Raw genomic sequence first — 144,179 nt, 5'->3', positions numbered from 1 at the left:
CATCAGTTTATTTTATCATGCATTTGCAGAGGTCAAAGTGAGGACAGGGATCCAACACAGTGTTTTTACACTATTCTCTGTTGTTACCATTAATGTACAGTACTTGAGTGTTGCTGACATGAAACATGAGCTCAGATATCAACAATACTCTCATCAAAACTTGAATCCAGAAGGTTGTACGGTGTGTAGTGAATTTATTGATTTGAATTCTACAATTATTGTGGCTTTACACAAGTTGTACTCAGATGTGAGTTAAACCAAGGGCAACAAAAAAAAAATCTATTGTTTGAGACGGCACAAAGAGGATTGACTCGGTCAGGGTTTGTGATTAATCACCATGGCAACGCTATTAATGGTCACATTACTGCCTCGGTCCGCCGGGAGGCATCATCACGAGACGCTCCAATAGGATGGAGAGGGTTTGGGGGACTGAGCTCGGAGAAAATTAAGTCTCCAGACAGTGTTCTGCAATGCATTATGGGAGTCTTGGTCACCACGCACTGCGAGACAAAGCATTCATCAAACAGACGCCAGACACCGAGAGAGGTCTCTCTGTTGCCACATTCTCCCACCTTCCCCTCCAGTGATTGATTGGTATTCATTAGCCATCGATTTGAGCTTTTTCCCCGTTATGTCTGGTCTCAAGTCAAATCACGGCCTCAGAGGAGATTATTATTGTGAGCCGGGGAAAACGAATCATAGGAGTCAAGTGTAACAGCTTTGGCAAAGAGGACGTGACGTTAGCTCAAAAAGCTAAATCAAGCTCTCATTAATCATATAAGGAATTTGCATTCTCAGTGTTTCAGAACAACTGGCTACAACATGGAACAGATGTCTTTAACATTTTAAAGTATCCATGGTGTGGTTGGTGATCTATGAAGCGTTTCACATAATGCACAGCGATCCCCAAAAAAAATCTATCTCTTCATTCACTCATTACAAAATGAGCAGATGTAAAAACACATGCATGCCAACGCACTGCTAAGAAGCTAACATTGGATTAAATGGGACGGGATATTAGAAGGCACAATCTAAATCTCATAATCCATCTCTGGCATACTTATTTTAGAAAATTGAACTTTGCTCACAGGCTCGGTCATTACTTCATTTAGTTGTTTTTTTTAATCAGTTCTTCTTCAGGTTTCATTTTTGTGAATTTGTATTTATATATTGCAAGCTTAACACATTGATCAGACATTGTTTCATTTGCTACTGCTGATTTTACATTTTGATTCTTATTCTAACTTGTCAATACAATGGCTTTAATTATGGCCCTATGCTTAAAAATATGGGGGGGGTATAGAAAAACAATTGAAGCATACTACTGAATATTGTCAATCAACCAATGGTGTGAATCACAGGGGGTTTAAAAGTGGGCTTACCCAATGGAGACTGAAAAATAAGTGGGGTATACTCTGTTAACCAGCGTATATACCCGGCACTACACCACTTGGCTGTACTCTGTGCTATGTACAGGGTCATGTTTTGATGCATTTGGGTCACTGTTGAAATTCTGTTTTAATGGCCTGGGAGTTGCAAACATACTGATATGAGTTACTTTGGAGCATCTGTAACTCATGAGGAAGATTAGGTTCGATTCCCAGCTCCTCCATGTGTCCTTGGGCAAACAAGTGAATCCCAAATTTGGTGTTTGTTTGAAGTCCTAATAGTGTTTAAGTGACTAGAAAGGAAGTATATAAGCACAGTCCATTTACCTTGACTTCAAATATAGAAAAAGGTTGACACCCAGTGGTTTTCTTGTCATGTTTTAAAAGCAAAAAAAGCTAACATGTTCTCCTCCCCACCTGGCTCCTTAAACCATGAAATGATGATGCTCCTGTTGTTGAAATGAGAAGTGGCAGATGGCGAGATAGGCTTAGTCATATTTTGGTTTTGACTGAAGTGTTTGCTGAACACTTCACTTATTATTTCCTTCAAAAAAACATCAAACGTCTGCCTGTCTTGTACTTTTACATGATGTTTTCTTTCTGACTGAACACATTTTGGAGACTTGAATCTTGATAGTATTTCTTGCATCAATGCTCCCTTGTTTGGTTTTTGATCCTTCATGAATGAGATTTATTCAACTTCAGTTTTATTCCACATTTATCCTCGAAGGTCATATAAGCCCCCCCCCCCATGCATCAATGTTTCCTTTGCTCAAACTTTCTCAAACTTCATCATAACAACATACAGATTAATAAAAAAGAGTCGCTTACACAGCAGCTTGCATTACACTCATTTATGCTCATTTAAACTGCAGTTGGGCTTGGATGTCTCAAATCTCTAATCACACGTAATGAAATTATCCATCAAATACAGAGGACCTTAATCTCATTTGAGGTGGAACATCCCCCAAAAGGAGAGAAAAAAGAAATTTATGTGTGACTGCAGCCAGTTTTTGTAGGCACAGGAGTTTCCTCTGATATTCTGTGTAATCGTGATGCTTGGGCACTCGGGGGGAATTTTTTAATATTAGTTCCACATCTGTTCCTGTTTTTGGATCCAGTGATCCAACATCCAAGATGTTAAAAAACCCTTTGCATACTTTATCATGGTAACTAAAATGTTAGCACAGCAAGTGTTATGTCAGTGTTGAAAAGAAAACATTATCCTGGTCTTAAACTTTATATTTCTCCTCAGCAGACGCAGTAATTCTTTTCAGGGCTGCCCTATTTATTGTGAATGAATTAAAAAAAATATATATATATAGCCGCACTTTTCAGAAGAAAAAGTAGGGCACATTTTGGATATGTTCCTTCTTTTGTGATAAATTATAGAAAACGAGAAAAGCTCTGTTTCATAGCACTGACTTTAAATCCCTCACTTGTGTAGGCAAGGTAGTCCCCAACATTAGTCCTTGGATGACAAATGTTGGGAACTACTTCTGACTACTTAAAGCGCTTTTACACCCCAGGTCACATCCACCCATCCACACAGTGATGGCAGAGGCTGCTATGAAAAGTGACCATCAGAAGTAACTTATCCATTCATAAATATTCATATGCCACCGATGCAGCAGAAGCACCTTAGGGTTAAGTGTCTTGCCCAAGTACACATTGGACATGTAGATACAGGAGCTGGGGATCAAACCCACGACCTTCCAGTTGAGAGACGACTAACTCTACCAACTAAGCCACAGCCGCCTAAGTATGGTACTAAATTGAGTATGTGGTGCTATTGTAATTATATTACACTGCAGTCAGGCGAACACAGAGCTAGCTTATTCAGCGTAGTTCAGACTGTAAATACATGATTGATGAAGTCATCTGACACAAAGAGGACATTCATATGGTTTTAAAGGAATAATCACAGTCATATTAGGCATTATGCTATTTTTACTTTTGAGTATGTAGTAGGTAGGAATTAGTTTGTGGTTTTGGACACAACCGTTGTCCTCCCTTCCTTCTGTGCCAGTTAAGTCTTTGTCCCTTGTGTCAAGTTTACCAGTATTATGTCCCTGTGTAAGACCTTTTTGGTGTTGATCTTTGCTGTTTTTTGGATTTCAATTTCGCCCTCTCACTTTTTGGCTATATCTTTATGAATATATATATTTTTCAAGTAAAAGACAGTTCACTTCCACTTGAGACTATGTGTGTCGTCATGCATGTGAGTCCTGTCTCCATTGTTTTTGGATCCTTTCTCTTTTTACTTTTCTGTCATTTTATTCTTAGATGGAGACGTTGCCGTTTTCCCTTTTTTCTGCAGTTAGCACGTTCTTAGTCCTGCACCAGTATGCATTTTGCCTGGATGTGAGTTTTTTTCATCCATAGCAATTTATTCATGGAACTGAACCTAACATAGTATTCACAACAAATGTGAAGTGTCCTCCTGACATATTATTTACTGACAGTAGTGACATTTTAATATGATTGTAAAGATTCATCTGATGGATCTAACAGATACAGGTTTATTATTATGACAGAGAAAAACGGTCAGCATTTCCTCGAGCTGCTTTATTTACTGCAGAGCAGTGACCAGGATTCATTCATTTTTGATTTCGAACATGTTTTGAAAATAAAATAAAATATACATTACAAACAAAGCAAACAGCAATCAAAGCATACTTTCTGTAGTGGCTCGATTATTTTTCCTTAACCAGTCCATGTTCGAAAAGGGTGTAGGATGAAGTTAAATAACTTATCCAGTCCTACCACTTTTATCTTTTTGTCTTAATAAATTAATCCAAGACTAAGCTTTCAAAAATAAAGTTGAATAATACAGATAATGAAGTAACAAAAGCAACAGATGTAATGTACAGACCTTACAACTGATAGTGATTCACGTGTTCCCCCACACTTCCACACAGTAACTAATATATGGGAGTATTAGGGAGCAGTACAACATGTAAAGTGACTGTTGATTTAACAGCCCTTTCACTTTAAATAAAATTGCAATACATTTCGATATTTTTGCCTTAATGTATTGTATGTGTGATTTCCAGGATAATTTATTGTCTACAAGAAATTTTATTTCAGTCACTCTTTCAATTTCCACATCATTAATCATAAGTTTCTTGGTCAAGCCAGTTGATCGGTTCCCAAAGATTATAAATTTGGTTTTACTTAAGTTCAATGTTAGTTTATTTGAGTTTATTTGTTTAATTCATTTCCCACTGTATCCAAAAGTTTTTCCAGATTGTCCCCACGACATAGTAAATTTGTGTCATCTGCAAATAAAATAGTTTTTAAAATACAGGAGACTTCATATATGTTATTGATTATTGATTGATACAGAAGAAATAATAATGGCCCCAACACTGAACCTTGGGGAACTCCACACTTTAACTTCTTCTGTTGTGATTGAACATGATTGATTTGAACATATTGATATCTGTTGTCTAAGTAACTGATGAGCCAAGTGAGTGCAACTCCTCTGATTCCATATTTCTGTAGTTTTACTTGTAATAAGTTATGGTCAACTGTGTCAAATGCTTTTTGAAGATCCAGGAAAACTCCTACGGCATAATCTTTGTTTTCGACGGCTGTTGTGAGCTCTTCTACAAATTCTATGAGTGCCATTGAGGTGGTCCTGTTGTTTCTAAATCCATACTGTTGATTATACAGTATATTGTGTTTAGTAATAAAATCATGTAGTCTTACATAGTATAGTTTCTCCAGTATTTTAGAGAATTGTGGCAGTAAAGAGACCGGTCTGTAGTTTGAGAAAATGTGTTTACCCCTGATTTATATATTGGCATAACCTTAGCAATTTTCATGTTATTTGGAAAGACACAGTTTTTCAGGGATTGATTGCAGATATATGTGAAAGGTTTTATCACAGAGTTAATTATACTTTTCACCAATGTCATATCAATATTGTTGCAGTCTGTTGAGTTCTTACTTTTGAAATCTTTAACAACATCAATCATTTCTTTTCCATCAATGCCTTTCAAAAACATGGTATCTATTATATTTATAGTTTCACTCTCTACTTCATTTATGTTGCTAGTGCTTGAAATTTATCTTGCCAGACCTTGTCCTCCAGTAAGTTGCAGTAGTAATTCCTTTTACTGATTCATCTTATATTTGTGTTCTGTTTCATTTGTTCTCCTCTTTAGAAATTCTTTATTCAACACATTTTTTTTCTTACATGCATTAAATATTCCCTTTGTAAGCCAAGGTTTTTAGGCACTTTTTTGGTTCACTACTTTCTTTACCAGAGGACAGTGTTTATCATAGAGAGTAGTTGTTATTGAGAGGAACTTGTCATATGCTTCTTTGGCATCTTCCACATAGACTTTGCTCCAGTCCTGGCTCGTGAGATCCTTTTTAAATAAGTCCATTGCCTGGTCTATGTGTAACTCTGTGTGGTCGCAAACACTGGCAGGTGGTCACTTATGTCACTTATAATTATTCCAATGTTTACATTCTCATCTATTACATTTGTAAAAATGTTATCGATTAGTGTGGCACTGTGTATTGTTATTCGAGTTGGTCTTGTGATTGTGTGGTATAAGCTTATACTGTACATTGAATTTATGAAATCAGAAGTGCTTTTATGCTGCTGTGGGTTTAACAAGTCTATTTTAAAGTCTCCACAAACAAAAAGCTTTTTCTTATTATTCACTTTTTCATACATACCCACCAACTGATCTCTAAATACATCGACACATGACCCAGGAGTTCTGTGTAAACAGCTTATTATTATGTTTTGGGATTTTTCTGTTTGTATTTCCACTGTGACCTATCAATGTAGAGAGCCTCCACCCTTTTTTGTGTCCTATTTTTGCAATACTTTTCATATCCTTCTAACTCCATCATATCAGTTTGCTCCTGATTGAGCCAGGTCTCAGAGGTGGCTATTGCAGTGAACTGCTTGTTTAATTTTTTTAAACATTGTTTGATTTTTGAAAAGTTTGAGATCAGGCTCCTGCTGTTAAAGTGTATAATTGATATTATCCCTGCTGTTTGTAAGTTTTTGTTGCACTGATCTTCAGTATAGTATGCGCAGTGCTTCTGTGTGTTGATGTGAAAATTGTTGTCAGGGTCAACTTTAATTTCAATATCATGATCTTTATGATCAGTGAATTCAAAGGTTTTTAGTCCAAGCGTTTCAAATTCTGGCATCAGATCTTGTTGATCAAAACCTCCAGTTGGAGGGAAATTACAGCTGTTTAGTTCAGTCATTTCATTTGTAAATCAGGTTTTTTCTGTTTTTTGTTACCTTTACTGATCTCCCATGGGATGATTCCTCTGGTACCTCTCCAATTATGTAATGGTCTTGATGACCAACACTTTGGCCTCTTCTGGTGATCCATTCAGTTTTATGAAGATCTTGCAGTTGTATGACCATGTTGATTGAATCCTGCCTTGTTTCCTCAAAATGCGGGCATTCCTGGCGATGTCGGCGTTTTTCTTCGTCAGGTTATCACTTAGATACACATTTGTTCCTCTCAGCTTTTTCCCCTGTTGAAGAAATGCTATCTTCTGTTTCCTGCTCACAAAGTGAAGTATGATGGCTGGTTTCATGCTTTTGTTTTTTGGGGGGCAGAGATGACATGCCTCAATATCTCGGGTTTCCACATTTATCCCCTTGCTGTCAAGAAATTTGATCATCTGCTGTTCGAGGGAATCAAGCTCCGGCTCTGTGGGCTCTCCATCAGCTTGTACTGCCCTGGCATATGACCTGGGCTTGATATCCAAGCCGCTGACAATTACATCATTTATCCTTGAATATTGCTCCAGGTCTGACACATGGGCCTCCAACATGGCTATTTTTTTGTCCTTTTCTGCATTTTGTTTTTTCAGTTCTTTTATTTCGCTCATTAAGTCCATGATGACTTTTTGTTGTTTTGATATGTTAGAAATCTCCTCTGACATGAAATTAAGGGATTTCTTTATTTCCTCCACTTCCTCCTCTGTTGTGTTTATCTTCTTGTGTCCCATCTTATTTGACTACAGTTGAAAGATCAAAGAAAGCTTGTAAGACAAACCCTCCTGTAGGCTTCTGGGCCTACATACGTCTGGTGGTGGAAGCAGGCTGCTAGGCCTGAGCCTGGTTTCCTTTCAGTTTGTTCACAAATTTACACTTTCTATCACAAATGTCACTTCTTCTTGATGTCGGAGAATACTTGACAGCAAGTAATACAATTTGGATTGAAAAAAAGCTCAGGATTAGGCAGTTTTCTGACAGATTCTGCTGCTCACTTCTTCTGCTGCTGCATGTTGCTGCTTCCTCCTCCTGGTTCACCCTCAATCCACATCCATGGGGATTCATGAGGGTTTTCAAAAAATGATTTATTTTTCTCTGATTCTCTGACTTTATAGCCAGATTTAATTTCCCGTAACATGACAACAACTTCAAGAAAGCCTAACTGGTAGTGTTTGACTCACCCCGCTGGCTTCATAGCTATTTGCTAGACATGTGGCCTCTGTCTGTCATTTAATTATCATTTTTATTGCCACAGAACCCCCTCCAACTCCATTTCAGTGACGCCGGCTCACCTGGAATGGAATCAGTCAAACACACTCGGCCATGAATTAAACATTACGGCTGCACACAGAGAGTTAGCTGGGAGGCATCATCTGCTACAACCTGCCTTTTGAGTGCACTGCTGCCCGAATTTAAGAGGGAGATATCACATGTTCACATTTTACAAAACTTCCCTCGTAATTGTTTTTTAAACACTCTGAGCCGACAGCAAAGAACTTTTAACACTTCTGACAGCAAATAATTCACAAAAATTCCTTTGTTATGAATTTATATTAAACTATGATGCCTTGTTAAAACTACCATGATTACGTTTAAATCTTTGAGTTTGGACCACAAGATGCCATGACGGAGACAAAGACAGTTTGTCAAAGAAACTACTTCATGAAAAAAGGCTGGAGGCAGGTGGAGGCGACTGAGGGCTGGCTGGCATTTTAAGAGAAGATGGCGAGCTTGACCACAAGATAGTCTGAGGCTGAGCGCGAGGAAACACTGACGCACTCGGGGGATGGTGAGGCACAGCGAGGTACACAGGTAGGCTGCACACAGGGGGAAACACTGGATCCCAAAATCCACAATCCAAAACACTGAAACAAAAAAAATTAACTGCAGTCAAAAATGCACACAAAGATAGCACTGGTAAGAGTATACCCACTTCTCATGCCGCCACTACACTACTGGTTAAAGGTGAGTAATCAAAAAAATTGGTCCTGTGATCTCATCACTCCCTTTTCAGATGTTCATCAAAAAATGCTCAACATGCCCATGTTTGGCGACCGACCCAACATTTAACCTGAGACAGTAAGCATAGAAAACATATTGGACAGTAAGAGCCTGTCAGGAGTTAGTAAAGACCAATAGAGAGGAAGAAGGGAACAAATACTTTCATTCATCTTTATACTCCATGGACTGGTCGAGAAGTCCAGCTCTGTCCTGGGATGCCTCCTCCCTTCACTGGAGGTGGTGATGACAGGAGCATGATGGGTAAGCTATTATCCATGATGAAGAACATGTCCCCCCCAGCCTTGCAGAACGCCGTGCAGCCCCCTCAGTGTCCGACTGCTTCACCAGCGGTGTGTGAAGGAAAGATACTGCAGTCCTTTGCTTCCTGCTGCTGTCAGACTTTACAGTGACCACTGGTGCAGGCAGTAGCATCTTGTTCTTTTTTTTTCACTGTTCTCCTGTCACCTTTCCTGCTGTAAAACTGATAAGTCCCCCCTCTGTGGGATTAATAAAGAGTTATCTTATCTCATCAGGGACAAAAACAGGACTTGAGTTAATGCTAAAGTTTATCTAAACCTCATTAATGTGCAACTGCCAAAGCGTTAGGCATAATGAGTTTTTTGAAAGGAGATAACACTATATTAATGTAGAGTTAACATCTTGTTCAAGGGGCCGCAATAAAGACAAGCACTGCTTTTAATGCAAAGTTATTTCTTTCACAGTTTTTTGTATATTCAAGAACCTCTGACCTTGCTCATGTATTCTCATAAAGGACGGACCTTTTCTACACTTTTCAGGGCATTTTGTAAGTGCTTAATTTGTTCTCTGGATCTATACAGAGACACTAGAAACATTAATTCTATGATCAGCTAAAAAAGACCAAGTTCTTTTTTTTTTTTAGCCAGGAAAATGTCTCCAAAATAAATATTTTGAAAACCAATGTGTGTCTGAGAAGAACCAGGCTGGAGGACAAAGAGGCTTCTTCTCATTCATCCCCTCAGTTTGGCTCTACATTTCTCCTTCAGTTTACTACTCTCAGACTTCAGACACGTATCAGTCCTGGCCTCCCGCCCAAAGGGTGCTAAATCATCAGCATCGAGCCACTTGTTATTATAAATTGTTGCACTGAATTGCATTCTGCAATAAAAGCATTCCATGTTGTTAGCCCTGGCTAATCTGTTTCCCCTTTAATTCAATACTCGCATAGATGGCAAACGATGAAATATGGCCAAGACAGGACAGGCAAAGTACATTACACAGGCCCCGGATGGCGATTTGTTGCCTAATGAAGCCATTAACCTCACACTACCAAATTTAATACAGGCAAAATAATGGCTTCATTAGTGGAAAGAATTGCAGCCCTGCAAGGAGGAATATCAATGGGCGCGTGTTGGTGGTGCATAATTTCTCGCCACCCAAGAGAGCAAAGCTTCCAGTAACAACACACAAATCTTTATTTCTGCTTATAAAAAATAAACGTGTAGCTGAAAACAATGTTAGGAGCAGCTGTTTTAAATAACGACCCCTGTTTTATTGTGGGGATCAATCATGCAATTCAGAATGAGTTATCCCTTTTTGTTGAGTGAAAAATCATATCATTACTGTAAGGGTTATTGGAAGTTTATCTGCAGAGAAGAAAAGGGTCCATGCATACGATGCTCATTATGGAAACAGCTGTATAACTGTTTAGCTTTGTGGTTTAAAAGCAATGACTGATAGCATCAACTGTTATCCATCGTCTCCTCTCTTTCCATTAATATGCCCGGCTGATCAGTCAACTCATTATAATTAAGAGGTGTTAATTAGCTAGAGACAGAGCCGGCCTTTGAATCTCAATGACAGCATGGCACAGAAAAACACGTCAACACCCGAGTCCCCGCTCACCTCAGCAAAAGGTGGCGATGTGGCAGGACGCCGACTCCTTCCCCTCCCTCCTACCTCCGCTTAGGTCAAGAGTTTCTCAAGCAAATTACAGGCAGTGACTTTTGTTTGTATCTCCCAGCTCGTTCCTCCGGTTCTGCAATGTTCCCGCCTCAGTTTAATACATCATTCATTAAATTATGGAAAGCCATTAGTGTCAAGATCGGGAACTTGCAAATTCTTTTTGGCGTCTCGCTTAGCATATAAAGCAGAGCGTGCCGGCTTTTATACCCAACTAAATATCGATGACAGCCCTTGTTACTGTTGATGGATGAGCTTCATAATTAGATGGTGCCACTAGTTTCGACTATTAATGAGGGTGGTGAATCTAGACCCTCTCACTGCACTGCCGATTTTGGAGGCGTCGCATATTTACCAGATAGAGGGGTGACCTGCAGACAATAGTCTCACTGCAGGAGGTATGAATAAACATGACGGTGGTCTCTGATGCTGAAAACAGAAACACTTGAGTCATTAGTAAATTGTTGCTGCTGCTTCTTCATAAACTTGGTCATAGTAACCATTAATAGACCTGAATACTTTTCCAATAAAGACACAGAACAATACTTAAAGGGGACATATTATGAAAAATCCACTTCTACAGTGTTTTTTGAGCATATATTTGGGTAACCTGAGTGTCTACCGACCCACAAAATGTGAAATAGATCCATCCAGTCCTTTGTTTGTGGACTGCATAAGTCTTACAACACAGAGAAAAATGTTCTGTTTCAAATTTACTCTCCTTGTGACATCACAGAGGGATTCTGGTAAAATAAAATTCCACCCCCAGCTGAGAGCAAAACGTTTGCTCATGTCCGCCATTTTTATTTTCACTAGCGAAGGAGTGATGTTTATCAGGAAAACTCGGGGGAGGCTCATTGCATTTAAAGAGACACACACACACCAAAACGGAGCGCTCTGAGAGAGCTGGTTTATACAGGCTCACAAACCTCCTCCGGTGTTTGATTCATGTAATGTTTTGACCAAAGTACAGCACAGATGTTTCATTCAGACCACAGGGGACTGTTAGTAAAGGTGAAAAAGGGGTATAATATGTCCCCTTATAATTCTATGACACAATATGTTACTGACCAAAGCACAGAAAGTTTAGTTACTTTTAAAACACTGTAAGAATCAATAAAATTGAAAAGCACTCGTTACTGGTTACTTGGCATAAAAAAGCCAACAACTACATATGATTGTGTTATGATTTCTGAATCTGATGCAAAGCACTCAAGACATGGATATACTGCATGCTGGTTGGGGAAGGCGAGTGGAGAGAGGCTGGTTGGTGTGGCTGAAGCGCAAGAGCTTGGAGGTGGGAGGCACACTTGAAAAGTGGAAACAATCTGGCAGCATTGCAGACTTCAGCCAGTGTGGAAGCTGAGCTGAGTTGTTTTCCCATTCAAATACATCCGCTTTCATACCAAACAACATCTGACGTTAACTGTTTCATAGACATCAACTTTTCTTCATTTCAATCTATTCTGAATCTTTCTGAGGCTTTTGGAATGATGAGTTGTCGATGCATAAGGCCACAATTCATTGTTCCCTCAGTGCATGTTCAGTTTTACAATTTTTACTTTGCTCAGCATCTTGTCTCTTTATTTGTTGTCATTACTCAACCTTCATTTTATCTTGCAAGCCATTCTTTACAGCCTGAGCAATGCAGCTCGGAACCGAGCAATCAGTCTCTCTATCAGTAGCCCATCTATAAAACTCCTTTATCATTGAGTTCTACAAATGATTTAACGTGCCTTAACAAGAAACTGGCAGGGGAAAAACTTGCATGCAGATGTCCAGAAAGTTAACTCTCTGTTGCAGACTTTGACAGACAAGAACCATAATGGCACCACAGGCTTTCAGCATCCATTTCTGATTCATGTTAACATGGATGGACACAATGCTGGAGACCCTGTGTGTACCAGAGAAGGTTATTGATGTCTGTTCAGTGAAAGGCTGTTTTTGAAGCATCAGCTAGACAGCATGTGAGATTGAGGCAAACTGAGTGGTGAGCAATTATTTTAAATCACGAGTGGTACAAAATATAGAGCATAAAGGTCAAGCATCCACCCCAATTTCCATCCATGTTATGAAAGACTTCCAGAGCTGCTATTGATTATTTCTGTTTTGTTTCACAGCGGGGAGGAGCTTTTTTTTTACTCCCCTTTCCTATAATGGTGCATGTAGCCTCTTGCTTACAAACTGAAAATATGTAAACAACTTCAACCTTAAGAACGGTCAATGACCCTGTTGCAAACACAAGTCTGATTGAATGAAACTCAAGTTGCAAACTCTGGCGCTGAAAAATGAAGCCAAAGCAGAAGTGGAAAAAAGTGCAGTTCCTTGGGAGTACGCTTGAGGCTGGCTGCAAAAGCCTTGAGGTCCCATTGATACCCATGTTTAAATGCACATTTTAACAGAAAAGTTTTTTGGTCTGAAAAGTTAATCTCTTTCTTGGTACAAACTGTACTGAAATGTGTACGTGTGCGCATGTGCGTGTGCGTGTGTGTGAATTATTTAGAACTAATTTGTTTGGAATATAAGACTGGTGAGGCCAGGCAGGTCTGGAGCTAGCTGAGTCATGTCTTAGACACAGGGATCTCGTGGGCACAGTGGCAACTGGGCGAGCAGCCTCAATATGATAAAGCCTGTGGCAAGGACAGATGCTAGCTGGTCCTGGAGGAGGTGCGGGCAGGTGTGGAGGAAGAGCAAACCAGCAGAATGGTGGGTATGTGGCAGCAAGGAGCATGGAAAAGGTGGGAGGGAGCACTGGAGAGGAAGTTAACCTGGAATGACATCTGGCAGGCTGAACCACAGCGTATCAAGTTCATGGTCCAAGCCTTGTATGACGTGTTGCCTAGCCCAGAGAATCTCTATACCCGGGGCGAGAGTGAGCGTCCTGCATGTCCTCTTTGCCCTGGCAAGGGTTCCCTGGCGCACATCCTGAGCAGCTGCCCAAGAGCTCTTGGAGATGGTCGCTTCTGCTGGAGGCATGACCAGGTGCTCAAAGCAGTAGCAGAAGCCATTTCAAGAGCAGTTGCCAACAAGTATGCCCAAACAAAGACATACATCACCTTTGTCGGAGCTGAAGAGCAACCGCAGCCAACGACAAGACCATCAGCCGGCCTGCTCACATCAGCATCGGACTGGGAACTACGATTTGACTTGGGCAGGCAGCTCAAGTTCCCAGACCATGTTACCCCAACTTCATTGAGGACAGACATGGTGCTTACATAGTACAGAATAGAGCTTACGGTCCCCTGGTAAGACCGCATGGAGGAGGGGAATGCACAAGCTGCTCAAATACCAGGGGCTGGTAGAGCAGTGCCTGACGAGGGGCTGGAAAACTAGCTGAGAGCCCGTCAAAGTGGGATGCAGAGGCTTTGAAGGCCGCACGCTGTGCAAAGTCTTTACATTGCTTGGTATAACAGGAGCTGCCAAAAGGAGAGCTATCAAGACCACCACTGAGGCCGCAGAGAGGGCCTCCAGGTGGCTTTGGATCAAGAGATCTGAACCATGGGCCAATGCTGCTGGGCACAAGCCAGGGCCTGATCAACCCTTGCTGGGTCGCCTGATAGAGGGTGTCAGATATTCTGAGACCTGAAACACAACCAATGAACTCAGGATACATCACTGATGATGTGTCCCAGTGCATCCTTGGATGTTTCTTCAAACCAGGCTAAGAGTTATTCATTTGTATATTAGGGCTTGGTGGATCAGACTGGTGAGGTGGACCTGTTGTAGCTGTTTGGCAGTCCAATTCCTTACCTGTTAATAGATTGATCAAAAGTTAGATCGAGATAGTTTTCCAATATAACGACCGCTTCATTACGCCATTTCAGAAACCAGTGGGTGACATAATAAAATAGTAATAGTAATAAGTATAGTTAATTATTCCAAGTCCTTCTTTAAAGACTTGAGACAACTGAAGATCAACCTTAAAATCAGAGTGTTTGCATCACATTCAAAGTTTAAAATTACCTTTTTAATGTTTGCTGCATTAATAATCTTCCTCACAGCTTCCATTCGAGCACACTAAAGTTGGAACAGCTTTAACTCTAGCGGCAACAATTTAATTCATATTCATTTTATTTTTTGGATTTGCCACCAGTCTGTGGTAGCAGTCCAAATTTGAGGTCACAGCGGAGAGCTGGAGGGATGAAATATTAAGCCAACTTCTTCTTTCTTAATGCTGTGTTGTATTACTTATTCATTCTGGCCCACAATGTTTCCACAACTAAATATCTGCTCATAAGACAGTTACCTCCCAAAGGGCTGAAACTTACTGTGGGTTAGAAAAGCTTACTTCTTCTGCTATTCACCAGAGACTTGAGAAGCTGTTCTGTGCCAAATGGTGTACATACATGCATGATGAATATATACAGTATTATCTCTGTCAGGAATGGGAAAATATCAAGCTAATATGTCTTGTTGGCGGGGAAAACGGGCTGACACCAGACTTTTGTTGGCAGATGCAAAACGAGAGCAACTCTGAAGTTACACTGTTCAAGAATAATGTTCTTTCACCACTCTATACCATAAACGGTCCAAAAGCAGATCAGTGAATATCATATTTAAAATGTTTCTGGACTTGTGTTACTTGGCCCTATTCTATAGTGTCTGGGAGGAAAACAGCAACATTTTTAGGTTTCTGTAATTCATTTCAGACAGACAGTTTTGTTACTCCCTTCATTCTTACATTGATATATGTACTTTAACATCTTTAATTCAAAACAGACTAGTAGCTTGAAGCCTCTGTGAGGAGCTTTCAGTCTGTGTCAGTTTTGGTCCCGTCGTGGACCAGCTGAATTGTCTGTTCTCTGTGCTGATCATGTCCAGTAAATATGTAAGTATTTTCTTCTGACCAAAATGTCATCCTTATTTCTTTAAACAGTCAAATGTTGTCAACAGCGCTAAGCTCCAGTCATTGTGTCTTGTGTAAATTCACAGTGATTACGTAAAAGCGCAATATTGGTCAAATATCACACAGGACAAACCTAAATGATGTTAAAAGACATATCAAGACAAACAGACAAACGTTGCAAATCTCACTGCAGATGAGATGTCTTTGAACAAACATTTATGATTTTTTTAAATTGTAATTATGTTTTTTATTTAAAATTCCAGATCGTGCTGCCTCAGAATATCCGCAATAGCCAATGAGAGCGAGCAGACTGGCAAGCATCACCAATTAGATATTGTGCACTTTTACAGCTCACAAAACAAGGCAGCGAACAGAAAACAAAACCTAGGACCGAGCCAAGTGTACTTTTGAAAAAGAAGAACAGCTTGAAGAATTATGGCAACAATGCGAGGGCCTTTGTAATATATCATGCAAGTGCTCTTCCATATTTTCTTCCATTTTCTTCTGAAGTCATGTTTGATCACATTAAGCAGATGTGTGGTCTAGCGGTCTGGCTGAATCGTCTAGTGAGTGGGTCCTGAAGATTATAATGTGAAAAATTGGTTTAAACTGTCCTTATGTTTGTGTTCTCCAATTTTTTTTTTTTTTAATCAGTTAAGATTTGAAAATCATCTGGTGTGTAGCGCCGAAGTTAGGATTTAAGTTTTATAGACTCCCAAATATTACAGGACATTTAATCATTTATGCACAGAAACAACCAGTAGAAATGAGGGCATTTTTGGAGCCGGTATTTTTTCACTTTTACTTTAGTGAAGAAATTCAATCAGTCCTCCTCCTTCCCGCAGAGTCTTCTTAAGTATCTGTTCTTTTATACTTGACTGGAGAATTTATGGACTTTTGCCATGTCTGGCTCACAGCTCGCTACAAAGTGAATATTGAAAGGACCTGACAGTATGCCAATACTAGTGTTGGTGACGACAGTTCATTACCACCCTGATTCTCTAAAGTGCCATATCCTCATTCACGGCCTTGACATTACATGGATAGAATAAGGTTGTGTTTCATTGATAGGGAAAAGAAAAGAGAGGCTCGGCTGACGTTTATTAGGAATTCTTTCTTGGCAAGCTTGAGTTGCATTTTTATAACTCGAATAAAAGCCATGCTTCATGCTGTTTGAGCTCCATCCTACTGATAAAGAAAGAGCTATGTGAAATGTTTCCTCAAAGGTCACAGAGAACTGTTTCCTTTTAATCAATAGCTCATTAATTTAGAAACAGCTCCGCTTTCATGGCAGGTCCACTGACTCGCTGTCTCGTTGTCACATCTGTGCTGAAAGTGTCACAATTTGCAAAAAGTCCCGAGGTGCTAGACGACTGGTAAAAGTTTTCTGTGCTCTGATGCCGCGGCATTATTGGCGGGTGGCGGGTAATGAGAGGGAGAAAGAAAGAGTCGCAGATTCACATACTTATTATAATTAGTGAGATAAAAGAGAGAAAATACGCAAAGGTTCTCCATAAATAGACACACATAAATAAGTTGTTCATTACAATACATGGCTGGACTTTGATTCATGCTGTCAACTTTTTTCCTTTTGCCAACAACGGAGAAGAATAATGATAAAGGTCACATTCGACAGTCAGTATTGTTTGCGGAAGGGAAGCACAGAGGTCACGAAGGAACCATGGTGACTAAAATACAGACCGTCAATATCTTTGCTAATATTGAACTTTGAAATGGCAAATTGTATTGATGTGGTAGAAATAGCCCAGTTATATTGTCTCGGTGTGCGTCTGTCAGTACTTCAGCATTCACAGCATGTGCTCAATTCCAAATGTCGGCTGGATTTTTTTAATTGTGTAAAATGGACTGTACTTATAAACTTCTATGTATAGTGGCCAATTCTCAAGGACAACATGAAGAGCTGGGGCTTTAACTTCCAACCTGCTGAGCCACAGCCACCCAAATCTCCCAAATATTAACGCTTCAGTTCTAAGAAACCTCCTTTAAATGTTTAAAGGACAACATTGTGGATCAATTGTAATAAGTGTTAAGCTTATGTAATTCCTTAGTGCCACAAAAAATTGTTAAAAAAGAACTTGGGGCAGATTTGTAATGAAGCCGTTTTTACATAAGCAGTGTTGACATTTTCCTGAAAATTTCAGGCAGGCATTGGCGTAAAATGAACGACATAGCTAAAGAGTCCAACACTATGATGACGCTTTCTGCCTTTATGTCAATACGTGTAGAGCTGCATATTCACCTTATCAACAAAAGAGCAGAGAAGAACAAAGTGCCGAACAAATATGGCTTAATTTCTTTTGAACTGCAGTATGTATGTGTACTGTATACAACATGTTTAATGACATTTACACAGGCTTTCATGGTACATGCAGATCTAAGCATCAGTTTTTGTTCACCGAGCACATGACAGGATGCAATATGATGTTGATGCTTGTACTTTGTTTAGCTGAGATTTACAAAAATAAGAATCCATACACGTGATTTAAACAGATGCAAATACAAAAATACACTGAAATATTTGAAATATGCACCAAAGAAATCCTGTAACCAGTGCATGACTAAGATATTGTTTCTAAAATGTTGGTTTAGCCTTCTAAGCTCTTTGTGTTGAATCGTGAACAGCTGAGATTCTTTGAACAAGCTGATCGATGTATTATTTGGTTTTCACTGTTCAAATAAGTAGTTTATATAGAATTAATATTATCCGCCTTCTTTTTTTTTTTTTACAAGGGATTCTGCCACATTCTGGATATGGCCCGTTACTGTGTAATTGCATGAGAGCCACTTGACCTTTCCAAGGGAAAACTTTCACGTTATCTGCCTTCACTGTGTGTCATGAACTGTTATTAATGAACTCCAACAGCGAGCTCTTTGCTTCTATCTAAATGTCATCGGACATCATGAAACATTGGGGAAACTCCACACCATGCTGGAGGACTTTCAAAGCAACTTTTGTTTTTTCTTTCCTAACTGTGCTGAAGTAGATCTTTCTTTGGAGGATTCACTGGCACAGGCTGCCTGAGGCATAAGCTAACTAAGCTGGTACACGGGGCCAGCATGCAAATTACAGTTTGAACATTCTTTGGCTAACTATATGACTTATACTGGCCAATTTCCAGGACAGGGATTAGGCCTAGCACCAACATAAAGTGGACTTTAAAACCAGATAAAACATAATTAGGCTTACTTTGAGGTGTTTTAGAATACTTTTGAGTTTAGCCAGGTCTCGGAACGACAGTAGCGATTTCACGAAGGACGATTAGAATCAATCCAGGGCTAAATAACGGCCTAAATTACATTTAAATCAAAGGTTGCAAGGTTCACATTAATACTGTCCGTCAGAGCAGACAAATTGATTGCTTGGTCTACAAAGACCAGTGAACATCACTGTCCAGACAAGTGCCTAATGACAGGAGCAACCAGCTCAATAGTTTTAATCAAATCTCTTCCCAAGACGTTCTGAGAAAAGGAAGCCGAGTTCTTTTCTCAGCTGGAGCCCAGACTTAACACACAGTGATCAAAACACATTACAGCTGCAACCCCAAAACCCTATCTCCTCGAAGGCAGGTTTACTTCATAGTAAGTCATTTTATTTACTGGAGTATGAGTAACGTTTTACAAGATATCAAGTAGCATTTTTAAATATAGAGCCATTAAAACATATTTTTTTAAATAAATAAATCAATGGAAAACAGCTGTTTAGTTTTCTTGATTAACTTAAGTTGTTAACATTCTCACCAAAAGAGTTTATATCAATAGTAAATGGCTTTTTTGGCCATTACTGTAAAACAGCCTGTAGATCAAACCAATAGTGTTTCGCTCTTTGTTTTAATGTGTATCTTGTCCATCCAAACTCAACAGACCCCTACTCATGGAAGAATTCTCTGTAGCTCAAAACCTCCAGAGAGAACCTTGAAGTGAGCTGTTTAACTTTTTGGTTCACCAGAAAAACTCAATTAAAACGATATGTGAGCGATTGAGGGGCTTCTCTCATTTATATATAATGGAAAAATGTTGATCAAAGATAATTATTTTAATAGTCTGAATATCTGCATGGCTATTCAGACTTGGGTGGAGGTACGCCCATCAGCTTTTTGTGTGAATGTATTTCAAAAAAGTGTCAATAACTTTCCATCCACTTCAGCACATTCTTTTCTTATGCCCCATGCCATTCTTCTGCATATCCTCTCACAAGTGGCAGGAAGCATGGTTTGCAAGACGCTGACCTTTGACATTTAAAGTCCTTTGCATTCCTGTGACCTCACAGATCTCTGAGTGGCAGGTCTCATGAGTGAGCCGTTTTGCTCTGGTAGAAGCTGAGATGCATCCCCCCCCTTGCGTTTTCTTTCTGGTTCCTTGACAGATGAGGAATGAAACATGGCCTTCCTATTGAATAACAGCATCCATGCTTGTGGCTAAGTACGATTGTGATCTTTCGAATTAAACTGATGGATCATGACAGGATGTGGCAAAACAGATTTGAGATGTCAGGGCTGAGGCACGGCACAGCCATCAGACCCACATTTACCATAACAAATGTGACGTGAAACCCGTAAAATTATGATAATGATTGGGGGGGTGTAATAAAATCTGTATATATCAAATCACCTTTTTGTAATACTGTGCTTATCTGCAGGCTATCGGTAACTGAGGAAAAGGAGGGACTTTTTTTTTTATCAGCTCAGCATGTGCAGATGATTTTTCTCTCAAAGAAAAAAAAGATAAAAATGAAGAACTCTCATAAAAGCAAAAATCAAAATGTCAGAAATTGTTTTTGTCATGGCGTGTTAGCTGCAATCCGTCTTCTTCTACTTGGAGGATAAGAGAGGAAGTTAAGGTTTCTTTCATGCAGAACCTGTGTGCGTCAGCAACAGAACAGTACACGTTTGATCACATGTAAGGACATGAGAGGAAAAAATGTCTGTATACATCGAGCGCAATGATTGTTTGTGCTTGTGTCTCTTGTCCATGGGCATGTTGAAGATCAAGAGGACGGACATTAAAGGAAGGAGAAAGAGCGAAACAAAAAAAAGAAGAACTGAGTGAAAGACTGCAAATTTCTTGGGGATAAAGAATGACACCCAGAACGAATGCTTCATCTGAGTGACAGCTCTCATAAATTTTTCTGTGTGATCTCCCGAGAAACTTGCTCTAGGAAGGTGTCAAAAATGTAAGTGAAAAAAATAGAAAGAGTGAGGGGAGCTGGAGTGTAACTCTCCGCAGGCTAACTCCACTGGACCACTTTCAATAAGAAACTGACCAGTGGTTCACTTTTTGTTACTTGGTGAAGTTTAATTTATTCTTTGATTTGTAAATCTGTCCTGAGAATGAGATGAAGAAACACACATTGTCCCATTCCCTCCAAAATTAAACATTTACAAACATACTGTTCCAATGCTGTTTCACCATTTGACCATCATTTCTTGGCTAAGGAGACAAATGATAGGGGACCTTTTCATTTTACGTACTCTAGTAATCCCCAAAGGAATATTTGGGTTTGCATTCTGGTATTAAGAGACATGCTTCTCACACATAGGCCCGAAATGAACACGTTCACAAACACCACCTGTGGAAATGTAAGAGTGGGGCTCCTAAACAGGCATATCAGATCTGGTGGGGGCTACGTGCCTTGCTCAGGGGCCCCAGTACTCGGACGGTGACCTGACACCTCTCGAGCCACCAGACCAACTTCCTTACTTTTGTATGCACTGGGACTTGAACAGTCGACCCTCCTGTTCCCAACCCCAAAGTCCCTACAGACTGAGCTACTTTTGCCCCTAAACCATTATGTTCTTTATGACTTCTTTTTCCAAGTCAAAAATATGCACTGGCCCTTGAAAGTCTTTCTATCCAATTAAAAACCCTAATTACACAGCAGCCAACCAGCACAATTCATATCTAATCCCAGTAATCCCTAGTCCATTGGCATTGACTTCAATGCAGACAACAACATGTTATACTTTAGCATGCCCAAGTAATAAATTATCCAGCGTTCCAGGAAGTAAATTAATTTCACCTTTTGCCAAAATAGGCCAGATCATCTTGAACAGAACACTTCAAACATTTTTCCCAGCTGAATTTGTCGCCGATCATCATTCTTCTCCCTTTTTAAATATATATATTTTTTCTGCCTTTAGTTCCTTAATATTGACGCTTTGTGCACCTTTCCACCTCTCCATCACTGCTCTTCTTCTCAGAATCATCAGCCCATCAACTCTTTGCCCATATGGTTTCCGCATGTCTTCAGCTACCACCACCACCAACAGTCGAAATGGTGGAATGCACCTTTAAGACATACTGTGTTGCTATGTTACTAGATGTGCTCCTTGTTTCCTTGGAGTTAGTTTTAAACGGCGCTTGTGCTATGGACGAATGGCTGTGACCAAGCTCCTATACGTCCCTTCTTTTCTTCTTTTCTTTTTTTTTAAGATTTATTTTTGGGCTTTTTGTGCCTTTATTAGAGAGATAGGACAGTGGATAGAGTTGGAAATCAGGTAGAGAGAGTAGGGAATGACATGCGGGTAAGGAGCCACATGTTGGATTTGAACCTGGGCCGCCCGCTTGGGTGACTATAGCCTCCATACATGGGGCGCGTGCACTAACAACTGCTCCACCATGGAGTCCTTTTTGCCTCTCAACTCAGCAGTGACGAGACGGTTTGTGTGGGAACTATTTTGCTCATGTTTGATAAACAGTAGTCGAACAATCAGACTTTGTAAGGCTGACGTGTTTACCAAGGACCCAAACCCGTTACAACTTGTATCTTGACTCCAGTGGGGGATTTGTTCTGTTGCCTCTCAGAATAGACATCATCCAATCATAGAAATCACCCCATAGAGTGTGTAGGTACACCATAGAGACCTTGTGTCAAGACAAATTGCCATGCCATCGTTTGTAATACTTTTTTACAGTACTTACTTGTCTCTCCTGATTGAACCACAAAATTATTGTCATTCCTAAATTGTAGTAGATTCTGACCTGATTTTTCTTTTCATAGATTTAATGTGTGGAAACCCTGGCTGACTAGTTTACCCACTTATGGTATTTTATCTTATTGCTACACACACAACTCCTGCATGTGTGAACCCCGATTTTTTCCGGAAACACTTTTAATCAGCGTGAAAGCTGATGTGTGAACGCAGCAGGTAATAGTCAGGAAAATTCATGAGCGTATTATCACAGTGAGCAACTTCAGCAATCGTCGTGCAGCAGTGAAGCAGTTTATTCATTCTTCTTTTCTAGCTTGCAAGTATTCTGTTTACCGCTCATTCGTTGATATTGTGAATATACGTGCAATAGCATTGATATAAAAGCAGAAAACTCTCATTGTTGCGTTGGACTCTGTTGCTTCATCCCCCATTTCCGTAAAGTCCTTTTTACATCATGACCTGCCTTTTGAACCACTGGCGAAGGAAACATTGGATTGGGGAATAAGATGGTGTGCTGAATGAGGAAAAATGTTCCTTTGTCTAAAGATGAAGAAAAAAAATATGTCAAGGATAGAACTCATTCTCTCCTTACAGAAAATAATAGGGAGTACATCATTGATGCCCTCTATCTTTTGTTTTGTCATATACAGAAAATGAAATATACTTTATTTTGATTTGCCCTGGTATGTAGACATGAGATTTTGAGCACCTTTGAAATCATGTTTCTCAGCAGGGAGCCTTTGAAACGTGTTTGATTCCTATCCTGTAAGATCTCAGAGAGGGAGAAATAGTAACGCAGATGCTATTGACAGGAGGAGCTGTGGCAGAATTTAGGAAAGTGTCAGGGCTGTCAGGAATCAAAGACGCTCCTCTGCCATGGAAAAGAACAGGACTTGGCTTGAAAGAACAATGTTCTGTACGATTGATCGTGTACAGAAAACAGAGCCTACTCCATGTGAAGGAGCAGTGAATAACAGTTCAGATGCTGTAGCTGCAGCGGCTGTTCATGTAGTTTATGGTGATCAAAAAAAGATTGGATATCAAGAGTTTATCTTCCCTTCTTTTTTTGTCTTTCGATGACTTTCGTCACTGGTGAGGCTTTAAAGCTGATGAAAATATCTTCATCATGTTCAACATGTTACCTGTGAAATATTTGATCTTCTTTGCGTTATACAAATCCATGTTTGGTCGGGATTTAACAGTCAAATGACAACTTTATTCTCATAGAAAATCCTCATTTGGTCATTTCAAAAAATGAATTGTATTTTTGGGAAATGTTTTTCCTTTCTGGATAGGAGAGCTGAAGAGAGACAGGAAACACTGGGAGGAGAGAGAGTTGGGAATGACATGCAGAAAGGGGCAAAATTCGGATTCAAACCCACGGCCGCTGCAACGAGGACTACAGCCTCAGTACATAGGGCGCACATCATAACCTCTAGAATAGAGGCGCCCCCATATTTGGTAACGTAATGGAAAGGTTTCTCAAGGTAGAGGTAATTTATATATATTTGATTTGGAGCAATTAATGATGCTGTGAGAGTAATGAACAACCACCCACACACACACACCCACGCATGCACACACACACACACACACACACACACACACACACACACACACACACACACACACACACACACTGACTCACATCTGCACATCATGAAAACACTTTATAAAACAACAACACAAAGATAATATAATTAGCAGGCTTCATGAGTGTTGAAATAACTGCGGGCAGAAAATCAAATAGGCATGCATGAGGAGGCACACAAGGTATAATTACAGTGTATATTCCAGAGATGACCATATGGCTTATGGTTAATAAACAAACAGCTTAGCACCCTACAACAGCTCGTATGATTGTCTTTTGTTCTGCATGTTTTCCACAGGAACTGAGTTTGTAACATCATCTGTTGATCAAAACAAGGTCTCCCCAAACACGTTTCTTCTTGCTCTTTGATCATTCATCAGCCTTCAGCGTTATTGACACACACAGTTAACAGCTGAGGCGTCAATTAAATACAACAGTTGGTGTAAGCAAATAGGCCCAATTTTATATATTAGATACAATATATACATAACCAGCTCCGGAGCAGATTAGGTGTTCGGCACTTGTTACCATGGCAATCTACCCCGATCAGAAGTGAACCAGCTGTTGTACTCAAATCCCAGCGTTAACCCTGAAGTTACCTTGATGACTGAAAAACAGGCTTCGTAGTAGCTACAGGCCCCGGGTGAAATTGCGACGAAGATGAACATTAGATCAAAACGTGAGCCGGTGGGAACATGAGAATAAAAAATCAACAGAACAAATTAAGTCATTCGATAAGATAAGGTGCAAACTAATTTTTCTTTTTCTGTTTTTAAGATGAATTTTGAACATATGAGCGGACCCAGCTCATTGTAAATTAACAGATATGTGTGAAGAACACCTCTGTATATCATGTTTATGAGACACATTCATACCAGAAACTATATCCTTATCGTTCTGGACATGTTACAGTTTTGATGCCCATAACAATTGTGTAAGTTAGTAATAAGTCCAAAGGCACATTGCAAGCCATAATGGAGTTTCTGGTTACTTTCCTTTTGCTCAAATTGATCCAGGTTTGTGTGAGGTGGAGGTGGTGGATGTCGCTTGGCAATTGGAGTCGTCCGTGTGTGCATTAAAGCTTTGGCAAGTACAACAAACCTGAGGGGAAACAAGCAAGTGCACTCGCCTTCCCCCTATACCTCCAACCAATTAAAGGGAATGAAAAATCCATGAGCGCTCATTAGATGGGTTTACAGGTGGCTAATGAGCTGATATTTAAAACTTGTCACTTGCCATGTCTCTCTCTTTCTCGCTCATTCTCGCTCTCTCTCTCTTTCTCTCTATTTCTTTCTGTCTTTGGCTGCCCTCCAGGACAGAGCACCAGAGAGTCTGCTGGGGTGCCAATATTGCTCTGTATCAGCAAATGTCAGCAAGGAACACACACACACACACACACACACACACACACACACACACACACACACACACACACACACACACACACACACACACACAAAGATCCAGCATATCCCCAATGCCTATTTCCTTCGAGTGGAAGGACACACTCAAGATGGACGACCTTCATTTGAGCGCTGTAATATAAGTTTATAATAGGTTATATTACTCGAATGAACTATTTCAATTGTGTCTGTAATTATGCACATGAAAGCTGTGCAGGCTGCTGTGAAAAGTTATACTTGTTGTCCTCATTAAAAATCACCTCACCTTTTTAACCATGGTGTGATAAAAAGGGTAATTTCACGGCAAGCCGACGCCTCGTCTTTCATGCAAGTCGTCCGTGGGCAAAAGCTGCGTCAGGTGAGATTGCCCGCGGACCATAACCGCTCTAGTTGCAGTGCAGGAAATATTACCTCAGTGATCTGCAGCAAGAGGCATTTCAGCAGGAAACGGCTCCCCATGCTGGGTTGTATATATGGCAGGGGCTGAGTAGAGCTCATAATTCAATGCGGCCGTTTGGCACTTTTCATCCTCCTTCTGCTGTGTCTGGGTTCTGGCTAAATGACAGTGAAAGCCACAATGGCACTTCCACCATTGCTTTACGACTAGCAGAGACCCCGGGGCACTATGACCGGAGTGCTAAGTGAGAACACGTCTGCCAATCACTTGACATTAATCTCTCTGTGATCAGGAGAGACAGCCGACAAGGCAGGGGAAAACCTGTGGTGGGGAGGAGGCCAAGTGGACCCAGCTGGTGCAAGGCTGACAGAAATTAGCTGAGCGTCCACTGAGAGTGCCTCACACTCACCTGCGCGCACACACACACACACACACACAAACACAGAGCTAGCCACCTACACACAGACACTGAAGGTCAGCGGTCGATAGCCGTTTCTTTAACCTACCACATTATGGCAAGACAGTTTGAAAGCATATCGAGAGGGATTGCTTGGAGCCCTGCATACGAAATTATGGATGTTTAAAATTCTGAATGAAGGTCCAGAGTAAATAAATATAAGGCTAAGCAGAAAGATCAAAGGTGAAATCTGCGCAAGGATCGTGAACCCTTCAGGCGCTCTGTTTATGCTTCTGTACTGTTGGCATAATGTGATGTTCTTGTACAGTTATGTTAATGGCTGCGTGCTACATCGAGGCAGATTTTAACTTCCCCACGATGTGTCCAAATGCACATTGAACTTACTATAAAGCGCACTGTATTTATGATCTGCATTTTAATTATGTTCATTTACACCTTGAAAAATGCATTCAGCGCATTGAATAAAAGTTACATTTATGGAAGGTTTTAGAAATGGATGTCACAGTGATGCAGACTAGAGCTGTCAAATGATGACAAATCACACGAGTCTGAAATCTAAATTTCCTTTGTTCTCTTTCCACAAGCTAAAAGGGACCCATCCTGCTCAATATTTCAACTGGACTGGGTTGCACCAGCTTTGCCTAAATTAGGCATAGGATAGTTCCAACGAAGGCATGAGTTATAACTTAAACCTTGGTTTAGCTCCTGGTAGGTCGTACCAGTACCAGTCGTCTGTGAGATACTGTTTTCATGGTGTATTGTTGTGAAAGAAGGGATAACTTGGATGATGATGAAGACGAGCTGAGGTCGAGCTTTTAAGAGTCAGTGTGTTCTCCGTGATAGATTACGTCTTTTAGAAATGTATGACATATGATGAGTTTGATTTGTAATCCTGGTGTCATTTTCCATGAGCGAAGATAATTCCACCCGTCCAACAACAGAGTACTGTAAAATTCACTCATGTTTTAGTTGAAGATTTCACCCCTTCGTCTTGCTGTTTGAGCATAAACAGCAGTTAACAGAAGTTGTTTTGCAGCACTGTTGTGTACAGTTGTGCTTTAAAAAAAAAATGCTTTTCACTGATTGGCCGCAGGATGTGACAACGCCATATCTGTGACAATATTTTGGTTAGTTATTATGTTATAAACTCTACCAGTGAAGATGAACATACTGTACATCTCTCTGTGATGGAACCAAACAATGACTCAGCTTAATTTAGAATTAGTTTCATCTCAGGGCTAAGTGTGGACTTACAACATAACTTCAAACAGATCTTAGCTGGCGCAACAAACCTCAAACAAGTCAAACAAGTGTGGATGCACCATTCCATTAAAAAGTTACCAGTGTGCCCAGTCTACTCAAAGCCTCAATATTTAAGCCTAACTTTACAATTGAACGAAATATCATAAACACCTAGTGCAAATGTAAAGGCATGTAATAAAAAGCTAAATGTCTTAATTCAGCACACTCAGATGTTATTTTGCAATGTGCAGAAAGGTTTGGTATGAACAGTCCAGCTTATTATAGCAAACTAATAGTTGTGAAACGTTGTCTTATTCAATTTTTTTTTTTTTTTTAAGTCAAACGCAAACTATTTATAACACATGGCTGTGCTTCCTTTGACATAAATCAGAGCATGTACTAAACAACATACTTTCATTGGTATAGAGACGGGAAATGTTGGGAGGAGAGAGCGGGGGATGACATGCAGAAAAGGGCCGAGGACGGATTTAAACCCACGGCGGCTGCAATGAGGATTTCAGCCTCCTTACACAGGGCACACAACATAACTGCTTGGCTATCTGGCCCTCGAAACAACAAAAATAAACTATTAGTTAGAAAGAAGAATCTTAAGTTCAGGTCCATTTATTTATTCTTGTGGGTTTTGACCACATCTCTTAGATTAATAGTTAAAAACAACCAGTTTGAGGAAACTTCATCGACTGGGGATGTCAATTGTTATTTGATCTAACAGATATATAATGAGTGAAACTGGCCAAATCTCCTGTTTGTGAAATAAACCTGCGCACTGAAAAAAAAATGATTGAGCTGATTTTAATAATAAACACATTAAGATCATGTGTTCCTAATGCTCCTCTTAAATGGAGCACATAGTGCTTCTTCTTCTTTTTTTGCTTTCTGTTCCTATAATGAAGTTGAAGGACCTTAAGTTTAGTTTCATTAAACTTTTAAATACTTTGAACATGCCTTTATTTCTCCTTTTTCCGTGGCCTGCAGAGGAATGGGAAACTTGAGTGAGCTGATTTCAACTGTAAGCGTTAATCTCTTCATATCTTTTTAATCTTTTTAACGGACTGCAGTAGGCCTACCTATTCTTCTGTTTGCTTTTTTTTGTTCTCAATATATTTATAGTTTAAAAGCCTATGTCGTTTCATTACAGTTACAGTTTTATTTCTGTTTTTCTGTTTGAAGAATATGTTTCAACAACAAGCTTTAACCTTTTCCTTGTCTAGTGGGGCTATTTTTGTTTTGGTTACTCATCATGTGGTAGCCTATGTGTTCCTTTATTTTAGTTTCAACAGACCCACACTTTTATTCTGTCCTTTTTAATGTCCTTGTTAGTGTTTTCCACGACAAGGTTTGTGAAAAAAATAAACCCTTGTCTAGTGTAGTAAAAAAAAAAAAGTAAAATAAAAAAAAAAGTAACAACACCTACCCACCTTCTGTAACCTAATGGTGATGCCCTTATTATAGCATGACTAAAAAAGGCAAAGATCAGTGTCAGGATATGGGACATGACTTCATCTTCCTATACTGACATGATGAGCACAGCGGATGTAAATTTAGAGGGTGTGTTAATTTGCTTTGTTCTCTGGGGAGCGAGTCATATGACATTTCTCTCTCACACACACACAATCCGGCGGAAAGAAAACGTCAGCGCTGTCTTCTGAGCTGTGCGCAGTTGACGCAGACTGCTGCTCCGCCTCTGTCCGGTTTCTGCGGAATGTACGTAAGAGTGGTTGGTGAATTGATCTCCTGCGTAAAACCATACGGCAGGTTTTTTTTTTTTTTTTCACTTTTTGGTACCGAGCGGAGAGGAGATGCACACGGCACTCGAGTGAGGTAACTATATAAAAACCCATTTGTTATCATTCACTCCCACAACATGGACCCGGGCAGTGTTTGCCACGTCGCGTAGATGTTTATAAACCACCGATGTGAACAATTGCGACGGGTTTTCAGACGGACACGCAGTCGCTGCTCTCTTAAAAAGGCTGTGAGAGCTAATTTCCTGTGACTCCTCTTTGCTAGCTAATGTTAGCTGGTTGGAATCGTTGCCTCCGTTTTTTTTTTTTGTTTGCTAGTGTTAGCTTTTAGCTGGGGCGAAACAAACAGGCTGGTTTGCTGTGAAGCTGTGTTTAAGGGTAGCTCTCCGGTGGATGGGTAGGGGGGGTCGCTCTGGTTAACGCTGTTTGGTGTTTGTTAGTGGGCACGTTTCAATAGTAGCGAGCTCGCGCAGTGTTGCTTTATGCGCACCACGTGCAGGTTTTAATCCCCCTCGAGCAGACTGATGATGGGAGAGGAGGCATCTCTGTGCAGTCTGTACCACCGCATGGCTTCACCAAGCCTCAAAGAAATGTGACTTAAGCGGCTACTTGTGAATGAAATGTTCACCCCGCCTTGTGTGGCAGAGCTGTGATTTGTAGGAAAGGTTTTATTTCCTTTTTGCTTGAGGTTATTAATTGAGAGGAAGTGTTTGCTGCATAGTGTGAAGAAACAGTAGCTGCGGATGTAAGAGCTAGGGTTGTCCGCACAACACCTTTTTTTACACTCATCTTATGGGTCAATGAGTACTGTATGTTTGTTCATCCAAACACAAATGTTGCAACACCAAACAAGAAAAAAAAAAACAATCTTTGAAGATTCATGTTATTTGATTCCCCCACTGAACCTGTTCACGCCACCTGCACCTGCACAGCAATGTAATGTCGTTACTGCAGTACAAAGTAAACAGATTATATGTTTATAGGGGGAATATGTCAAACCCAAATCAACAACTTGACCCTCTAGAATATCATATATTAGGATTGATTTGTGAATCAGAGAATGATCTGATGTAATAATATGTAATCTAATACGTTAACTCAGCATCTACAGTATACACGTTGGCCCTGTTGTACAGACTTGTGTTATCTCTATTGTCCTCCCCACCCTTGCTCTGTTTTTAACATGAACAATTTGAACTCTTTCCTATGTACTTCCACAGCTGCTCAACAATTGCCCTTGCGATAAAAGTTACTTCTTGTCCCGGAAGTAACATCACAGCAAGTCAGATTTAGTCGCCCGTAAATAACGGGCAAGTTTTGCTACCTGTTGTATATTTGCAAAATTCAGCCTCAAAACCAAAGAAAAAGGCTGTTCTAAGTGTACAGTAATTTATGCAGCTGTTATTAAGTCTGGGTTAAGTAAGGTAACAGATCACTCCCTTAGCTAACAAGCTTACGTCTATTAACGCCCATTAAAATGTGCCCACAAGCTTTTCATGTGTGCAATCCTTTCCACATGATGAGCTTTACAAATTTAATGTTGTCATGTGATAAAGCTATAAATGTGATGTGAAACACTTTTTTTCTGCCCTCACATGCTGTCAGATTGGCTTCTCTGTGATTAAAGGGAACACGGTGCAGGAAACAATGTCAATGAAAAGACCTACTGTAATTGTCTGCACCAACAGAAATACCAAACAGCCTGGTATTACACAATTGCTAACGTTTGCTGAAAAGTACCAACCATAAAATGACCTGTAGGGTACAGCAGGTAAGTGTTAAGCAACACAAGAAAATCATATTTACATCGCTACATACCAGTACTTATTTATGATTACAGCTGGAAAGTGTAGCTTAAGGAAAATACGTATTGACTTCTTTCGTGTCATTGTGCATTTTAAAGCGCTTGCAGTGCAACAGAAACAAATCTGTCCTTTGTAATGTGGTAAACATGAGCCCCCCTGCCCATGTTTCTTTTGAAATGTGGTATGTTCAGATTTACATCCCCCCAAAGTATTGTAATAGGATTATGCTGCAGGGCACTGATGGAGAATTGATGCTCATCAAACCCTAGTTGGTCTGTTCTGCGTATCACAATTTTGCATTCATATCATGTATGCAAGCTGCCTTCAATGCTTGTGAAAGGTTTTCTTCCTTATATTGGATCAGAAACTATAAAGAAGCACAAAAAAATCCAGGGATGGGTTGGAATATTTGTTTAAAAAAAAAGGGCTTTTAATGCTGTCCAAACGTCCTCAAATTATCTTATATTCCAGGAACAATGAGGACAAACCTTCAAATAATCATCATACATAACCAAGCTGATGCTGAAATGAACATTAACATAACACATGTTTTTTTTATTATTCCACTATATTTGGAATTACACAAGATAAAGTACCTGAAGTCATTTGCAGCTTCAATGAAATCTAGGGGAAAAGGGCGATGGAGAAGGTGTAGAAATCTCCCACGAGCCAGAGAGTGTTGAGACCTCAATAAATATTTAATCAACTACATCTAATGCTGAGCTAAACAGATTCTTTGCATACATTTGACTCTTGGTTCTCTACCAGTGTCCTTGGGGGGGTGCTTACAGGTAGAAGGACTTCTAGAAATCAGTCCCAGATTAGAGACTACTTTCTTTTACCTTATAAACCTAACACAATAACACAGAAGTTTGTTAAACAGCTGTTTTAAAGCAACCCTACTGCGATACCTTACAGTACAAACCCTCAGGGAAGGTAGCTGTAGCTGCCAGCTGCATGTTCCCTAATAAGGATTTGGTCTATTTGTGCCGACTATGTCCACAACCTTCTGCACATGTAACACCTTTCCCACACACCTGCAGTTTCTGATGTAGATTTTGGATGTTGACGGAGCCTCCCATTGGGGAGACCAGCTTATAATGGTTTTTCTAACCCAGCCAGGGTATTACACTATTTTGATTAAATATAGAGGACTGCGGTGAGACATTATCTGTCTTATTTCTTTTTTTAATTATGCCAAAATACTGAATTGTGCAGAAGTCTTGCCATTTGTACACTTGTAACATTAGACATTTTCTAACTTGTGGAATTATTTACTACATTTAATTTCTCAGCATATATTATCTTACATGGAACTTATCATTTGATAAAAAAAATTAAAAAACCAATTAATGGTTGTACGGAGCCGAGACAGATTGTCATGGCTGCACAACAATTGTATTTTACACCTGTCTGTGACTTACTGCTACACAAACACATTCACCCCCCCCTCCCCCCCCACTCACTCACATGAGCTCACCATGGGTAGGTGGTCAGGTGCTCGGTCCTGGACTCAGCTCCCTGAATGCTCAAACATGCAGGAACACACGTGCCTCCCCTCCTCCCTTTATAAATGTGTTAAGTCACTGGACTCATTAGCCTCAAAAACCTTCAACCTGTTACTCATGTCAGTGCTGGCGTGAACATTTTGCATTGGTGTGGTCTGAAGTCCGGCCCTTTAAGGGATATTTGTCACTAAAGGTACGCATCACTCTTTTTTTTTGCTAAGGTGTTGTTTCTTTGACGTGCACAGTGTAGTCCTCTGCTCATTGCTCTGCGTGTGTAGTCTAGCCTTGCGGTCTTTTGCTCTTTTACACTTTGATGAACATCCTTCTAGGCCACAGAGCTTCACTCACACACCTGCGTCCGCGCACTCTGCCTGTATTGCACTGCTGCTCCTTGTTTCAGGACTAAATACAGCAACTTCTATTTGGGACATTGCCAACATGACTCACTCTACCTACAAAACCTGTGTGTGTAGTATTGGATGTTGTGTTTGACACAGTAAGAAGTTTAGCGACTTGTGAGCTGTTTGTATCGGTTTCATTTGAACCTGATTTGGTACAGTGTTTGCTGAAGAACATGGTGTGTCAGCACTATTTACTCAAAGGACCTGTTTTAATGATAGTGTCTAGTTAAGAAGACCACACTGACGTTGTAGCTTGTTCAGAGAAGCTGAACATTTGTTTTGCACTGGGAAAAGTTGACTTTTTCGAGACATTAATTTGTTGTCTCAGTTAATACTTAGTGGTGGGAAACTACTCAGACCAAAACATGTGTCTGCACCTACAACCTGCACTATTATCATGTTGGCTGGGAAAAGATTAAAGCTTCTACACTACCGTGAGTACACCAGGTATATGAGTCAGGAAACATGCAGGGGACCTACCACAGAGCTTCTGACAAATTTCGTTTGATCAGAGGAGTGCTTGTTTGACCGTTTCAAATGACTACCTTAAACATTGTTCTTTCCTTTAAGTGTTGAAGTTGAAGATGGTTGGCCATGTAATGACTAAGTGCTATGTCTGTAAAGAAGAGTTTGCGTGTACTTGTCAGTGATTCTTGTGGACACTTGAGGTAAGCAGTAATGATCTAACGTTCTGTCTGACAGTACTGGTCATGTCTGGCTATGCAGCTTCACCACTGGTGAATGGATGCTTCAGAAACCCTGAAAACAGCTTACAGTCTGTCATTTCTTTAGCTGTCTTCAGTGAATGTCAGCAGAGATATAGCACTTAAAACTGTTTGTAATTTTCCTAATAGTTGCCCTCCGGGCCACTGGTTTTTTAAAGATCACTGGCCCGACCACTGTAACCGCTGGCCCAGGAACGTTACTTTTGATTCAAAGAATAACTGTCACCAATTTAGGCTACTCTTGAACGATTCTGATGCAAAAGTAAATTACAACTTTTATTTAATTAATTGAGCTCTAGTTATAAAAATATTGTGTATTTTTCTTATATTTATGTGCTCATGTTTATTCACCATGCTGGTAACTGTAAGTCTACTTAATCTGATATTAATATGAGGCTGTGATAGAGCTGGAATCTCTCCTTTCTTCTCTGTGAGAAACTCTTCATCCTTAGATCTTTACTTTAGGAGCTCTCTTAAGGGCTAAGATGCTTAGTGAATAACTTTTATCTTTACCAGGATCTAGTCTTTAACTTTAAGGGGAAATTTAGCTGCAGCGTGTTCCAGCTCCAGCTGTCTGTCACTGTGCCTGAAACTTTTCTCCCTTCTGTTTTCGTCATGCCCTGCTGTCACTCTTGACTCTTCCGGTGATTTTTTCCCTTTGAATGCTGATTTAAGCTCGGCTTTTGTCGGGATCTGATGGTTTTAAAACCGTTTCACTAAACATGTTTTTTTATCAGAGAAAACCCGCGCTAAAATCTATGTGCGAATGTACAATTCCAGTGTAGCGAGCGCGCTCGCGGGAGTGACAGTGAAGCTGTCGGCTCCCTTTCAACTGTGACACACACACGAGCGTGCATGAGGGCTTATGATACGTTGATGCTGCAGCAGTTTAAAAAAAAAATATTACTGACAAAACAACGGTATGACAGGAAAGCGCTGTGAAATTGAGAACGTGTTACTGTCTATTTTTTTTTTCAGGCAGTATTTTAACTGGCCCGAGCGGGCCAGCTGAACGTGCAGTCAGCTGGCCCAGACTCTGTCAATCATTCATCCGGGCCAGCGGGCCAGTTATAATGTCGAGCCCTGGATGAGGATATTTAAAAATATATACTAGGCTCCTTGTGAAACAGGCAACTTTAAGGGCTCATATAACTTCCTGTAACCCAGAATTCAAAGAAGTAGGGACCCAGCACCAAATCACAAAGCTGCCGAAACAGGGGTCAGCTCAGGCCAGTGATCAGGCTGACAATCAGGAGTTGCCTTTGTAAGAGTTGCCGGATACAGACTTGAGAGTTACAGGCGTGCTTGCCTTCAAGCTACTGTGCTATATCTGGCTGAGGACATGGGAATTTAGCGTTTAGCTAACTTATATTGTGATACATTAAGTGATCATTTTGCAAAGTTTTCTTGACTTTTTAAATTTAAATAATTTTATCCTCTTTTGATTTGGTCAAGCTATTCACTTTTGGAGTGAAGAGCTAGTTCACTGTCCAGTTCAAAACTGGTCATACAACGTAATATTGCTGTAAAAATGTTCTTACATGTCCATCGTAGACTTTAAGAATTTAAAAGTTGACAGTAGAGGCGTTGTAGATTTTGAGGGACAAAATCCCATTAGCAACAAAAACACAGTTATTATGAATCAGAAAGGGACTTTTATGCTTCTTTTCCTTTTTCCTGCAGACAGTAGCTTGATGATGGCATGAGAAAGATATGTGTGGTCGTGTGAGAATCATATGAAGCAGCTTAAGGGCCTATCCCCCCTCCCCCCTGAGAAAAATAACAGGGGCCCTGTCTTCAGCAACAAGCTGGATGGGGCAAGAGAAGATACTTTGGTGACACAGGAATTCATAGGGAAAATAGTTCTTATACGGGACATAAATTAGATTAAACTTTGTAACTTGCCAAATTGTTTGATACTAACAAGTTCATGCTTATGAGGCTGTTGTCTTCCAGAAGTAAAGTCTTTTCAGATCAGCGTATAGTTAACGTTATCAAAGCTTCTTTTGTGTGTGAGAGAATGGTTTTCCGTTTCTTTAATCATGCTTTAAGTGCACACTGTCCTACTCTGACAGAATCTCAGTGCGAGTGCATTATTTTAACTGCATCATTTGAGCTAAAGCATTTCAGACTGTAAAGTTTGCATGCTGATTGAGGAAATGACCCCTTCAAGTGTACAAAGGAGAGCGATAGAAAGTGTGGGCAGTGTGATTCTGGACCGGTTTAAGCTTCGCTCATTGACTCAAGTCTGTCTGCCGCTCTCTTGCTCTGTGCTACAGGGATGACTGTCGGTAGGGAATCTCCTCGAAGAAATATTCAGGCTGGTAGCAGATAACTTTTAACTGTGCCCGCCCGGTCCTTAGCATCCTACATCGAGGGAACTGCATATTCTGCCAGCTTGCAGAACCCTCCTCGCACAATGAGGGAGAAGAACACTCACGTCCTATCTTCATAATGTGTTCATTATTCAAGCAGCAATTGCCTTGAACTCAAACTTTTGTAGGATAGTGTTGTTGTTTTTTTTTTACACTGAATTTAATAATGCTGGCATGTTGCTGTAGCAGTGTGGGATTTTTATGGAATTTCCCACATTACCAGCAAGCCATCTACATAGTCATTGATTACCTCATCTGACGACTCATAATGACCTCTTCTCTTCAGAAAGGTGAAATAACTTAAGTTTAAAATACCTCTGCTTTATCAGAATCACAGAACTGATTACATCAGATCCTGTTCTACCAGTTCTGTCACGGTGTTGTGCTTTTTTTTTTCGTTTTTTGACGGGACTGGTCAGTCAGCATTGAGCGGTCCTGGATAACCCACAGATGGAGATAAAATGGACTAAGAAAAGGATGGAATCAACTTTTCAACTTATTTCCAATTTTAGAAAAAGATAAGATAACAAGACACCCGTTATTAGAAAAGGTAAAAGCAAACAATATCAAAATATCCATAAAACTGTATTTAAAATGTCTCAAACTATTCACTCAGTGTAATAGCAATCTGAAGGAACCGTGTAACCTCAGTCCATTACAGCCTACATTTTGGCTTTGCACAGTGCTAACGCAGAGTCTTCACTTTCAGAGGTCTGTCATTGGCCGAGGTCATTCTCAGTCAAGGCTAGCCAATGATTGAGCATCAGGCATTATGTAATCTCACCATGATTGATTGGATTATTCACATTAACGTAATTCACAACTCTTTTAAATTGATCGTTTATAAGAGCACTTAGAGGCAGTTTCCTCTGCTTTCAAGGGAAAGCCTTCAAACAACAATTCTGTTCAAACCAGTTTTAAAAAGTGTAGTATCGAATGAAGACTGCACTCATACATATTATAATTGTCATGACCTCAGTGAAGTAACTTTTAATGAAAAAAATCTGGATGAAAAAAGGTCTGTCTCAGTTCTCGCCTTTTACAGCCCTTCCTCCAGAGCACTGCTTCAGAGAACCTTTTTTCATGTCAGTTGAATATTTTGCCTGCTTGACGTGAAAGAAGATTAAAGATTAGTCCAAATTAAACTTCTCTCTTCTCTGATATTTTTCAGAGTGCCTGTTTAAGAAGAGTTTGAAACCTCCCCCCCCAAACCATAGCGTCAGGACTGGGGGCCAAACAGGAAGAAAGGTATTACGGTGAGTTAACAAGTTAATGTGTTTCACTGGACAATGATGGGATTATTCACTAGTCCTGTAATGATGATTACACTGACAACATCTCAGAAGGAATTCATTCAAGGAATTTCTTTGTGTTTGCATAAAATATGGTGTTGCAACCCACAGGTTGTCATACATTACTGTACTTAACCTAGTGAGTGAAGATTCTTTCTGATGAAAACCTGTCACTGCTGTAGCTCCTTTTGATTTCACCTGAACATATCAAATTTAAAAGTTTTTTTTCAATTTTTTTTTATTTCCCAATGAACAGTGTTTTTTTTTTAAGATTTATTTTTGGGCTTAGTTTGTGCCTTTATTGAAGAGATAGGACAGTGGATAGAGTCGGAAATCAGAGATCAGTGGGGAATGACATGGGGGGGAAAGGAGCCACATGTGGGATTTGAACCTGGGCCGCCCGCTTGGAGGACTGTGGCCTCCATACATGGGGCACGCGCACTAACCACTGTGCCACTAGCGCCCCCAATTAACGGTGCTTTTGCTGGTTAAAAGAAAGCAGGAGGATATTGTTCGTAAGAGAACATTTCACATGTACGTACAGAACAGGATAAGTACAGAGATAATTTACTGAAGAACAGAAATGAACAGTGACAGAGCATGAATGACAACACTGGTAAACTTTGGTCATTCAGTCACCTGTATTAAAAAAACAAATGTGTAATTTAACAGGAATCATAACTTATCCATATTTTGTTCTATGCCCGCCTCTGAACAGTTCAGACATGTATCTATTTTATCTATGAAAGCTGTTAGAAAATGTGGCCGTCTACAGTCCTTGAAGGCAACTTGAGGAATGTTGTGGAAGAAGCAGGAAACAAACCCCAACAGGGTGACTTAGAAGCCAGGTGCAAAGTGTATACAATATGTAATTATTTAATCTCTTCCCTTTGTCTTACTATCATGAAGACATAACAATAACGCCACCAGTGAATATTAATAAGCCCAGCTTTCTCATAAAACTTCACATCAACTAGGATCCTCATCCGTTAGCTGTAGGCTAAACGACTTGTACCAACAGTGCTAAAGCAAAGTTTACAAAGGGGAAAATGTCACTCATTAATCACACCATCAATACAAACATTAACTATTGCTTTGAGTTCCGCAAACAGCTGGTAGATTTTTTTCTTCAAGAATTTCATCTTTTTTTTTTTTTTTTACAAATAGACAAATCTTCACAGCATGGGATCTCTAACTCGTCTACAGGGGCCGCCAATGCATCACAAAGTGAGAGACTGTCACAAGTGTTCCAACCAATAAATAAATAAAAAAATTTTACTTAATGAATTGGTAATGATTACTTTCCACTTTTTTGTTTTTTCAACACACATATGAACTGTTTTACAGAATAGAGTTGATCATGTTCCCCTGAAAGGCCAAGCACAACAAAGACCATAATCAGGAAAACACAGCAGGCTCTGTTGCTGCTCAGAGGGTGTGCTCTTAAAGTAGGTCCTGGTTTTGCCTCAACCTATCTGCTGTGAGGTTCATAGGTCACTGCTGTCTCATGTTTATAAACACTGTCTTGTGAAGAGCCGTGAGGTAGGCTTGTAACCACACTTAATGTCTTCAGCCTTCAATTGGGACGCTGTCATTCGCTCCTCAGCCAAATTAGATTTCACACACCACTCAAACAGGAGCTCATAGTGGTAAGTAGCTTGTCCTTCAATATCTTGAGGTTATTATATATCTGAGAGAAGTCAGTGGTTAGTTGTTGATCTTATTGAACATGATTTAAAAATGTTTTTTCTTTTTGTTTAATAGCACCACATGGTTGATCACCTGGAGGAGTCATATTCAAGTTAAATCGTATTTGGGCTGTTTTTTTTAAAAGATAGATTCTGCATTCATCTTAAACTAAAATGCTTGTCTACATTTCAACAGTAAATAGCGATTATAAGACATTACCTGTATCACTTACATTGATTAAATTGTTGATAAAAGACAACACTTTTACAAAAGTTATTGATCATGTAGTATGGGGAGTAGGAAGTGAGTGTAATCTTACAGTCTGTAGCTGATAAACTGATGATGTTGTCTGCTGGATGATGAAAGCTTTGCTGCACAAACAAAGGCTTTGTTTCAGCCAAGTTGAGTGTTTTAGCTTGAGTGTTAGATGGCACATTTTAGAGGAAGGAATGCAAATATTATATATGGATGGTTTTAGGAGTTGCTTTTTCACTCTTGTCAAACAAACAAACAGAGAAACAGAAGCCTAATGCCAGACTTATCACCATTATGTTGCGTTTTAAACTGGGGCTCTTGGGTAATGTTATCGGAGTGATCTTTGACTTATGTGGTGTATAAGTTTGTTTTCCAGTTCTTTGCTTCTGATATCCAACAAGAAGTCAATGTAGTTATACTGTGATCTTTTGCTGTTGTTGTTGTTGTTACTACAAGCCTACAGTGTTCAAGCTGTTGTTGCTAGCCTTGACAACTGTGCGGAGGATCTATCAGCAGCTTTATTTTTAACATTTAACCCAGCATGTGTTGTCTGAGCAGCATAAATCTATTCCCTCAAGTTGCTGAAGCTGTAAACTGAGTACAAACTCCGCTAACAAGCTGGCTGCTGCAAAACCCTGTTTGTGTTTGTGTGTTTGGTCTCTGCTGTGTGCCATCTTACCATTATTCACTATTCCTCATCTGACCTCTCGTTGCTCCTCTACAACTTCAGCCCCACCCCCTCCCCTCACACATCGACCACCCACAGGCTTTACAAGAGATCTTATGAGGATCATTTGACTGGAATGATATTGCTGCTTCAGGCTTTCAAGAGCCGGGGAAAACAAGCAATTTGTTGAACAATCCTCTGTAGAGAGTTTATTGTGCTCCAGAAAGTCCTTGATTCAGTTCCTGGACCTGTTATGCTACGCTGAAGGTAGCTGCTTAGGGTGCTTTAAATGTTGTGGTTATGAATGACGTGCAGGAATGTAGTATCAAATGGTTTATGTATAATTATATGTGAGCTGTTGCTGACCCTGTTGTTTCACTGCGAGGTGTCAGTGTGTGAGTGTGTTAGTGATAGGGAAACTCTGATTAGGCTTTATTGATCACTACATAACATCAGTATTGTTTAACCTGATATTGATGAGCAACAACAACTGTAACATGAGCATTTTGAGTTTTCTATGTCACTCAGGTTCATTTTTCAACAGTATTGTTTCTCATGTTTACATGGAATTTCATTCATATGATTTAATCAGTTATTCTGCTAAATTAAAAAATAAGCTCAATCAGTATAGACACAGTTAAATAAAATGGACTGAACCAGTTTGGTTTCATATTTACTTTATAACCATAAATCATAACTTCTTGCTTTGGACCTCAAACCTATGAGTTTTACAACAAAAGTATATCTTTTAAGATACCAAATTTCAGTTTCATTAACATATTATTATCGTGATATAATCCTTTCAATATGCAGATATTTAAACAACCCGATACAGCGTTTTCAGTTGTGTAAGACGAGTAAAAAGTCAACAGTTTCTGGAAGGTAAAGATGAATCAACCACACGTTTAGATGTCAACCAAGGGGCTCTTATAACATTCATCACAAAATTGTGCATATCAAATGTGCACAGCTCAGAGTTTCCCTGTGAAGCACCTTTTTTTGTTTTACTTAGAGCTTTCCCCTACCAGCCGGCTTCAGTTGTCAGTCCTTTTCCTGAGCAAGCTTTACTTTCGTTTTAAAGTACATGATTAACTTTCTTTATGCCAGTATAGCAATTAGCCCAACACTTTATGTTCTTTGAGTAAAATAGTGAAACAATTTTCTGATTTTTGCCACCTCTCTGTTTTGGCAGGGGAAAGAAGTAAGGGGACAATGCGAGTCCACGTGCACACCAAGTTCTGTTTCCTGTGTGTGCTCACCTTCCTCTTCCATCCGTACAGCCGCTGCAATGGAGAAGGGCACGGCCACCAGCATGGTGGACATCAACATGACAAACACCACCACGCTCACAACGACCTGCAGATCTCTGATGCTCCATATGTGAGAGGAGGTATTCCACCTCCGGAGGCAAACATTCATCATGTAGACTCTCCGGAGGAAGAACAACAGTTTTACATCCAGCAGCTGTTCAGGCGCTATGGCCACAAAGGCAGGCTAGATTACCAGGGATTTCAGAGTCTGCTATTAAGCTTGGGTCTGGGAGAAGTGAAGGTGGTAGGTCTGGATCATGATGATCTTGGCCATGACCACGTTGCTCACCTCGATCTATTGGATGTGAAGGATGGGCTTCACACTCATTCAACCACCAAAACAGGCCAAGGCAAGGGTCGTGGGAATTGGCATGGTCATTCCCACAATCCACATAACGAACAGGTTCCCACAGAGTGCAGCTATCACACTACTGCTATCAGTCCTGCTTCCGGTGCACCTACAGGACTTGACCATAAACATGATCACAGCCATCATGGGCATGATCATGGCAACGCAGAGGATAGGGACCATAAACGTTCTGATGGAAATGTGAAGGACACACATGCCCACGGCCATGATCATGACCACGAAAAAGAGCACAAACCTGAGCAGGTACATTCCACCAACAAGGACCAGGCCACTCAACCTCCCAATGATAACGACCACAGCACTCACGATCACAGTGACCACGACCACAGCGATCATGATCACAGCACCCACGACCACAGCGACCATGAACATGAGCGAAAAATTGAGCAGGTACAGCACAACAGTAAGGACTTGTCATCTCAACCACACATCGATCATCACCATAGCAACCACGACCATAATGATCATGACCACAGTAATCATGATCACAGTGCTCACGACCATGACAAAGAACACAAACATGAAAAAGTACAAGTACAGGCTAATCAAAAGAACTTGTCTTCTCAACCTCACGGTGATCACGCTCACATAGATCACGACCACAGTAGTCCCGACCACGATCACGACCACAGTAATCACGATCACGACCACAGTAATCACGATCATGACCACAGTAGTCACGATCACAGCGGTCACGACCACAGCGGTCACGATCACAATGATCACAACCATGATAAAGCACAGAAAAAAGAACAGATACATGCAGGTTCTGATGGCAGAGACCTGTCCTCTCAACCTCACAATGGTCATGACCACGGGAATCATGACCACGTTGATCATGACCACAGTGATCATAAAGATGACCATGGACATCTCCACGAAGTGCCGACAGGTACAGACTCTTCACCAAGCGACCAGGTGCAGCAGCCATCCCAGGTCCTCCAGGCTCCACAACCATCTTCTGCCTCGACAGAAAGCCAGACAAGGAAGCTGAAAAAGCCAATTGGGGCCAGGGGACAGGTTGGAGAAAACAAAGACACTTCATTGCCCGATGACCATGATCATCAACATGGACACAACCATGACGGTCATGGCCATGGTCACAGCCATTCTCATAAAAGAAAGAGAGAAGCCCCAGGAAGTCATGCACATCCCACTCTGCCTGGCCCTGCCTCGTCTGTCAACGCAGAAGGGAAGTCTCATCAGCATGAGGAGGTAGGGCTTGTTTTAACTTATTGTCTGTAAATAGTTAGTGGCATCATGGCCTGTGGTTCCTTTTACTTATACTTGCATAATTGTTTTCCCTTCCAGTGTTTGAACCTGACTCAACTCCTCACCTACTATGGCCTGAATCCAGACTCGCCCATCTCCCCGCGTCAGTTCACCTACCTGTGTCCTGCCCTGCTCTATCAGATAGATAGTCGGGTCTGCATTCGCCATTACCACCAGATGGATTTGGAGCAGGAAAATTCTGGTAAGTGCAAACTGTTTTATCGATCCACACTTTTTTCAGATGAAATGCCTCGTAGCGTAGACAGAAACAAACATAAATTACACAAATGCCAGCCAACCAACCCACTCTGAAATCTCCTTCAGGGTTTTATAAACACCCAAATGTAGCTGTGACCAGGAGACTGTCTGATGGGTTAGTTTTTCATATTCATCCGTTTTTCTGCAAGACATTTTTTCAGGAGAATGTGTGTATTGTTATTATCCATATCAGATGTAAGGTTTGCCTTAGCACCTGTAGCTTCCACTGCTGAACAAAAAACTGTTTCTCTTTTATTCACAGCTTAAAGGTTCCTCCCATAGCAAAGAAAGGAAAGTGTATTGTTTTATACTCAGTATACAGTATTTATTCTCAGAAAACAACAAAGCTTCTCACCAATTTTTCTGTGAAACTTATTCACACTTTTTCACAAGGATTAAGTGACATTTAACCTCTAGTACATTATCACATTGCAACACATTTCATCCAACTCTTTAGCTCATTATTTTGTTGAAAGAACCCCAATAGTTAAAGTGATATCATCATGAATCTGAGCGTGTCTCCAACACTGACAAAAACAACAAGCCCCCCAGAGGGTTAAATAAAAACAAAAAAACAAACTGTGACATGGTGCAAAATATTGAATCACTGAATGGTTAAGCCTTAGCTGACTAATCTTATACTTCCTGTACCAAACAGTTCAGCATCTAAGACTCTTAGACACAGACACAACAGTCCTACAAAACTGTAGCACCTCCTGTGTTCGTCGTTTGCAGGGTATTAGTATTTTTAGAGCTTAAAGGCTTTATATGCGATTTTTTTTTTCATCCAGCAGATGTCGCCCTTGAGCACCAGCATGAAACCAAAACAACTTGCGGTGCACTGTTGTGTTAGCATGCTAATGCTAGCGATTTTTATTATGCTCGTATCTTCACACTGCATGTAAATTTACCCAAAATGACTGTGATCTAGAAACACAGTTAAGCAGTGAGTACAGTATGTTATTCTTCTTTTCTCCAGTCCCCCAATTAAACAACTTTTATACGAGAGGGCAGGAGTCTGCTGCCGTCCCAACGATGTAAAGAAACTGAAGACAGGACTCGGAAAACTCAGAAAACGTCACAGACAGCGGGACTCGGGTGTTACACTCACTGTAGACAGTCATGACTCACAGAGTTATTTTCAGAGGATATACTTGATTTCTATTACATTTAAGTGTGAAAAATTGCATATAAACCCTTTAATATAGAGAGGCAGCACACTTATTAATTATTTCAGTCAATCACAAATCCCTCTGAGCATATGATAATATCAATCAGTAGGAGTTACGGCGTAAAAAGAGAGCTAACCTTAGTGTGTAAATGTCAGCTGAGGATGTAGGATTGAGGCACATTGACTGTGATTAAGTTAAAGTCTGGATAAAGATGACTTCAGGTTCTTGTCGAGAAGAGTGCATTTTGTGATCGACTCTCCAAAGCAGCTCTCATAGTTCGTGTTGGATGCTTTGTGTCCGTGACAGTGTATGACCTTGTAATTCAAAATTATAGTTGCCATGGCAGCTAAAGAGTGGTCCTCTCGTGTGTGTTTTTAAAATTGCTAAAGAGGGACTTTTTGGGCCCATTTTTGTGCACATATTATCGTTTGATGAAAATAGCTTTTTTGCTTTTAATGATGCCTCTTCTTTCAGTTTGTCTTCCAAATCCCCAAGTTAATTATAAACTGAGAGAGAGAAAACCCAGAAAGAGACGAGAGGATCAGCGATAAAGAATGAAGGTCAATGTTAAGCCCTGCTCTGGGACAGCACATTGTTTCTAAGTTTATGAGAATGCAAATCGTAAAATCTCAGTGTTTAAAGTTAATGAGTTACAGGTCGTGATCTGAAGCTCATAAAACCATAGAAGCTTTGAACAGATCAAACCACCAGCAGAAATCACAGTTTCTCTACACTGAACCTTCTGCTCATAGTTGTGCTGTGTTTGTGTTTAATTAGTCAAACGTCTAAATCTTTAGGAAGCATATGTATTCTAATGTATAGTGGAACTTTAATAGCAGTGAGACTGACAACACTGCATTAACATCTGGAGCATTTCTTTGTTCTAATGTTCTCTGTTCTGTCTGCAGTCTCGTTATTCATTAACAAAGTAGACGAAGAAGTTTCAGATATTTTATTTATGTTATTTTGTTTAACAGATTGTAAAAAAAAAAAGTAACTATTTAGTGGACTTTGGGACAGAAAGAAGTTGTCAACGCAGCAGGATCCTGAGTCCAGCTGTGAAACGGGAGGTATTCCCACACTATACGCACTCTTAAACTTTTAATCATTAAACACACACTCCCCTCTCGAGAGACACCTACATATCGTGTGCCTTAGGCCACAGTGTGCCACCACTGAAAACAGTCATAAAAATGATAATGCCTGCAAGAAGACAGCATGAACAAGTCAAAAGGGCAGCGCTGACTTCTCATTAGTGAGGAAACTAGACGCGCTAGATTGTCTGCAGCAGTGCACCAAGACTCAACCATAGGCATCGCCACACGCCGTGAAGCTACCTCTCATTTGCCTCCCGCCAGCATCCATGGGGGAGCTCGGAAAATTTGCAGTTTCTTCCTTGTGGTCCCCACTCCCCTCTCTTTTTGTGTTGTGCCAATTAGGAGAGCCTAAGCGACACCCTGGGCCATTTTTTTTCTGAGCCATGGCTCACAGGAGACGCATAATTGGAGAGAAGACACAGACCGGTGGGTCTCCTTCTCCTCTACTTTGTTCTCTGATCACTGCCTGCTTTCACCTCAACCACAACCCTTCAGCACACCTTCCCCGTCTAATCACACACACAAAACACACACATGCACACACTAAAAAACTGCGATTGCATGAGGGTAATGAGAGAGAGAGAAGAAGATGAGCTTTAGGAGTGTGAAGGCCCTGCAGTGATGTACTGCAGGCTGATACACAGTTGCCTCTCAGGGTTACACAATGTTCCGCTTCATGTGACAAATAGGAAAGCAGTTGACTGTAGCGCCTTCACTTTTGTGAGGCATAAAAATGGCGGTAACAATGAAGCGAGAAAGCAAGGGTTATTAAGGACATTGTCATTTATGACGAGATGTCCAGTGTTCTCCTTACTGACGATGAGGCTCTCTCCACAACACCTCCATGAAGTATGGTCTCCTGCTGTAACATAAAACTGACAACAATGTTTGCTAATTTATGCATTTATTTGCAGGTCGTCAAGCTTCCTGACCCAAAAAAACTGTATGTAGTTGGTGGATTCTTCAGAGGGACAGAGAGAGAAATACAAGTCACACATGTATGTTGTTGCACTTTGCATGATGTTTGGAAGCACTGTGCAGCTCAGAAAGTGCACAAAAGAAGGCCTAAGAGAGCTGCATGGTTGAAGTTCAAAGGTCCTGAAGGAGCAAAGTGCTCACTCTGTTCCTTTACACTTCACTGCATAGTCAAGCACATGAGCCTTTAAAGGCTGAATATGCGATTTTTCACACTTCAATTATATCTTCTGAAAATAACTTTGTGAGTCATGACTGTCTACACCGAGTTTTCCGAGTCCTGTCTTCAGTTTCTTTACATCGTTGGGACGGCCGGCCGACTCCTCCCCTTGCATATAAAAGTTGTTTAATTGAGGGACTAGAGAAAAGAAGAATAACATACTGTACTCACTGCGTAATTGAATGTCACATAAGCGTTTCTAGATCACGGTCATTTCCTGTAAATTTACATGCAGTGTGAAGATACGAGCATAATAAAGATCGCTAGCATTAGCATGCTAACACGACAATGCAGCGCGAGTTGTTTTGGTTTCATGCTGGAGCTCAAGGGCGACATCTGCTGGATCAAAAAAAATCGCATATAAAGCCTTTAAAGAAACCTTCACGAAGTCACTTTTTCTTTATTACAGGGCAATGCATCAAAAAAGGCAAAATAACACTAGCATGAAAAACGAGTGGAGAAACAAAACTAACTAACGATGCTATCATACGGGCATGAGAGCTCAGTGAATAGTATGTTGAGGATTACCAGTAAGATGATGTAAATCAGCCATTATGTTGAGGCCTCATCCCAAGTAAACACTTACAGGAGGTATTTAAGCTAACTACGTCATCAGCAAAACACCAAGGGCCTTATATTTGTTCTTTACTTTAACCCCAGGTTAAAAAAAACAAAAAAAAAAACAGCATAAAGATTTGGGTATAAAGCTTACAACAAGTGGCTGTTTAATCAGCACTTACACATCAGGGCTGTCCTCTTCAGTTTAAATATTCCCCCCAGGAGGATCCCCAGCCTCCTGTTTTCCAGCGTCCTGGTGAGAGGCTCTCTTTGGTCATGTTTTTAAATCCTACAGCTGGGTAATGGGACAGTAACAGCTTGATACAGTCTCTCTAAAGAGCCCTCTGTCAGGCATAAGACATGTTTCAGATCATCTCTTCACAAGCGAGACCACCTGGGGCCGATTAGACGTGAAGAGGAAGTGTGTCTGCCAGCGTGATTTTACTATTATTAGTCATTTTTACCCTCCGGCTTTGTGGCAGCTTTGCTTCTTTTGTTTTTATGAAATAAACTTGAGCAGCGCTCAGTAGCTGGTAGAAATATGTTGGTTTTAAGTAATAGTTAAATATTTGACCATGAGAAAGATGTCTCAGAATGTTCATCGTTTTAAGCATGACATTGAAGAAGCTGTTAAATCAGTGAGGAGCAGAGTTTTGCAGAGCTTTTGTTTGTTTTGACAAACTCCTGATATTGCTCACTGACGCCAGTTATCGGTTAGACGTGCATTACACAAAGATACTGTTTTAGTCGGTTGAATGTCAGCAGTGAAGCACACCCATCACCCACTTTGGCAAACACACCACCATCTTCGGTCTGACACTGAATTTCTCTCAACATGAAACATTTTGTCCTCTGCAGAAAGAATCAAAGTTTTTCCTCTTCGGTCTCGCTCTGTTTTGATTTGCTGACAAGTGGACTGACAGTTTGAGTGATAGTATACCTTTCTGACTTTTTCTTCTCCTGCTTCATGTGTTTACGTCTGAATGAAAAAGGAGGCGAGCGAAATTCTGCTGAAATGTCACTTCACATTTAATGCTGGAGGCGCTTTGTGTCATCACAAGGACACGCGTATTGAAAACCTCAGGAGGATGGTTTCCTTAGCATGCACACAGGAGAGGAAAAAAAAAATACCCTCAGCCTGCAGCCAGATGATGAAGCTGTGGATGTAGTGTGGTTTTTATTTTATTAAAAATAGCGATTGACTTGAGCAATGACAGGTTTCAAATCAACCGAACAGGCCCTGTGTTGAGTTTAAAGTTTAATTTTTTTGCCTGGACAGCTGAAGTCTTAGAAGTATTGGATTTGGATAACAAGCACTGTGCTCCTGCCGCTTGCTTTATAGTAAATGCAGAGGGAATACTGCTGTTTGATCATTGTCCATGCCTTTGTCTCTTTCTCCAGTGTTGGTGTGGCTCTGGGGCTTTGTGTCCATCACCATCATCAGCCTGCTTTCTCTGCTGGGAGTGGTGCTCGTACCCATCCTCAACCAGGCCTGCTTCAAGTTCCTGCTCACCTTCCTGGTGGCGCTGGCAGTGGGCACGCTCAGTGGAGACGCGCTCCTTCATCTGCTGCCACATGTGAGTATACCAGAGAATGATCTGGACAGTGGATTCAAACTTTTAATAGAGCGCAAGTCTTGATTCCCCCTTCATCGATCAAAAAGTCTAGGTTGGAATAATTCAAACCTATAAGACATTTTCTAACTGTTCTTACTTGAATTATGGATCCATAAAAAATGGATTGGCCAGAGATGTGTGAGTGAAACTAGGTCTGAAATCATGGCTACTAGAACTGTCTTTATGCTCAATCAGCCACTAACAGGCTCGCAGCGCTGACATGCCTGGGTTACGTCAGATCTCTTCTTCTACATCCTCTAACAGATGTGCTGTTAAGTATACTGCAGATAACCAATATAAATAACTTTCGCTCCAATACACAATGAATGGGGATGTATTTTTAATTGCGTAAGGTCGCATGCAGTGTGTGATGGTGGCTGCTGCACCCGCGGTCTGAGATTATAAACAGAATATTTTGGTTGACTTAGGATCTCTGAGGACGTAAATGTATGATTTTTAAGTTGTATGATCCTTAAATCTAGCAGTGTCTGCTGTTATTCTCAACAATAAAGAACAGCTGTTGAAGTGAATTCTTTGTAGGACATTGTCACGATCCAAAATTAACGCGTATCGAGATACAAATCGTATCGTGAGGTTGTGGGAAATACCCAGGCCTAGCTCTAGACTAGTGGACTAGTTTGAGTTTAAACTCCTCTGTTGTAGTGGTAGCTGACCTCCTTCTGGGTATTTCAAAGCCTTTTTCAGTGATACTGAAACCTCATAGTCCCTCTTCCTCTGACCAGTTGTAAGTACATTTATAACAAACAGAGATCAATCTTTGGGCAATCACAGTCACACAGTAAGTTTCATTTATCAGCCTCACCCTCACCGCCCATCCTGTCCTTTCTATTACAGTAAGAGGCGTCCGGGATTTCCATGTGTGTGGCTCCATGAAATAAAATCTATGTACTGATGAATGTGAAATCCTCCTCCATCCTTCTCTCGCTCATCCTCTGATCCTCTTTCTTTGTGCAGTCTCAAGGGCAACATGACCACGAGCACGGCGGGCAAAGGGCGAGCCAGAGCACTGATCTGGTTACTGAATTTGATGGAGTGTGGAAAGGCCTAACTGCGCTGGCCGGCATCTACCTCCTCTTCATCATTGAGCATTGTATCGGCATGTTTAAGCACTACAAAGACCACAAGGTGAGACAAACATGACCCGGCTGTAGCAGTAGACTAGGCAGGATAATCATCAGATACTGATGAGCGGTTGCTTTTCTCTCATATTTTTTCAGTTTTATTTCTTCTTGCTAAAAACATGAAATGATTTGAATTTAGAATATCTTAAAGCCTTAAAAAATTGTTTCCGTTCACAGGGCAAGAAGACGATCGAGGAGGGCAAGATTGGCAGGAAGTTGTCAGATCACAAGTTAAATCGGCGCTCAGATGCAGAGTGGCTGCATCTGAAGCCCATCAGTGAAGGTAAGAAGTATTTCAGACACTCCATGTTCACAGCAGCTTTGAACCTCAGATCGCTTCTAACTCTGCGGCCATTTTCAGACCATGACGTCACAGTCGTCTCCTGCGACAACGGTCACAACGACACGCAGATCACAGAGCTCCAGCCTCCCGACTCTCCCACCACCAGGACGCCCCTGGCACCCCAAATCGCCCAACAAGAGCCCCAGTCACCCAAAAAGGAGAACGGACACAAGGTGAAGAAGCACGGACACGGCCATGGTCACTCGCACGGACACGGTCACTCCCATGGAGGAAACTGTCACTCAGACCAGGAGATGAAGGACGCCGGTATAGCCAGCATCGCCTGGATGGTCATCATGGGTGATGGCATGCATAACTTCAGTGACGGTTTGGCTATAGGTAAGAGATTCTGAATCATCACTGTTAATGATCCATCACTGACAAATGTTTGTGTTGGCAGGAAATGAAACAAGGAAACAGCTCGTCTTTCCCCGTTTCATTTCCTGTATCTATGCTAAAGCAATTGATCAAATTGCACTTCCCCAGTCTTATAATATTAATTTATCCTTTATTAATCCCGCAAGGGGAAATTCGTTTTTTACACTCTGTTTTTTTTTTTACACTCTGTTTAATGAACATGCTACACAAACAAAGGCCGAAATACACACACATGCACAAACAGGATCCTATAGACATGCACTAATGGAGAGGTCTCAGAGTGAGGGGGCTGCCCACAGCAAGCGCTCCAGAGTAGTTTTTGGGGTTCGGTGCCTTGCTCAAGGGCACCTCGGCCGTGCCCTTGGAAGTGGACTGGCTCCTCTCCAGCTACTCCAGCTGTCCGGGACTTCAACCGGCGACCCTCCGATTCCATACCCAAGTCCCTACAGACTGAGCTACTGCCGCCCCAGACTTTTCTTGCCCGTCCATTATGAATCTGCGACTAAAAATTCAGCCAGTCTATGAAGGGCCTCCAACAGACCTCCTACAAACAGCAGTTTGCCAGTCACTGATTTAATATAATAGAGTTCATAACAAAGTGACTGAATGTCCTAACCTCAAAAAAAAGAAACTTATTTTGAATGTGTCAAAGGACTAACTTATACCATAAGAGCCAAAAACATTATTCAATCAAATCAGGACACAGATATAAGAAGCTATAAGAGGCGTGTTGTCTCATGCCCTCAAAGTCTTCACCAAAGATTACTCACACTTCACATCCACCTGAAGTCGGCATGTCCACAGCTAGGACATTTGGATTCAACCTAATTGGCTGCTGGCTCAGGTTTCACATTCAGTGTACAGACATGAAAGTTACATCGATCGTCTCATATTTTCAGTGTATTTTCCCAAAATGTCAAACTTGTTCTCCCTGACATGTCCTGAACTTCTTGTCTGTGCAGGCGCAGCGTTCAGTGCAAACCTGACAGGAGGCATCAGTACATCAGTGGCTGTTTTCTGCCATGAATTACCTCATGAGCTCGGTAAGTGGAGTGCACCCAGAAAGTGTCAAAAAAAAACGAAACAAAGCAACTAATTTACTCATCACACACTCGACCCTGCACACTTCATCGACTCTACCGGTAGAACAAAGCTGCTTCTGTCAAGGCCTTGCAGTTAGCTCGCATAATGATAATCATTGTCTAAATCACTGCCTCATGCAAAACCGCTCGTTCCCTCACTTGAAACTTTAATCCGAGTCTCACGACCCTCTGTCCCTTGGAACTTGTTAAAAACCCAGTGGTGTCAATAATCATCACTCTTCTTTTCACTCCAGAAAAATGTACTTTTTTTTCCAGATTAATGGCTTTTGTCTGACAGCAGCGAAATGGCTTGTCAATGTGTCTGTCAGTGAGGATGATGTACCGTGCCTGGCGCTCATTGTTCAGTACAGTCAAGACTCAAAAGACGCTGCTGCAGCTGCTGGTGTGTTCATTTGCATTCAAATCGCTTCTCTCCGAGGACACTTTTGATTCAGTTGCATTCAGCAACAGTGAACACTTTTGTTTCCGAATAGTGTTTCTGTTTTTTTCATTACTCCAGTGCTCTCCTCTGCCCGTTTGTTTATAGTGCGAGGAAGCGGTGGTAAGAGTAGGGTGAGAAACGCAGACAATGGGGCCATCCAGAGCAGATCAGTACTAATGATGTGTCTCGTTGCGGCGCGCTTTCCATGCCTCGTTTGTGGGCTTGATGAATAGAGTAGTGTCAATTACTGCAGAGAGTGAACTGCTGAATAATAGCCTACGTTTGTCTGCCTGCTCCCCCTTGTGTTGACTTACTAGACCATCAGGCATCTTATTGTTGTGTTTCATGGGGGGGGGGGGGGACGACACAAAAAAATCAGCTTCTGTTTCAAGATTTTATTTGAGGAAGAGGAATAAACTCTTTGAATTACAAAGTCTGTGATCTTTGGCAATTAGCTGTTTTAAGTGCCAGGAAATCATCTTTTATTGGCTGCATCTTTGGGGTTTCAAGATGTTCAAGAAGACAGCTGAGAGCTAGCGTTCTTTTTTCTTTCTTTTTTTTCACATTTTTTTATCCTATAACACTATTTTGGCTCTGTTGTACTTGAGTTTCCAGATGGTTAACTGCAGCACAAGTTCTATCTCAAACAACATTTAGAGGATTTGCGAGATCAATCTCTCCCCCCGTTATTTTACACTTCCTATTCGGCGTCCGCTCTTTAGGAGCAATTGCTGCCACGCTTTCACAAGCACAGGGCTGCTTGTCAGACCCACCCAGCAGTTTGACAAGAGCACCTCTCAGCTCCTCCTGAAAACAAAAGCCGTCCCCCTCATAGCAGCTGGATGGCAAAGATGATGATTATGAGGGTTCTTTAACCACCCAGAGTGAAGCTAATTGGCAGTGATGGGTGTGTTAATTGCAGTCGATGAGGCGGCAGCAGGCGTTTCTGAGTGCCTGATGAATTGGAACTGGGGAGACAGGAAACGCCAAAGAGAAAGTTGAAGAGGGGGGGGGGAGAGGCCATTGAAGTGAGGCGTGTGCGGACTGTCGCTCTTTAACTTCTCCCCCTTTTCTTGGGGTTTGATTGATGGGTGAGAGCAGAGTGGTAATATATTCATTGTGGTAATTAGCAAGGAAAAGAGGCCGCTTGTTACACGGCTCAGGAAATGTAGGCCACCCCCTTCTCAGTATTCATGTCTTTCTCCAAATCCAGGGCGTTTCCGCCGAGACTTGGGCCTCTTCCCGCGTTTGGCCCCAGCAATGATTGAAGAGGGTAGAGAGGCTACGGCATGCATATGTAATCACAAGTGTTTCAGCAGGGAGTTAAAGACATATTTCTTCGAGAGAGAGGCTCCTGATCTGTTTTGCACCTATTTGGAGACAGATAGTGGCAGCAGGTACATGGAGGGAGTTTGCCTTTGGTGACGAGGCGAACTTTTCCAAAGAAGAGTCAGAGAATGACATGTGCCAGGTTACTCACAGAGGAGGTTTATAAGCAGCAGAGTTCATGTCACTTTGCATGCTGTAAACGGAAATTAGACACACTGCTGTCAGTGGGGCAGCATCACACTTTGTGTCACTTTTATAAAGTGCTTGAATCAGACATAAGGTTTGTCACGATATCACAATTCAAAACTTGATACGAGACTCGTAAACTCAAAAGACATCAGTGCCTGTTCCCATTCAATGGAAACATAAATAGACGTTGGGTGATCTCATGTTTTTCATTCATGGAAATGACACTCTAACTCCTGTACACTGTTGAAATCAGACAGTCGTCATAAAATAATTGGCACACGGCAGCTTTCCTGGTCAGATATCTGGAACAGACACATTTTGACGAAAGCAAAAAGTCGCGATCTTAGTGAGCGCTGAGCATCTGGAGGAATTAGTTCTTCTCTCCTGTGTCCTGAGCCACAGGACTCGACAGTAGCGATGAGCTCAAAATGTCTTTGACTTTCTGGATTTGACAAATGTGAAACCAGGTTACGATCCTTAACAACAATAGTGATTGTATGATTTCAAACACATGGTATCAAAAACAATTCCACATTATTGACGACTTGTACGCCAGAATGGATTGGCTAGAAGATTGACTGTTGCATGTTGGGATATATGTGGTTTTTTTTTTTTAAATGAGTCTCTCCTGGCTGACAGGTGACTTTGCGGTGCTGCTGAAAGCGGGGATGTCAGTGAAGCAGGCCATTGTCTACAATCTGCTATCCGCCCTCATGGCCTACGTTGGCATGGTGATTGGCACAGCTGTGGGCCAGTACACGCACAATGTCACCAGCTGGATCTTCGCCATCACAGCTGGCATGTTCCTCTATGTGGCTCTGGTGGATATGGTGAGTTGGCACAACGGGCACCACAGCCCCACAGTGATAATTGTCCCCTAAACAACGTCAGCTTAACTTTCACTAACTCCTCTCCCACACGGGCAGTTAGTGCTCTCCTCTACCTCTTACTAATCTGCAATGCTGATTTCCAGGAAGTCTCTTTCTGATCCCAATTGGTCACTCTGTTTCTTTCATAGCTGCCAGAAATGCTTCACGGGGACAGTGAGGACCACAAGCGCTGCCAGCTGGGACACTTTGTCCTGCAGAATCTGGGCATGCTGACCGGGTTCGCTATCATGCTGCTCATTGCCATCTTTGAAGACCAAATCGTTTTTGATTTCGGCTTTGATTAAAGAAGAGACAGGGGTGGTGGGGAAATGTAGTAGGAGAGGGGAGAGCTGGATGTATCAGTATTGTTCTTCTTGGCCTTATCATGCTTTGTTTGCAATGTAACGGCCCAGTCTTGCATGCGTTGTGAGTCTCGTTCATGGCCTGTGCCTCCATTCCAAACAAGCAGCGGTTAGCTTATGCATATCACATGACTGTGCCAGTGGTGTTTACACTCTGCTCCTCCGTCAGCTCCAATCTGTCCGCTCCCCTAGAAGCAAAAAAAAAAAAAAAGAGAAAGAAAAAAGGCTGAATGAAAGAAGAGCGGGGCTGCTATCCAACCAGAAACACCTCTGCTCTGAACCAGTAAGCTCCATCTTTTAAAAAAAAAAAAAAAAAAAGAGCTGGAAGGTGTTCCTGCAGAGAAGCAGCTGTCACGGCCCGGCAGCCCGCCGCCCATGCATCATCACCTGTTGTTGTTAGTGTGTTGTTGTCCTCGTACTCCGCCCCCACGCCTCTTCATCTCTTATCCACCCTGTGCTGTGTCCCATCATCCATGACTCGTACATCTGTGGTGTGTGTTCCACCCGCCATCCGTCATAAACTTTTGATGTGATCACGCTGTGTACCAAACATCCCGTGTCTCTCTGTGCCAAGCCCTGGCCACTGGAGCAGAACCACAGCTGCTCCACACACACCGTCACAGTGTCCTTAAAGAGACGTGGAGTTCAGCGCTGCTACTTTTTTTTTTTTTTTTACATCTGAAACAAACCCTTCAGCTCCTGTGGCTTCTCCGGTCTAAATAGAAGAGAGTGTTTTCCTGATGCTTCGTGGGAGATTCCCAAAATGATTCAGTGTTTTTATGATACCACTTAATCCATCTTTGACTTCAGATTTATGTTTCAGTCTAATTTGATTTTTGGGATTTTTAACACTAGTTGATGGTAATTTCTAACACAGCTGCCAAAACTTTAGCAGTTTGGCATTAAGGACTAAACAATCTTTAAGAGCTAGATGTCATAAATGTCTGATCACGTTTGACAATCTGTCGCCAAGGGAGAAACACCGTCGTTAAGTCTTCATGCTCTCTTTCCTTTAGATCAGCAACTTTAAAATGTGAATTCAAAACTACTCTCACCAGTCTTAATCAATGAAGTGTAGTTGAGATACAGCTAGGTGCTGCAGTGGATATTTAATTACAGTGGGAGGTAGAGTTTGTAGATTTTTTTTGATGTACTGTAAATACATGCTGTCTTCATAGTGTCAGTAGTTTAGCAGCTCAAAGCTTATCTTCTTTCCTGCTGAATCGATTTTTAAAGTACCTCTGTCAAGGACTCAGTGAAGCTCCTGACAATCAGAGGGAGACCAATCAAAAGACAGAACTAAATGCTAGCTGCTTTCAAACGACAGCATTCCCTGCACTTGTAATAGATGTTAAACTCGCGTTATTGAACCTTGTGATTTTTACTTTTATGAATATTTTTTACTTATGCTTCTGAGGGTGTCTGTTGAAGTCACTGACTGACTGTGCCAAAACTGGTCTCAGTGTGGGCTTTCAGTGGCTGGTGCTTGACACTGCCCCCTCCCCCCCCTCCCCCCAACCCCTCCCTCACGCCCCGACATTCCATTGGCTGTTCTGCGGCTCACATGCTAAGCTAACTAGCTTCAGCTGCTGGAGCGCACACGGGTAACGTGTGTGACTTCATTTATCCTGTCACTGTGTGACATCATCCATCTTCTATGTCTAAACTGGCTGTAAATCATCGTCAGTCACATCGAACTCATGTTGTTGATCTGACTGAATCATGCATGAAGCATGAGTGAAACAGTACAGACGTTGTGCTGAGTGTAACTTTGTTTTCATTCTTTGTACTGCAAAGTTAAAATATTGACAACCTTTGTTACTTTATAAAGAAACTGTGTGAAGATCCTCAGAGGTTCTTCAGGTGTAGTGTGACTGGTGTTATGAGCCTTTTCGATGATGCAGGTGTGAGAGCACAGAACTTCTCTGCATCACTTTTTTTTTCTTTTATAGGCATTTTTTTTTTTCTTTGTAGGTTCATGTTTGATTTAGGTGCACACTATCGTTAAACAGGACCTGAATGTAGTTTCAATCTGTTCTCTAAACAAGTTGTAGTTTTTTGACATCAACTAATTAGCTTTCTTCAATACTCATTTTGATTCTTTAGTTTATATTTATGTTTAGAGGGTTCTTTTTTCTAGAAACAGTGTTTTTCTTGTTGGTATTAATTGTTTAATTTAAATCAAAACGTTTAATTAGAGTTTGACACTTAATGAAACTACGACCCAAATACAGATTCTGTTTACTTTCTTGGGCAGCAAATTGTGTTGAAAATGAAGGTCTCTGATTGCACTCATTCTCGCTTTGTTGTACGTTCATTTGTTTAGTCATCTGGATATAAAATGCAAAATGTGACATCCTTGCTGTTTGCCTGTCTGTGCTTCTCCCCATTATGAAAAGGACAATAAATTCTGGAAAAAATCTCCGACTCCTGATCTGATGGTTCAGAAACCCCCTCACCTGTAACTTCATGCTGCTCATGTTGTGTGTTTGTATAGGGACAGAGATATATGTAGATCCCACTGTTCTGATTGCATTTAAATACTTTAATTAACATTTTATAACTTATTTGATTCTAGAGTTTTATTTTAGACGTAAGAAAAGTCACAATATATTGTACCATAAAGCCATCATTGTGATATTAGGTCTCTAACAAATGCACACAGCCCTTGTGTTCTGCATAAATATCATTTCTGTTCACGTTCTTGAAATCACATATCGTGGTTTTTGTGTGAAACCGACTGAGACTAGGAGCTGAGCTGGCAGAGCAGAGCCACCCCTCGTCTGATCCAGTGTTCAGCAGGAATGTCAGAGTTCAGTGTCATTCCAATGACGTAGTTGGTTGAGTGGCCGGTGGTGGACAGGGTGCCACGCCTCTCGCTCGTCTTGTAGACTGGCACCACATAGCACATCCTCTGGGGAATGTCCTGCCGCTTGACAGGCTTCAGCCACATCTGGCAGAAAGAGAGGAGCAAGGAGACGGAGGCGTTACACACAAGCAGACGGAGAGCAACACGGTACAATGACTTATTTATAATTAAACTCAGGTTGTCACGTTTTCTTTACTCGTCTTCCATTAGCTAATTCAACCAACAGTCATTGGAATTTAGCTGTTGTTTCACATTCAAAACATTTGACTAGTGGAACAATTAAACTGGCAAAGTGAATTCTGAACGCCTCTGCTGACATGCAAGAAAGTGAACACTGAGAGAAATGTGACAAACACACAATGAGGGGTGTGGCTGATGCAAAGGCCATAGGCCACCTTTTATAGCTGGAGGTCAAAGGGCACCACAAAATATAACAGTCATAGTAACAATGAAAATCACACAAGATGAACTGAAAAAGAGAAAAACTATTGTACAGAAGGTGGTAAAAGAGACAATTAAAAAAGTGTCTTCAGCTGCATTTTAGAAGCATCAATGGAAACTACAGAGCGTATATGCACACTAATAATGTTCCAACTGGCTGAAGCCACAAAGTCAAATATATTTTAATCAGACACGTGGTGGAACAACAAGAAGACCTTGGTCAGGAGAGCTGAGGGATCTGCTGGGGATTAAGGGATGGAGGAGGTCGGAGATAAAAAAAAAAACAGGTGCCTGATCATGCGGGGCTTTATAAATAAAAACAAGCATCTTAAAATGAATCCTGAGTTTCACTGGAAGACAATGTAGAGAAAATAAGATGGGTGGAATGTGAGTTTACCTGCTTGACCTATTTAAAAATCTTTAAAAAATTTAGACATTTTAGGGAGGTCTTATTTAGGAGGGGTGGAAGGAAATTGCGGTAGTCAAGTGGGGGAAGATACAAAAGCTAGAAAATGGTTTTAACTCTGCTAAACTGAAATATGGTTCACAAGTTATGTTTCCTAAAATAAAAACATGAACGGCTTCATGCTGTTATGTTGTTCTAAAAGCAAAATGAAGCCTAGATTTTAGGGATTCTATTTCACAGGAAGTGGGAGGGATACAATCGGCGCAACTTTGGAGGAAATAATAAGACCTGTATTTTTCCTGAGGTCAGGACAGAATGCGTTAATCCATGTGACACAGTGACAACTAGTCTGGGATGCCATCAGTTTAACCCCAACATTAATTTACTACCGGTAATAGGGGACATACGCCTCTGAAACAAAAGCAATAACAACGAGGAGTCTCCTTGGGCTATTAAGAAGTCTTGGTTATGCAAAAGGGATAAACTGGGCCACTATAAAAAATAAAAAAAACCTCTTTAAAAACAAAACAAAAACAGTTTGTTGAGTTGCAAGCACTAAAGTTCTCAGCTGGTTCCATAACAGGCACCGCTGTTACGATTTGCATTTCAAAGGCAGCCATGAAGCCTCCACGCACAAATAATAAACACATTTTTAATTAAGTTCTGCTCTCGTCAAAGCTGATTCTGCCCTGAAATGTCAGAATAATAAAAGTCAGTCTTGTGCATTATTCATTAATCATAACTGCATCGAGAAGACGAAAGAACGGAGGGGGAGAAGAAAAGAATAACAAAGAAATGAAAACTTGATCAGTGCTCGCTGTCTGCCATCAGCACTCTGTCTCCACTGCTCTGTCAGTCTGCTTTCACTTCAAACTGTTAATTAATAAAAGAAGGAGAGAACTGAGAAGCAGGCTTTCTACAGGCGTACTGTTAGCTGCTGCTCAGTTTTATGTCCAGAGAAAAAGGAGCTGAGAATATCCTCCTGGGTAGAGCTTCAGCTGCTCTATGGTGGTTGTTCCCGCTCTCCTTGGAGACTTACAGTATTGGGTTCTGATAAAGGAAAAGTTTCCAAGCCGAACAGCGATGGAGTCTGGCCCATTTTCATAATATGATACGTGCACAGTCCCCCTTTACCGACACCCAGAGGGATCAAAAAGAGCAGAATCAATAAACCTCCTTCCATCAAACTTTATGGAAGAGTATGATATGCAACAAGGATTGTTTTTTTTCACCTGTTTCCTGTAGTTTTCTTCTGTTTACATTTAAGAGTGACTCTCAGTGAGTGAGGTGTTAAACAAGAACCATAAAGACAAAGTAAACTTTCACGTTTGTTCCTACATATTTTCATTTCAGTGATAAAAAAAAAAAAAAAAACATTAAAAAAAGGTGCCACCTGTAAAACAGCAGTTTGAATGTTGATTCCACTTAAAGGGAACAACAATCCTAATTTCATAAGAAGTCCTACAAGCTTCTTGAGTCCTCAAAGCATAAAATGTATCCCGCAGGTTGAGGTTCAAAAACCATTCCTGGTTTCGGTAAAATAAGTTGACAGAACAATATCACCATAAGGTTCTTCAGTTTAGTCCAAGTGGCAACCTCCGGTGTTTAAAAATGAAGGCGATGCTGAAGAATAAAATCCTGAAGTTTGTCCAGTGTCAACCTGCAGCTAGCTGCAGAAGCACCAGAAGTCACATACACACTCAAAAAAAAAAAAACCTGTTTACAGCAGAAATTAACATGTGTACAGCCTGGTTAAAAAAACTTAATAGGTCTGAATAGCTCATGTCATGATTGGCACACTCTGCACACGGGGTGATTTTTTTTTGATAACTCATCCATTTTAATTTTGATTGAGGGGTTAAAGCACGTAGCCGACCTGATGGAGAGGTGGGCGCAATGTAATTGTTTGTCAAAAGGCTTAAAACCCGCCTCAGCGCTCGCTCTTTGCCTGTCATTAGGTTGACTGAAAGTTAGGTTGAGACAGCATTTTTTAAGCATATGGACCTCTATCGATGGGACGCCAAATCCCCCCTGCAGTAACAGATGGATGACGTCCCTCAGGCTTTGTGGACAGGAGTAAACTAATACGACAACCCCAGGTAGTATTGTAAAAGAAAAGGATACACTTTAGTATTGTGATCAAATATGTTTTGATACTGCATCGATTACTTAATAAATAATTCATTTTTTGGAAAAGGTTATTTTACTGATACGTGTATTTATTTATTTGCTCAGACGGCCAACAAGTGGTGCAATGATGGATGGAAGAGGGACTTTGATACATATTCAGGTCTCATTGTCCTCTCCACTTCCTGAACCACTGCTCAAGATTCTGACAGGAAACTAAACTGTCAGGTGGACCATGAGGCACTCCTTAATCAAAACAAGATGGCTGCCAGGCATCGCCTTTAAAGAGAAGACAAAGGGCTGTGGGTAAAAAAAAAAAAAAACTTCACAGCATCAACAAACTAACACTCAGACTCACACAGTATACAGCACGGATAGAAGGGACTGTCTACTGTCACATTGTGTAAGCACTTTGCAATCCGGATGCACCCATTGGCCAGAGAATTAAGTATGCATTTGAAGGAGCCTTCGAGAAGCCTTCAGATGCGCTCTCTGAATGATGCGGCCGTCAAACTGGGACATAGCCTACGTTAAGAGTGTGTGTGTGTGTGTGTGTGTGTGCTTTGAGTTGTTCTTACCACAGGCATGGGGTCGTGTAGAACTTTTGGGTAGGACTCGGCAAGAAGTTTGGTCTTTCTGTCCCAGCGTGCTCCATCGAGAAACAGACCTCTGATGTACACACCTGAGTGTCGGACGAAACACACAAACAGAGCCGCAGTCAGAAGGTACAAGAGAAGTTACTCATTTTTTTTATAAAGATTATCGTTGCTACAGTGAGGGTTTGATTTTCAGAAAAGAGAGAAAAGCTCTGAATCAAACTGTAGTGACCTCTATGTAATGAACAACACTGTCTTTATACAAAGCGTATGAGCCCTGCAACTAATGGGATGGGAAAAAAGGACAAGATTTAGAAACAACTGACTGTTGCAATCCCGCATCACACACCCAAATGCACAAACACTGTCAGATTTGCAGCTTGGCGGCAGAGGCTGTGTTATTGTGTTGGGGCCCCAGCTGGGGACTGATTGAACGCGAGGCTTAATGTGAGACTTTGACTGAGAATCTCACAGCAGAGCTGGAGGCACAGCGAGGGGCTGACGCAGGCCTGCATGCAGACGAGAGGCGGGGAGGCTTTGCTTTAACTTACTTTCTCACTTCTACCACTTGGCTTCTCTTATAGTCAGTCAGCCTAATGTCACTTTCTATGTGTTTGATTCTTCTCTTCCACCCACTGCTTCTTTCACTTTCTCCTTTGATTCCTCACTTTTCATCTCCTCGTACCCCTTTTTAATCTCCCCCTGACTGCTTCCCTCCTCCAGTGTTCTCTATCTCTCTGGTGGCTTTTCTCTTGTATCTTTTAACTAAGGGATAGTTTCATGAAAAGGGCATGTTCATCCCATCTCAATTGATATATCCCATCATTTTTCAAACTGCCCTCCTTCCTCATTCCTCTCTGGTCAGTATCTTACCATCCGCTGGGGGTCGTTTGTACTGTTTGTCATCCAGGACCTCGAAGTCGAAGCTGAGCAGATCGATAGGGACCGTGTGTTTCCTGGCATAGTTCTGCTGGCTTCCAGTGAGGAAGGCCTGCGTGAAGAAGAATCCTGACACCCAAAACACGGCAGGGGTCCCCTGATCATACCAATCCTGAAAAGACAGCAGACCACAGAAGAGAGCCACGAGATTTGTTGAGAATATTAGTTTGTGGTTGGGCTTATTTTGAATGACACGTTTGCTACATAAAGGTTAATCCATATAAACAAACAACAAAACATACATTAAAGGGTAACTAAACCCCATATTTTCAGCTCTACTGCTCTACCCTGGAATTTCAAAAAATGCATTTAGAACGTCAATGTATCAACTTCGAGAAGGAGGGGGGGCACGGGGGTAAACTCGCCCACTCACTGCTTCGCGCCGTTATCAGCCACAATATGATACAAGGTTTGCCCCACACACCCACAGTTCGCCGAGTCGGGTGACGAGGCTTTTATAGGTTTGGTGACGTGGGGCTGTACTCCTACGTCATACTGTACGCTACACAGCCGTTAGAATTTTTCAAACGGAAGGGCAGACACTATGTACATTTCTAACACAATATTTAGAATTTCAATACTTTGTACTCAAATGTCAAGATTGGGACTTGGATTGATCCATAACACTACTTAATACTCAAACACAGAGGTTTATAGTTGAAAAAAAGTAGTTTTAGGGTTTAGTTACTCTTTAAGGACAGTACATGCAACTTTTTTCCCAAAGGGGCCATGCCCATTCATTTGCCCTTCTATGCTCTGATTGGATGGTTGTACTATTCTGTGATTTGCTTTTACTCTAGCCTTCTTCATGTCAGAATCCACAGCTTTGAGTAAAATGAAATGGTCATTTTTCAAAGTTCATTGCTTCAACCTGCTGTGGGATTTTGTTTTTAAACAGAAACAGACCAAAATGTATACTGATTCCTCTAAATGATATTTTCAAGCAAACAAGACAATTAGGAATAATATTATTTATTCATAGATAGTTATTTTGTAATACCTGTTACCACTGCCACAAGGTAGGTGTCAGATTGATCAAATGCTAAATGGACTTGAGCTTGTAAAGCGCTTTTCTAATCTTCTGACTACTCAAAGCGTTTTTTCACCACTTACATCACACCTACACATTCACACACACTAATCCATTCACACACATTCAAACACTGCTGATGCGGCAGTGGGAGCTATTTTGGGTTAAGAGTCTTGCCCCAAGGACACATCAGACATGTGGCTGCAGAAGCTGGGGACCTTCTGGTTAATAGACGACCGACTCTCTACCACTGAGCCACAGTATTTTTTTTTTAAACTACAAACAAGCAGACTATTTACAACTTCCTCCAGAAACATCTAAGTGAGTGAAACGACTTACTGTTTAAAGTTAGGAGGATGATATTTATGAGTCAGAAAACCTCTTCTACATGTTCAGGACAAGCTCACCGAAGAGAAAAGATGTTCTGCTTGAAAACAAACAGAAAGCTCCCCACAGTAACTATTAGCTCGATTCTTTATTGTTGTATTTGGCTCATTGTTGTCATGGGGCATAATCTCTTTTAACAGGTACTTTTTAAAGTATTGTCCATTCATATTAAAAGTTGTGATTGTTTTATGAGATAAGTAGGACTAGATCAGTTTAATCTCTGTTTCTATTCTAAGCACAAAGAAAAAAAAAAAAGGTCATTAACATGATATAACTGTAGATCACATTTCGCTTACGAAAGTCTCCTGAGAGTAGCAGGATGTTTTTCTTCTCAACTCCTATTAAATGAGAAAAATAATCACATTGCCTAAAGATGTCAGGGTGTTTTGTTTTGAAAGAACGTTTGCTCAGATGATAAACCCGTGATTTTCAAGGTCACCCCTGTGGGGAGTCATGAGTGGACATTTCCGTTGCAGACACACACACAGTGCATTGTTTGCAGTCCACTGAGTTATGATGAACAGGAGAAATGCAATACTGCTCCAGTCCAAAAACAAAGGGAAACATGTTGAACTGTCTGTTTGATGGAGTTCATATTGCAACCTCACATGATACAGTTAGCTAATTTGTTTTGTGTTGTAACTCAGCCCTAAGAGCAAAGCAGAGCCCCCTTCTCTTAGCCAAATAAGTGCTCTTGTGTAAGTCAGTGTGACACAGCTGTCTCAGCTTACATTAGATGGTGCAGTGTGCACTGACCTAACATGAGTCTAGAACCTCTCCAGGTGAAACATGGTCCTCTTGTAGGTCCAGACTTTTGTAATTTATGCAGGGTTCCTACATGGGTCCCATCACTTATTTCCTTACCTATCGAATCTCAAGTTTGAGACTTTTTAGTTAATTTTTCAAACCAATCTTGACATCAAAAAACACAAATCTGTGTGATTATTTGTGCTGCACCAAACCTCACTATTATTTTCCCTAAAAGCTCCCGTAAGGAACATTTGGTTTGTGGAGTATATGGCGCCCCCTGTGGACAAAGCTGATAACATCCTGTACATATTTAAGTAATGATTATAAACAAAATCTTATCCTGCATTCTTTGAACTGTCAAATGTATCACTTATTGTGTATCTTTGCTGTTGAAAATATAAAAAAGGCGGTTCAGCGTGATTGAATTAACTTTGTCCGACACCTAGCCTATCGTCTTGTTTGCTTTTGGAAGTCATAAAGAGACATTGGTATCAATTTCAGTCTGTTTCATAACCGGCTAAAATCACCTAACAGGAGTTTAAGATAAAAGTAGGTAAAATATAATCTTTCAACCCATATTTCTTTGTCTCTTCTATAAACAGAGATTGTCACCGCAACACGATTAAGCAGAGAAGATAATGGGTCTACCTCTTGAGATCAATATCCTTACGTAAGACATACCTGTAAAAACTGCAGTCGTTCCAAGAAATCGGTAACGTAGCTCCCCAGCGGTTTGAGGCTGGGGTAGGACTTCTTCATCCACATGCCTGGGATACGACCCTTCAAAATGCTTCGAACCACCTCCTCCAGCTCAGCTGACATCACCACCAGCCCCTGCACATGAACACAAGACCCTTGTTCAAAAACACTAAATCATCCTTAAACATCTTGTTAACATCTTCACTGCTTAAAAATAAAGAAGTTCAAGCCCCCCTCTTACTCTAAATGGAATATGTGAGGAATTCAAGTTTGTCACCAAGGAACTTCTCTCTGGAGGTAGATGACAGGCGGCCCGATAATGGAAGCTCTTATCGCTCTGTAAGGAGCCTTTGATAACCGTATGAAAGATGATGAGCTTATGCTCCTTCCTGACTCCTTAAACTCACTTCACTTCAGCCCCATGAGGCTGATGCATCTCAAAAGGAGAGCAAATGTGTATGGAGCTTGTTTGTACCTTGTAAAGAAACACCTGTGTTTAGACTTGCTTTTTATTTGAACGTGGTTTAAAAGGAATTCAAATTATTGCACATCTATTTTCAGTTGATGTTATTAGTGTTATTCACTCAAATTATCGTCTATGTCCTGGTGTGCAACATTTTGAAATATAAATGTGTCATTTAACTGAGGAGGTTGTAGCCTGGGTTGGTAGTGCCTCTGCATTCTTGAAGTTTGTTTCTTGGCAGCAGCGTATAAGACACTGATTTGAATGATAGATAGGTCCCTGATTGCTATATTTGGGAGTCTGTGTAATTTTAAATCCTAAATGTAGTCTTTGCCAACTACTTACACACCCTCCATCTTGTTTTTTTTATAAATGGCACCAAAACTACAACTTTGGTCCAAACTGAGATGTTTTAAAAACTTTTGGGTAGATAACCATCATATTTGGGAAAAACATTTGTTGTGCCAAGAGGATGAAAAGAAATAGAAAATATTCTCCACAGCAAAGATGACAAATCACAAGATAGGCCAATGATAATAAAATGATAAAGCAAAGGCGTTTTAACTTCATTCGCTTTAACTTTATGGTTTCATTTGTATTAACTGGTTTGAATGAGACATTAGCAGCACAAAGAGTTCAGCCCAAACAGAAACGAAGACGCGGTTAACCTGATCTCACTGTGTTAGTAAGTCTTAGTTTTTTTTATTCTAGTCTATTTTATTATTAGTTCCAGAATGAAGTAAATGTTTGGCCTGTTAGAAGTTTGTAATTACTATGAGGCACTCCATTTTCTCACCTTCAGTTCCTTTATTTGAATGAATAGACTGAGGAGCTGCAACTAGTCTCCTAAAGGGGCACAGAAGTGGGACTCATGTGACAGATACAGAACGATGAGTGTCAGTGCACCGTCTCCTTATTAATCTGTCTGTGGTAATAACTGTGTTGGTCTCTCTACAGTCCCATCAGTTTGAACAGTACTTTGTGCTAACTTGCAAATGTCAGCATGATGATGAAAAAGACGGTAAACATTTTACAAGCTGATGTTAGCACACAGCTAAAACCCTCAAAGAGCTGCTGCCATGGCTTCATTATGCTGTGAAGTCTAAGGCGTGGTTGAAAGGAAGTGCCATATATACATAATCACAGAGAAGGAAAAGAGAAACAGGGTCTAGCAGAGTGGGTTCTCTCCTTCTCTATGTAGGCTAATGCAGGAAATGGCACTTTCTGAGAGAAGGTCAAGAGTGCTAGTTAATGATTTATAGATTTAGCTTGCTGCCTTTCTCTTGTCCTTCACGCAAGGTCAACAACATCCCAATGATATATTCATTTCATTCATTTTTTTAAGTCAATACCTTATGCCTGCTGCATGTAGGACACAAAGCACACATCATGTGTTTTTCATGGGTAGCAGTTCTTCTGTATTGTGGTTATTCCCAACAAACTGCCCTAAACTTTCTAAATGAATGTCTAAGTGTTTACATGGAACTGTAATGATGGTGTTGTATTAGAGCTTTTGGAGCGTTGTGCTGAAAGCTTCCAGTATCTGATTTCTGAAGAGCTATTAGCACGGTTTCCTTTGTAATCATTCTGCAGAGGTGTGCATCCTCTCATGAAATATTGCCTTCATGGCACAGAAATGTAAAATCAATGATGATTCATCATTTGGGCTCCCCGTTTATCTAAACAAACACATTTAGTGTAATTACACTGTATTTTTGGAGTGCATCACACTGATAAAACACCAAACAGTATCCCTAAGATTGGGACAAGGATTGGCTCAAAACGACGCAACATCTAATCCTTGTCTTACCTGAATTTAAGGAGATTTCTGCTGAGATTTCTCTTTGTGTAAACAGAGTTATGGTATAATAAAACACCCAATACATTTCCTACAGCTCCTCTTACGAACCTTTATGGCCTTCTGGATGTTGACAGAGGAGTTTCGAATGGTGCAGAGCAGGTTGTTGAAGCGACCCATCTCCTGGAGCAGCACTGTATTCATACTCTGGTTGTAGCTGGTGGGGAAGCGTCTCATTGCTGCCTCTAAGTCGAAGTCTCGAGGCAGTTTGCTCAGGATGTCAGCTGCCACATCAAAGACCATGTCATCTGAGGATTTGGCATCTCCGCCTGAAGAGCGGGACTGATCAGAGAAACAGAGCGACAGAGGTCTGATGAGAAGGGGAGGCTGGACTGAAGACTCGGATTGGCTTGACAGTTTCTCGTTTTCTGTGAAAATTATGTTTTGCTGACTTTGAGTTGTCAAATTAATTATTACCCTTTTAAGATTCTTTATTGGTGATATTTTGATCCTAAAAGGATACTGATGTTTTGAGGATCTGACTTCTTCCTTGGCTCTGTTTATATTTCATCAGCTTTTGTGCACAACTACTTAGATTCAAACTTTCGAACCTTAAATCTACACAGAAAATCAACATAGGATATTCTAGACCGATGATTCAATTTTTAATTTTTACGTCCAATTCAGGCAAATCATTTTCAATATACCGCAGATAGTAACTATGATATTTGATATGCAAAATGTGATTTTGTATTTTAAGGAGAAACATAATCCAAAGTCCAATGCTTGGGCTGATTTAATCATGGGTACATCAAACAGTTTGATCTGCAGAAAGTTAATAAAGCTTAAAGTAATGTCTCCCAACATGTAGCAGCATAGACGATAGTGACCTGCACTAGAATGAATGCTATAAAACGATGTTTCATATTTTTTGATCGCAGTGTGTATTAATGACCCTGGCTTAAACTAAGTCAACAGCTCAGTCAAAGACTCCCATTTGACTACAAAACCATGAACAATAATGAAGAGGCTTTTACCAGCTTCATCTGACTATCAGTTTAGAAGTGAAGAAGCCTTCAGGGTGAGAAGTGAAACGTCTTCAACAAGTCAGACTAAATCCAGATGCCTTTTTAGATTAAGCTTTGAAATACTATGACATGGATGCGAAGGTTCACAGATCATTTGTCACTGACAGACAGCTACCACCATCGGACTGTCCCGTCCTGCTCCGAATTCCAACTAAGCGGCAGGGAAGTGTGGACAACAGGAACACTACGAAAACAAAGGAGAAATCCTTCCTGCATCTTATCATATCTCCCCCTATCCCATTTTTCTTTTGCAACATAACAGTGAGAGGGGTCTTCTGCCTGCTCTTTTGTAAAGCGATAACATTTGTTATGAATTGACGCTGTACAAATGATGAGTGATTGATTGATCATTTTGATAAAGTAACTCGTTTCTTTGTTTCAGATAGCAGCTTTCTATGGACATCATCATTGTCCTATTGGTACAAAATTGTTTGCAAAATATTTGAAGAGAAAGTTTTTTTTTATTCCAGCAGTTACTATTCACTATATTGTCTGCCATGCCGGTCATTGATTAACTTTTCTGTACCTGTATCTGTCTGTATCAGTCACTGGAATACAGTGATGACACACTTATTAATGCAATCCCTCTACTTACCCCTCAACACGCTAGTGCACAAACACACACAAAAACACATAAAACCAACAGAAAATCATAAGAAGGAAGCCTTCACCCCGATTTCTCTAATCGAGAAATTTGACACAACCGTATTAACAACTGTAATAACCGTTCATGCTGATAATTATTCACTGTGCTCTGTGATTCTTCAGCTGTCCTATCAACTCAACTTACATCATTTACCTATTATATGCTCAGTCGCTAGCGAGCGGTAATGGATAATCATTGGCTAATGGCATGGGGATTACAGTAGGGGAATGACAAATAGCTGTTTCATTCCATCCGAAGCGTCTCTCTGTTTATTGGTCATTGAGACTGATGAGAATGTATTAGATGCTAATAAAGTCCACACATGACTGACGCCATTATTAATCTTGTTGAAAGGAGTTTATATGAATAAATGCCCGACTCCACTGAGCTCTAATTTAACTTTGAGTGGCAAAGCTGATAGAAATAATTTTTACTATTTGTTTGGCTGATTGTGTTGTATATGTAAATAGTAACAGAAGAACAAGAAATACTGGATTCATACAGAGCATGTCTGAGTGACACTCTAGACTGGTTCTACATGTGATTACTTGTTTAAATTGAAGTTTGATTCTCACAGGTTTTAAACTAAGTTCAGGCATAGCAGGATGTCATAGTCTGTATCTTAAAATAAATAAAGCAATACACAGATAAATAAACATCCCTTCCAATTTTGCAGGGGAAGCTGCACTATGTTATCTTCAAGTACGCTAGGTCTTGTTTTAAGGTCTGTAATATTTGATTTACAGCAGACATTGACTGGAGCCAGGGAGCGGTAAGATATAATCCTTGACGAGATAACCTAGTCTTACCCTGTGGAGCTGAGATATAATGATGTGGGATCACACAGCTCTGCATGAAGCCGCTGTGAGTGTGAGCCATACTGTGTTTTTGCAGAGTCAAAGGAAGACAACCTAATAAGAAGCATTTTTTTGTTCTTTGGGAAGTCGCTCTACAAACAATGAAATATTTATTTATATGTTTCTCTTTAATTAATGTTGCATGGTACATTTTAATGGAGGGCAATACATATTTAATGTTGGCAAGGATACTTATAAAAGTTTGTGAAAACTCCAGGGAAGTGAACTGAAGCTGCTTTTTATTGTGTATAATCCAGTCGATTTGTACTGTGTGTGTGTGTGTGTGTGTGCGCGTGCATGTGTGTGTGTGTGTGTGTGTGTGTGTGTGTGTGTGTGTGTGTGTGTGTGTGTGTGTGTGTGTGCGCGTGCATGTGTGTGTGTGTGTGTGTGTGTGTGTGTGTGTGTGTGTGTGTGTGTGTGTGTGTGTGTGCGTGCACCCTTCTATTAGTTGAGTATGTAACAACTAAACAGTGACATCCCAACTGAACATCTGGGGAAAGGAGTGGGTGTGGTGGTTTGGGAAAAGACCCAGATCTTCTGGCACTAGAAATCAGTAACTTTCTTTTCTACCTTGACCCCTGCCAGGCCACAGTTGTTTCTCATGTCTGATCATTCTTACACAGTTTTATGGTCTTAAGCTTCCAAGTCATTTAATGGCATAACAATGAATTAAAGAACTGGCTGCATACACTTCTAACCATAAGTATTCATCATTAAAAGTAATCCAAACAAACGGACCATATGTTTGTAAGTATGGATTTTTACTTTCTCCTAACCATTTGTAGTAGGAGGGGTGGCCATAGCAACCCCAACCCCAAGACATTTTGCTTTATAAATGAATCTTTAATTACTCTATAAAAATCCTTTTTTGCCTTTGTACAAGACACATTTCAGAATGATGTTGTTTAATACCTGTGAGTGGTTTGGTCAAAGTACGTGTTACTCAGCTCTTGACTAGGAGTTAATAAATATAAGGATTTCCTTTTGACAGATCCAGGAGGGTTTACCTGTGTGAGCAAGATGCTGTCAAACAGTAGCTGTGTCTCAGACTGATCCTTGGTGATATCTGCGTTGGCGTTCATGCCAAATATCTCAGGCGACGGGTTGAGTGGCAGAGCCTTGGTGTATTCTATATAGCTGTTGTACTGCAACAGAGATTCAGAAAACAGGAAGAGAAGTGAAGTGAAGTAAAGAAAATTTTTAACCCAACATCAGGAGACATTTCGAGTAATAACACCCTGAAAAACAAGTCGGCTTCTTAGATTGCTGACATTTATTATAATGACTATGCAAATGTGACTTCATGAATAAAAGATGCAGATGCAGGGGTGTGCAGCACTGGAGAACAAAATGCCAAATAAAATAGAGCGCGCCAAAGATTGCACTTGTGTTAACAAATACATCAACTCTCACTGATGGTGGCTGCCTGCTGTGCCTTGTTATACACATTTTATCTCTTAATGACTTTTTAAAGGTAGCTCAACAACAACGCCAAGCAACTGTGAGTCCTGTTATATGTTTCAAAAGAATCACATTAAAGTGAGTTTGACTTTTTCTCGAGTTTTAAGTGATACTCCAGGTACCTCAAGATAACTGATAAATGTTGCAGGAACTATTTCAGTTGCTGTGTAAAGCAGAAGGAAAGCCATCATTTTATCAATCTGGATATTAAATGTAATGTAAATACTAAAGACTGGGGTCCCTGCAGGCACCAGTTACATTCTTCCATCCAGCTCGTCATGACTTTGACAATGTAGTATTATTATTATTTAGGTAGGACATTGGATAGAGTCAGAAATGAGGGAGAGAGAGAGGGGGAACGACATGCAGGAAAGGAGCCACAGCATGGACTCAAATTGAGCCGCCCGCCACAAGGACTACAGCCTGCAGACAAGGGGGGGGGGCCAAACAAATTGCTAGGCCACCGATACCCCTAGTACCAGTAATGTTTTTTGAATTACTAATGTATGTTTCTAGGGACCTGAGAAAATAACACTGACTTCTTCCTATGATGTTTTTCATAGAAGGAACCATTTGTCAAGACAGACAAAGATGACAGACAAATATACAGCAGCCACAGACAATTAACACATTTCCCATCTGTTTAGATTCCAAATGCATATTTTACAAAACTATTAACGATTTGGGATACATTAGTATTTTAATAGTTGTTTCATGCAGTACTTTAATGTTAGGTGTTAGTCCTTGATGTTAAATATGTTGGTATGTCCAGGGTTTTTAGTCATTTTGTAAAGCTGCAGCCTGCTACATAAGGCTAAATGAGTTGGTGAGCTACGAGTCAATTCAGTGATGTGTTTTTGCATCTAAAACGTGATTTTCCAAACTATGTTAAACACTTATACCGAATCCCTCTGGTTTTCACATATTGCATTTTTTAATCTCAGTAAGTCGTCTGCCGTGCTTACAGCATAATCTTAGCTAAAGATGTGATGTGAAGATATGGCTTTCATGGATTTCATGCAATTTTCGGTGATTTTCTGTTCCTTACATCTCCCTCATCTGGCGCGTAGTAGAGCCCACTGGGATCAAACTTGTAGTCTGGGTCTTTAATGACTTTTGAGGTGAAGAAGATAGAGAGGATGGTGCGCAGGGTCCGTCTGTCCCAGTCATCTGTTACACGACCTCCATAGTTGCACTCTCCAGTCATGTAGCGGAGGGCATCAAAAGGCACTTCCTGTGAAAAAAGATATCATGCATTTAAACAGGAACCTTCAAAGAACCCGTTAAGGTTCCATGTTTTGCGAGGAAATGCAGAATCTCAATGTTTGCATGTATTACTCATTGTTGTGTGTGTAGGTTCTTCCATAACAAGAAATCTGTCAAAAAATCCACATTAAGACCAAGACTTTAAATAGAAACTGACATATTAGGAGATGAAAGGTTGGGTAAGTGGACACTGTGGCGATTCTTGAGAAGGTTTTCACTTACAAATTAAGATAAAAATGTCACTATGTTCAACAAAGATACCGTCAGTAGTTTATCCCTGCCTTTCACTTCTCTGTAGCAGAGGAACTGGGAATAGTGGAGGGTTGAAGTGCTGTCTGGTTGTAGAAAATGTCAAGAGGGTTTTTGAATACTGCTGATAAAGCTGATACTTGTGTGAAGAGGAACGAACCAGAATTATCTGCTTAGATGTAGCATATATGAAGGAGTGGATGGTGTATTTGCATACTTCATTTTGTTTCTTAGATATATAGTTAGTTCATTTGTGTGTATGTGAAGTTTGAATGGAAAAACAATGTTTCATATGTGAGCACTACTCTGCAATGGACACTGCATGGAATTTTGATATTGCATAAACATCTGATTGTATAAATATTACAAAACTCGTAGAGGGTTACAGGAGTTTAATTCATTCAAGGAAATCTGTAAAAATGTAAAAACAACTACCTCGTACTGTTCAAGGAACATGTGTAGCTGCTGTACAGAGATACGGAGGTCGGTCTCATTGAACTCGTACGGAATGTTCCATCCTAAAGGTCCAAACTTCCTCCTCTCCTGAGTCAAGGCGTGGAAGAAGCACAGGCCGTACAGTAGTTTCTTGAACACAGCCTGAGAGATGAACGGAGAAATGGAAGGCGTGGATAAATAATGGTAGCAGTTTTCCACAACTGAATAAAACAAGCACTCTGTGAAAAGCACAGCAGGGATGATAACAAACACAATGGAGCTTTGGACACCCACTGTTGTAGGCATGATAGATATGCACAGCAAGCGGCCTAGACATGGACACAGACACAGACACAGACACAGACACACACAGACACACAGACACACAGACACACAGACACACACACACACTGACCGGCTTGCTGCTGCTGCCAAAAAACTCAGGGTCAGAGATTGGGTCCATTAAGAAGGAGCGGGCAATGTTGGCGCGGAGGCCCTTTGGAGCCTCATTGGTCATCTTCACCCCATTCTGAAGCACCGCCACGGGGAAGGTTGGAGACGGGTAGCTCGTCAGCCAGAGCCTGAATTCTGGGTGTGTGGTATCAGGGTTCAGCTCCTGCTCAGGGCAACACAGAAAACATTAAAAAAGTAATATATTGTAGGATATGTACTTGCACTGATCCCATCTGGTGAAAAGTGTGTGTGTATGTGTGTCTTATGACCTCGCAGACTCTCTCTAGTGTAGACATCCACGATGTGGCCAGATGGCAGTTCTGCAGAACCACCCAGGTGCCCTCTTTAATGGCTGTCTCAATCATACGCATAGCAATAGGACCCTGGCCTTGGCCCAGAGAAAGGGAGGTCAGCTTGTTACCTGTAAAGCCCTGAGGGATAAGAACAGCCATGCGTGTGCGCACACACACACACACACACACACACACACACACACACACACACACACACACACACACAAAAACATACACACAGTCACTTATGTGGTCGACATTTTTGACAGCAATGGAGCCAGAGTACTTTTCAGTGCTTTGAGGAGCTGTGTGGGAACCTGGGACATCTGGAGGATTCAATTTCCTCGTTTCATTTTGAGTTTGTACACACAGCAGGCTTCAAAGCTGCTGAATTTCCCAGGTGCATCCGTACCTTTTCATCTCCGAACTTGAGCAAGGCAGCCATAGGGTCTGAGCCAGGGGAGAGGATGAAGATGAGAGGGGCACAACAGTGACTATCAACGAAGGCCTTACTCAGGTTGAAGGGTGGTGCTTCGATGAAGGGACGGCCCAAATTGTTGGACACAAATTCCTGGACCATGGGGATAACCTGGAGACACATAATGAAATGTGTTACTGCGTGTATAAAAATAGCCCTTATAGCTTTATGTATTGCCTGGAAATTTGGGAAATTTTTAGGAATTTTATGCATCATGAAGACTTTTAAAGAATTTGATTAAAATCTCAATATCAAAACTATGGGTTGACCCATTATTGACCTGGTCGATAATCGGGGGCTGTTATTCGGCATTTGGCTGATTATCTGTATCGTGATTAATTTTACCCAACCGATAGAATTAATTAGGTGCATGTGTGTCTTTCCTTCTGGGTCTGTTTTCATTCAAAACTCTGTTTCACCCACAATAGATAGACAATGAACACTAAGCCTGGTGCCACTGACAGGCAAAGAGAGGAGAGAAGCCCAGAGCAGAAGGTGAGTCTCCGGTTGAGCATTTAAACCAAGTCCTGTGTTGGAGTTTGTAATATTTCAAATTCTAAATTTTGACAGAAAGATTTTCCTTATTTACCACAAATGCAATCCAAATATCGGTTATGGGTCTCAAGAACAAATAAAAATCAGTACTGGCCCTCACAACAATATCAGCCAACCCCTAATCAATAAAATATCCTGCCAACTTTACCAAAACAGTGTATAAACTGACCTTGTCTGGTCTAAGACAACGGATCACCAGCATCTTCTGGAACTGGCTCAGCTTCTCCTGCCACTCTTCAGGAAAGGGGGTTTGATGGGGGTTCTGTAAATAGGCACAGCACAAACCATACTGAATAAGATTGTATTTAAATACCTTGTATTTTCTTAAGACACACTAGGAAGAATATATCGTTTTTAAATTAAATATGTTGAATAAACTACAATTCTAAAGCCAACTCTTTGTGAGTAGCTTAAAAGAAAATCAAGTGAACCAGAGCAGTTCAAAAAGAGCCATTTAGATCACCAAATGTGTCCTATAATGCCTTTTAAAATGAGGGGGATATATATATATGTATATATATATATATATATACATATATATATATTTATTCATCAGAGAAGGAGCCAAGCAACTTCATCAGGCAGCTGAAAGCCTTTTTCTCAGCGTTTACCTGGAGAAGAACAGGGGGGCTTCAGGGGTGGGGCTACATTTGTAAGATTAAGCAATGCAATTAAGCAAAAAGAGGGGTAATCTGTAATGTGAGTGGGAAGGAAAGCAATGGGGGGAAATAGATAAATGTGGCAAAGAGAAAGAGAAAGCAAAGAGAGCGGCAGTAAGAGGTAGGCGGCAGGGAAACAGAAAAAAGCCACTGTGTACTGGGTCAGAGCAATATGTTTGATTAATTAAAGTGTACAAGAGCAAGTGACGAATGTTAGCGGGAAGTTTTGGAAATTATTTTCCCCTGGCTGTTTGTCGAGAGGCTTCTGGCTATGGGTGCTGGCAGATGCTTTGAAACGGATACACCTATTTAGGATCTACTGGGGATTCTCTGTGTGTACAGGGGTGTGTAAGCGTGTATGAACCTGAGTGCCTGTGTGCTTGATTGAACAGCTGTTCTTGCATCAAGATTGAATAAATGTGAATTCTACGACTGGAACAAACTAGATTTAATTAGATAAAAGTGTTGTGGCTGATTCTGTTGATTATAAATCAAAGATGGTGAGTGTGTGCGTGCATGCATCTATGTGTGCGACAGCAAAGAGAGAAGCGTGTGTGCGGCACTCATGTTTGTTTGTGTGCACCACATGTTGATTAAACAGCTGTTCTTGTGTCTAGATATCATAGATGTGACAAGCGCGACAGGAACGAAACAGATTTAATTAGATAAAACCTAAATTTTAGATTCTCTACCTTCAAAGATGGAAAAGGGTGCATATGTGAATCATTTTCACCTGACAGGGGAATTACTTTCCTCCCACTGTATTTCCTCACTGAGCCCTTGTTATAAATCAGAATAGTAATAAGATAAAGATAGTGTAAATGGACTAAATGGACTTGAGCTTGAATATCGCTTTTCTAGTCTTCTGACGACTCAAAGTGCTTTGACACCGCAGGTCACACCTGCACATGTTCACACTGGTGGCAGAGGTTTCTATGTAAAGTGACCATCAGAAGTAACTAATCCCATTAATACACATTCATACACCACCGACAAAGCAGCGGGAGCAAGTGTCTTGTCCAAGGATACATTGGACATTTGGCTGCAGGAGCTGGGGAATCGAACCCCCGACTCTACCTGAGCCAAAGCCCCAAGATATAGTCTGAATGATTTTAAATACTCATACTGTATATAAGAAGTATAATCACATAAAAGTCAAAGTATGATCTTACCGTAGAAAACAAACAAACCTTAGTTCATGTTTGGTAGCAATTTTAAAATATGAACATTTTTAGATCCAAAGATGTGCAAAATGGTAAAAGTTTAAGTGATTTTAGCCTGTAAGGGCCAGATTTACTAAAGGTTCGCGTGTCTTTAAACGATACCACCACCAAAAGTGCTATCTGATCTACTAACGGCGCGCAGTGAGGATTGCGTCTTTCATATGAGCAAAACAACACGCATTGACCATTTAGTACGTTTGCCTTAATGAAAATGCAATATGGGGCATTTCTGCCCTAGCGTACAAAATACTGGGAGGAGAAAATGCAAACAAGTTAGTAAACGCATTGCGATTTACCAAGCCTGACAAAAATTGCGGTGATTGTGACGGTGTCTGTATTTAACACCTTTGAAAGGAATGTGCTAATCCAGGAGACCAGTGTTACACACAACATGCTGCTGTTGTTGTAGTTAGGAGGAGACATAGGCACAACAAAAGAAGGCATAAAGGTCACATATTAAGTGTTTACATGTTTCAAATGGCATGCATTTATTTTTTAATTTGATTCAATACTCTAATCGTTAAGGAAGAGAAACACCATGATTAAACAACAGGCTATTGTTGCCATATATCCAAACAAAACATTCACAGCCTCTGCATTCTATAGAATTTCAACATTGACATTTATGTCTTCCTATTTCCCTCTTTTCGCGTACATTACATATTAAACTGGGATTTTCCTTTTTCTCAGGTCGCGCGTCTCTCCCCCAGCTCGCCCCCTTCGGTGCGCTCCTCTCCATAATGCGCGCGTCACCTCCCTCTAAAGCCTGCTGCTGCTACTCTGTAGGACACTTTGATTGGGGTACCTACCCACTGTTTGTAACCCCGTCTTCGATACCTCTTGCCAGGGCATTTATGTCCGATCAGACACAGCGCTGGCCAGCTGTCTGGTGCGCAACAACGGCCCGAGTGTAGAGCGCCTGTGCCACAGAGGACACAGCTCGCACCTCCTGCGCAATGTATGACACTTCATTCTTAAGATTAAGGGAAGAAAAGAGAGGCCCTGTTTAATGCCGAGGTTTTCTTATAACCAAAATTTTCTTAGTAATACTCAGATTTATCTCCTATAACTCAAAAGTATGTGCGTTTATTTGCCTCTCTCACTGATACCTATTTTGCTTTCTGTCCAAACTCTCCGTGATGTAAACCAGTAGAACACGCAATAACCTAACTTAAATAGTACCGTCTCCACAAGGTTTGCACCTGGTGTCATTCACGCAAAATTTCTTAGTAGATCACCCGCAAAGCGCCCACCAACCAAATGTGCAATTTGTTGGAATGAACCCGCAATTTAGTAGTGTTTACTTGGGACCTTAGTAAATCTAGCCCTTAGTCTTAATGGAGACTACATTAGGACATACAACAGCAAAGTAAAACTATTTTGAGTATCTAATATTGTAAATGTATATTATATATTATATTATCATTTCCCATGCAAAGGAAGCCGAAAAGAATAGTATGAAAAAAACAGTGTGAGAAGGGAGGCTGCAGGAGTGTTATGGTATCCCGCTGAGCTCCCCTGCTGAGTGGAGCCAGCCTGTGGGTCACATGCGAAACACTCTGGAAAATAGCTTTCACCTATTCACACTGCCCTTGTTCCCTTTCTCCTTAACACTGTTCTGCTGCGGTTTGCCTGTTTTTAACTCAAACAACTTCTTCACCTCTGCCTACTTCACTTCTTCTCCAAAACCACAGTCCATCACTGCCCCCTTGTTGACATTGAAAAAAAAAATGGTTTTGATTAATCAGGAAGGCTTCAACTTTATTGAAATCATAAATCTTTAAAGGAAACCTTATGAGCACAACATTAAGTGTATTGTTTGTTAAAATAGTAAAGATCAACATTGATGCCTCACCATATAATCTACTAGCTGAAAGGGGACTTTTAAGTAATGCTAAAGATAAGGAAGTGTACATACGTTCACAACAGTACTGTATTACATACTTTGTTGCTCTGCTCTTATCTGACTGTGCACAATTTGAAAGGTGGGCTGCAAAAGAGCGACTTTTTGAACAACATGAACTTTGATGGAAATATCAAATCCTCTTGAAAAAACTGAAATACCATCATTTATTTTTTGGACTTTGATGCTGTGACATCTCCAGAAACTAATTGTACCTGTGCTCTTAGCAGCAGTACACTGCAGCTAGCATAGTGAGTGTATTGATGCTTCTGTACATGTGATCCTGGTCATGGTTTGTGTGTCTTACATCTTAAAACTACTATACTCCACCACATTCTCACTTGAAAATGATCACATTTTCAGTTTATACAACAAAACATAAGCCATGCCAGCTAAATTAATTAGCAAATCAATCAAATTTGCATTTCCGGGGGATTACCTACCGTTACTTTCTTCTCATGCAATTTCTCTTGGCCATTTTGATGTAATGGTTCTTTTGTATTCTTGCTTATTTAGAAATTGGACACATTAACCCACTTTAATTCCAGAAAGGAAGGAGAGAATACCGACAAATGTTCCTCGTGTGTCTCTAAAAGCACAGAAAATTATACAATACCCCCGACCAGCCAAACAGCTGGATGACGCTCACCAGGCTGTCGTAAACGTTCTTCCACTCATTTCTGAGACGAGCCATATCTTGACGCAGACGTTTAAAACTCTCCATCTCATCCAAGCGGCAAATCTCATCCCAAGACTTCTTAGGGAGCCAGGTGCAGGGATTTGAGTGTGGGTTGTCCAATCCCACACCACCCGTCAGTAAGAAGCGCCACTCCCCCTCATCCACCTGTGATATTCAGTACAGTCATGAAGCTTTTTCAGTGCGTACACATCAGGGTATTAACTCAGTTTTTGTTAAAGTTAAGGTGTATGTATTCTGGGGATTATCTTTAAAAGTTCCATGCAAATTGAAAATACAAGATACTGATAATCTTTAGCAATCACAGGACGAACAGTCTGTGATACATACAAATATGTTTCATTAGCAAACTACCGACAAACAAACAACAATATCTAATGTTTTCAGGAGCAACATCTGTGGTTGTAGTGTGTTATAAATCTGTACATTTGTGCAGTGTGTGTATATTCCTACCAGTTTGTTGTGCATAAGCAGGTTGACATTTAGGCCGAAAGAAAAGAGCAGCTTATCCTTCTCAAACAGCGAGCGGCACACATTAAGATATAGTGAGTAGGTAAAGTGGTCTCTTAGGATCTGCAGTCTGCAGACAAAAGTAAACAAAGAAAACGTATCAAATTTTCCACATTCTCGACTGTGGACTATGACTACTTTTAAAGAGCAACATGCTTGAAGTCCCCAGTGTATCAAACTGTAGGAAAATAACTTAGAAAGAATATTTCTTACAAAATGTATCATTTCATACACGACAGAGACTCCTGTAGACATTTTTGCATTTTCTTCCACGTTAAAAACAAACAACCAGATGTGACGTAACAAAAGGGAGGCCCGCTGATTAAGGTTGTGTAAAACATTAATAAACATGGATCTACACACTACATCCTGATCAAATTCCTTCAAAACGCAGGCCTTCCAACCAAATATCAGCCGGGGACTTTTATTGTGATTAATTTATAGGAAATGAATTGTACTTTTAACTGCGCTTTAGCGGGGCTACATTTAGCCAGTGTCAGAGTCCCTCCTGTGATGTAATAAATAACGATGTAATGTTGAAATGTTGTTAGTGAAAACTGTCACTTTTTTCCTCTAACTTATTCTTCAACCATTATCAGACAAGGTTTAGTGTTAATGTAAAAAAAAGATTTAGCCTGCAAGTTGCTTTTAAATCCCTTTAAAGATGATTTATAAGGAAAATGTAACTAAGTTGTACAAACAAGTATTTGGCTAGTGCAATAGTCAGTTCAGCTCACCTCTGCTCCAAGTCATCGCTTTTCTCTGAGTTGTCAATGGAGCTGATGAAGAGGTTGATAAACCAGGTGAGGGAGTACTGGTACATAGGTTCAATGTTTGCCAGGTCAGCAATTGAGAAGAACAGGATAGCTGAATGCACAGCAATGGGTGTGTAGCCCATGCGAGTCTCATCAATCTTCTGCTCGGTCACCTCAGCCACAGCCTGCTTCTCTTGGATTTCATTGGCTAGCACTTTGGAGCAGGAGAGGATCTTGACAGCAGTCTCGTCCTCCAGGATGTTACCCTCGGAAGAGGAGAGCACCTTTAAGATTTTGTCTTCAATCTCCTTTAGTTGTCTGAGTAAAAAACAAAAGGACATATCAACATGTTAAGTTAACACTTTGAGTAAAAATAGATTTGATTTGATTAGTTGAAATTGTGAGCCTGGTGTGTGCTGCGGTACCTTTTGTTCTCCGCTCCTTGAAGGATGAGAGCCTGTTTCTCTTCCTCCAGGTCTGGCCTCTCTCGGGCAACCGCAATACCTAGTAGCTGGTCCTGGATGCCCTTCAGGGTGATCATGAAGTTCAGCAGGGTCACCTATAGTACATGAAATACAGACATACAGACATGTTTGTGTTTATGGATTGGAATGTGTTGCCCATCCCATGCTCTCTGGCCCTTGAGTAACATACTTTACAGTGCAGTGTTGATCATCTTTACTTTCATGCTGTTCTCCACACAAACCTCTGATCTAATCAATTCCAATAACCACTCAAGCCTTGGCAGAGTACAGGTAGGATGCATTTGCTTTATTTTTTTAAGCGAGAAGTGTTGCAGCTTGAGGTAAAGAAGTGTGTCTTTTACCACAGCCTCAGTCATTCTGCTCTGCACTTACCCGGAGGTTAAAAGCCTGTATCTGATATCTACTCTCTACCCTAATAAATGAGTGCACTTCTCCGGGGGCCTAATTCCATTTCTATTGATGCCGCGGACCCACTCAGCTGGTGGTAAATACTCAGAGCCAATATAAATCTCTGGTTAGTCCTTTATCACACATACACCCTCTTTCTACGCCTCTCTTTGTCCCCCGAGCTCCTTAAGGGCTGGTTCACTAGATGCTTGTCCTCTTGTATTTGAAACTATTGCATTTCAAACAAGGTTTAATGGCAATAATGGAAGCCTTATAGTGTACTGTACTGTGGGCAAAAAAGATTTAAGCAAAAAAGGGGGGGGGTTGGATTGTGAAAAATGAGTTGAATGAATCTAAAAGCTGCCCATAAAGTGCAGGGCCCATGCAAATAGATGCCTGAAATGTGATATTCAGTAATGCTTTCCAACCCCTCGCCTTCCTATAATGCAATTCTCTTTAATGCTTCTTTTCTAGGACATTTATTTCATTTATTTATATATTTTGGACCTCATTCTATTGGTACTGGAGAATGATGGTTCAGGGTGTTACTGGGGTAAAAAGACGCTGCTTTTCTGGGAATTAACAAAGAACAAAGAGCCCCATTTTCCTGTAGTGAGAAAGCAGGTGACTTGTGCAACGTAGATTTGTAATTTTGCAAGTGAGCTAAAAGCAAAACCACAAGTCTACAGGCACAGCAAGCAGATCTGTGAGGTTGTATTTGGTACAGAAGCTTGAGCTTAATGCTAATATTAGAATACCAACATGCAAAACTGAAAACACCTGGTCAGGCACATGATAATATTTAGTAGAATGATTTAATATGTAGCATGATAACAATTTCAGTATAGCATTTAAGCATACTAAGAGTTGTTGAATAGCACTTAACACAAAGAAAAGATCAGGCTGATGTCTTATATTTTCACGACATTTGGTCTTCTACAATGGTGTTAGTAAAATAAGAATATTACATTTTGAATGGAAATAGTGCAAGACAAGACAAAGTAGCAAGTTAAGTTAGCAAATGTCAGGCCTATCCATTGAAGTCAAGACAAATAGAAAAACACAAATGGTGGAAAAGGGATAAAACCATTATGAAAAAAAAGCCATGATGAATGTGAAAATCAGGCAGCAGGTGTCAAGATATTTTCCAGAAAAAATGAAAACTACAACATGATGGTAGCATTAAGGGAAAAGTCAGAAGATCCCCAGATGCCTAAGAATGAGTCTTCTGGGCATCACACAAGACAAACCAACACAAATATTTACAACACTAACCTATATCTATCTATTTCCATACTACTCACAATACTGACATGGAGGAATGACCAACTATCCATCCACAATTCGGCTAAAAACTCCCCAATTATGAAAAGCGCTACAGTAGCCCCTTGTGAAAAATGGCCTATAGCCACCAACACTTTTCAGGTTGCATGCCAGCAATAGAGAATATGGTGGTGTCCCATATATAGTAGCAAAGTTACACTTAAGAGACAATGAACTGCATTACTGAAAGGCAGTTCTATCAGTTGGCTTAACAATCACATGGGAGATGAAAACAAACAAGGTTGACTGTTGCTATTAGGTGAGATGAAAACAATACTTTAAAAGCAAAGAGATGCAGATGTCTGTGCGGGTTCCAGTGAGAGCCTTTATTCTATTACTGCCTTCTGTGTTGGCATCAGCTCTGTTGTGGAAGATACATTTAATCTTTGATGCAAAGGGATTGAAGGGTACTAGCTCCATCTGCATGGGACGATAGGTAGAGGAAGCAAGGAGGGTAGCACAGGGACCCTTTATACAATAGCGAAGGCATGTGGCTTCCACCAAAAACTGCTCTGAGAACACAGTCGTGACAAAAGCTGCATGCAGGCTCATGTACGGTATGTCTGTCCACCATATGGTCAGCTACATACATGTTGTGAGAACCAGTTTTGTGTGTCTCATAATAATGTGGTATCAAAACGACAGCACTCATTCCTCCTGTCATCCTGAAGAACCAAATTGGATTAAAATGGCCATTTTCCTTTTGATGCAGCAAGAATCCTTCAACTAAAGTGTATCTTATAGAATCCTCCAAGCTAATAATAAAATGTGCTTCCACAATGTGAAGCAAGTGAGAGCACTATGATATTAAAAAAATATAGCAGTGCCTGAAGCAGTTTTCCACTACTGTACCTTGACAGAAGTTTCAGGCAGGTAGTGTGGGTTCCGTAGCTTGGTAGTGATGTAAAAGCGAAAGTCTGGAGCATATTCAATGGTGGAGTCTCCGAGGCGGATACACATGGCACCCCCCTGTTTAAATGTCTGTCTCAGCAGCAGAGGCTCTAGGATAGGGTCCAGCTCTTCTCCCACATTCTCCAACAGCACTAAAAGAAAATGTTCAACATACATAAATATTTTCTTACTAGTAGAGACTGATTTCTTTCTGGACATTACCTACATCTCCTTATCCTCAGACATGTTCAATAAATCTTCTATGATAGGATCAATAACCTTTAATTTCTTGCATAATATAATCATTTCAGTTTGTTTTTTTTAATCTTTATTCTATAGTTTAGGTTAATAATGAATTGAGAACTTATAATTGCTTTGCTGCCTTCTAGATCTATGACAGCCTTAATTTTAGAATCAGGTCAGCTAATCAAGTGAGTTAATAATGTAATCAAACACTGGCCTCGGCAACTGCATTAGTTTTTCTTTGGCTTATCTTAGATTGTCACTTGTTCATTGTTAAACATTTTTTCCTTCTACAACGTACTCTAAAAGTTCCCTGTATATGTTCTACAGGTCATAAGTAGATCCTGCTGAGCCTGTACGAGATGTTTCATAGCAAAGGAAGCTCACATTCTTTAGAGAAACTGCTTTTTTGTGTGATTGTTATTCACTTAGTTTTCAGAATATAATACACAGAATAGTCTGCTGGACCCGTACTGTATGTTTTGCAGAGTTGTGCAAAACTTAAGAGAGCTAAACCATCAGCCTCTTTCAGCTCCCTTTGTTTTGCATTCAATAATACATTTCCATTAAAGCCCAGCAGCTCAATACCAAGAAATCACTGAAGCAAGTACAACATTACTAGTTTCAAATACCTTATTCCCATGGCATCAATATTAATGTGATTTCACATTAAGAATGATAATGCTGTTCCTGTGTTAAGAGCATTAGCACATCTATAATTGACACAATGCCTCAAGGTGTACACCAAGTTTGTATACAGCTTTCAGTGCCAAAGACAGCTGATGAACTTTCTCTCACACGATAGCTAACCCAATCAGGTCGTCCTCATCTTAATTGCTTTGGAGCATAAGTTGTCCTTACATGACATCTATATTGCTTATATTTGATTAAACAGCCCTATGTGCTATATCATATAATCCTAACATTTAACAGAGACATTTAAAAATGAAGAATACTAGCATGTAATCAAAATTGTAGGCTGGATACAGACAGCAAAGAAAAACTGTACTGTAAAAGAACCTGCTGTGGAGAGTGTAACTGTCTCTGGGGACTATTTTGCACACTGCAAGGACAAGCTACTCTCTGAACTGTTGGCACTGTGGTCTGTCTGTAAGAAAAGACCCAATGGCTGGCAGAGTAAGATCATTATTTAGATGTCTTTTTAATGGCTCTGTAGCTGCCTCTTGAAGCTCTTTCTCAATTTGCCTTAATAATCCTACGTGCCGATAAAAAGTCAAAGTAAATACACGCTGTAAAAGAAGCACAAATTTTAGTTACGGTAAATCTTGCCAAACATGAAAATATAACCGTGTTACAGGGCAGGATAAATTGTCAGTGCAAAAAACATAGTTTAGCTCTCCTGTGTTCTGTGTGTAATACAGTACAGATGCCAGTTTAGCAAAATACTGAAGCAATAGGTTTGAATTAATGTTAATATGAACATCTCACTCAGAAATACTGCACATATAAATCCTTCCTCAGCACAGCAAAGAACAAAGGAGGAAAACATCAAACCACTGCACAGCAATATATAGTCCTGGTGGTGAAGAGAGACCTCAGCAGGCAGTAATAAGAACTACAACAATGAGGGTCATGCACACACAAAAACAGAGACATCAACCCAGAGATATACTGAAGCTTACCTGGTGTGCCAAACTGGATGCAGTTCTCCAGAGTGCGCACAAAGTTGCCATCACTCAGTTTAATTATATTCAGGCTATTGGCCTTCTCCATGTTTTTCACCCACTTGTTGGCCTGGCCCTGGGGATCAATCATCAGAGGCCACCGCCTGGCGTTACTACAAAGGCAAACACACACACGAGCATTAGTGGGTGATAGAAATAGTCTCTTTGTCAGAGCAAGGAATCCTGTTACTGTTAACCATGACACATAAGAACAGTAGGGGGAATGTTAGAGGACAAGGATTGAGATGTAGAGAGATGCTGAGGAGGGAACATTCATTCTGAGCACAGTTAGGCAGCTCACAGTTGGGTAGCACACCAGGGGCCATATTGTGATTAAAAAGCAGTGTTGATACATCTTTTACACAAACAAGGTGATGTCTTGTCATATTACTTTTTTTCTGCACCTTCAGGTTGAATCAGACAATGTTTCTTTCAGGAAAGGCTACAAAGTCCTGTCATGCTGATAATTATAACCCATTGTAATACTGATACACAAGCAGTCAGAAACACACAATAGTGCTCTGTTAAAACACTGCAACCTATTTCTTATATACAGTGAGTATGTAAAAGAAGTAAAGCGACAAACCCTGACTCTTTAAAAAGCTTTTGAGACTCAGTTTTCAGGGCATCATGCCATTATGACATTTTAAGATGCTATGCAAATGCTGTCCAGATTTTTTTTTGCCATAACCATTTAAAGCAGTTTTATTAAGCATTGAACTGAACATTTTTTCTGAGTAGTAAAATATTAAGTTAGGAGGTGCTCAACATTTAACATTATGGGTAAGGAGGATAGAAAAATGTGGTTTGAGAGACCCACTGTGTGTGAATTAAACCCTTGGAAATACATCCTTAAGTACTATGTAAATAATGACCCTTTTTCGTTGGAAAGAATGCTTTGATAATGTAAAGCTAGTCTTTGACACTTACGAGATTATGATACCATTGTCTATGGAAAAGCTGTCTGATGGTAGGCCAGCAATGGTCCAAGCACGGATCTTTACTGGATCGCCCAGAGAGTTCATCAGAGACATGTTGGGTGAGCATGGGATCTCTCTGCTCTTACAAAGATTCATCCATTCCTCTGTTTGATCCTGGGTGGGAGTGAAACAAACAGATTTCATATTTCATGTTTAAAATCAAACAACCTGAAGTCAAATTAGAATACATTCTTGTGAATAACTCAGTTGTACACATGACTGTACAGGTCATGGACTTGTAAAAAGATTGATGACATCACAGCCCTCCTAAAATGAAGCCAAAACATTCAGAGCTACCACTGCTGTCTGGCTGAAGTATTAGTTATAAACTCAAAGCTAACAGCTGGAACAAACTACAAGGTCAAAACACACATGAAAATGTTTTTCTCAAATGTCTTTCTGTCTTTGTAGTCTTAATGTGCTGATTTATGTGTTCATTTTTCTGAGAAGTTAAGTTGGAATGAGTTATCTGATTCTCTAAAAGGGGTAAATTGCCATGACTGACAGATCTGTTGACAAATGTTCCTGCTCTTGCTGTGCGCACTGGATGAGCAGAGTAGAGCAGGAATGGCAAGAGGAAATGTAAGGAACGCTAACACAAGAGTTATTGCATTACATAACAGTAGGTGTCTGCTTCACACCGACGCAAGAATCTGTGCTGCTGTGGACATCTCCGACCAAAAGAATCGTTGTCTTGTTATATAAGTTAGATGTGTGTTTTGGTTTGCGGAATGGGCAAGATACCAAAAACTGCAGCAGGGTCTAATGCGTAACTCTGGCTCCAAACAAGGGGTGGTGGGGGTTTTGAGGATTAGGCTTTACTGTTGTACAATTGGAGGAGATAGAGATATGTCATCCATCTTTCTATTAAGTCAATTGCACAGATCCACAAAGACTGACTTTATCAAAACAAAGCTCAGGCTTATGTCAGCAAGCCCATTTAAAGAGTGAATTTTTACATAACACACATACATAACCGGTCCAATGCGTTCACACTCAAACACACTTGCATGACAAAAATACCCACTTCTCCCTCCTCCTGTTTGTTTTCCAGCATTACAATGGCCCTCCGTGTGACACAGTATAAAAGATGACCTTTAAACAATGGTTTGGTCCTAGAGATATTAGCCTCAGAAATAGCAAAAAGTGCCTGTTTACAGTCCACCAGCCTTCACTCATCCAATTGGCTTCTTGGGTCTGAACAAGTGCTGGGATTTGCATTGGTCACAGTGTGCCCAACAGAAAAAAACAATAGTCTCACAATGAATGAAAAAGTTCATTTATGAAGCCATGTCTCTGTATGAAAAATAACGTTATATTGGGGACTGATTTATAAAGCAGCATTTATACAGAAATGGTAGCGCAAACTGCTTAACCAACAAGTGAAGAAACATGAGAATCTATTAGGACAGGAATATATTTGAAAAGAAAATAATATATTGTGCAAATAAACCAAAACATTAAAGGAAAATATATATAAAAAGGCACCACCAAGATGTTAAAATTGAGAAGTAAGTTATCTTAATCGTCAAACAAAATATTTTCAAACACCAAGTATGAGTCCAGAGGGAAGAAGACACTTATTGTGAACCAAGTCAGCTTCAGTCCACCTCCACCTTTGCACTAACATCTCCCTCACCTTACCTGTCTGTAGCTGGAGGTGAAAGCTCCCAGGTAGGCCACAATGCCAGCTGATATAAGAATGTCTCCAGTCAGGTTATTGTAGAGCTCTCCCAGATTTAAAGCCATTTCACTCCAGCGTGTCTTCTCTCCACCCAGGCCTCCAATAAGCTGCTCAGCTCGCTCCAGCTTCTTACTGCACAGATCCACCTGGAGGACATCAGAGAATGAGGAGAGCAAACTTTTATTTCCTTGGGTTGTTTTTTGAAAGTTATGGAAGGCAGAGCAAGTTTGTGAAATTTCTCCCATTTTTTTGTGGTAAGTATTTGTTCTGTCAGTGACCCCAAATAGATGTTACTTATGTTTGCCTGGCTGTTAAATCAGGAGTATATTGACTGCTTTGGTATCTTTCTGATTTCTGGAAATGTAGTTTATTAATAATGATTGATCAATCCGAAAACTTCCAAATGAGAAAATCATTAAACAAACGTTTTAACTATCTACAATCAATCAAAGTTATACTAAACCTGATTCTCGAGTTCAGCTTTCTTGCTCTTGTTGGCATCCAAAGTCTCCTGAAGCTTTGCAAGTTTATCTTGTACTTCTTTGAGGGCAGCCTGCTTTTTGTGGAGACTCTCCATGGCCACTTTCAGCTTCCCCTCTGCCTGTGCCAGCTTCTCCTTCTTTGGAGCCACAACCTTGGCCACTCTAAAGGGCACACAAAGTATTTTGAATAATGTTTAAAGTAAACATTTACTTGGTAAAGATCCTCTTAAATACTGCAATTCCTTGAGGGAGATGCATGGACCGCCGTCCTCATTCATGCACGGCCTGCTCTGACCTCAACCTCAGCGGCATGGAAGTGTGGACAACAGGAAGGCGAGGAATACAAAGGAGAAATCCTTCCTGCATATTAACCCATATGCACTTTTGTAAAGCGTCTCGAGATAACACTTGTTATGAATTGGCACTATACTGGACATACACATTTCAGCAAGGAGTGGAATGTCAATACAGATTATGGTGACAACATTATCAAAACACATTAAACCATTGAATAAGGAATATAGCTTTGGTCATCTTAACACTATATACTTTATTATCGGCACATCCCTAAGTAAAATGAAAAGAGAATCAGAGACAATCATGTACTAACTTTGATCAAATTCTCTGTTTTGGAAATGTAATAGTTGCAGTTTATTGTAAATGTGTCCCTCGTTTGTCCTTTAACTGATCAAATTCTCTAACTTTATGAAGACTATTATATAATTCATAGCATAAGATTATCTATTATACTAAAACAGCCATGCCGTATAGTGTTGTTATTAATCGTTATGGATGTAAGTGGAAATGGGACTGGTGTTAACATTTATTGGGTATGTTTGATTATAGTTTTTATAAACGAGGGTAACATTTCAGTTTGTCAGAGCACAATGGATGTGAGTCTTTCCCCTTTAAATGATCTGCAACTTGATTTGTCTTTATATATTAATAACTTGGTACTTATCATAAGCATTGTTCTCTTGTACCAGAGAAATTATTACTCCTTTGAAGTTGGCAGTAACCAAGCTTCATGTTTCTAGATGGATAAAAAGCACTCAAGCGTTGAGAATATGCATTAATTTTTATAACAGAGAGCAAAGATGGAGAAGAACATTACTTACTTGTCATACTTGTCCATGGCACAGACCCACTTACACATGCCTTCAGCTGCAGTGGATGCAGTTCGAATCTTCTCTGGTACAAAGTCTGGGTTGGTGATGTACTTGTTGCGGATGATGGTCATGTAACTTGGTTGGATGTTGTCCTTGTCATACTTGTGAAGGCTTTGGAGAAACTTCATGTCTCCCAGGAGCTTTTTTGCTGGGCCCCAAAAGTCCTCCACTTTTTTACCAGAGCCTGAAGGGTCAGGAATTTGATCGGGCTTGATGCCTTTGAGAATGCAGATTGCCTCCATCACCAGCTTAACAGCTGTGGGAGGGCTTTTCATGGACTTTACCACTGTGATATCCTGCACATAAAAAAAACCCCACATCAATTGATCTTCCCTTCTTCAATATTATATTCCAGTGCACATGACCCAGATCTAAAGGCAGCATTTTTCATGAAGACAATAAAAAAAATGTCTACCTGATTGGTGAGAGTATTCAACGCAGCCAAGGCTGACTCCAGGATAGGCATAGCTACAGCAAGGTCGGCATCACACTCATCCTTGATGGCTTTAGCAGCCATGGCTTGTTCATTAGCCACGGCCTCATCCTCCTTCACCACTTTCTCTGTCTTAGCCACCTCCACAGATTCATGCTCTATAACCACCATCATCTCATCCACCTCCTTGCTGGCAACACGCAGCTGTGGCTGTAGAGCCTCCAGCTCAACTTGCATAGTGGCCACCTGGTCAGCTGCTGACTCCAACTTCTCCAGGCCAACCTCATAACGACGTTTCATCTTCATCACCTTACTGCCCCATAGATAAAAACAGATAATGAAGAAATGCTTTTTATGCATGGAAACAAAAGTTTTTCAATTCCAGCTCTTGAACAATGGCCCAGATTCATGTTTTTTTTTAATCTTTAATGTCATCCTTATGTAATCAAAACATTTGATATCACAATGTTAATGTTAACAGTTATTCTTAAATTCAACTTACGCCCTTTTCGTCTTCAGCAAGGCTTTAAAGGTTGAAATGAGTTCAAGGTACGAGGTTGGGGTGACATAGTTGTGACGCTGTAACTCTGTCAAAAAGCGATTTGATAGTTCAATCGTTGAGGTGTGGAAGCTCTTGCACATGGTGATGCAGCCTTCTCTGGACTCATCTGTCATCTCAACGTCTTCCAGGAAGCGACAGGCCACTGCTTGTAGGGCATCCGCAGGCCAAGACTGATAAGGAAGGAAACATATGCTACTTCCACAGTGCATTTGTATTTACATTTCTGCTATAGTTTCCTTGCGATGTCATCAGTTACAATTGAAGGGAACCACAATAAAGAATTCGACCCTTATGATGATCCACTAACATAAAATATTACATATTATGTTTTAATTAGAAACCATATAATTAAAAGATAATATGTAACATATATCCAGCCACCTTAACCCTCTGCATCTTCATGCAACCTGCAACATGCTCCAACATACAAACCTGAAACCAGTTAATGGTGCAGCAGTTAATGAGGGCAGGGAAACGTCTCAAACGGTTCCTAAAGGCGTCTCCGATGGGACTCATGGCCAACACCACATGAAGCTGTGTGCGACAGCGCTCTACAAACATGTTGAAAAGAGCCAGGGGGCTGCCATCCGTCTGTTTGTCACGATCACGTTGCCGGTCCAACACACGCATTCGCTCGCAGATCTCCTGCTTCTCATCGACTGCAAATAGGTTAGGAACCTGAAAGCAAGCAAAAGATAATAGGCTGGTCTGTGTTTGAGTACTGATGAAAGAAATAGAAAATCATTCCACCTTTTCTCCCTGCATATCTTCTTAATCTTATCAATATACAGTATGTCTTATATTACATATTTATTATATCTCATTTACATGCTGTAATTGTCAAACCATTGTTTTCACAAACATACACACTTCTTTTTTTACTATTAGTGTTATATACAGTTCAGCCAACCTTCATTCACTCATCAATCTTCCTATCAGATTAAATGTTTTCTACACCTAGACTCATCCAGCAGGCACCTTCAACCCCACCTCCACCTCCCACTTTACCTCCCCAGTGTTGAGAAGGTTCCCAATGTCCTCCAGAAATGACTCCATTTTGATTTGAGTGTCTGTGAAGAGGAAAACGCCATGAGCTTCACCCTGCGTGGACTTCCTCATGATCAGCTTCAGGTCATCATGCCACTCAGTGGTTCCATAGGTTTTAGAGATTTCCACCTGGAAAAGTTCTGCCTCTGCCATGTAGGCAGCCAAGCGGGTGAGGGACTGGCGCCCGCTCCCACCTACACCCACCAACAGGGAATGGCCACTTGGCTGCTTGAGGATGCGGGAAATGCGGCACACATGTTCAATGGCAAAACGGAAAAGAACCAGATTCATGGGCGCTTTGCTAATGTTGTTGTACTCCTCCAGGTGTGACTCCACAACCTGTCGGAGCTGATCCAAATTGTTCACCTCCCGATAGTTGCGGTCCTCACCCTTGGGGTCATGAAAATCACAAAACATGAGGCTGCGCAGGTCGTCCTCAGTCACCTTTCCATCACTGTCCTGGTCAAGATGCTTGAAGAGCTGATGGAAGTTTTCTTTCATGTGAGTTTGAAACACAACCTGTAAATAGCTTACAAGCCAGGACCGATCTTTGTCATGAACCAGTCGATCACAGTATACTCTCAGGACCTGAGGATCAAAGAGACAAATTTGAAGTGAGTGTGAGGGAGAAAGAGAGATAGGGATGGAAACACACATCTTTTTGTCCTATTTTAGTTGCATGTTTAGGGCCCTTCTGTAACACAGCTGTCAGGTATTTTCCACTATTTGTTGTGCTCAACATTACCTCATGCACCCACAGGCGTTTGATGGCAGATGGTTCATCTGCAGTTTCTGGTCGAGACAGGCAGATGCCCTGGATGACTCGGGAGACATCACGCAGATTGAACAAGTAATGGGACTTTGCGGGGGTTGGGAGCAGGTTCTTGGTGGCCTCTTGGTACACAGACATGGTGCTATTGACAATCTGAGAGGTCAGAACTCCAAATGACTTGGGGAAAGAGAACCTGTGGATGACATGGTTGACTCATTGGTAAAGTGTCATTCAGAGTACTGCCTTCAACTTCGTTGGGAAATTGAATGTTTTTCATGTAAAAAAAAAACAAAGCACACTAAATACTTGATTACATTTATTTGGTCAGAGATTTTTTTTAATCAAAAGCATTATAGTATTCAAAAAAAAACAAACTGAAACCTGACAAAGTGTGAAATTGCTATCTTGTTAGAATGCAAATTACAGTTGTGTTTGCAGAAGTGGCTGGGTAGATTTGAAACCTATCCAACAGATTTGATTGCCTTAGGACGTTTGGTCTCAGAAGTAAACACTGTAGCAGTGTAATAAGAGAGGAGCAAAAAGAACACCTCTAATCCTCTTATAAAGCAACCAAATGCTTAAAGTCGGTTCATATGAATTCACCCGCATAAGCATATGTACAGCACTGTATATCTAGATGCCTAGGGATTCATAAAAGTAACATAATACATGTAATAATTTATAATTAACATTAACATGATAATTACTGGTACAATTCATTATTTTGATAACAGTCAGGGGATAATACCCAAGGACAAAAAGCATTGTCTGTGTGACAGAGAAGCCTTAGTAAAAGTAGTGTAGTGCTTCTGTTTTGGAGCTTCAACATTAAATTATTGGGTGTCAATTTGGGAAACCCCCTCAAAAATTGTCAATTGATGTAGCAGTAGTAGTTACCGAATAGTGAAATGCCAGTCTATGATCCTGGAGAAGATTGTATACATGGTCTTCTCATCAAAATCATTAATGGTGATCGTGTTGAAGTGGCGCAGGTACCGAGGCGTGACAGGGTTTCGCCCTCCACCTGAGAAACAAGCAGAACAAAATAATGAAAACGAGAAATCTGAAAAAATGAAGAAACTTGTCACAGGTATCCTTCAACTCACTTTTTCTAGTACCCCGTATTTCTGGTGCAAAGTGACTATTTTTCAGTATTTAAAAATGTAGTGGTCTATTTGAACTCTTTATTAGCTGAAGACAACTTTACCCACTAGTGGGCCTTACAGCTCTTTCTTTTTTATTCTGTTGTTAAACACAGCTACACATCTATCATTTTAGTTTTTAGATGAATTCAATGATTCAAAGATAACGCTACAGCCATGACATTTATCAGAAATGTAATGCAATTGCTACATATTGGTCTTGTAAGTTTACAGTGGCACATTTGCAGCAACTACTTTAACTTAGTATCATGAACACAGAGGGTCACCAAAGTTGAAGATGGTTAGGGTGCTTTACTTTCACATTTACCAAAAGATGTTATAGCATTCCAAATATTTCATATCAGTAAAAATGGGCATCTCAATTGTTTTCTTTGGAGTGGGCTCAGTGGTTGTGATGGCCATAGGGCAGCACTGTAGTAAAGTGAAACAACTGTCAGCACAGGCATCATGAACTAACACTATAGCAGTGCTAGCATAACCCTTTTCGTCTTGCAGCTGTCCCTTCTCACCGCCTCAGTGGACAGAGCCGTTTCATGTTTACACTGGTAGTGTTAGTGGAGATGGATGTGGTAAACATTTGCTATCTGTAGGCATTTAAAGTTAATAACAAGCTCCAAAAAACAGCAGCTTGGGGTTTGTGGCGTTGACTGGCCAACACTTCAGCAGCAGTTAAGAGACAGAGGGACACAAATATTCACTTTACCCACCTAACAGCCAGTCCCCTCTCAACCAATACAGAATGATAGAATATCATGGCGGTAACAATATGGTCTGATACACTCTTTGGTACCACAGCTGCTACTTACCAGGTGGTCCCATAGCACATATGACCTGGATATCCACCAGTTTGATCATAGAGCAGTCCTTCATGTCATACCAGTTCCAGTGGTCCAGCCACTGGCGCAGCAGCTCAACAGGCGGCTGGGCACCATAAACCTCCCTGGCTGGCATGTTCACATCATCCACAAAGACCACCTAATAAGATATAAGAGGAATGTACTTTCCATAAAAGGACTGATATTTAGACAAGGCATTTGAAACTTTACACCAACTTGATTTGAATGACTTCACTGATATGAGAGCAAAGAAAAACAAACAGCAAACATAATCAGAACATCATAAAGAGACTTTACCATTTTCTTCCCCACAGGAGGACCAAACAGTCCTTTGCGCCGCTTATCCAGCTTGGACATGATAATGTTTTGAGTCTGGGCAGCTGTAGTCTGGGCCGAAAAGTTGATGAATAATGGACTGTACACGTCCTTCTGCAGCTGATTCAATAGGAAGTCCTGGGCAAGATATAACCAAAGATGAACACATGTTATCCTCAAATCTGCTGGTTTGGAAGTTTATTCCATATTGGGCATTATCACTTTTATTATGTTCATATATACATCACATAAATGGAGACAAACTGAACAAATAATGGCGTATATTACCAAGTAACATCTTGTAATAAGTATTGTGTATTCAAAATAAATGCACCATAAATATACATTCTTATTTTTCTCACAATACTATTTTAACTACTACTGATACATTATCTTGGCCAAATGTCATCCTGTTGTACAATGACATCTGAGGAACAGATTTTGGTGTACATAGCGTGTATACTCTTATTATATCATATGTTTTTTACCATTTTATGGCACCCTGTATTTTAAAAAATGCCACTTGTTTCTTATAATTGTTTTTTTCTCTCATTTTGTGAGCGGTTTCAAAAAGTGAATTTCCCCTATGGTGGGTATCAATGAGACTTATCTTTTATGATCTAGAAGAAGAAGTAGTGTTAGTTGACTACTTCATTAGATAAAAACTGAGGGTAAATGAATCCCAGAAAATAAAATTCAAGAAAAGGTCTGCGGTCAAAGCATTTTTGATTTTGCACAAAGGTTTACAGATGGCCATTTCACCAAATGCTAAAAGAGGCTTTTATGAAATGCCATTTTGAAAAAATACCTGTTTGGACAAATGGCTTTTTGTTGCTATAAACAGAAAACATCTCTTTGATCATGGCGCTCTTATGATGCACCATTTGTTTATGGTGCATCATCCACTGTTCATGCACACATAGGTAATACACATGCTTGTGAAATTATTTGAGCCATGACTGTTTTAATGAAGCATTTATGTGGCAAATCTGAACTCCTGGATGGCATTGACAGTGTCCGTGGCCCCTTAGCCTCCCACAGTCGCCTTTCTGTCAACAAATCTGGCAGTGATTTTTGACAGCTCCTTTGAATGTGACAAACAGATGAATTCGGCTGTCAAGGCCAGCTTTTTTCCAGCTTGGACTTTTTGGAAAGGTAAAGCCTTATCTTCCCACAGATGAGAGAGTTATCCACATGTTTATTACATCTCGTTTAGACTGATGTAACTCTCTGTATATTGGTGTGGTCAGTCGTCTCTTCGTCGCTTGCAGCTGTTCCACAATGCAGCTGCATGTTTTCTGACTGGGTAGAGACAACATGACCACTTTTCTTTACTCGTGTACTAGCTTCTCTCCACTGGCTTCCTGTCAGCTTCAGGGTCCAGTTTAAGATTCTATGACTTGTTTTTAAAATTTGACATGGGTTGGCACCGTCTTGTTTATTTGAGCTGTTGCACCAACATGCTCTAGTCAGAGCACTGTGGTTAACAGACCAGATGCTCAGATGTCCCAAAATGCAGGCAAACAACTGGAGGTGACAAAGCCTTAGCTGCTACAAATTTGTGTAACTACCTGTGTACATCAGAACTGCTTCATGCATTTCAAAATGTTAAATGGCTGCTTAAGACAAACTTATTTGCGTTGGCTTTTAATACAAGTTGAGCTTGACATTTATGCACTCATTTATTTTGTTTTTTATTGGGTCATTTATTGTACTGTTTTTTACTCGTTTTATTCCCATTTGTCCTTTGATATTGTTTATTACCCTGTACAGCATGTTGGTCAACTGTTTTTTTTGTTAAATGTGCTATATGAGCAAACTTTGAGTTGACTTGCACAGAACTTTTGAATGATCACAAGGTGCATCATCATCTTCCTCTAATTATAAACATGCAGCACAGCCTCTCTCCATGTCTCTTGGCCCTGGATCAGACTGGGGCGGGTGAAGGAGCCTTGGGTACAGCTGTTTGGTGTGGGCAACAAGCCAGTAATATACTTATGGTCTCCATTCTGGAGCTTCTTTAACTCTGGACAGATTTTTGATTCAGCCACGGTCTGCTAGTTGCAACATGGGACAGAGCAGCTCTACCACACAGACAGGCAGGAAATAGAGAACAGGGCAGGCTCCCAAGTGAGATGATCTCTATTCACCTCTGAGTCTCAAGTTTGAGCACACTAATGGAAGAACTAATGAAGCACAGGGAAGGAGGGGGGATTAGTCCTTGATATAAATAGCTGAAGGTCTGCTGAGGAGATGCTCGGTATTCCTCTAAGGTGGCCGTTTCACACCTGGTGCCTTTAGCTGTGTAGCCTCCAAATGATTTGTTTGATCGGACACTTATTCTAGTTTCCCTGTGCTGGGTCTACACTCTTCAGAAATACATGTCTTTCCATCCTACAAAATTATATCATGAGTATTAAAGACACTTTATCTAGATGAGATAACATACTGATCAAGAACAAGACTAACAATTATAAATAATAATGATAAAGTTATTCCCAACATATGAACAATAATGCAGCAACAATGACCCAGTGTTACATTTTCATGTATCAGGAAAGAAAAGTCAAAAATTTCATGTACTACTTTTTAAGGCTTACCGTAGCTCAACTCTAAACCATGTTCAAAGTAGTCCGGAAACTTGCCATGAGAAATATGCCATTTTTTTGTGTATTTAACTAATAAAATAAGTAGACTGGCTTAAGCACATGCTTGTTATATGAGCACCATGTCTGCAACTGCCAATGAGCTAACAGGGACATGCAGGCAAGGTTTTTCTCATTACTACTATTTACTGGTTCAACAGTAGGAAGGTGCCAAGAAACACATCAAGTACTAATAAACATATGGAGAAGACTGCCGTGGTAAACTGGCATCCACTGCTATATTTAACAGTGCTGTTACCCTCACTGATAACAGCGTCAAATATTGTCCATTATTGGCAATTAAGACGAGTTACCCCTTACTGAACCTTGCTTGAAAGAAGTAGTGGCTAAGGAAAACTGCTGTAGATTGTGCATGAGAATTACACTTGAATTCGGTTCTGTTCTGCAAAATGTTAAATACCCTCGTCCACTCAAAATAATGCATGAATAGAAATGTTTTAATCTGGGGACTCACTGTAATGTAGACACTCTTGCCAGTACCAGTGGGGCCGATGAAAATAGTGGGCTTCTGGTGGTTGACAAGGAGCTCCATCAGTGCCATGTATCGTACTGTGTTCTCAGTGGGAACGATGATCTCATTGAACTGCATGTCTTTGCCTATGGAGGGCGCAGCCTTTAGCTCGTCTGTCCACAACTCCCACCTGCCTGGACCCTGAAGTCAAGGGTAAAAGTCAAGGAAAGAAGTCAGGGTAAAAGAACGGTAACTGTGCTGGCATTCAACCAAAACACACTAAGGGGCCCATCTAACATTTGACACAGAATATCCAGTCCTTGAAGACACACAAATAGAATTTGCTATTTTGAGAAATGTCCAATATACAGACATAACAACCAAGTAAAGTAATAATACATCAATAGTTAATGTATCTGAACTAAACTTTTGTCTGTGTTTATATACACAATTATTTGTAATCTTTAAATTTGTATCTTTACTATGACCAAGATATTTTGTTAAATTCATGAAAGTCTTCTACACGTCATTCTGAGATACAAAAGGCAGTTACCGTAAGTGCTCCTAGCTGCACAATGACCAGCAGCTATCCTACCTCTTTAATGAAGCGATACTGGTAGACTGTTCCCTCTTTAGGCAGGGGAACAATGAGCTGTTTAGGTGGAGCCTCGACATTGACAAGAAGACCATGGCAAGCTTGGGTCTCCTCACTTAAAGGACCATTCAAGATTTCCCTCACTACCGCATCAAATTTGTTGCGGCCTGAATCATCACAGCTGGCGCCGACTGACCACACCAGGCAGAACACAAAGATGCCCTGCGTAAAAGCCCAAGACAACCATCAATGTTTTTAATGGCAGTGGCAGATGAATAACAGACTACAGAAATAGAAGAAGCAAAAGTAAAACTTAAAAATATACTGTATATATGCAGACTCAAAAATGTCATTGTGCCCAAAAGGTTTGCAATTATTGAACTAATTAAAATGAACAACAACCATGTGAATGCTTCAACCAGCGTTCAAATCATTGTATGAGACAAACACTCAAGGAGAGATGTCTTTGTTGGAAGAAACAGCAGGAATACAGTCGGAATTGGAAATTGCATATCATGTGGCTTAGCAGCCTCATGATAGCTCCTGCTGTTAATAGGCTGATTAATTCAACACTTTGATAATGACTGGCTGAGAAGCATGGGAGAGAGGGTTGAAAGGCATTCATCAGTGCAGTGTGCCACAGGGGGATAATAGCAGTGCATTCAAAAGACACGATTCAGAGGCAGAAAAATCAATTGGAACTCATGCAAGGAGTAGAAGTAAGGGCTCATCTGCTGAAACTTTTCTACTCTTTTGTGCAGGTAGCCTTGACTGGTACAGTATACATCAAAGAGAAAAGGCAAAATGATTTTGTACCCTGTATGTGACTCCTCTTTGAGGGGATTCTTTCAAGAATACATTATTATCCCTCTATAAGATTACTTTAATAGCATTTTCATCGTCTAAACTGTATGTGAATTTGGCATTTTCACAGTTTGGATAATCTTAAGAAAAGTGAAGTCAAATTCTAGTTGTCTGTCAGTGGGTTGTCACGGTGATTCATATGGGTCATGCATGGCCAACTCCCCCTACAGTTCTTCAGTGCATTGCACCATTAGCTCTTGTCAGCTCCTATCATGATAGAAAGCCGTCTTCTTTTACTGACTGCCTCCATTTATTTTATGTTTTTTCTGTTCTGCCTAGCAAACCAGTGATTTTACCTATAGAGCAGTTTCTCTACAAGAATACTTTCTACGATATTCATTTTATAAACTTTGAGAATATGTTGGCTCCGAGGTGTTTTTTGTTTTGAGTTTTCTTTTTTTTATCGTTGCGCACTATGAAGTGACAGACATGTCACGATCACATTGGAATTGATCTCATGGCACAAAACTAAAGTGGGCAGGAGTATTGAACAAAATAGCCTTTTCAATGATATAGAACACTTTTACAATTGTTTGTAAATTATTCCGTGGACCCCCAAGCTATGGTTCTCGGACCCCTGGGGGTCCTGGGACCCCACTTTGAGAATCACTGCACTGGAGGATGTCTCCAAAGCCTACTGAGGTCCTGTTAACACCCTTGTTAAAATGCCCATTTTGACAACAGCAATTTGAATGTTTACACCGTGGCTCAAGTAACAATCTTGTGCGAACAGCTTGTGTCTTATCAGCACACACTGATAAAGGGGGGTGAATTTTCATCTGTTTTGATTTTATGAAGAACGAGAGTTATGCATAATAAGGGTCTCCGCTGGTCAAACTGCAAGAGGGCACGTTGTAGCTGTTTGACAGGAGGCTTAAAGTTCACCTCAGCTCCACGTCTTTTTCTGTTACTAGGTTGACCGAAAGTGAGTTTGAGACAGCATTTCCAATATAGCAACTGCCATTGTTGGGCTTCAAAACTGTGTTTTAGAAATAAATGGTTAACGTCACTATGACTATGTCCCTGATTTATTAAATCCATGGGATTGAAAGTTTTTCTTTTCTCAGTTATATCATCATCACTTGTGATCAAGAATTCTTAATGTTAAATGTTTAATGTATATGTATGATGAAAGTATATTAATGAGAGGGAAGCATTGTGGTGTTGAGACTTATATAGAGAATAGTGGAGAGTTGATATTATATGAACTGGGCTGCTGTGAGGATCCTTAGCTCTTAAATAACCCATAATGGTCAATATATAATGCCAGATCTATTTGTTGAATTACATATTCTAATAACATCTTACACTGTTTGATAACACTATGTTTAAAAGCATGATCATAATTAGATTACATTTCTACAGTGCACATGTTTGGCCAACAAAGCATATTCTTTCTCTAGTAACAAGTACAAGTGGCTGTGTACAAACAAACCTCCAACCAAGAGCAAGTATCGTTTTCATTCATGCTCTTCATCTTTTCTTCATCATGAAACTCATCCATCATACAGTCCATCAGATTCATCAGGGACTTGACTAGATTAGTGTCAGACGTAGGGGAGAGCGTCTGCAAACGAACAAAAAAAAAAAGAAAGAACATACGTTAAAACCCAACAAGAGCTTTAAAATTAAATGCAATGTTCATGAGACTTGATAACAAAGATAAACAACCAACTATATGTCACTCAAAATTAAAAAGTGCAACTTTGCTTCTAAAGCATGCAGGAAGAAACATGCAAATGTATACACAATATTAATGTATTTTTAGAATGAGACAACAAACCAAAATTAACTTGTAAATGCAAAGTGAGAAAAAAAAAAAGACAAAATACTGTTCATTTGCAAACCATTCTCAACTTATTCACTCTTTTTCTGAAGAATGTTTCAGCACCTTAGTGGCCTTTCGAATGAGCTGCAGGCAGGCTGGCAGTATCCGGTCGAAAAGGGCAGTGATGAGCTCTTTGTGTGCTGCACTGACTGTCGAAGGCAGGGTATTGAGCCATGACAGCAAAAGGGGCCTCCAGCCAAGCATATGAGGCTCCATGTAGATCATACCACATCGAGACACCTGTGACAAAGACATACTACCTCTAAAAACACATTTCTTAACCTGTTTCTTAACTACAATATATAGAACAAACCAGTATTACAAACACTAACCTGGTTAATACTGTCTATAAGTGTGCTTCATATGTGATACCACTGGATTATTGGACTACATTACTGTCCTTAAGGGAAGCTTTTTTATGAGATCCAAAAGCTCCAAGTCACACCCAAATGAATCAGTTGAGAAAGAAGTGCAGGTAGACGAAAGATGAGCAGACGCAGGAAATTTGAGCAGAAAAGAGAAAGAGAGGAAAATTGAAGAAAAAACGAGAGATCATCAGTGCACAACACGGAGCCTTCACACAGACGGGTAATTTCACTGTGATCCTAAAAATGTTGATGCCTCTGTAGTCTGCATGATAAAAGAATCAGCGACAGGGCAATGGAGAATCAAAAGTAGAAGTCCATGTAATAAAAAAAAGGAGAGCCAGGGAGATGCCAAGGTATTCTCTGAAGGTATGTATGTATTGCAGTAAAGAGCCTTTGCCTTAGAACAAAGAACCTCAAGGAGGAGGAGGCGGAGGAGGGGAAGGGGGAAGGGGGGGGGGAGCTACTGGTAAATGTCAAATGTAAAAAGTGTTGTTTAACTATTGCCCACTTGAAGGAAACACTGCCTCTATAAGGTTTGCAAAAATATAAACAAGATACAAAGAGGTATGTTATTTTATTTTGTCTGGACATGATGTACTACAATTGTTAAATGCAAAAAGATATAAAGTCAGTCATGAACATACAGTACTCTATTTTCACGCAGTACTTCTTTGTGACTTCTTTGTGACTGTGTGAGCTTAGCTTAACAGCATCTGTCATACCTTGTGAATGTAGATAAAGAAATCAGTGAATATCACCTGCTAATACAAACCTTTAGGGTGTAGAAGATAAAACCCACAAACTTTTTTTTTTGTGTGTCTGTTTTGCTGTGGGTAGATACAATTGATTGGAGGCAAACAGTACCCAGGCATAATCACTGATGGTGTTTACATACATGCACAAACTCTCCTTCCTGACATTTTTGGATTGAGCTGATGTGTGAACACGAACAGCTGAATTTTCACCCAACATATTTCCCCTAGAATAATTTCTGGCTGAAGTTGAAGTTAGCCAAAATGCGAATGTAACAGGAAATATTCTGGAAAATGAACCACGAGCAACTGGCATGGGGGATGACTTTTTTTTATCATGCAATATGTTCAACTGCGACCGTTAATGAAGCTGCTTGATACTTGATTCTGCTCTCCAGCCCACTCATTATTTGTCAAATAACATGAAAGATTGATAAAAAACATAACAGTGTCAGACAACTTGGATTTCCCGTCCAACAGGGAAAACTTCCACGTGACGGACGTGTGAATAAACGGCTCAGGAGGATTTCCAGGGAATTCTGTTCTAAAATCTTCTAGAAATTTTAAAAAGTGCACGTGAGAGAACAGCTCGATGAAAGGACGACTAAAGTGTGTGTAATACAAAAAGGTGTGATGGACAATTTGAGCAAAAGTCACCCGTTAGGTAGTGATGGACTACATCTCTCTGAAATTTGTTAGGAACATTTGTTTAACAAAAACAGTGTGTAAATATTGTACGTTTTTTTTAGTGACTTTGGCAATGGATCCATTCTAAGCCTTTTCCAGAGACTAAATAACATAGCTGATACATACTTGTAACCGAAATGCAGGTACCCTTAGAGGAAACCCTTAATCAAAATGAAGGTGCTTCTTACTGTGGCTGGCGATGCCACCTCCAGGTCCATTGGCTCAAAGATGAGGCTCATTTGTGGTGACATCTGAATGATCTCCCCGCTCATCAGACACAGCTTTTTGTTGTCATCAAGCACTGTGTTCATATTTTCAATCCACACAGCGTCTACCGGGCCGTCAAAGATAAGCCACTTTCTGTCCGGGCTCTGGGGGAAGGAAGAAAAAGGACTGCTCACACATTGATGGAATATTTTCAGCAGCGGTTTAATTTCATTTTTTTTACTATAAATATAAGCAACACCTGTAACCTTCTGGCTCATATTTTATGTTCAACCACAGGTTGAATGCAGACATACATGAAACAAAACATTTCAAGAGGAGTAACAATATATTACGTCATTATTGATGTTGATGCAGCTTGCAGGAGGAATGTATGGTTGTAAGGAGGCACACACAAACAGACTCTTAAACCTTTAAATCCAGAGGAGGCGTTTTTACTTAAAAAAAAAAGGAAAGGATAAATACCCTAAAGGTTTTTCCCTGCAGTGCCATAATCTGCAGAATTTCTAAAGTATTCATGGAGCTTTAAAGTTTAAAAAAGGGGATTTAAAGTGCACCAAAAGATACTGCTTTCTATCGCTTGCTTTATAAAGACAGTGTCTCTATTCTTTAATTTGAGGCACATAATATATTATTTTTTTCTTCTTCTACAAAACAGAAATCCCTCTGCATACTTTCAAGGTCACATTTAAATCCAAGCAAGGAATGTTTGCTAAATGAATGATATTAACACCTACATTGTCAGAATGGAGGTTGACAACTAGCGTCCATTCTCCAGTTAAATGGGCTGGCAAGGGCTGTGCTTGAAATTGATTTGTTAAAATACAGACAAATGGCGGTGCCTGGGCTTGGGCCATCTGGTGCTTGAGAGGGAAGTGAGTATGTTGTAATGTAATGATCTGACAAAAAGAGTCAACCATAAATTGTGTATGCAGAGGGTTTAATGTGCTACACTGCTGCTTGTCTTGAGATTAGCAAAAAATAAAATGAGTTTAGTAAATGTGATGCTTGAAAAAAGAGCAAAACAAAGGAAGACTTTTGCCGAGAGGAAAATTATTTTTCAAAAACTGAATTAAGACAAGCCCTGTTCCTGTTCTCGATTTTCTTTGCATCAGTGTGTAATGTGTGCAGCTGTCATAACCAATCCCCACTCCACTTCTTCATTGACAATAAAAAACAATTTGTAAAAACGACAACTTTACATACAGACACAATTTTTTAAATGACAAGTTCATTTGGAAACAATTCGAGAATAGGGCGAAGAAATGATTTTCCATTATGACATGCCTCCACTCTAAATCGCCCGCCCATGTGTGTCTTGTGTGCCTTCGCATGAATGAAGGAGTTATTAAAGATCTGAATTTAACAAGACAGGAAAATGTTTCTTTTGTTTACCCTGTCACTGCAGTCTATCTTTCTACAGGCTTGATATTAATTGGAACGTCATGCCTATTGTGCACAGATCCATCCTAAACCGGTAAACTGAGACTGACGATAATGCATCTACATCTCATCTCTCTCCTTCTGAATCCTCCTATAACATGAATCATTTGAGTATGATGAACCTTTGGCAACATCCAAACATGCAAAAAGAGCAACATGCTTTAGTATTTAACTTGTGAACTGGATTAAAAGAAATCAAGGTCAATGGTTTTAACCTTCAAGAAGAGTTGAGCTCAGAAAGATCTTTTACAAATTTGGCCCATTATCTAGGTTTGTGCATGTAAAATATACATGAATATGTAGAGTGAGTGAACACTGTGCAATTATGCTGTGTTTTAAAGGCTTTGAATGGCAGGTTGTGCCTGACTAACCCTTCAGAACTCTGAACATGTTTGTCTCTATAATGGCCTTAAAGAGCATGTTTCAGAATCATCATGCTGCTTTCTTGTTATTCTGAACCCGTGTTATGACCCAGCATAAAAGAAAATATGATACAGCATTCTCACCTGAGAGGAAGCGAAGGCTCTGTAGCTGACAGCAAGGATGCCATCAGACCACTCATGAGAGATGGGGTCAAACTGTCCATACAGCTGGCCCATGGTGATGGATTTGGGATTGATAACTGTGATCTGTACCTGGTTCTCATCCATTAAATCCTGGAGTAACAAAAATACAGACATACTGTAAAACATAGAAACACACAATAATAAAGACCAAACATAGAATTATCATAAACTAAAAACAAGGGACAAACAGAAAAGGTTGTAAAACAGCCAAAATGAGCATGCCAAGTGGAGGTGGGGGAAAAAATCAATACAGCAAGGTATAGCAATGTTTTGTGTGTCGATATTATATCGTCTCATGGCTGCCAAGTATCAACATTTTTATTATATCAATAGTAAATGTGCTTTTGTCATTGCTGAAGGGGTTGCACAATTTATTTTGAACAAGTTGCATTGTTAAAAACTCATGTTCCAGTTCGATTAGACTGAAATACAAACAGTTCAGATAGTGAGGTGCATGCAGCCTTTTACAGGGTTTTGCTTTCATCACATCACAGTGTTGGTCAGTCTGTGGGCTTGACTCACATTGTGCATTAATAAAAATAAGTAAGTGAGATGAATAGACTGAGAATTTTCTTATCTGACAAAACAGTTCTTGATTTTTAATTTAGTCGACACAATAAGCAGTTCAAAAAATTAAATCGCAAGTCTCAGCATATAGCAAAATATTTAAAATATAATATTGTGACAATATCGTAACATGGGGCCTCTGGTGATTGCCCCTGCCCCTAATGCCAAGCTACTCATTTGTATGACTTGTCTGTGTCAATATGAATAAATGGCTTGCAAGATTTCTGCCTATATAACAGGACTTCTGCTTACTGAGAAAAACTATTTTAAAAAATAGAACAAACAGCTTTGAGGACAAGGTGTCACTTTGAATAAAAAACAATGAGAAAAACAATCTGCTGAAAAAAAATCTAGTAGAGAAAGGGGAGGGGGGTTTGGACATGATCAGTGGATGTGCAGCAACAAGAATGACGATGACAAATGTGGCATTCCCCAGCGCTCCATCAGCAGGCCTTCATCTGTCTCCTCAGTGGGATGGCTCTCAGGCTCTCAGCCATGTAAATACAACAAGCCAGTTCTGCTGTTCTCTGTGAGATCGATAACTACTAAACAAAGACTACAGCTCTGACAAATTGGATGGATGTGTTTACTTCACACAAACATGTATCACAGATAAGCCTTGGATATTGAGTGTAACACGTATTTTTACCTGACATGAAAGTTCATATGATTTTTTTACTGACAGGGGGAAGGTAATGTCCCAAGGACTCAGGAAGCCCCATCAAAGTTTGTAATATAACACAATTAATAAAAGCATGGTTAACCAACTGAAAATAGGTTTTTCTCCCAGAAGCACTGACAGATTGACTAGATTTATATCTGACAAGAACATAATAGATAAGTCGGACCTCAAGGACAACGAGGAAAATACAACCAAGAAAACAAAGTGGTTTAAAGTTGCTAGTGATCAAGACTAAGTGTACCGTGAAAGATCATCAAAAAAAAAGCTGAAGAACAACTTGAGGCCAAATATTACTCATTCATTCAAATCTGTTTAAATTCTTAAAGAGTCCATATTATGCCCTTTTTGGGGTTCGTATATTTAATCTATGTACCTACTTTTGTACGTTCACAATAGCTAAAGTCCGAAAAAAAAGTCTCTGTTTTACTGCTCCTCCTTGCTCCCTCTTCGCTCTGAGTCCGTCAGCTACACTCTGCTGTGCCCACTCTGTTAGACCCCACGCGGGCCAAGTCTGCTCTGATTGGTCTGCCGATCCGAATCTGTCGTTATTGGTCAGTTGCTTAGCACGTGTCTCAGAAATTTCAACATGAGCTGCAGGGCTTGCCACAACGAGCCAATGGGCTTAGATCAGTGATCTCACACTGACAATGACGTCGGACTGACACATTTTTTTCGAGGGGGGGCTAGAACCGAGCGTTACATGCGGCTAATGCTACAGCTAACAGGAGGACGTAGGAGAAGCCGCGTTTTTGTGGACTTTGAATTTTTGCACATAGATGTGCCTAAACATGCACAGGACACTTGGAAAACACACTAAAGGGCATATAAAACCAGAAAAAGCATAATATGAGACCTTTAAATACCAATTAATATTTATTTGCTCACTTCATCACAGTTAGCATAAACATCTTTTTTAATTGTTTGTATCTATAGATGAAAATTACAACACTGACCCTGAGAAAATGACACGTTGTGATTGCACTCATGCTTGACACTCGAGACAATAGATTTGTTTTTAGAATTTTTTTTTTCACAATGTGTATTGAATGCATATCCATACCTTTGTATAGACATCCTGAAGGGCTGCTGCCAGCACAAGATAGGCACTGGTCTTGCCTCCAAAGGGGTCGCCCACAAGCATGAAACCATGCCTTACTATCATCATCTCAAAGATCTGCAGGATTTTCTCAGCAAAGAATTCAGTAAGCTGCAGGTTCATGAGCTTACAGTTTTCCTTGATGGCATCCATTAGGACGCTGTAGTCTCGATTTGGAAGCTGGACCCCTGGGAAGAGGTCAGAGGTGATGCCCTACGATGGAGAGATGAAGTAGTTTAGACACAGTGAGGGAGTAAGCATGGAGTGGAACAACAGAACTTCCATGCTTAAACAATTTTAAACACGCTTACAAGTTAAAGACCCTTTCAGTAATGCCCCACTTTCCTGAAAAACATCCTGGCTTAGTCTGGGGGGATGCATGTGTGATTTCAAACAGCTGAATTGGTTCACCCTGACCTTATCCTGACTTTTCTGGCCAGCCCCCTAATAAAATGTCCGTGTAGGGTCAGTGTGAGCTGATGAGTAAATAGAACAGGTAATCACCAGCAAGTGGATCGATCATGTTGAGCAGAGTATGCTGCTCTATACTACTACACTAATAGTTTTTATATTGTGAGAATGCTCCCAACACAGATAGTCTCCAGCTGTGAGGTTCATGTGTAAAAGGCTAAAAATGTCAGGGCCTCAATCTTAATCCTAATCTCTGGAATTATCCAGAAAATGTTAGGAGTTCATGTGTGAAAAGGCTTGTGTCTCACAAAGATACATTTTTCCCTTGATGTGTTCTGGTGAGGCCACAGAGGCACATGGCGGAAACGCACATATTCAGAAACTCAGTATAACCATACATTCACTCACAATCACACCCACACTTGAGTGAACTGTTTGGCTCAAACAGACTTGAATATCCTTTTGCATCATGGTTCAAAATGAACCGAGTGGAATAAACATGGGCTGACATCACATTATGTGCATCGCTCCATTGGAGCTCAGCTCATGTTGCACGTACATCAAACAGCTTCAGATCATGGGACAAGAACTTCGGCAGATTGACATCAATAATGGATCTCAGCAACAGGGTGTCTTCATTCTCCTCTGGAAAAGTGAGCTGCAGAGAAACAAACCCAGCCCCCAGGATGAAGAGGTGATGATAAAATATGAGGACATAAAGCAGACAACACTAAGGGATGTGATAAGCAGACATGTGAGAAACAGCAGAATCATGTAGATTTATAAACACATGAAAATATAACAGGAGAAATGTCCCTGCTAACTCTATTTGAAACCTAATGACATAAATTACATGTATGCACCAGTTCACCTAAGTGGGGGCATATCTCAAAGACAATGTCTGTTGATAATATTCTATTTAAAAGCCAAATTCAGTAGTTCTTTTCCTCCTCTCTGACACATCACTGCAAAACACTTCATATTGTCAGTCATATTGTGTATAGAAAATAAGGGGCATGGGCCAGTTCTTTACATTCCTGGCATCTAAAAATTACATTCAGTTTCATACAATCAGTTTTAATTGTGCACAGTATCCAAATATAATCACAGAGTTACCAACAAGTAGCCAACCCTAAATAAAATAAACTCACAACCCCTACATGTTAATTAAGTCTGTGTAAGGAATCGGGAAAGATGGTACACTCATATGTGTGCATTTTTGCCTATTAACTTGCTTCATCAAAACAAACTGTGAAAGAGTTGAGAAATTCTTGCAACCCAATTAGGGACTCATTTTAGCATTTGCCTTCTATGATCAGAAATTGTGTTTTACTTTTTGGAGCTGTCACAAAACAGTATGAGGTATTTTAAAAAAACAAAAATGCTGATAGGGGCACTATGGTAATTTTAAACTGACACTGGAGGAAGTTTGTGGGAAAATATTGACCTTGAGGTTTCCAGCAGCAGTCAGCACAGACTTGACAGCCCTCATCCCGTAGTCATAGTGGTGCTGTGAGGATAGCTGCTCAGAGCAGAGTCGATAGGTTGCCACTATTTTCACCGACAGGGGACGTGCAGTCACAAAGCCACAGGAGTAGAGGACAATCTCTGCAATCATTGCGTAGTCCGGTACCATCATCGCAACAGTCCTAAACAGAGCCTGATGTAAAAGAGGTATTTTTACAAAGTAAAATGAACTAGCTTTTTCATTAATAGTGTTTGAGACAGGCTGAAAAAAAGCTTTGATTTCAAACTTCAGGTCAGGAAAACCATATTACTGATTTTTTACTTTTATATAATACTTCAATTATGTGTGTACATATGTCTTAAAAAATGTTTTCCAGTAGTCTTGATTAAATGGACAGACAAAATCAGAGATCCAGACAATGTACCTTGAGGTTGTCTGGTAACTCAGAGCGACCAGCATATCCAGGATTCATCGTAATGAATACAGCACAGGAAGGGTTCAGTCTTAGCTCTGTCCCTTCAAACATCAACAGCTCAGCATGGGCAACAATTCCTGCACACACACATGTACTTAGAAGTGGTTCAAATTGACTTATCGTTCGTGCATTTTGAGTCTGGCAAAGACATTTATCAGGCTCAGACTTTATTGTCCAAAATGGAAATTCTCTTTCACAGCACTGTACAGGTTTCACAGCAATCAACAAACAGTGACAGCACATACAAAATCAACAGTAAAGGTTACACAGTACACAATACACAAAAGCACATGGATGGTTTAGGGCAGTTATGTCTGCTGGGAGTCTGAGGAGTAGGGTGCTGATTTAGAGGGTGTGTGATGTCCTGTTCTATTGTGGCTGCAATGCATGTGAGAGCTTTCCTGTTCAATCCTGTTAGGTTGGGTGTGGGGAGACCAAATAATGTGACCGCGGTGTTGGTAATGTGTGTAAGTTTGACCCGGGTTTGTGACTGTATTTGAGAGAAGTGTCACTATTAAAGGTTTGAAATCAATCAGTGAGTTAAGCTTTATTTGACTCTTCAAACTCTTTTTATGACGAGCACACCCTAAGGAGCATAGCTATACATACCATGTGAAAGAATCAGTTAATGACAAATCTGGGCACACAAATACATAAACAAATCTTTACTCACAACCAAATGATACTATGCTTTACAGTTTAGATAGGACCTAAGTCAGAGAAGTCAATTCTATTTTCCATATTGTTAAAAATGTGGCTTTTTTGAAGTTTTAATGACATATACCTAACACAACTCCCTCTATCCACAATTCAGATGGGGAAACATCCAGGTAAAAAGCAAGATATGAAATCGAAACTTCTGAGCATTTTCAAAAGTACGTTTTTAGTTCAGAAAAATCTTTTTGCTGGCTAGTCTACACAAATTGCCTTAGCGTCGAGCTGCATCCCTTTAGAGTCAAAAACCTGTTTTTTATCTTCATTTTTGGTACATTGCCAGCTTACCAAAGAGCAAAGACACAGAAAGCCAAAATTTCATAAAAACACACAAAAGAAACCCTCAAACCTCTCTGTATTGTGAGAATCTGTTGAGCCACAACAGACAGCACCTCCAAGTCAATGCGGTTAAACTCATCAAAGCAGGCCCAGGCTCCACAGGACAGAAGGCCCTGGGTACACATGCAGAAAAACACACACAGACGGATTGGCAATAACACTCAAAAACAAAACATCATCACACACGGTTGAAATCTGTATTGTATACACAAGCAACTTTTGCCTGAGTAAGTTAGGACTATGTCAGCATGGCCACCCAGAGGACATTCTCAGAAGGGCTTAGGAAAATCAGTGTACACAAAAACAGGATTCTTAAAGCCATTTAAAAATGGGGGCAGTGAAGAAATCCCCAAGATGGAGTCATGACTGCACTGCTATTTCAGAAAGGACAAATATTTCATAGCTCTTAAAACTAGACACTGAGACAGGAGCAATGTGTAATTTCATAAATATTTGTAGGACAGGTTGTGCTAGTGTGTTGACATTGGTGTTTAAATGTTGTATGCTCATTTAAAGTCAGAAAAAGAACCGTAAAGGATTTCAATCCCACGTCACCTTTCATCATCGACTGTGCTGAGGTGTATTCCATGGTGGAAGATATTTTCCAGTTGAAGTTTGGATAAGAAGCAGTAACACAATTCTTGTAAATGTAACTTTTGATTTGAGTATTTACTCACTTTGAAGAATTTGCCAAGAGCAATGTAATCCAGTCCATCAGAGCAGTTGAACACAACACATTGTTTAGCCACAGCTTTAGCCAAGTCTTTGGTTGTTTCTGTTTTTCCTGTGCCAGCCGGACCCTCTGGGGCCCCTCCCAAATGAAGGCTAAGGGCCCCAAACAAAGTGCTGTAGAGGGAACAGCAAGAGTACAGCACATGTAACAGCTCATAGTCAGTCAATGATTAAGGTGATTATGTGTTTATCACTGTACTACGTACATAGTTTTGATGGCAGTTCAAAGTATGTCTACTCTAGCTAATAAAACATTCAGTGAAAATTTGATGAAGACTGTTTTGAGGACAGTGGCAGCTTTTGAGTGCCTTCAGAAAAATCAGTTTTCAATCTCCTACATACTAACATACAGGACAAACTGGGAATTTCTCTACAGGGATATGGAAATAATGTAGTGGTGAATTTGGGCAAAATCTATTGACTGAAATATAATATACCATAATATAAATTCAGACTACACAACATTTTTGAAGACAAGTCTGACCTGCATACGAGATACAGCTTCTCCAAAGGTGCAGTATTTTGTATATACGGTATGTCTTTATGATGTTGTATAGTATGATAAGTCTTTCAAATGTGATATCAAGTCAAACCTTATTTCTTTAACATTTTCTACATTTCTTTAACAAGTTCTTGCAGTAACCTTTAGTAACAACTCAAACAGCTAAACAAGAACCAATATGATGACGGACTACAAGATGAGTTCTTGTAAAAAAAAAAAAAAAGATTAAATAAAAAAAAAAAGATGATTGACGTATAGTGTAAGGACATATAGTACGTCGTTAGCTCAAATTGGTGTTGTTATAATCATAACAAACAAGACAAGACATCTGGCTGCACAGATAACAAACAATTGACAGTGAACAGTTGAAGGGGCTTTTGAAGTAACTTTACCGGTAGCAGCGGTCCGTGAGGGGGGTAATTACCAGACGGGGAGTGTTTCCTAGGTATTCGTAACCATAAGGCAAACCAGCATTTATCATCTTAGTCTGGAGGTGGTTTTCCTGTGTAGTTCAGAAGTGAAACACTGAGTATTCTTTATGTGTTCTGAAAGCACATGGACAACTGTTGCCCCTTTTTACTTACCACCCAGTAGTAGCGTAGTTGGCTTAGCCACTCAAAGTCGTTCTCATCGCTTATCCCCTTTTGCACCAGTGTAGCGAGCACATCCCTGGCATGGACGTCCAGCACAACAAGTGCTCCGAGGGTCACACGGGTCTGCTTGGATAGCTTGCCACGTACAAGTGCCACAATGTCATCAATCTGTCTATTGTTCTGCTCCAGGTAGTCATCTAAGGCCTGAAGTAGAGGAACATGGTATTATCGAAGGTAAAGCATGCTGCAGTATACTGAAGACAGAACATGCTTTCAGGAAGACTCCATCTATAAACTGAAGGTCTTCTGTACAACAACTACAAAGTCCATCAATGTCATCATGTACACAAATAGAGAGCTGCATGTTTCCTGCTTTAATGCATGCTGGAAATTACATTTAAAAAAAAAGAAAATGTACAAACTCTTGTGTCTTGAAGGAGATTAAAAGAACATAATGTACCCAGATGAGGGGTTTTCCAGTCCAATTTTTATAACAAAGCATTATATTATAACTGGATATGGCAGCAGACCTCGAGCTGTCAGATTATTACATGTAGGTGCTCTCCATTTGATGTGACAGATTTAATATAGTTTCTAATTCACTTTCAAACCATCTGTTCCCTAATACACCACTGGCGCTGTGTAAAAATCTCAGCAGTAATGAACTCGATGATAGCTTGCAGATAGTGCCGCCTTGTAAGTCATTACTGTAAGCATCACACTCATTGAAAAGTAATCAGTCGAGAATACAGTTTATATACAGATAATCAGACTGTTGACCTCATCCGACCTCTTATATCTCTTGTTTAAGCTGTTCCTCGTGCTCCGTCTGACATTACATACTTAACATAATGTATGTTACCATAGCAACAACTTTGATAAAGACACTATGTAACTTCACAGCATGCTGTATATTATGTTTGTCTAATGCAAGCTGTTACCATGGTCACAGCTTTGATAGAGACATCATTGAACTGTAGACCACATTGTAAATGATGTGTTTCATAAACACAAGGCAGCTTTTCAACAGGATAAGGATGGTTAGAATATAGAAAAAGACCAGCTGTAATAAGTATGAAGTCAGCTGCACAATAAGAAGTTGCAAACCAAGCTTTTAATGTCTTATCTAAGCTGAAAAATGTTATTTACAGTGAACAGGATATTCTCTATCCAGATGGCTACTAGAGTCTGTTCCATTAAAGTGTTTAATGCAATGACATACCCTGACACTAAATAGGGACAGCATAGTCTGGCTTCAGAGCCCAGCAACAACTCCTTCTTGAACAATCACAACCCAAATGTCTGATGTTTTTCATCCAATCAGATTTATTCAATTAAAAATTGTGCAGCATGGACCTCAGAAGGTTTAAAACATGTGACACAATAAAGAAACGGAACAATAAAATACGATTAAAAAGCACTTCATTGACTTTTTGAATTTTATTTACCCCCAGGAACACATTCACGACTCACTGAAAAGGGTTCTGTAACCAATATTAGGGTCCCGATCCACCAGTTGAGAACCTCAACAAATACAACAATAGTTGCTCACCTTCTTTCCTGATTTAATGGCTTCATGAATATCCTTTGTCCAGTACACTTGTGAGACGCAGAGCACAGTCTGACCTGGCCACGCACACACCCAGTGTATCCTCAACTCCTTGGGGTACGCCTCTATGGCCTCCCCGATTACCTATAATGCACCACAAGAGAGACAATGGATTCTTTTTACATTGTATCTGTATCCTGAGTGAAATTCGAAAGCCTTGTGTATGTGCTGGCTCAATATTATTAAACAGCGAGCTTGGTTTATTATAATTTCAGTTAAATTAAAACAAAAACTTCTATTTGCTTGTGAGTGTAAATAAAAAAAGTACAATAGGGCCATAATGAACCAAACAACACCTTGTGCAGAGAGGCCATCATGCCATTCTCAAGTTCCAGAAGCCACTTCTCCACCTGTCCCCTGGCTTTAGATGTGGAAATGATATCCAGCAGCAGCACTACTTCACCCTCACTGCTCTTCATGTGAGTGATGTCCAGTAAATTGGTGAAGACAACACTAGCGATGCCTTCAAAGCACTTCTTCAGATGTGGCTGCACCCTGAAGGAGAGTAAGGCAAGAATTTGTAAAAACTTGCAGTAGATTCTGTCTTTATCAGAATACTTTCTGTCTGTGTCTGTAACACAGACATTAAGCTTGAACAAGTGTTACATTGAGACAGAAGATCCTTCTTACCCAAAGACAGGATTGACAACAACACAAAACGTGTATCAATTATCACCAGGATTACATTTTCTAAAATGAAAATCCTCCACTTTGGAGTAGTTTGAATAAACCACAATCACATTAAAAAGCACATTCAATGTTTATCGGTAACCCCTAGAATATGTTTTTAGTATGCAGCTGACGTTCATGTTTATGAGGTTTTCTTTTCAGATAATTATTGAAAAATAAGCATTTATTATATGCACACAGTTTGAATCCCTGTCCCCTTCTGTGACATTTAAAAAAACAAAAAAGAAGACATAAAACATGAGAGAAAGCACTAACTCACAGCTTTAACACATGTTACTGCCCCTAATCTTAGAGATCCTTTACTTAAATCAGTTTCCATATCTAAGAGAAGGGCCCTTGATCGTAGCTGCATTTCATTCGTTTTATATTTTGTCAAAGCATCTTTGGGTTCCTAGAAAAGCATGCGCTATAAAAAAACAATATATTATTATTATTATTATTATTTCCCCTCAAACACTAGGTGATGTTTTTGTAGCCACTGGAGGTCATAGAAGGATTGGTGAGAAAACTACAGAAGTGGCATATTTTGCTCAGATATTCTTGGATGGCTACATGGTGCAAAGCAGAAGTTTGCAACCCAGGGTCTGAATTTGTGAGAAAATGTTCTGCCTCCCAATGTGAGTTGAACCCCACAGAGGCCTACATAAATTGACTAACTTAACAGCAGAATTAAACAGAATGAAAGTTGTGCTTTCCATAGCTAAGTTCTCTATTTATGACAACTGTATAGGGACAACATTTTATATACCTCATTGTATCACCTTATATTAAGGCTTAATGTGGTCACTTCTGGCTTGAAAGAGCGTGTCAAACTAGACACTTTTTAAGGGCAGTCCTAAAAGCAATTGGAGACGTCATTTTGGATAAGTCCACTATTTATACACAGCCAATGGTTCACAACAAGCAATGTGACTGACTTGCTGCTTACACAATAAACAAAGCATTTTCCCCATGTTTTACTGCCTCAAAGGTCTGTGTTTCTGTTGCTACACTTTGTTGGCCTTAAGCATATTCCTTCTCGGTGCAGAAAATAACTCAGGGAAGTGTGCAATAACAAGATTTCCCATCCTGAAGTAATACAACCTTTCTTCTTATACATACCTGAAATAAAAGTAGGTTGTTTTGTCAGCCAAGGACTACATTTACAGAGCAGAGGCTCATATTCTCAAAAAATCAAAATAGCAATCTCCTGAGAATGGCATTACACTATGTCCTAGTACTCCAGACACCCCCACTAAAGCAGAAATCCCTTCTTTTCAGGAGAGTTGAGTACATGGCTCTGCACTGATTCTGTGACAATTTCCACAAGTCAAAGAGAGAACAGAAGGAGAGAGAGAGGGTTAAAGCGAAAAGATAAATGGAAACAGCAGGGAAAGAGTGAGAGACTAGAACATCTTTTGTCTATAATCATTAATTCATTGATAAGCAAAAGCCCTAAATGAGGCAAAGGTAGGTAAGCAGAGGACTTCATTTCAGGGGGAAACATTTAAGAGGTCAAGTAGGCATGTGGTTGGCATGTGTGAGCCCAAACATTGGTTTCTCAAAGGAGAACATCTCTTTAAATTGATTTACTCCTTTCGACGTGCTAAATCTTTGTTGTTTGATAAGAACTGCCCTCTGGTTTCATCAAGCTTATCATATTTGGTACAGAAGCTGGTCAAGGGGGAAGTTTGATTTTCGAAGAGACTACACACAACAGATGCTATTAATTTACACTAAGAGAGAGACATTTTTTTATTTAGGCCAGAAGTGACAACAGTTATGCAAAAGGATGTAAACACATGTTAACATCTGTATCCTGGTTGAGAGGTCCCTGTAGTAAAGACTTATCAAAGGAGCTGTGACCTAAAGCATATCTGGCTGTTATTCTAAACGAGGGATGTGTGCAAGTAGTCGATAAATCATTTAGTGGCAACAGAATTACTAATCTGTTCAACTAATTTTGATATTTTTATTGATGTGGGCCCACAATGCCAGTCAAATGCTGTAACCCAGCCACCTGCCACCCACCATTAACTGGCACTGTAGCTCCAGTTAACAGGCCTTCTCCCCCCACTTTAGTACTCAGGTGTAAATCTAGCACAGGTTAAGTATGGCATCTCGTGGAAGCAGCACAGGTAACTGGCATAACCGCTTAACCAGAGCATTGTGTTTGCACATTCAGCTCAGGCATGTGGACGTTAATCTGCAAGGAGGACTGTAGACTGGTGGTGCTGCTGAAATTAGCCACACTCGACAAAGCCATTGGACATCACTTACCCGCAGGGTAATGAACACTGAAGTGCCACACATTTCAGTGGCCTTTCAAATAGCTGTCAATTTCAATCGAAGACTAGAATTCTACAATTCATTTAGCAGACGCTTTTATCCTCATTTAGCGACGAATATGAAAGACTGATGAACTGTTTCAAACAGCAATTAAGTAGGCTTCAGCTTGTATAAATTGTGATTAATTTGTTTTCCTATTTTAAGACGTAGTTGGTCGAATGGTTTGAAGTTAAATGTCCATTTATTCAGCAGGGAAAATAGTTGTTAAAGGCATCTGTTCGTGTTTAGCAAACACCTTGGCAGTATACCAACTAAGATGAAGATAATGATGGTTGTTGAGTCGGTGTCAGCAAGCACAGTCATGTGTTCAAGAAGAACTTGCCGGATTGGCGTTATTGAGATTGACAAAAAGGGTGACGTGCTATTCTATCTCTGCAATTCCTTTTGAGTTTGGCTTCTACTATTTAGTTTTTTCCCCCTCTAACTGTTCTGGAGGATCTCAGAGGAATCTTGACATCCCCTTTTGAGGTATTGTTTCACCAGAAATTGCAGTTTCTAAAAATGTACTCTAAACAGCACCATAACTGGTGTCAGTCAGTCTTTAAGAATACTAGGAACCAGTTTGAAACCTTTAATTCATTGTGGAAATCCACACTAGGTGATAGATGAACTGGGGATTAGAGTCATTTACTCATCAGTTTCCAATAATTAAACTTCCTCTTTCAGCTAAGTCCTGGTCATTAAATAAAGAAAGCAGGCTAAAACCGCTCCTGCATTGTCTACATCCACTTCTTCTACACAGTCTACATGGTTAGTATTCTTACTTTGTTGGGTCTTTGGTCTCTGAGAGAATTTCCAGCAGCTCCTCGTTGGACAGGAAGAAGAACCGTGGAAAATAGAGACGCTTCTTCTCCAGGTAGTTGTTAAGACCTTTGAGGATCAGATCCAGAAGTTCATTGGACTTCTTAAGCCTCTCTAGCATCTTGTCGATGGCAATCACTGCCAACACGTGGTTGTCCTAACACAGATGGAATATAACGTGAGTGAGACAGTTAAATCAATGATTGGTTGCTTTCAATTGCCTTTGACGATAGATTCTGTTGTCAATCAGGAAGCTGTGCTATCTTATTATCATGATCATCTCCCAAAAAAGACCCATAAGATGGACATCTTTTACCTCTCTGGACAATTCCAGGTAGATACAGACTTACTTCAAGGTCCATGTTTCTGTTTTCTATTTACCCTTAGCAGAATCTTTCCTGAATTCCACATAGTCACTGATGAATTATCTCTTTCTGCCTCCTAAAACTGTAAGGCTTTAATAGACCTCTCAAGGCCACTTTATCATCAAGAAAGCAGCATTTTTCTCACATTCACTCCCAAGTCAAATAACACCATGCACTGCAAAGTGGCCTATAAGTGTTGCACAAACAGTGCTGTTCCAATTACAGCTTAACTTTGCCCCTTTTATGCCTAGGCATGGCTACATTTTTCAATAGCTGGCATTTCTGGTCAATTAAGATATTCATATCTGTCCAACAGCAGAGTGTTGTAACTGCTGCCGTTACGGCAACACTAAGACGCTGCAATAGCTTCCTTTTGCAACATCCCCTCTATGTTCCACAGTGATGCACAGTTGTCATACAGCACTCTTAAAAATCTATGATAGGACAGTAATAGAGATTTCACCTGGAGCCTGTCAGGCACATATGAAATATTTCAGCTCTGATATCATCCCATCCGTACCCTAATTGAATATCCTCTGAAACTGTCAGCCCCAGGAAGTGCCTAGATAAAAAGTCTTTCTAATCTTCATGGCTGGACAGTGAATGCATGAACCTGATCATATGAAACGTTAGCGTTTTTTAAATGAGGTGCACAGCTCAGCCTGACATCATCCTCTGATTAGAGTGAAACAAAATTCCCAAGAAAAAAACAAGAGTTAGTGTGAAGCGAAAGTAGGAGACATGGAGTAACATAAAACATCTCGACTCGCCCTGCTCTTGCAGACTCAAAGGTAGAGATGTCTAAAACAAAAAAAACTCTGTTTATTCCTGCAGCTTTAGAGGCTTTTATCATTTATCCTAGCTATAAACGTCTTACTTACAGCCCATTTCACTCTGCAAAAAAAAAAAACACTCTTTTGATCCAAGCTAGACTTGTCAACATGGCTTCTAGCTTTTTGAAATTGAAACAATATACTCAGTGGAAGGGAAAAACTGATATAGTTTAATAGCTAGCCCATAGAAAAGGAAGGTACACTTTCATCTTCGTTTGATGTCAGCAAATTGCCTTGAGATTATTTTATCTTCAGTAGAAATAAAAACAACTGGATGTAGAAGGGTTTGAAATGTTCGCAAAAAAAATCACAAGTGTGTAGTAGAATTAATTCACCCTGTACTGTTTCTGTAAGTGCAGATGATAAATAAGCTCATATAAATTAGTGCAATTCTTTGGCTTGGCATATGTTCTGCTTTGTATCAAGCTGTCCATTAAGAGAAAAGCACAGTCGAGGTGGGAGAAAATATCGTCGTGCTGATGGTAATACAGGTTTTTTTTTTATTGGTGCAAAATATCAGTTTTAATTTCTTCTTAAAAAGGCGCCTTACAACGGCTCTCAGATGTTCCTGCCAATTTGACTCACGTCACCACTTCGTGATACCTTGCTGTCGTGCTTATGACATGAATGAGGGTAACGTTGAGGGGCCAAAGAAGAAGTTGGATAACAGTAAAAGGAGACGACGGCGGGATAATGTTAAAGATAAGGGGTCAAAGGATGAAGCATAACAGGTGAAACTGACACCAAATTGCAGTGGATAAATACATTTATCCTGCACTTTATCTTTTAGGGGGCTTTTATGTACTTCAGTTAATCAGATATCATGATGAATCATTATATGATTATCTTGCATTAGAACAATTTCAGAAGAATCGCTGTATCAATATCGTGGGCCACGTATTGAGTATCATATTGTATCATGATGAACCCGAGGTCTGAATCCTAAAGTACAGCTAATGTAAAGAAATCATCTCTTTCTTTCTTTAAGTTGTGTCAAACCCACAACCATCAAGTCTAGCTACGACAGGATGATAATTATTTAGGATCACTCAATATTTGTGATTGATTTCTTATAACCTCTGAAGTGGAAGCAGAGTTCAGGGCCTTTTGATTCATGCCCAAGTGACTTTTTCACCCAATCTGTTCAGAATAAAATAAATGAATAAACGGTACAAATGACAGATAAAAACCATTTAGAGCATTTTCATGATGCATTAGCCATTAGATAAGACTTAAACTGACACTCATGAATGCTGACTCTGTTTAAATAGGAAACACAAAGCTGAGCCAACAGCTATTCAGGCTTTTCATGGATTTAATCAGACTTCTGGTTTTGGCCTATTTTGGAGGACACTGTTATAAGAGTGCTCTTTTTTATATTCAGACCGCCAGCAGGAAGCTATTCATGAGCACACTGAGAGGATAACAACGTTCTAATGCATGTGACAATGTGGCTTTTATGATCCAAACAGACGGCTTCGATGGAGGATAGGAATTATCCAAAGTTGAATTTTAGCAGGTCTGCACTTTGTGTGGTGAAAAATGATAACATTCACATAGTATTTTTTTATTTTTCTTCCATTTTGATGCACACAACACGACGAGGATTTAAACAAAATGTATTGTATTTCCAAGGGACATTCTGCTGATTTCACAGAGAGTTTGGGAAAAAATTGTAATCCCACAGGCTAATAGTAAACAAAATGCCATCGTGGTTTATTTCTTGCTTATTAGATAAGAGGGGTAAAGGTGTCTGATGCTGCTAAGTTAAAAGATAGCAGGTTCATAGAAACACGTCTTTGATTTGAATTGATTTGGTCCAGCAATTGAGTATGCAATAGTGGATAAATAACCCATAAAAACAGGTTGCAGAATTAAGTTAGGATAAGGGGACTGCAAGGCACTGACAGATCAGTGGATCTAGAGCAGCTCCAAGTGGTCGATCTGGTGACAGCAGCCTGGGAAAAATAAACCTTGATGTGATTTGTTGATAGGAGAGCTGCACTGTAGGCTGCCTTTTAGCTGACACTGTTCTGTGGTGGCATGGAGTTGAGATGATTCCAATTTCATGCACTGCTGATCAATGCTATGGACAAGATGAAGAGATGTGTTGTTTGTCACATTTTGATGTAGTATGAGTCTATGCAGGGGCTTCTTCCAATAACTGACCTACGTGGGGGGTGTGGGGAACAGAATCATTAGCTTGAAACATTTCAAGGTATTGGTTGTAGACGATGAGAAGAAGAGCATTTTCTGAATAATCTTTTTTTTGTTTCACATCGTTGTTCATCTTAATTGGCAGTACTGTAGGTTTCCCATGACTAATAAAAACATAGATAAAATAAGAATATGTAAATAAAGGATGCAAAAAAAATCAACTTTGTTTCCAAAAATGCAACGGCAAAAAGTAATAAACATCACTGGTTGCTTCACACATTTGTCTTGTTCAATTTGATAACAATTAAGGTTGACTTTACTCCATTTTCACAAATTACTGGCAGAATAATCTTTACAGAACAATGTCTGTACGGCAACAAGGTAGGATTTATACTATATGATCATACATTTTAACAATCTAGTAGAGATAGGTGATGAGATACAGTGACGTTAGCTGAACAACTTATACCCAGACAGTGACATGCTTCTACTGCCACTACGTCCGTCATCTAAAGTTGACTCTTTGACTGAAAGCGCTGTGAACAGGCCAAAGGGGATAAAACTCTGGTGTGCTGGGATTTTTTTTACTTGGTATGAGTAGGATTCACTCTTCTATCTGATGTTTTCCCATCAGAGATGACAAAGACGGTTATTCTTACTAGTAAAATGTAATCATGTCGGCGAGTAAAGGACTTTGTTGTTGGGGTTCCTTAAGAATTAACTAAGGCTTTTGGGTTGGGATGGCAGCAGGGGCTTTTAATCCTGATGTTACAATGGCCCAGTGCTTCACCTTGACAGAGATTGCATTTTAAAAGTGCTATCCCAAATTCTGTGATAAAATGAAATACACTGACTAAGAATGTTGTAGAGCGACATTTTGTCAGAGAGACAGCTCAACTCAACTCCAGTCAGACTGTGAAAGAGAAGAAAAAAGAAAACCACATTAAGTCATGAGTTAATCGCTGCGATGTAACCCTCTCTTGGTGATTTTCACATTATCCGTTGCCCTGTTCTAAACAAAACCAGAAATAATGGCAATTGTTAATTGTTGTAAATCAGACTGCAGTGCCCAGTTGTACACTAAGGATACTTTCAGGTGAGTTGGACCCTCTGTGGATTCAGAACACTTCGAGGAGCCTGTGGTCACTTCTGCTTCAGAAGGAATGGACAAAGTTGATGAGAAAACTACCATACTTTCTACTGATAGTGTTTTAAAATAGTGTTTAACTATATGGCTCTAAGTTTTTCATGTCATCTTTTTTATTTAACATACTTTACTAATCCCTGAGAGAAATTCTGGTTTTATACTCTGTACAAACATGACCTGTGGACATGTATTAGTGCAGAGATGTCAGAGTGGGGCTGTTACACACTGATACACTGAACTGTTAAGGCTTTGTGTCTTGTTCAAAGGCACCTTGCCAGTACCAGCTAGACCAACTTGCATTTTTTTTTTTTCGGTCCACACTGGGACTTGAACCAGCAAACCTCTGGTTCCCAACCCAAGTCCCAACAGACTTAGCTATTGCTACTGCCAATTACCTAACAGGGATACGTTTTTCATGTGAACACGGCACACAATCTCAAGCAAGAACTTTAGGCCGTAGGTATGACATTTTATCTTTCTTGCAGGTCCAGGTAAAGTCAAGATCCTCTTATTGGCAAACTGTACTTAAATAAAAATGACACCAATGCATTTTAGAGACCTACAATGTTGATGTGTAATAGGAGTTGAGGTGGGTGTTGAAACAGTTACTTTAAAATTGAAATTACAATTATACAAACAAAAAATAATTAAAATAAAACATTTCACTATTATAGCCGTGCATCTTAGCAGTGCTCTAAAACAGTAATACATCAGCTAAACAGATTCCTGCTTTCGTATTTGGAATAAACATTTCTTCTGTGCCTTAAAATTAACTTCTAAGGCAGAAAACACCAACAGTGCTTTTACTTCCTGATTAAATTCACACAGTAGGTACAAGTTTGTTTTAAAAAGCATTCTGACTGTTTGAGCCTATTAACGTCACTAATAAGCTGTTAGGAGGATCACCAATATAATCAAATACAAACTCAACAGTAACATAATGAACATTAGGAATGTGACTTGTAAAAAGGCTTCATCATTAAGATACACATAATCATAACTCCTTTCCTCACATTCCTATCCTAAAAATGTTTTTGACTACCGGTAAGTCTTTCTGTTTATGAAAATATGATTCATTTAACCTATGCGGTGTATTGTCAATGGAACAGATATCTTCATATTGAAGTGTGTTATTAAATTCAAACATCCTGAAAGGTCCATCATTGGCCTTATGTATATGAGAACGATGTCCCAGCATACATGCAGCACTTGGTGATTTAACGTCAGTGAACTCTAAAAAGGTTGATAAATGTAAGAAATGGTACCCTGATTTATTTTATGAGGATGAGTACAAATGCAGGAGTAAAAACCTGTGTACATAGCAACTTTACTACTCGACCCGCAGCAGACTAGACAATGCACATGCACATCTGTCTGTGCACACTCCCTGTCCCTTGGTGACCTAATTTTCGTTTTGGTTCAGTATAGCCCTGCCCCTTCCAGACAAAATCTATAATTTCTATTTGATGGTGCAGTCAGGCTCGGCTTTCTGGAGGACACTCGCTGAAATTGATGTGTCTCATTTCGGGTCTACTGAGGATGCCAATTACCCTTTGGAAACTCTTTGAGGATGCTGCTCCACTCCTTTTGTTTATCATTGTTCTGTTGTTTCTGTCTTGCTCTCTATTTTACTCCAACCCGTTCTCTTTCTGAACTCTCTTTCCACATCCCATTTCAGACAATCAACTTCTTTCTGAATTGACTGAATACCTGTAGCTTCCCACTGTATTTCATTATAACCCTCTCCTTTCACTCTCACCACAGTGCTTGTTTGTTAGGGGAAAAAAACTGGCCAGGTTTATGCTGTGTGTTGAATTGGACTATTTAAAGGTAAACATATCGAGCCTGAGCTGCTTTTGTCAAACTAGGATTTTGGTCTGCAAATTCTGTTCCACCAAAACTACGCTTTGTTGTCCCTACATAAATGTACTGACCAGTAACTGCTCTGATCAAGTTTACAGACATCATTACAAATAGTTGTTCTTTCAATTCACCTCTGAAATACTTTTTTTTTTCACTTTAAGTTAGAATTAAGATCCTGCAACCAGTCTGTAGGAAATTGCTCTCTTTGGTATATAAAGTAATTGAATGGTTAACCGTGTTCCTCATCACCCGAGATTTAATTAGCTGTTGCTTTGAGCTTTGAGTTTTGGGTAAGTATGTCACTGTGTGCTCCCCTGACCATCCATACTATTATTTTAGGAAAGATTTACTCTCGGTTGAAGCTGAATAATGTTGAAAAGCTCCAGTATGTCCTAAATATTCACCTTTTCATGTTGTATGTGTTTTGGGATTTTGTCTTTATTTGGAAAGGAAAGTGGATAGAGAAGGAAATTAGGAGACTTGAACCCAGGCCGGCCTGCTTGGAAGACTAAAGAGTCCACACATCTTTGCCCCCTAAGTTTTCATGTTTTGACCCAATAGTTTGTGTTGATTTAAAAAGGCCATCTCTTTCTTTCATGGGTCAAAAGCCCTCTCTGTAGTGCTAGGCACGTGTTGGGAAAATTACAGTTGACATACATCATAGTCCAGCACATTGTAAAGGGTTTGACTTTGTAGCAAACACATATTAAGTAAAGGTGGGCATATAGGCTAATGTGTAATAAGCTAATGCTTCAATTATTTTGCTGCAACTGCAAAATATTGTGAGATGCATGCATGAGAAAGAGACTGAGAGAATGTATGTACCTGAATCTGTCAACAAAAACCTAACTTTCTTTCTTCACTGGATAATCACAGTTTAGGAAGGCTTTGTGGAGTTGCATGAATATATATTTCTCTATCTTTTTAATACGCGTACATTTTGGCAAACAAAAATGTATTCTGGGTATGGCCTGTGGGACAAGAACTTAAAAATAATGAGATTCATGAAGGATGTTATCTACACTATCTATCACAGCAATTTTCATGATCACATTTCTTATCTACTATGATTATACATTGAACATGTATTTATTTTTAGAGGATACGCCACAGAGAGTTCTTCTTAAGCATTACTGCATCCTGATGCCATAAGACACATACCAAAACTAATATAGACTGAACAACTCACCACTGCAACTTGTTTCATGGTGTCCCTCCAGGTTTTGTCCACAGTAGTGAATCGGCGTCCCTCTTCTGGCATTTGGGTCATGATATCTGGGGAGCTAAATATGGGCTCTAGGTAAAGCCACGTGGACTGCACCTTCAACCATTCATCCAGGATCTCTTGGAGAAGCAGCAACTTGTCCTCCCATTCCCTTAGGAAGAAAGGTAAATGTAAGTTTAAATACAGTTCCATAACCATCTCAGGAGAAAGCTATAATAAAATGATGCGCTTCACCTGTCAGTTAAGCCTTAGTTACTATCATTTTACTAGGTTAAAAAATCAATCTTCACTTTCAACTTTTGCATTGTCATGACAAACTGATTTTTTTTTACATTAACTATGGAATCATTATCTACCGCCCACAAGCTGGATGAAGGCATTCAAAGTTTGTATGCAATATAAACAAAAACAAAGATCATTAGAAACTTTACAGAAGAAGCTTAGAAATCTAACAAATCTCACATAACATTTTTATAAAGCTGCAGGTAACCCTGTTACAATCAGCGCCTGGCTTTTATTGCAAAAATCTCACAAAATTACAAAGGTCATATTCTGAACTGAGGCAAAAATACACTAGCTAAGTTTTGGCAAATCATTCCAAGATAATCTGTCCTTCTCTTACCGTATCTCCACTTCAAAAGGTTTGATGAAAGGTGAGCCCCTCATGGTTTGTGTCTTCACTATATGATCATCCAACAGCATCTGCACTTCATCCACAGAGGACAGGATGGAGGTGCCCGTCTCTCTGTAGGCCAGGAGGCTGAACACCATGTCCCCCCATTCACCGGCCATTTTTTCCATGGCCTTCTCCAGGGAGTACTCCTTGCTGGCTGCCTCACTGATGCCCTCAAAGCTGTTCAGGTGCTGATCCAGGCTCAAGGATAAGAAGTGAGCCACACAGAACTGATCATCAACTGGCTGCAGGGACACACCAGCCACCTCTGACATGGCTTCCCAGTGGCGTTCACGTAAGCCTGGATTGCACAATACCTGTGAAGAAGCAGTTAACAAGACATTGAAATATACATTTTGATTACTTAGCTATATGGTATGACAATGAATGACATTGAAGTTATGTTGACTCTACACTACAGAATGTATTTCTTCTGTTAATGTCATACCTGCACCATAGGAATGTGCTCCTTGAATTCCTCCACCTTTGTCTTCATAGTGGTGGCTATGTTCAGTGCCTTGGGGACGTCATTGAAGCCTTTCTCCAGCTTGTACAGAGTGCGCCAAAAGTTCCCAACATCTCCTTCCACCTACATGGGTCGGTTATTAAATCAAAATCAAAATTGACAAAAACAAACAAACTTCTGATTAAAACTTTTGAACTAAATAATTGTATATATTTATGGATCAACTTCTCATCCTCCTTTTACTTCTGTGTACTAAAAACAGTTTGAAGAACAAAAAATCAAGGAGTAGCAATTGTGTGTCATTGTGATACCAAATCCACATTTTTGATGCAGCCCTGTGTAGTCTGTGTCCTTTACAAGTTTCTGATCAGTAACTGAAATAGATACCAATAAGGGAGTTTGTAGGTGTTTCGCACCATTTGTTTTTCTCCTCTTTAGCGGCCATTCAGGGATGCTAGATGCTATAGTTTTTTTATTTTTTTTTATTCAGTAGGTTAACGGGTATTTTTTAAACTAGGGTAGGTTTGAGGTTATTGTTTTAGAGACCTTTTTTTCTGGTCCAAGTTCTGTGATTTAACTTTTAGATATTCCTGTCAGTTTTGATTGTTCCTCACTACTTATGCTGCTCTCTGTTTTCCCTTAATAAGACAAAACATTTTAAAACTATGCCTGATAGATACATTCACCTAAACACTTGACTTCAGTTGATGATCTAAAGAAAACACTGTTCATGCAGACAACAGGGCCTTGTAAAAAGAGGGGCCAATAGGCCTTTTAAAGAAGAAGCCTAACCCAAAACAACGCCAAGATGATATGCAGACAAAAGACGTCTCTGTTCACTGTGCATGATGATCTGATGATTAAACTTTTGTTCTTATTTCTAGAACTTCCAAGTCTAGTTACCTTGTCTGGGTTGACTCCTGAGAGCGGTCCATTGAGCCACTTGTTATGCTGGTTTAGGAAGTCAGTGGCTGTCTCATAAAGGCGCAGGAAGGGTGTGAGCTTGTCCTGAATCTTTTTACGCTGTGGGTACTGGGAAACAGACCAGCCATAGGCTTCCTCCTCTAGGTTGAAATCGTTTATCTTTCCATGATGGGGAGGTTAGGAGAAGTGAGGAAGAAAAAAAAACAAAGTCATACAAAGGAACCATTGGGCTATAAGTAAATGCTAACGTATATTTGACACCTTTTGAGTCCCTTACAACTCAACACTGCCCTCCAGAGGTTTCACATTTACAATTACATCAAATTCCATACATTAATCAACTGTAACATGTTTTTATTTAGTACAACCTCCATGTAATGTAACTCCTTAAGTACTTCCTAAGTCAAATTTTATACACAGCATTGGATAACACGTTTAAAAAGGGATCTCACAAGTCCATGTAAGGTTCTCTTGCACACTTTCAATGTTATTCTTTATCAGGAAAGGCAGGCTGTTTAATCAAAAGGAGGAACCCACTGTTTCACAACTCTTGAACAACTATTTAATTTCACACTTGTGAAAAAAAAGATTTACTGTAGCTTAAGAAATCTGAAGTGACTGTTTGCTGAATTTAAAAGCATTAGGTTTCATATATTTTCCAGCAGAGTACAAAGAAAGGCACCTTCACTTATCAGGTGTGATCATCCCATCACTAGGTTCTGGTTCTGTTCATTTTTTTCAGCTTGATTTACTGCGTTTCTTTACTACAATCTTCATACCTTGTCCATGGCTTCCTCTAGTTTAGCATTGAGGTCCTGGGATTTCTTCAGATACTTGCTTAAATCAGTCAGATCCCCAAAGGTGGTAAATTCCTCCACCTGTACGCTGTAGTTCTCAAGTTCTTCAACAAAGCGATTACGGCAGAACTGGAATATACACACAGATATGCAATTTTTTTTCCACTATACATTCATTAACTCTTTGGCTCTTTAGTTGTAGTGCAAAAAAAACCCGATTCCTGCCAACAGATGAGTCGTTAATTGATAGTAAGAGTAGAAATACAGACCTTAAGCCCATTCTGATAATGCTCCGTCTTTTCAGCGGTGATCTTTTGGTTTTCCTTAAAGATGGATGGCATACTCTTAAACCACTGGATGGTCTTTGAGTTGAGCTGCATGTCCAATGGTGAGAGGGCGACAAAGTCCATCAGGAAACACAGTTGTGAGTTGGAGTCTGCCAATCTTTGCTCGAATAAGGGCATCTCTGTTGTCTCCAGTTTATTCATGAAGTCCTGAAATGGAGTAAAATGTTGATGTATTTCATTAACATGACAGAAATAGTTTTAACATCCATCACCACTGCATCCCTATTCTTAAGTATAAGTATTGTTCTGACAAAATATGGCATACAGGCCATTACAAGGTTTCACCAACCCAGACACATGCTTTTATATTTTCTCTTATGGCCTCGCATTTTGTATTCTTGTGAAAATTTTAACATCAGGCTCAGAATTTTAAAAGAGATAATTCTCAGCTCTGATTAAGAGAGTTATCACGATTTATTTTTTCATTTTTTTGAAGACATTTCGTGTTTATTCAATTTGATTTGAAATCAGGTTTGGTTACTGCATTTTAAAATGTTTTTTTTCTGGTGCACCATGAATTGTTTCCTTGCTGTGTGACATGCTTAACACTCGGGAAATGATTTAGATGCAGGGAAACACATTAATGTACAATAGTAACATATGTGTTGTCATTTAATGTACTGTATTAGAGTTAGCTTAAAGCTAATTAACATCTTCAGTCCCTTGGAAGGTAACAAGAAAAAGTAGAAAAGCACTAAATAAAACTAGATAACACACAGGTACCTCAAGGTACCAAGAGAAGTATACAGTATATCAAACCAACATATTCACAGCAGCAACACAAACATGTCATGACATCAGTGGTTTATGAGGTGATTATCTTTTAACAGTTTAACAGTTTAATTTTAATTTACAAATAGAATTGCAGTTGCCCCGCTGCCCACTGCCACACACAGTGTGGCTGAAGTGTACAGAATAATCTCTGGGATTAAGGGAAGCCCGAGGACCAATTACAAAGCAAAAAAATGTTTTCAATTTATTAAAACTATCACGTGTAGTTAATGTCGTAACTTTTAAATACAACTGCTTTGTAGTGTAGGAGATAATTGTACATACTGCTGCACGCATCCTCAAACTGGTTTCAGTGTCAAAAGTGTGGGGCAGTTACCTTCATATCCATCAGTGTCTGTGTGTCAGGCGGTGTAGTCAGGGCCTTCTCTGCAATCTTCTCAAATTCCTTACAGAGTCTTTGAGAGAAAAGGAATCATTTCAACAACGATGTACACAGACTTACAGTGTTATCGGGGCATGGCTTGGTAGCTAAGAACGAAGCACAGCCACCTGTATTGGATACACCCCATACTTTACTTGAACTAGTTGTAAGTACCCTAGAGGGATAAATAAAGTTTTCCTTCTTTTAACACTGGGCCTGAAACAAAAAGGGTACGATAAAGGTAAGATCTTGATCTAAGCAATATCTATGTCAAGGCTCCTAGATAGCAAGTTAAGGCCTGTGAAACATATGTAATATTCATTCTCATCAAGTGTTTCCACAACTGCATTTGAACTGTATGAATGGATGGATATGGTGGGAAAAAATGTCAAAGATGAACCAACTGACTGTTTGTTGAGTTCCTGATGATCCTGTAGCATCCGAGCAATCAGTCTCTGCTGTAAGTCCTGAGCATGCTTGACCAGAGAGTGGATGAGCTTATGGGACTGAACCTCAAACATGCCAAGGAATACCACCTAAAGCCCAAAGTGTTAGTTAGTTCTTTTGGTAGTGTTCTATGTGGAGTAGTTACTATTAGCATTAGCTAGTAAAGACATGTTAGCAACCTCATTGTTGTCACTCCACTTTTTTTACAGTTGCCACGAGTCTCTTTTAAGTTTTTGTTGGATGCCTACATTATGTAACTGCCTTAGTAGATGTAATGGATTACTTTTGTGTTTCATTTCTGGTCGGATCTGTTTTACTGGTCGAGTACCTTGCATGATGTGTACTGGATCTGGTCAGCAAGCTCCTGGTAGTGCATCACCTCTGCCATGACTTCCTGAAAGGAGTGCTGCTCACTTAGGAAATGCTCTACATCTTCCTCTGCTTGCCTGGATACCAGTGCGGCGTATTTATCATACTCATGGATGTACTCTTTGGGTTTTACACATTCATCCCAGAAAACCCTGCGTACTTCTTCCTGCTGTGGCTGAAGAATCTCTGGCAGGATAATTGGCTTCAAGGTGCTTCCAAACGGGGAGCCTGACTGGATAGGCATTAAGAAGAATTAATTACAAGCGGATAACAAACTGCATTTCTAGGAAAGAAGGAGGACAATGAATAGGGTGTTGTACGTGGACATTGACTTATGCAACCGTCCAAACTTGGATTCATCACCTAAACGATTTATAGACATCCTGTTCTTTCAATTAATAAATGACAATTGTTCACATGTTCCAGATTGACTCACTGAATATGTTTTTGACCTCATGGTTTTGTCTGCTTCAACTCTGATAAAGACATAGTTTTGTCAAGCATCATCTGGTTTGCACATATAAGGCTCCGGATCAATCAGAAGCTCTGGTCACTTTTTCCTTGTGGATTTCCTTATCTTCTAACAGAGAAACACCTGATTCACAATGTCCAGAGAATCCTCTTTCAACCAGACGAACACATTGTTGGTTTAGTGATTAAAAGAAGAATAACAGCAATACGTTGTCTTATCTACAGAAGAGCTAATTGAGGTGCCATGACAGCAGGAAAAAAACACAACAATCTATGCCAAAGGGGAGAAAAAAATAAATGTTCTATACAGTTCCTGATGCACCATAACTGACACTCATATATCTGACTACATATTTCATCTTGAGGGTCTGCACTAAAAAACAGGATCATTGTCTAGTAAGGAAAATGATTCATAATCTACAATATCTACTTTTGCAGTTAAGTGCCGATAATCTCATCCTAGCTAGTGCGCTCTTTTGGTCATTGATTCTATAGTATGTAAAAAGAAATACGGTTGCAGTCTGCTGTGCAATTATACTAATTTGTGCTCCTTTTTTTATCCACAATATGTTGATGATAAAGGTGGGAATGCACTCTCTGTATAATCAGCTCAATGAACACGTCTCTAAAACATTTAAAACCTTGTCTAAGCAGTATCTCAGATTTATACAAGCACTGACTGTATAAGACTGCATCAGTTTTAGCAAGGCTGAAATAATGACACAGAGTCTTCTCCCCTTACCAAATCTGGGTACAGCTTGGTTTCCACACGAGGTACCATGCTGATGGACCTAAGCATCAACTCATAGACGTCAAGCAGGACCTCCTCATACTGTTTGAGGTTGGGCTCAAACTTGATCTCCCTGTCCTCCAGGACCAGATGCAGCACAAAACCAGGGTACTCATAGGCGCGCTCTGACTTCTACAGAAATGCAGAAAAAGGCAGAAAACAGAACAACTTCAAGCATTTAACTGTTCATTTCGCTGAAAATCACTTATTGACATAACACTTTGTTCCACTTCTCCTACCAGATCTTGGGAAATGAGTTTTGTATAGTCTGTTATGGAGTTTATTGCAAGGCTCTGCAAGTGGGAGGTCATCAGTGTAGCTGCACAGTTGAAGAAGGACAGCAGCTTGGTCTTGTTGGTGGAGGCAGGCACCAGCTTATGCCTGCACCCCGAGTGGTACATTTTTTGCATTTCAGGAACCCAACTGGTGTAGAACATGGCAAAATGTCAATTAGATTTCATTAGTAACAGTAGTTATAGCCATACAACACACAAATAACAAATTCAAATATCAAGTGATCAAATGACGAAATAATATATTGTATATAGGATAACAAGGAAGGAGGCCACCACTCAAACAGTGGATAGTTGATTTAAGGTTGTAATAAGTAGGGTTATGTTATGTCTCTGCAATGACTAACTATGACCATCACTAACATTCTCAGGACTAGTGGAGCTTATTAAGGCTCAGTGGTAGAGTTGTCATCTCTCAACTAGAAGGTCAGGGATTTAATCCCCAGCTTCTGCAGGCATATGTTGATGTGTCCTTGGGCAAGACACTTAACCCCAAGTTTCTCTCGCTGCTACATCAGCAAGTTATGTGTGAATGTGAATAAATGGGATTAGTTAATACTGATGTACACTTTACATAGAAACCTCTGCCATCTGTGTGTGAATGGGTAGCTGTAACCTGCGGTGTAAAATGCGCTTTGAGTAGTCAGAAGACAAAAAAGGCGCTATACAAGCTCAAGTACATTAACCTATTTGAAAGTAAATAACAAATTTGTATGCCAATGCAAAGATGGAACTGTATTTCTTGAAAAGGTAAATAAATCAAATATAAAGTTAATTGAATTACTTCTGAAAGCTCATCCAAGCATTTTATTATGAAAAAAGTTGAAACATGTCATTCTGATAACCAACACATGTATCTTGGTGTTAGATGATAATGTGGGCTTACTTATTTAGGAGGATTCCTCTTGCATACTCAACATGTCTGTTAACAATCTGCTGAAACACAGAAAGCTCCATGGACTCCCTTCTGCTGTGAAACTCGTCAACATCTATCAGACGGACATTTCTGCAAGAAGGAGTACAAATGCAGGAGGATATATTTTAATGTTTTGAATCTTAAATGAAATCTACAACAGCAGTCATATGTTCACAGGCGTTTCACACAGTACATTATATAATATTATGACACATGATAGGAAAGAGGTTAATACAACAAGTTTTTAAAGTGAAAACTTAGTTATTGTTCTTTAAAGATTCTGTCCATGATTATACAGCTAAAAGAGCAGCAGTTCTTTTTTTTAATCCGTCTGTGGGCTGGTAAACACTGTGAGAAGTCTAGAAAACTTCCTGGTTCCTAGAGATCTTAGGAGCCAGGAACACTCGACATAACATACCTTATGCGAGGTATGATTTCTGAGAGGTATGATGTAAAATACCTTTTTCTTTTTCAGTAAAAAGTGTGTTTTCGGTTATAAAATGAATGTATAAATCTACACATACTGTAATTGCCATATTTACAGTTATATTATATTTTGCATCAAAGCCAACCATAGTAGTGATAATATATATAGGATCCTGCAGTCTATGTGGCTCATTTACAACTAAATCAACTTTACAAAGTATTTTGAAATAAAGAAATATTCAAATATTCAGTATATATTATCTTGCTTTATTTAGCAATATGACCAAAGTATATCCAACTCATCACCTCAATTTCATTTGCACTTTTAAAGGTAAGATGAACATGACGAAAGATGATTTTGAAACAAGAAAAACATTTATCATAGGATACTTACTTGTAACTAACATGCCAAATGAAGACCACCTGCTGCATTATGGGGTTGATAGTGTGAAGCTTTAATCTCATCCTCTCTCGTGCATTGACAAAGGGTTCGTTCCAAGGTTTTGGAAACACCTCCATTCTGACAATAGAGGGGAAAAAATGACTCAGAAAACATGTTTTTTTTCCTTTTGGCAAACTATATATTTGTAATGCTAAAAGCTTCCTGTAACTGCTGTACAAAGTAAAACAAGAATGCTCTACATGGCCCTGGGATGAGTTACAGAAGCACTGTAAAAACGTTCTCCACATTCTGCTAACTCACTCAAGCCGGTGTGGTGGAAGATCTTTCATTTTGTCCTCTTCAATTTCCCTTGACTCTCTGAATGTATATCCCACTGCAATTGCAAACAAATATTGAATTAATAATCACAAACTGTTGCAAAGTATGTTTTGAATGTATTTTAGGGCCAAATGCATGTCTGAAGGCTAAATCCCTTATAAATTCATAACTCTGTAAGTATAATAAAATAGACACCGATAGCTGTCTTGACGCTGAGCAGGTAGTCCTCCTTGATTTCGTCCTCCTGTTGCTCTATTGTTGTCTTCAGGCTCGTCAGATGGCAGGGGATCAAAGCCTTAATGTTCTCCATCCAAGAGTCCTCAAGAGGAGCCACATTCTGAAGGTCTATCCCATTCTGGATGAAATATTTATATCTCTGACAGGACAGAATTCAAACTAGTGGTAAGGACATTTTAAACACACAATTATCTAAATCTTACTTTGGACTGTTTTGATGACATTGCTGATTGCTCAATGATTAAAAACAAATTGTAAACCAAAATAAGAAAAAGCTTAACTTTTTATGGATTGTATGTGTACCTTAGCTAGAGATATGCTTTCAATGTGTTTCCTGATTAATTTAACTTCTATTGCAAATAAAAAATAAAAAAGTTAATATATTTCCCTTGCCTTGGTACAGGCAATAACTTCAAATATAGATAATATTCATGTATTTATTAAAATAGACTAAAAAAGAAACGTGCCTAGCATGTGCAACCAGATACAAAACAAAAAACAACATTGGTTAAAAAGCTACCAGATCAAGTGTCTAGAGGGGGACCCTTTAAAGTCAGTCCTGTCAGTCCTCATGAAAAAGGCCCGGCACAGTGTCTTTATTATTGTCATGTGAACAACAAAAGAGGCAGTATCAAGAAGATACATTGTATTATATCAGAGTGTTATTATTATATAAGTGTGTAATGCATTTCACCATTTCATAGTTTTCCTTTGTTGTAAATTTGGAGATGCCACATGGTAGAGAGTCGCCATCCTCTTCAGGCTGGCTACAAAAACAGAATTAATTTAACATTAGTCAGGTAGTTTGATAGTTAGTCATATCATTCCTGTGTTTTACGAACCTATATAAAGGACACAATGATGTGCAATGGTGTAGAGATGAAATAATGACAGGGGGGGGAAAAACCTAGCTTGAAATAATATATAATCTCGTGTAACTCACCATATGAATTTAACCAGGGTTTCACGAAGAATCCTGTGGTTTTTGAGTTTATTTTGTATTCTTGTGCGGGTGCTGTTGCAGTGCTTGGAGGTCCCAGAGAACTGCACTGCCTTCCTTCTCTGGAGCAGTATATGGCTTCCTCCATAACTTTCACCTGGTCCACTGTCTGCCCCTTCACTCGGACCATCCCCTGCAGCAGACACGGGGTCAACAGTTTTTTTTTAAAGTTATTTCCATTACAGTGATCTCTGTGAGTATGTTTTCTTCTCTGTGAGACATTTTTTTTTTTTTTTTTTACCAAATCAAAACTTGTCACTCACCTTGAACAGCTCCTTCAGTTCCTTGTGGGCGCTTATTGATTGGGAGGTACAGAGAAAATAAACGATGTTTATCTATCCAAGGCTGTCGATATCTGACCTGAACCACAAAGTTAACCATCAGTTAAGGATTCATAAATAAATTATTTAACCTGAATATCTAAGAAAATTATAATGTTAAAAAAGGCAATGCACTATCGTTGACTTTTCATACTTATTTTTTTGAAAAGCGTCCATATTTGCTGACATTAACACGATAAACAGAAACAAATGTTAAGTGTAGATAGTTGTTCAAATGGCGATACCGGTCGGTAACGTTACCATTAAAAGACTTGCTAGGCGCTTTCCAACCAGGGAAACGTCCTGTCCTCTTATAATACACTCACCTGCGGTGGCCTAGGTGTTAAGGTTGTGGCACTATCGCTCTTTTTTGTTTTCTTCCTTGGTGAACTCATGTTGATACTGCCAAGTTATGAGCTAACGCTAAGCTTCACAACCCGAACTCTTGTGCCGTTGCTAAGGCCGTTGCTAAGGAAGCAATGTTGAGCTGGATGAGCACCAACCAGGAAACATACACTTTGAGACCTGAGCGTACTGCCCAACTTATGAAGGAGGTTACCACTAGCAGTTTTGTGAATTACTTTTTATCTGATTCCCCCTGTTAGATTTGCTCTAGGGTAACTCTGCTTCAGCATTTGACGTGGAACAACTCTTGTCTCGGTCTGAGTAGGAAGCAAGTTTGGTCCAGCTGTGAAGGAATTCTCCATTGCATTGGCTACAGTGTGTGTGTGTGTGTGTGTGTGTGTGTGTGTGTGTGTGTGTGTGTGTGTGTGTGTGTGTGTGTGTGTGTGTGTGTGTGTGGGGGGGGGGGGGGGGGGGGGTTAATTAAATAGCCTACAGTTTAGGGTTTTGTTCCCCCATTGTTGGAAAACAATTATATATGTTAGACTAGGAGCATCAATTTTAGGGTTAAAAACTAAATAGCCATTGTGGAGCTTTAATAATTAGAGAGCCGTGGTTGGTTGAATTCCTTTACTAATGGTAAACCCCGCTCCTGCTTTCCCATGGTCCCATCAACTTAGATTAAAAGTGCATCGTGAAATCTAATATTTAATCCAATCAGGCTATGGAAGCCCATTATCACCAGTTAAAAATATAAAAAATCAAACTTTGTTTAGATTTTTTTTATTGCCCATATTAAGTCGAAATGATGAGATAAAAAGTCAAAATGATGAGATAAAAAGTCAAAATGATAAGATAAAAAGTCAGAATTATGAGATGAAAAGTTAATGCACTCCAAAATAAATAAATACAAGTATTTTTTTGCATTTTAGGTTTGCATGATGTTCACTCTGGTGGAAATTTCTGTAACTTCTTCAGAATTATGAATTTAGAATAAAATAAATAATAATGTCACTTTGCATGTCCTAAAATTGCAAATTGCATTCAAAGAAAACTGGTTACCTGATATTATAATTCTTGCATGGAAGGGTTAATATGGGCAAAAATGCTATATGCAGTGTGTTTTTGTGGTCAGAAGACTAGAAAAGTGCTATGTGAGTCCAGTCCATTTACCATTTTTAGTATATTGTAATGTAGTTTACCAAACCAAAGACTATTAGCCTAAAGGCTTGCTCTTAAAAAAACATTGGTTTGTTTTTGTTGTAAAGGAGATAACACTTTAGGTGTGTTACTTGTGCATTTTACTTTAAGTGAGGCTTTAGATTGACTGTAAAAGAGCCTTAGAAATCAAAGTAGCAGCCACATCTTTATCAAAGCAAGATAGGTTCAAATAGGCCTACCAGACAAAGATAAGTAGGTGATTACAAAACATGTGTGGTTTGGTCAGCCTTTAAGTATAAATATTATGAGGGTGGAGCACAAAGCGCACAGATACTTCAACCACCTGAATAACAGCGCCATCTGGTGGCCTTTCTTTTAAGAGGGGGTTAATCAGATAAAATCGAGAAAAACGGAGTTTTATATTTTTAGAAGTCCCTATCTGCAGGCTCAATTTAAGGACTAAAAGATTGAGGGGAAAAATGATTTGACAAAAAAAAAACAATTGGCTAAAAATAAGTTCAAGTTTTATATATATTTATATATTTAAAAAAAAATGTAGATTAAATAAATTCAAATAAATAATGTGTAGGCCTACTTAAAAAGTACATTTAAACTCTCCATAGTAACTCAGGTTGTCAGGAGACGGTTCGAAAATTAAGTAATTCGAACAAAAACAAACTCAAAGTAATTTGAAACAAATCTCAGTGAGAGACAGCAGCAAATATTCACAGTGGTTTCAAAGTTTGATATTTTCAAGGATTTCTTCGACAAAGATCTTCAACAACGACTTTTTGTTCTCCAAACATCGGCTGAACATCATCACGAAGCACAAGAGTGTCAACATGGACGACGTAAGATTGATTATTTGAATAAAACTAACCTGTTTTACTGTCGACACGATCGGAACTTTGAGATTAAACGAGGAATGATTGATAAAAAATGTATTAAATGACATTTAAAAGATAGGGCCTAAACTCACATTAGCCTACACATGATAGACATTTGACAGAAACTGAAAATAGTAACAAAGTGTTTAGTTAAAGGCCTACACTTCAGACCAGGTCGAGTTAAAAAAGGGCCCCAAAAGAAGAACTAATGAAAGTAGGGTAACTTTGCCCCAGATGTTGGCATAATGTGCATTTGTCTCAATTTCCATCGTTTATCATTTTCTCATCGTTAGGGTCTTAATTCATAAACGTTATTTCTATTATTTTTGTTTAGGAGAGGCCTATAGCTATTTTTTCATTTACGTGTTGCAGATACACTTTTAAAATAGGCCTAAAGGTTGTTATATAACAATATACAGTATATAAGTAAACAGCATTTTAAATCTCCATAGTTACCTGCAGCAGGTTGCCAGGTGATAGACCAGATACGAAAATGAGTTTATTCGAACAAAAAAAAAACTCAGAGACAGCAGAAAATATCCAAAGTGGTTTAAAAGTGTCATATTTTCGAGGATTTCTTCACAAAAGATCTTCATCGAAAACGTTTCTCCTCCTATGAACAAGTGTTTGAGCATGCAGGACGTAAGATTGATGATTTCATTAAAACTAGGCCTCTTTATTTTTACTGTCGACACGATCACGCGTTTATATTCAAGTTCAATATGTAAAAGATGACATGGAGTCAGAGGTTTTTAAGACGATTTTTTAATTTACAATTTACAAATAAATATGAAAACATGTATCCTAATAAATTAAATATTCTCCTTTTAAAACATAATAATGTTATCAGCTGCTTCTGTCGTGATCTAAATGATTTTCTGTCAGACCTTTAACTGTTTCAAAACTCAAATAGCTTATTTTATTTATATTGTGTTGAGAAAGAAACAGTGAAGTAGTTTGGTTCAGGAACTTTAAGTTTTATCCTGAATTAATCTATGTGAGTGTAAACTTTAACAACACATTAAACCAACAATATATAGATAATAGAGAACATGCCGAAGGTAAAAAATGACTTTCTACTGTAAATACTCATCAAAATGTATCTGTGTATTTGAGACTTTTGATCATTTAATGAATAATTATTGATTGTTGGTGATAACTTTGTAGTGTGAGGATGTGAGGACTTTATTTTTTTAGAAAACATATTCTTCAATTTATCAGAGGTTTACATTTTGGGATTTTTTTCTGTCTTTTAGACCAACCAGCGATTCAGGATGGCCTACACCCTTGTCCAGGACCCGGACTGGTCCAGCCCGAGGGTGATCCTCAGGAGGATCCCGTCTTCAGCCGGCTCTTCAGGAGGTTCATCACCGAGGTCCCTGCCTGTAACTCCTCCTAGCTCTCCTTCCTCTCCTGAGGTAATTATTAACTTATTTCCTTATAACTGGTTGGTTTGTATTTAATCTCAAGAATGATTGAAATCTTTTTTTAAACCCTAAAGTAAATCACTGCTCCTTAACAACTTGAAGTTTCAGTAAAAGTCTTGTTTGTAGTTATCTGATTGTTTAGTTTGTTTAACATTAAATACTGACCTTTATTTAGAGGCTATTTAAAATTCTATATGGAAAAGATTTGGACTTAAATATGAAACATATTCAAAAGTTACATAATGAACTTTCTTTAAACCCTTGATCATTTTAAAAGCTGATTCTGTCATGATCTTTTTACAAACTATTATCAGGCCTTTTACTGGTTAGAAACCTATTTTTTTTATTAATAGTGTGTTGTGAAAGAAACAGTGAAAGAAGTTTGGTTCAGATAATTAATTTTTTATCCAAAATCAATCTTTGTGAATGTGCACTTTGACCTTTTGATAGGTGAAGCACATCACACCAACAATAAACAGATACTGTAGTTGACAGCCTGCCTATAAAATAATACAAATATGAATTACAGCAAATACTTGTTGAAATGTGTTTGTTTTAATGACTTAAATGAATAGTTATTGAATGTTCTTTATAACTTCAGTTTAAGGATGTGAAGACTTTGAATGTGAAGTTGAAATGTTGGTTTGTTTCTGTCTTTAGTGCTCCCACTGGACCTTCCACGACCCGGATCCGACCAGTCTGAGGCTCATCTTGCGGAGGGTCCCTGCAGCAGCCAGCTCTCCAGAACCGTCTCCACCCAGGTCCCCTTCTGTTTCTCCTCCTGCCTTTCCCTCCAACTCCTTGCTCCTTGACCTTCAAGTGAGCTCCTCCTCTTCTTCCTCCTCCCCTCTTCCCCTCCCTCCTCTCCCTCCTTTTCCTCCCCCCTCCTCTACCTCCTCCTCTCCCTCCTCCACTCCCTCCTCCTCTCCTTCCTTCTCTCCCTCCTTCTCTCCCTCCTACCCTCCCTCCCCTCCAACCCCCTCCTTCTCTCCCTCCTCCTCCTCTCCTTCCTTCTCTCCTTCCTTCTCTCCCTCCTTCTCTCCCTCCCCTCCACCCCCCTCCTTCTCTCCCTCCTTCTCTCCCTCCTCCTCTCCTTCCTTCTCTCCCTCCTTCTCTTCCTGCTCCCCTACCTCCCCTCCTCCCCCCTCCTTCTCTCCCTCCTTCTCTCCCTCCTACCCTCCCTCCCCTCCACCCCCCTCCTTCTCTCCCTCCTTCTCTCCCTCCTCCTCTCCTTCCTTCTCTCCCTCCTTCTCTCCCTCCTTCTCTTCCTGCTCTCCTACCTCCCCTCCTCCCCCCTCCTTCTCTCCCTCCTCCACTCCCTCCTCTGCTAGGCATCATCAGAAGAGACCGGCTGCATGGGCGGAAGGAGAGCCTCCACGGAAGCGTCCTCACTAGAGATAAGCTCCCGTGTTGAGTATAGTATGATAAAATAGAATAAGATAAGTTAAGCTTAGATAAGTTTAGATAAGTTAAGTTAAGTTCAGATAAGATATTCTTGCAGACTAAGGTTGTGATGTGTGATGTTGTTTTCTCTTTTTGGCTCTTTGGGCAGCTCATTGATAAGTGAAGGGCACTTACTGTTTGGTTTGATGACTTGGCATTTGATAACATCTCGCTCCTCTTTAGCTCAAACCTCTCCTCCAAATATGGTCACAGAAGAAATAGTTGAATTTCAAAAATATATTTCAGCATTATAATAAGCATCTCCAGCATTTACGTCGTGGTTCTCATATAGCGCTCCTCCTCAGCTCCTCCCTCTCCTCAAAACATGTTCACCTGTGGCTCCAGGTAACAAAAGGCTTAAAAAGGCAACAAACCAATGGTTATATCACAGTGTTTACATCCATTTGTACAGTCTATGGTTGTGATGTGCTGTGATGGGTTTTGATGTGATGTTCTTACTCTTATATAATGTGAAGAAAACTAGCTGTTTTTTGGTCTAACATCTTGGCATTTGCTAACTTCTTGCTCCTCACCAGCTCCTCCTCTCCTCCAAAAATCACAGAAATGTGAAAATTAAAAACACAGGATTTCATTGTATTATTTCAAAACTGTGCTCATGGTATCAGTGTCTTTGCTCACTGTACCTGGTATATTGTGTTGGTCTGTGTTTTTACACTGTTACATTGTTCGGTCGTACAACTTGGCCTTTGCCAGCGCGTCGCTCCTCTTCAGCCTCCACCGTCGTATTCAAACATGGTCACCTCTGTCTCCAGGTAACAAAAGGCTTTAACATGGCAACAAAATAATGAGTTCTATGACAGTGGGATCATCTATTAATTTAACAAGTCTATGGTTGTGATATAAAGTTCTGTTATCACTTTCTATGACCACTATTCTGAAAACTAGCTCTTTAGGCAGCTCATGAATTAGCCACATGCTAAATAAGCATTTGCTAACCTCTGCTCCTCTCCAGCTCCTCCTCCAGTATTATATTGAACATCTCCTGCACATAATGGTTCTCGTATAGTGCTCCTCCTCAGCTCCACCCTCTCCTCAAAACATGGTCACCTGTGGCTCCAGGTATCAAACGCTTTAAAAAGGCAACAGACCAGTGTTTATATCACAGTGTTTACGTCAATTTTACAGTCTATGGTTGTGATGTGTTTGTGATGTTATCACTTCCTATGACTAAATGTAGAATCTCGTTCTGGAAACTAGCTGTTTTAGCAGCTAATGAATTGATAAGAAGTCCGGACTTTTGGTCTGATAACTTGGCATTTGCTAACTTCTTGCTCCTCTCCAGCTCCTCCTCATGTCCAAATATGGTCACAGAAGAAATATTTGAATGAAAAAAAAAAAGTGTAATTTCAGCATTAAAATGAACATTTCCTGCATGTAGCGCTCCTCCTCAGCTCCACCCTCTCCTCAAGTCACCTGTGGCTCCAGGTAACAAACGCTTCCAAAAGGCAACAAAACCGAGGATTATATCAAGGTGATCACATTACAATTTTACAGTCTATGGTATAACTAAATGTAGAAACTCATTCTGGAAACTAGCTGTTTTAGTTGCTAATGAATTGATAAGAAGTAAGGACTTTTGGTCTGACGTTTGCTAACTTCTTGCTCCGCTCCAGCTTCTCCTCCTGTCCAAATATGGTCACATCAGAAATAACTTATACTTATAACCTGAATATGAAGTATGATAGTAGTATAAGCTAACTGTACCTGGCTTGTTCCATTGTTTGAATTGCAATCGCTCTGGCATGGTTGTCAGGATCGTGTGATGGGAAGGGCAGTTACTTTTAGTTCCTGGTAGCTGCCATTCTCCTGCTGCTCTAACCTTTGAAATGAATGCGGGTAAGCGGCAAGTCTGCTATGTTTTATGCATCTTAGATAACTTCAGTCGCATGCTACATTAATGTCGTAAACATTGTGCTTACTAGCTATTTGTCCAGACTGTTTGGTTATCTGGTGTTTGCTTGTATTGGCATTTGGTTATAATGCACCTGTGTCTCCAGGTAACAACGGGCTTTAAAACGGCATCAAACCAACGAGTTATATCACAGTGACAGCATCTATTCATGTTACTGCTATGAACTTCTCGTTGCTCTCACTGTAGGCAGGTAT

General features: G+C 40.0%; 2 protein-coding genes across 7 annotated transcripts; one reads left to right on the top strand and one right to left on the bottom strand.

The window, feature by feature from the left end:
- The first annotated feature begins 29,227 nt into the window (after positions 1 to 29,227).
- slc39a10 (solute carrier family 39 member 10) lies at positions 29,228 to 57,264 on the top strand. 6 transcript variants are annotated; one of them, XM_065962084.1, is made up of 10 exons: positions 29,228 to 29,285; positions 37,195 to 37,279; positions 41,119 to 42,821; positions 42,918 to 43,080; positions 48,560 to 48,735; positions 49,750 to 49,920; positions 50,094 to 50,598; positions 51,600 to 51,680; positions 54,319 to 54,509; positions 54,698 to 57,264. In XM_065962084.1, exons 3-10 carry the CDS (start codon positions 41,139 to 41,141, stop codon positions 54,851 to 54,853), a joined length of 3,126 nt encoding a protein of 1,041 aa, XP_065818156.1. In that variant the 5' UTR covers positions 29,228 to 29,285; positions 37,195 to 37,279; positions 41,119 to 41,138; the 3' UTR covers positions 54,854 to 57,264. The 6 variants fall into 6 exon arrangements, with proteins under 6 accessions (XP_065818156.1, XP_065818159.1, XP_065818157.1 ...); XM_065962085.1 differs by lacking the exon at positions 29,228 to 29,285 and adding an exon at positions 32,591 to 32,715; XM_065962086.1 differs by lacking the exon at positions 29,228 to 29,285 and adding an exon at positions 36,470 to 36,573.
- A 176-nt stretch (positions 57,265 to 57,440) lies between these two features.
- Positions 57,441 to 137,187, bottom strand: dnah7 (dynein, axonemal, heavy chain 7). Its single transcript, XM_065962404.1, has 66 exons — positions 137,119 to 137,187; positions 136,736 to 136,832; positions 136,416 to 136,605; positions 136,167 to 136,239; positions 135,431 to 135,611; positions 135,218 to 135,290; positions 134,909 to 135,034; positions 134,059 to 134,178; positions 133,119 to 133,302; positions 132,832 to 133,011; positions 131,578 to 131,850; positions 131,211 to 131,338; positions 130,758 to 130,836; positions 129,572 to 129,796; positions 129,285 to 129,431; positions 128,485 to 128,664; positions 127,564 to 127,704; positions 127,065 to 127,432; positions 126,407 to 126,593; positions 118,816 to 119,009; positions 115,330 to 115,528; positions 114,977 to 115,117; positions 113,416 to 113,628; positions 113,224 to 113,333; positions 112,275 to 112,443; positions 111,608 to 111,710; positions 110,494 to 110,621; positions 110,049 to 110,261; positions 109,161 to 109,259; positions 108,155 to 108,403; positions 105,786 to 105,935; positions 103,800 to 103,982; positions 101,868 to 102,044; positions 101,412 to 101,543; positions 99,113 to 99,334; positions 98,521 to 98,718; positions 95,383 to 95,538; positions 95,056 to 95,224; positions 93,984 to 94,110; positions 93,060 to 93,279; positions 92,276 to 92,902; positions 91,700 to 91,945; positions 91,208 to 91,437; positions 90,688 to 91,018; positions 90,222 to 90,568; positions 89,085 to 89,265; positions 88,582 to 88,767; positions 86,888 to 87,051; positions 85,916 to 86,070; positions 83,991 to 84,181; positions 81,369 to 81,502; positions 80,926 to 81,261; positions 80,132 to 80,258; positions 79,631 to 79,825; positions 75,366 to 75,458; positions 74,576 to 74,752; positions 74,140 to 74,301; positions 73,833 to 74,033; positions 73,418 to 73,579; positions 72,516 to 72,701; positions 71,014 to 71,151; positions 67,527 to 67,757; positions 65,137 to 65,289; positions 62,223 to 62,400; positions 61,332 to 61,435; positions 57,441 to 57,863 (listed from the first exon to the last, which is right to left on the bottom strand). The coding sequence occupies exons 1-66, from the start codon at positions 137,185 to 137,187 to the stop codon at positions 57,657 to 57,659; spliced, it is 12,015 nt and encodes a 4,004-aa protein (XP_065818476.1). The 3' UTR covers positions 57,441 to 57,656.
- Between the last annotated feature and the right edge of the window lie 6,992 nt (positions 137,188 to 144,179).

This window comes from Labrus bergylta, chromosome 13 (assembly GCF_963930695.1).
Source record: "Labrus bergylta chromosome 13, fLabBer1.1, whole genome shotgun sequence".
Classification (NCBI taxonomy): Eukaryota; Metazoa; Chordata; class Actinopteri; order Labriformes; family Labridae; genus Labrus; species Labrus bergylta.
This window is presented reverse-complemented; position numbering and strand designations above follow the sequence as displayed.

Bases quoted from the DNA above. Each gene is read 5' to 3' on its own strand.
- slc39a10 (XM_065962084.1), top strand. From the start codon at position 41,139: ATGCGAGTCCACGTGCACACCAAGTTCTGTTTCCTGTGTGTGCTCACC. The intron at 50,599-51,599 runs GTAAGAGATTCT...TTGTCTGTGCAG, and splicing joins CAGTGACGGTTTGGCTATAG to GCGCAGCGTTCAGTGCAAAC. The intron at 54,510-54,697 runs GTGAGTTGGCAC...TTTCTTTCATAG, and splicing joins ATGTGGCTCTGGTGGATATG to CTGCCAGAAATGCTTCACGG.
- dnah7 (XM_065962404.1), bottom strand. From the start codon at position 137,187: ATGAGTTCACCAAGGAAGAAAACAAAAAAGAGCGATAGTGCCACAACC. The intron at 102,045-103,799 runs GTAAGAAGCACC...TCTTTGTCACAG, and splicing joins AGGTGGCATCGCCAGCCACA to GTGTCTCGATGTGGTATGAT. The intron at 87,052-88,581 runs GTAAGGTGAGGG...ACTCCCACCCAG, and splicing joins TCACCTCCAGCTACAGACAG to GATCAAACAGAGGAATGGAT.